Source organism: Clarias gariepinus, chromosome 16, assembly GCF_024256425.1.
Source record: "Clarias gariepinus isolate MV-2021 ecotype Netherlands chromosome 16, CGAR_prim_01v2, whole genome shotgun sequence".
Lineage (NCBI taxonomy): Eukaryota > Metazoa > Chordata > Actinopteri > Siluriformes > Clariidae > Clarias > Clarias gariepinus.
In genome coordinates, this window is record NC_071115.1 from 22,100,657 (window position 1) to 22,222,552 (window position 121,896).

Consider the following 121,896-nt stretch of genomic DNA (forward strand, 5'->3'; position numbering starts at 1 on the left):
GCGTCTGAGTTTCACAGGAGGGAAGTAGGAGCCACCTGTTGCAACCAGACGACGCTCTAAAGCACGCACTGCCATGGCACCCTCATCTACGCTGGGACAGATGGACGAGACAATGCTGTTTGATTTGGACAAACAGAACGCAGCTGGGAAGAAAGGTGATGCCATGCACCAGCTAACACGAACAAGACGTTGGGTTCGCCATCAGGCCTCTGTGTACCAGTTGGGGTAAACCAGCGGGCGGGGCCAGCTAAGCTGCATTAAAGCCTGCACAAGCAAAAGCCAGGACAAACCACTCTGCTGCTCTACAGCCGCCAATATCCTGCATCCCAGGGGTGGCATAAAGGGTAAGCTTGCAATGCTGATTGTGCACCAGCACACTATGCACACTATGCTGAGGACATGCCAGTTTAAGTTAGTTATACACACTAAGCTACCCTGGTTGTGCAATAGCTGATACATACCCCACCACCCCACTGGTGCTTGAGCTTACCATTTAAAAGTACAAGTGCTACCCTGTTACCCGCCTGAGCTCTGTGTCTGGCACTGTCAGACATTTGGGGGGGGGGGGGGGGTTGTGTTACTGTGTCAATGTGGATGTGGGTGTGTGGGAGGTGTTCATAGCCCTTGAACTTTTCCACATTTTGTCGCAATAAAACCACAAACGTAAAGGTACTTTATTGGGATTTTATGTGATAGACATCGTGGCACATAATTGTGAAGTGGAAGAAAAATTATGCTTTTTAAATTTGTTATAAATAAAAATTGTGGCGTGCATTTGTATTCAGCCCCCTTTACTCTGACAAACCCAACTTCAATCCAGTGGAACCAATTGTCTTCACAAGTCACCTAATTAGTAAATAGAGTCCACCTGTGTGTAATTAAATTTCAGTATTCAGCTGTTCTATTAAGCCCTTAAAAGATTTTAGAGAACATTAAACTGCATCATGAAGACCAAGGAACATACCAGAATGGCCGAAATGAAAAAGGCATAAAACTAACACGGTGTTGTGGTGGAAGCATCATGTTGTGCGGATGCTTTCCTTCAGCAGGGACAGGTAAGCTGGTTAGAGTTGATGAGAAGATAGATGAAGCAAAATATATTGCAATCATAGAAAAAAAAACCTGTTAGAGTCTTCAAAATACTTGAGAATAAGGCAGAGGTTCACCTTCCAGCAGGACAACGACAACCCTAAACATACAGCCCGAGCCACAATGGAATAAATCTAGATCATATTCATGTGTTAGAATGGCCCAGTGAAAGTCCATACCTGATTCCAATTGAGAATCTGTTGTAAGACTTGAAAATTGCTGTTCACAGATGCTCTCCATACAATCTAACTGAGCTTAAGCTGTTTTGCAAAAAAGAATGGGCAAAAATCTCTCTCTAGATGTGCAAAGTTAAGAGACGTACCCCAAAGTTGTAGCTGTATTTGCAGTTAAAGGTGGTTCTATAAAATATTGACATATGGGGGGCTAAATACAATTTTATATATATATATATATATATATATATATATATATATATATATATATATATATATATATATATATATATATATATATATAATTTATCAATTACCTTCCACTTCACAATTATGTGGCACTTTTTGTTGTTCTATGACATAAATTCCCAATAAAATACATTAACATTTGTGGTTGTAACGTGACAATGTTCAAGGGGTATGAATACTTTTGCACGACACTGTAAGAGGAAACTCAGCCCCCCAAAACCACCCCCAAGCTAAATCTAAGCATGAAAAACCAAGTAACAAAGTCTTCTTACAGTAAATTTGTTTTCATCTAGGTATAGTTGTGGCTATCAGGGTATATGGAATAATTACTTTTATCACAATCTGATCTACTTTCTTTTGTGCACCTCGTTTCACATATTGAGAGGTATGTCAACCAGGTAGCTGTTCAACCAGTGTGGTCATGAAAATGCAAGCTTTAGAGCAAAGTGCACCCTCTTCCTGTCTCTCTGTCTTGTGCACACACATCCCGTTCTCTCTGCTGTATCTTTTGCGCTCTCTCTCTCTCTCTCTCTCTCTCCGTACAATTTCAAGTTAATAATTAATAGTCAATTTGTGTTCCTTCTTTTCTATGCATATTAATAAAGGCAATCTTGTGGATATAACGATATATAACTATACTAAATATATCACAAGAGGCCAAACCATTTAGAACTCAGCACCCAGAAACCAAATCATTTTTGACTGTTCTAGCTATAATTGAATCATAATATAATTTAAACATTTTGCCTTACTGACATGTTGGATACTTTAATTTCTAATTACAATTCTAAATATAGATAAGGGAAAAGGAAATATTCTACCAGCTAATAAGACTGATGTATTTTACCTTGAGGTAAATGTGATAAACCTTGCATTTCCTGTACTTTCTATGTTTATCTTTCTCAGGCTAGTTCAAATCTGGGGAGGCATCTGTACACAAGATTCACAGCCAAAGCACAGGTTGGGGGCCATAAGGGATTCAAATGAATTGATACACACCATTTATGTTATGCACAAACAAATGCATTAGTAAAGCACTTTAAAAGGTAAACTACTCAAGATCAGTGGTGTCCAAATCCTGTAATTAAATATCAAATTCAAATTTTATTCGTCACATACACAGTCATACACAGTACGATATGCAGTGAAATGCTTAGACAACTGCTCATGACCTAAGAATATGAATAGGAATAGGAAATAAATATGAAAATTAAAATAAAGGGTAAGTTTAACTAGGGAAGAATAAAATAAAAATATACAAATCTTCTTCTTCTTTGTCTTTCGGCTGTTCCCTTTCAGGGGTCGCCACAGCGAATCATCTGCCTCCATCTAACCCTATCCTCTGTATCCTCTTCTCTCACACCAACTAACTTCATGTCCTCTCTCACTGCATTCATAAATCTCCTCTTTGGTCTTCCTCTAGACCTCCTGCCCGGCAGTTCCAATCTCAGCATCCTTCTACCGATATATTCACAATCTCTCCTCTGAACATGTCCAAACCACCTCAATCTGGCCTCTCTGACTTTATCTCCAAAACATCTAACGTGGGTTGTCCCTCTGATGAACTCATTCTTAATCCTATCCATCCTTGTCACTCCCAAAGAGAACCTTAACATCTTCAGCTCTGCTATCTCCAACTCTGCCTCCTGTCTTTTCTTCAGCGCCACTGTCTCTAAGCCGTAGAGCATCGCTGGTCTCACCACTGTCCTGTACACCTTTCCTTTCATTCTCGCTGAAACTCTTTTATTGCACAACACACCTGACACTTTTCTCCACCCATTCCAACCTGCCTGTACCCGCCTCCAAGTACGACCCCAAGTACTTAAAATCCTGCACCTTCTTTACCTCTGCTCCCTGTAGCCTCACCAATCCTCCTGGGTCCCTCTCATTTACACACATGTATTCCTTCTTGCTGCGGCTAACCTTCATTCCTCTGCTTTCCAGAGCATACCTCCACCTCTCCAAATTTTCTTTCACCTGTTCCCTGCTCTCGCTACAGAGCACAATGTCATCTGCAAACATCATAGTCCATGGAGACTCCTGTCTTACCTCATCTGTCATCCTGTCCATCACCAGAGCAAACAAAAAGGGGCTTAGAGCCGATCCTTGATGCAGACCCACCTCCACCTTAAACTCTTCTGTTACACCTACAGCACATCTTACCACTGTCTTACAGCTCTCATACATGTCCTGCACCACTCTAACATACTTCTCTGCCACTCCAGACTTCCTCATACAATACCACAGCTCCTTTCTTGGCACCCTGTCATACGCTTTCTCTAAATCTAAAAAGACACAATGCAACTCCCTGTTACCTTCTCTGTACTTCTCCGCCAGCATCCTCAAAGCAAAAACTGCATCTGATGTACTCTTTCTAGGCATAAAACCATATTGCTGCTCACAAATGCTTACCTCTGCCCTTAACCTAGCTTCCACTACTTCCCACAGCTTCATTGTCTGGCTCATTAGCTTTATACCTCTATAATTGCCACAGCTTTGCACATCTCCCTTGTTCTTAAAAGTTGACACCAATACACTTCTCCTCAATTCCTCTGGAATCCTCTCACTCTCCAAGATCTTGTTAAACAAACTTGTCAAAAACTCTACTGCCACCTCTCCTAAGCACTTCCATACCTCCACAGGTATGTCATCAGGACCAACAGCCTTTCCACTCTTCATCCTCTTCAATGCCCTTCTCACCTCACTTCTACCAATATTTGCTACTTCCTGTTCCACAACAGTCACCTCTTCTACTCTTTGTTCTCTTTGGTTTTCCTCATTTATTAACTCCTTAAAGTACTCCTTCCATCTTCCCATCACCCTCCTGGCATCTGTCAGTACATTTCCATCTCTATCTTTAATCACTCTAACCTGCTGCACATCCTTCCCATCTCTATCTCTCTGCCTTGCCAACCTGTACAGATCCCCCTCTCCCTCCTTACTGTCTAGCCTAGCATACAAGTCCTCATATGCTTTTTGTTTGGCCTTTGCCACCTCTACCTTCACCTTACTCTGCATCTCCCTGTACTCCTGTCTACTCTCTTCAGTCCTCTCAGTGTCCCACTTCTTCTTAGCTAGCCTCTTTCCCTATATACACTCCTGGACTTCCTCATCCCACCACCAAGTCTCCTTGTCCACTTTCCCCTTACCTGATGATACACCAAGTACCCTCCTACCTGTCTCCCTGATCACATTGCCTGTACTTGTCCAGTCAACTGAAAGCACCTCCTGACCACCCATAGCCTGTCTCAACTACTCCCTAAAGACTTCACAACATTCTTCCTTTCTCAGCTTCCACCACTTTGTCCTCTGCTCTGCCTTTGTCCTCTTCGCCTTCGCCTATTTTACACACCACCATTCTGTGTTGTCTGGCTACACTCTCCCCTACCAACACTATGCAGTCACTGATCTCTTTCAGGTTACAACGTCGACACAAGATGTAGTCGACCTGAGTGCTTCTGCCTCCACTCTTATATGTCACCCTATGTTTCTGCCTCTTCTGGAAGAAAGTATTTACTACTGCCATTTCCATCCTCTTTGCAAAGTCCACCACCATCTATCCTTCTACATTCCTGTCCTGAAGACCAAACCTGCCCATCACATTTTCATCACCTCAGTTCCCTTCCCCAACGTGTCCATTGAAGTCTGCACTAATCACCACTCTCTCACCTCTGGGGATGCTCTGCATCACTTCATCTAACTCACTCCAGAATTTCTCCTTCTCTTTTAACTTACATCCTACCTGTGGGGCATAACCACTAACAACATTGAACATTATCCCTTCAATTTTCAGCTTTAGACTCATCACCCTATCTGATACTCTCTTCACCTCTAGAACATTCCTTTCAAACTCCTCTTTTAGTATAACTCCTACTCCATTTCTTTTCCTATCCACACCATGGTAAAACAATTTGAACCCTGATCCTAGGCTTCTAGCCTTGCTACCTTTCCACCTGGTCTCCTGTACACACAGTATATCCACCTTTCTTCTCTGCATCATATCAACTAACTCTCTTGCCTTCCCTGTCATGGTCCCAACATTCAAAGTCCCTACTATCACTCCTAAACTCTTGCCTTTCCTCTTCTCTCTCTGCTTCTGAACACGCCTTCCTCCTCTCCTTCTTCGAAAATAAAAATATACAAATAAAAGTTAAAAAATAAAATAACTGTGCACAAAAATACACAATATCCTAACTAAAATATTTCTAAAGTAAAAGTCCTCATTTACTTTTCCTTTACCTGAGTAAAAGTACAAAAGTACTACCCTTCAAACCTTCTGTCTTTCTGTTTTAGTGTGAACAGGCTAAATTCCATTGTATGTGCAACCATCTGCTTATGATTTCAGACACTTGTGTTTAATGAAGGTACGGCAAATCACACAATTACACATAGTAGTCAGTGTTGTACAAGTTTACACTTTACAAGACCTAGTCTAAAGTTTAGTCCACATCTATTAAAATGAATGTTCAGAGCCCACATTCATATTTTTTTGTCTTTTTTTCCATTTATGTCTGGTTTGACTAAAGAGATGGTAACTTCTTTCTTTAGCTCATAGACATCCCAGCCTGTAAAAACTCATCAGTACCAATACAAATCTAGTTTTAGGCTGAGCTACGGGCCACGAATGCACCACTGTCTTCACTTCTTTATTAGATGAGAATCTTTGTCCTCGTAGGGCTGATTTCAGGGGCCCAACAGGTGAAAGTCCAGTGGAGCAAGATTAGGACATTGAGAAGGATGCTTTAACATCTCAAAATGAATTGTCGACAGTGTGGGCAGAAGTGTGCGGATGCTCATTATTATGCAAGATCACAACGGCCTTGGATAGCAGTCCTCTGCGTTTAATCTGAAGTTTAAGATTCATCTCCACAATAAACATTTCACTGTATTGAGCAATGTTGATTGTTGAACCTTTTTCCTAATAATGTTTCAATTCTGGTTCTTGAGAATCCCATAAAATTGTAAGCAACAATTTTGGTCGATTTTTTTACTTTTTATTGGTCGGTGACTGCAAAACACATCACCCCGACACCGCCATGCTTGACAGTGGATATGAGGTGTTTGTGCTAAAATTATGTTTAGTTTTTGCCAAAAAAGGTGCTGGGCAATATGGCCAAACAATTCTACTTTGGTCTCATTTGTCATATTGTTCCAGATGTCTTGTGCTTTGGTCAGATGAAGTTTTGTAAACCTTTGTCATGCTTCCATGTTTGTTAAGACAGAAGAGGCTTTCTCCTGGCACGCTTCCAATGAAACCATATCTGTTCAGTCTTCTTCTAATTGTGTTCTTTGCGTTCTAAGTGTGAACTTTAACATTTAATATGCTTAGTGAGGCATGTACTGTACAGTCTAAGATGTACAGTAGCTCGTTTTTTTATATTTCTCTGAACATTGCATAGACTGACCTTGGGGTGAATGTGCTTGGACACTCTCTGATATGAAGATTGGCAACTGTCTTAAATGCTTTCCACTTGTGAATGATATTTCTCACTGTAAAACAATAAACTACAAATTGTTTGGAAATGGTTTTATTACATTTTCCAGATTGTCATGCAGCAACAGTTGCTTCTCTAAGACCAGTGAATATGTCTTTCCCTCTTGCCATTGTGTTAAAACACACTGGAGTGCTTCAAACAAACAAACTGAAAAAAGACCCACTACAAAAATAAAAAAACATGTCTTTAAAAAACATGCGTTAACACATGACTGTACATACAACTTCATATGCCATTAAGTCCTTGACTTGTGCATGTCTATCCATTCATGTGACTGCATGTTACTCACATGTTGAAAGTGATGTCAGTTAAGAGCAAAACATTATTCTGTCTGACCTTTTAACTTTTTCAGAAAAGTGACCAGGATGCTCATTCAGACATGTAACCAACACATTCAGATGACATCAGATTAATGGTAAGGAGTTTGAGTCTGAAAGGCTATAATGACTGTGGTGTTCTGATCACTGATAAAATCTATGGCTATATACAGTATGTGACCATTAGCAAGAGGCAAAACCTTTTTTGTAGGAGAGAGATTCAGCACTTGTATTCTTGGAACCTGTTCTTGAACAATTTCTCCAGGGCTAATATTATGGCAAGCAATTATCTTTTAAGGACAAAGGGTAAATGTCACTGCAAGGGATTATGGCATAAGGGCAGTAAGGTGATAGTTCACTGGCTTTGGTTTTGAAACTTTTAATTTACAATACCCAGACAGAATTTACTTTGGACTTAGTTTTTTACAATTTTACCTGTTTAAGAGTCTATATTAACAAAATGAACATTGTGGAGAGACAACCTAATTAGATAATTTTAAGATTGTATGCGTGCATCCAAAGAAATCCTAAAACTATGAAAAGTATGATCATGACATTAATGAAGAGAGAGTTTTCCTTCCTGGTGAAAGGCACGGCATGAAATGATGTGTTACAATGGCAATGGGATATTGTGTTGATGGTCACTTGATCATCTTCACATGCCAGTACAGGAGAAATTTTAGAGTTTAACACTTGAAATCATGTGGCTTTGATTGACAGCGCATTCTAGCCCCTACCCGCAAGTAACATTCACAAGCTGAGAGTGAACTCAGTAGCAATCGGGGTACAATGCTCTACATTGAGCAGTCTCTAAATTGAGTTTGTTTTGCTTAAAAACTACTTTGTGGCAAATGTCACAATCTGAAGCTCTTTACATGTAACATCACTTATTTACTTGCCTGGGCATGTAGTGCAGTGGAAAGTGCAAATAGAAAGTGTACCACTGAAGAAGCTAGCATGATTTGGAGCCATGATAGGGCCAGGGGTAGCTCAGTGGTTAAGGCATTGGATTACGGTTCAGAAGATCCCAGGTTCAAACCCCACAACCACTAAGTTACCACTGTTGGGCCCTTGAGCGCGGCCCTTAACCCTCAACTGCTCAGATGTGTAATGAGATAAAAATGTAAGTCGCTCTGGATAAGAGCGTCTGCCAAATGCCTAAATGTAAATGTAAATGATAGTTATTGCATTATGTATGTCTATCTGTGACAGATGTTCTCCCTGGGCTGCCACAGCTTGATGCCCTTTCTAGATTACCCGCTGTATTAATTAGAATAAAATTAATTCTAATAATAAAATCTTACTATACTACTACTATACTCATAGTGAATTGTTGGTATGAGTAATTTATAGCAGCATTCATGACTAAGGTAAGGTGTGTCATCAGCATGATAGTGCCTGTATATTGTGTATTATAGTTACTGTAACCATATTTGTATGCCATGATGTGTTCTGGGAGTTGTAGTGTGATGCAGGTGCTGGCATTTACATAATATTAACTTTAGTTCCTTCCCTCAGAGCTAGATGAGCTGGATAAGAAGCAATTCTATACAAAAATGGTCTTAAAATGCTTTATAACACAGGACATATGGTAGCGGCCACCTTTATTCATTTCATAAAGAGCAGCAAAGAAGCCATTTCTGTCCAGGAAAAACATTAGGCTCAGACTGATATTCTGCAAAAGGTACAGGGATTGACTGCTGATGACTGGGGTAATGTAATTTTCTCTGATGAATCCCCTTTCCAATTTTTGGGGCATCTGGAATAGAGTTCGTGCAGAGAGAAAAATGTGACCACTACCATCAGTCCTGTGACAACAGTACCATTCATGTGTGGGGAGCCAACCATTTATGTGTGGGGTTGCTTCTGAGACAACGGAGTGGGCTCATTCACAATTTTGCATAAGAACACAGCCATGAATAAAGAACGGTACAAAAACATTCTAGGAGAGCAACTTCTCCCAACCATCTAAGAACAGTTTGGTGACGAACAATGCCTTTTCCAGCATGATGGAGCACCTTGCCATATACAAGAGAGCGAGCATCAGGCAAAAGTGATAACTAAATGGCGAGTGGACAAACAAAACCCCACAAATTTCAGCAAAATCCAAGCATCTATATATTTTATCTCCAATTTACATTTAAATTGTAAATTTAAGGTGAAGTGGAAGCACATGTGTGACTCACACGTCAGATAGGAGGGCTCAATTGCAGACTTTTGCTTAGAGCCCCCAAGGATGTCGGGACTGCCCACGTTCTTTCCACGGTGTATTTCAAAGTGTGCTCACGGAGTAGACATTACTTCCTATATTACTCTAGTAACTCGGCACTTCGGATACCTCTTGATGCCACCAAATTTTACACTATGGAAATTAAATATTGCATATTTATTAAAACAAACTGAAAATATTATAATACCATTATGAAAAATATACAAGACTTAATGTCATGACCGGGGTGTTGTGGCAGGTGTTGAACGCCGTGTGCGGAAGGAGCAGGCATAGAGGCAGAGGGGTGGTGTAACCAAAGTCTTTTAATTAAGGGTAAACACAAAGTATAAATAAAGATACAAACAAAGGAACAAACAAACTCAAACAATACTTAACTTTGTGCTAACAGAAGGCAGGGGGACAAACACAGGCAGGGGGACAAACACCTAACAGGACACAAACGAGGCGTGGAGCTGAAAACTGGACACTAGAGGAACGGGAGACACTAGAGAGGAACGGGAGACACTAGAGAGGAACGGGAGACACTAGAGAGGAACGGGAGACACGTAAAGACTAGAGACGAGAGACCAATAGAGGGACGGGACGAGGGCTAAAGACATGGCAATCAGCTTGGCATGGCTTTTAGCTAAACATGGTTAAGCTAAGCCTAACCATGGCATTCAGCTACACATACACCTAGCTAAGCATGTCTTTAGCCCCAACATGCACTAAGCTACACTTACCTAATAGCTTAAACACACTAGGGAATAGGGGCACAGAAACACAGACAAGTGATACCCAGTGGCTAGGCTAGGGGACACTCAAAGGCTAGGCACACTGGGCAACTAGGGAGGTAAGAGACACAGGACAGCTAGAGACACAGAGGGGCTATGGCTAGAAGCATGCTAGTTACTGTAACTCAACATAGAATTTAGCTAAACATGCTCCTAGCCACACACACACCTAACTACTTACCTGCTCTAGCTAAACACAAGAACACAGGAGGACAGGACTGAATCAGCTCCACTAACACAGACACACAAAACATACACAGAAACATTGCCAATAAGAGAGCCCAAGTCAACACAACTAAAATCAAAGTACAAACTAAACATAACAAAACAGAACATAAAACCCACACAAATGACAGTGGTGGTACCAAAAAATGCTCGACCCAGTTTCCCAGTCTAAACAGCTATTTATAGATTAATTGATGGCTACCTCGGTTCAGGTGTGCACTGCCTCACCTGACCGAGGTGCCTGCTGGGAAACTGAGTCGGCCAACAAAAACTACAAAATAAAAACAGTGACCTCTAGTGGAGGACCCTTACAGTTACCCCCCCCCCCCCAACCGCTCCTCCGGAGCGCTATTGGTGGTCCCAGGGCACTTCCCTCGTGTCCCGTGTCCTTTCACCCGACCCCAACGGGCTAGCTCCCGTAGTCAAAGGGTGCTTAAGGGTGTGCTGGGGTGTCGCTCCGAAGGCGGCGAGCCTTGAATAATGGCTACTGGACGAAGGTGGGGGTAAAAGGTGGGGGCTTCCACATGAGGCCTGCTGGTGTTGCTGGGACCTCCTCGAGGCGCTCGGCGGCTGCTGCTGGGACCTCCACGAGGTGCTCGGCGGCTGCTGCAGCTGTGGCCTCCACGTGAGGCGCGAAGGGTGCTGCAGCCGTAAAGTCACAGCCCCCTCTGCTATGCCTTGGTCGGTCGAGCATTCTGTCATGACCGGGGTGTTGTGGCAGGTGTTGAACGCCGTGGGCGGAAGGAGCAGGCATAGAGGCAGAGGGGTGGTGTAACCAAACAGTCTTTTAATTAAGGGTAAACACAAAGTAAATAAAGATACAAACAAAGGAACAAACAAACTCAAACAATACTTAACTTTGTGCTAACAGGGGCTCTCTGGCGAGACACAGGCAGGGGGACAAACACCTAACAGGACACAAACGAGGCGTGGAGCTGAAACTGGACACTAGAGAGGAACGGGGAGACACTAGAGAGGAACGGGGAGACACTAGAGAGGAACGGGGAGACACTAGAGAGGAACGGGGAGACACTAGAGAGGAACGGGGAGACACTAGAGAGGAACGGGGAGACACTAGAGAGGAACGGGGAGACACTAGAGAGGAACGGGGAGACACTAGAGAGGAACGGGGAGACACTAGAGAGGAACGGGGAGACACTAGAGAGGAACGGGGAGACACTAGAGAGGAACGGGGAGACACTAGAGAGGAACGGGGAGACACTAGAGAGGAACGGGGAGACACTAGAGAGGAACGGGGAGACACTAGAGAGGAACGGGGACTAAGCTACACTTACCTAATAGCTTAAACACACTAGGGAATAGGGGCACAGAAACACAGACAGGGGACACTCAAAGGCTAGGCCAGGGGACACTCAAAGGCTAGGCCAGGGGACACTCAAAGGCTAGGCCAGGGGACACTCAAAGGCTAGGCCAGGGGACACTCAAAGGCTAGGCCAGGGGACACTCAAAGGCTAGGCCAGGGGACACTCAAAGGCTAGGCCAGGGGACACTCAAAGGCTAGGCCAGGGGACACTCAAAGGCTAGGCCAGGGGACACTCAAAGGCTAGGCCAGGGGACACTCAAAGGCTAGGCCAGGGGACACTCAAAGGCTAGGCCAGGGGACACTCAAAGGCTAGGCCAGGGGACACTCAAAGGCTAGGCCAGGGGACACTCAAAGGCTAGGCCAGGGGACACTCAAAGGCTAGGCCAGGGGACACTCAAAGGCTAGGCCAGGGGACACTCAAAGGCTAGGCCAGGGGACACTCAAAGGCTAGGCCAGGGGACACTCAAAGGCTAGGCCAGGGGACACTCAAAGGCTAGGCCAGGGGACACTCAAAGGCTAGGCCAGGGGACACTCAAAGGCTAGGCCAGGGGACACTCAAAGGCTAGGCACACTGGGCAACTAGGGAGGTAGGAGACACAGGACAGCTAGAGACACAGAGGGGCTATGGCTAGAAGCATGCTAGTTACTGTAACTCAACATAGAATTTAGCTAAACATGCTCCTAGCCACACACACACCTAACTACTTACCTGCTCTAGCTAAACACAAGAACACGGGAGGACAGGACTGAATCAGCTCCACTAACACAGACACACAAAACATACACAGAAACATTGCCAATAAGAGAGCCCAAGTCAACACAACTAAAATCAAAGTACAAACTAAACATATAACAAAACAGAACATAAAACCCACACAAATGACAGTGGTGGTACCAAAAAATGCTCGACCCAGTTTCCCAGTCTAAACAGCTATTTATAGATTGATTGATGGCTACCTCGGTTCAGGTGTGCACTGCCTCACCTGACCGAGGTGCCTGCTGGGAAACTGAGTCAGCCAACAAAAACTACAAAATAAAAACAGTGACCTCTAGTGGAGGACCCTTACACTTAAAAATATTTAAAAAATATATTAAAAAATATTGTTGTGCAGGATTTTTACAGATAACTACAGTAACATAGATAACAGTAAGGATTTATTGATTGAATTTAATGAAAATAACTGGCGTATTATTGTTATTATGTTGTCCATGACAAAAATGATAATAGACATATAAATCCCTTTTTGATGATATCAAAGGGAACTCTACTGTAGGTAGAAGGTGACCCTGGACGGGGTGTCGCAGGGCACACAAGAACACATACTCACCAGAAGTCAGCAAAATGCACAAATGCTGTAATTAAGTAAAAGTAGTGATTTACTGGAGCAAATATTACTATACTATTAATATATTATGTACAGGTCTTCCATTTACTTGTGTACTTGAGCCAAATTACTCACCATCAACTATTAAAACTACCAGGCTTGCTCAAAGTAGCCTTTTTAGTAGATCAAAGCCTTTATCATAGTAAAAAAAAAATTCTTTACTGTTCGTAAAATACCAATGTACACCTCTCATACTGTTTAACTTTCTTAACCTTAAGTGAAATAATTACAAGGTGATTTTATGTAGGATATATGCTTTGTGTGTGTGTTTTTTTTTTTTTTTTTTTTTTTGCTAACATGATTTCTATGCTAAGATGTAATAAGACACTTAAAAATATTTTTTGTTCATGCATAGTAATCAGAAGTTTATATATTCTTATCCTGAACAGGACCATCATGGCAGTATATTGGGCTTGTGAACTGGTAATATTTTAAATGATTGTACAGTACAATCAAACTTGGTACAATAAAACCCTAGGTTTGGTGCAAGTTTGGTGCAGTTTTCTAAAATTAGCACAGGGTCAACATTTTAAATACAGGACCAAAAATATACATTCAACACACCTATGATATGATTACTTTTGGTAGCCATCTTGTTAAATATTTGATAACACTTCGTGAAAGAATTAAAATGTTCAACTTAATTTATTAGTTTTCTGGCAAATGGCACATTTAAAAAATGATAACTGAGAAAAACTAGGTGCATTTATTCAGAAGAAAAAAAGATATTTGACTTAAGCATTTTTTCATTCAAGTTGTAACTTGGAAACTGTCACAATAGACTTACACTAAAAGAATACGCTTTTAGTTCGTCAGGAAACCAAAACAACACCTTACGGATTGAGAGGAAATTGAAACGACACCATTGCGTTCTAGTCAAATAAGCAAAACCTAAGAGTTATTTTCTATGTGTGAACCCTGTTCTGCAAGGCATTGCATATTTTCATTTGCTGGTGTTATTTGTATTGTTATTTGTAAGTCATTTAAATTTTACAATTTATTTACAATGTAATGTTCAACAAGCACATATGGGTATAATTACTCAGGTGTTCATACATAGTTGCAGCTTTGTCAGCTTGCTACTATTTGTTTTTCAGTTTTTCTTCTGAAAAATATTCATTAAATAATGCAGTGAATCAGTGAATTCATTAGTTTAATATGAGATTATATGATATTTTATAATTATAGGACAGATTAGATTAGTTGAAAAGAAAAAAAAATTGTCATAATACATTTAAACACTTATATACATTGGATTTTAAAATTCACACCCTTTTAGATTATTCATACACATTTAATTTAAAATAGATTAAATGGCCTTTTTGGCCAGTCATGTACTGTATTTTTTTTTTTTTTTTTTTTGTATTTAAATGTATTTGTTATTTCATTGTTTTTAAATGACATCTCAAAATTGATTAAAAAAATTCTAAAATGTAATTATTTTTGTCATTCATATAATGAAATGGTAATAAATGTATGCATTGCTAATTCTAATGTTAATATCATAGCCATAGTATTCTTGGCTTTCTCAGTTAACTCATTCATTTGGTAAGGCATGTTTCTTTTTTATTTTAACATAATCATCACACATTGACATAACAAAAATTCAGAAAAATAATTCTAGTTGGATGTTTTGCAAAGACCAATATTTAGATGTATTACATGATGAGTTTTTTTTTTTTTCCTCAAAACCATGGTGCCATCTAGTGAATTTTTTGTACATACTGTAGTATTTCTCAGATATGGGGTTGTGGTCAAGCAGGTTAAACAAATGTAAGCTATGCCAATTGGGTTAAAAAGATAAAGTCATTTAAAGATTTTGTACAGCCTGAGGTGCACTGGGTGCATATACATACAGTACATACATACAGAGTGCACGAGAGTGTGTTTATACAACAATCAACAACAATATCACAGGTCAGTTGAATCCAGGTGACAGGATCGTGTATGTATGCATGTAAGTATGTATGTATGTATGTATGTATGAATATGCACCTAGTGGGACCGATAAAGGTATACTCACCTTAAAAGCATAAGCAAAATAAGTGGCTGCTAGGGTCCCCGTGGCCTCCGGGGGCCCCCAAGAGTGACAGCAATTTATTTTAATTTTTTTGCAAATATGTCAGTGGGCAATGGTAGTTATACAAAAACGCAATATTAAATGAAACAACAACAACAATGCAATATAAAAAAAATGCAATATTATGTTAAAAGGGCTGCAGGATGCAAGCACAGTCTGACTGTGACTGTGATTATTGGAGCTGATCGTAGAGGCAGCAGCATTGCAGCAAAACCATCATAAATGTCACAAAAAAGAACATATCCTTCAGGTGCAGAGAAAAGAAAAAAGAAGAAAAGCGAGGAGGAGAAAAAAACAGCAAGATAAAGGTATGTTAATAAGAAAATTCATGTAAACTAAGCAATGTTGCACGCTTACGTTAGCTGGCTAGTTAATTAACAACCTAGGTAGGCTGTCTTCTTATTTTAGGGAAGTTCATGTTTCAATAATATACTTGACATCTTAATATATTATAATATAACAAATTACTACGATAGTTTTAGATGAAAGTTTTTGTCTTCTGTGTAAAAATAACTTCCTGGGTATTTATTTTTGTAATAAAAATAAGCTTCTGTTTCATAAACTTGTTTTATGTGTACAGATGGATTGCTGCCGTGTTTAATAATTTATGTTGTTAAAATAGCATTCTGTTCCATCAACTATACTTTTCCCTAAACTTCCCTATGAGCACTATTGAAATATTTTGGAGGTGTGGCACAACCAATGTTAGATTTATACTTTGTGAATAATTAAGCATTGACAAGAGTCAATCGTATTGGTGGCACAGAGAGGCTACTAAATAAATTCGACCTGGGGCACCATAAAGGCTTGGGCCGGCCCTGTATATACTGTATATACTGTATGTGTACTGTATATGATCGTTATACACACACCTTGTAGTTATAAAGGTAGAACTGATGTTACATATGAGAGAGAGAGAGAGAGAGAGAGAGAGATTAAAAGCAGAAGGGTTAAAACACTAAACAAAATAAATAAACAATAAATTTAATAAACACTAGTCTAAATAAATAAATAAACAAACAATAAATATTAAAACATTTTTAAAGTATTTACCTAATCTAAACTTTCTAATACTCCAACAAATTATACTTTTCCAAAATCTTCTGTATACTTACATGAGAAGAAAAACGAATGGTATACTGTTTTGAAAAAGTCACCATGATGCCACTTTAGCCTGGTTTACAGTATCAGTGGTTCCGCCTCTGAGAGAGAAAGCGGGGGGGTGGACACACACACACACACACACAGGTGTGTACTACTCTTTCGCCTAGGCGGAGTCAGCGTTCAGGTGTACGTGTATTGACAATAAGCGACACGATTCTGTTCGTTTTGTTGCGGTTTTAAAGTGGCGGAATCTAACAGATTATCGAGAAGTCGGCTGTCAGGTGGATCTTCACTGCACACCTTCACCGAGCCAGTGGAGGGGGCGGGGCCGCCTGCTTTAACCTGAAGACAGAAATATCCTGTAACTTACACCTTACTGGAAATTACTTTACATTCACACTCGAGAAGTGTGTGATATTATTAATTTGTGCTGTTACAGCGGGAACAAAACAATGAAGAAATCGCCTACAGGTAAGTCACTGACGAGGCTTGAATTACACGTTCGGCTGTTTTAGAATCCCGCGCGAAAACCTAAAACAACAATAGCAACAACAACAATAATAATAAAAAATAATAATAATAATAAAAGCATGTTCAAGTAAGATAAAAAATAAAATAAAAAAGGGACAACAACTCTATACCTTCCGTATAACACTTACTGTATGTACTGTAGGTCAGTCTGAGACAGCGCCTTCACCATAACCATCTCTACAGATACTCTGCACTTTACAAAAATGAACTGCCATTCAGTTATGACACATAAGAATAACTTTTTATTATTGTGATTCATGGGAGAAGCTGAAACACATGGGCTTATAAACAGCTCATTCCTAATTATTATTTTATTTTTGCCTACAGGGTGTGTCAAGGAACCTCTAGCTGGCATGTGCCCGTGCAGTTCCTTATTGAGAAACATCTGATAGGAAACCTGTGACATGACACTCCTTGTAGATCCGTAGTCTGACATTTTTTTAGTACATTATGACGGTTTGCTGGAAAATGAGCACTAAAGTCTGCTTGTCATTTTTTAGCTCATACTCTGAATTCATATCAATGGTCAAGCACCTTGAAGTGCCTCAGCATTGTCTCTAGGTTTTGTTTTTGTATGATTTTGGGCAGCAACATTCACCAACCTTTCTCACTGCTTAATTGTTGATATGTACCATCAATATTACTGTAGGACAGTTATTTCTAGAAAGGCAGCAATGTGTTGTCCTCTATAATCTGCACAGCCCTATAACCTCTTAGTATACTTTGTGTACACACTTATTTGACTGGAATGTAGAATTTCTTAAGGTTACCCAAAGTCATTGATACAGCACACCCAGCTAGTCTTGCACACATGTTGAATCATGTTCTCTCTCTCTCTCTCTCTCTCTCTCTCTCCTCTCTATTGTCTAACAGTATACTTTGCCTAGTGTGCATAACCTGTAGAGTAGTTCAGGGCGAGAGATACAAAGCTTCACTCCAAAATTTCTTGGGGGGTGGGGGGAGGGGGGGGAATGTCAGTTTATTCTTTTAGTCAACATCCACACCCATTTGATTAAACACACAGTACATCCCGACAACACTTGGCAAAGAAATAAAATACCACATTATTGCAATATAACTGACACATTTAATTCAACAACCCCAAATGTTGTTTTCTTGTGTACAAATTAGTCTTGTCTTCATCTCTTGTGAACATTATACTTAAAATTGTTGAAGTCCTCCAAAATTTTATGTAATTTGCTGAAAGGCTTTATATCAGGCAAGGATTTCACTTACTCAACAGGAAGGGAATTATTACAGAAGAATGAATGAATGTCTTTGTTAATCCCTTTGCTGGATAATTGCCCACCAAAGAGTAATCTTTGTTCCTAGCACATCTGAGCAGTGATAGCTTCTTTATCTCACTCTGTCCTCCTCCCTTGCCTCACCTTATCTGCAATATGTTAACAGTTTTTTTTATTTCGAGGGCAAACAGTGTATACATAGCCTGGATCAGTTCTAGCGTGAACCCTAATTTGATAGCTCATTAGTTTATTTCTGAAGAATTTGCATGTACATGCAAACTAACAGTGCAACTTTTTGCTGACTATTGATCAGTCATGAACTGTCGCCTTGCACCTCCAAGGTCCAGGTTCGATTCCCGTCTCTGTGTGCATGGGTTTCCTCCGTTTATATGCAGGTTAGGCTAATTGGCCCGAAGTGTGTGAATGAGTATGTGTGTGTGTGTGTGTGTGTGTGTGTGCCCTGCAATGGATTGGCACCCTGTCCAGGGTGTACCCTGCCTCGCGCCCTAAGCCTCCTGGGAATGGCTCCAGGTCCCCGCGACCATAAATACAGGATAAAGCGGTATAGATGATTAATTGAGTGAATGATTAGTCATGTGACTGCATAGTGTGGCATTGTTTTTTTTAATTGTGAGTTAGGAATTTATAACAGTTAGACCACCTAGGCTTTTTCTAAGTGACAAGATGCTTAACTGCCAAAATGATGTGGTTTTGGTGAACAGAAAATTCCTTCGAAAATTGTTTCAAGTTTCAATATGGGATTTTGTTTTTCATAAAATGAGCAGTAAAGTTAGGTAAGAAAAGTCACTGTCATAAGCAAGAAAGAAAATATGATGCAAAGCCCTGTTTTTTTTTTTTTTTGGTTTAATAATATACTGTAACACATGAAGGTGATTATTATCCTAACAGCTCATTTAGAATGTTTTATTTTTCTTATCAGCCATAGCTTTTAACATCAAAACCACATAGGTTTTGGGTTCCCCTTATGCCACCTGAGCAGCTCTGGCCCCTTGGGGTGTGGGTCCATGACATTTCTGGGGGTGTTTCTGTGGTATCTGACACCAGGACATTGGCAGCAGATCCTTTGGGTGCTGTGGGTTGCAGGGTTGGGCCTCCGTGAATTGGAGTTGTTTGTCTGTTGCATGACATGGATGCTCGATTGGATTAGTTTTAGGGAATTTAAAGGCTGGGGTCAACAATCTTGAATTCTTTGCCCGCTAAGCCCTATACAGGGCTGCTGTGCTGGGATACAGTCGGTGTTGTGGTACCTTTCTCTCATGGCCAATGTTGACTTTGTTTTGTTAGTTTGTGTTGTATTGTCTTTTCCGTGGGATTAGGCAGAGCTTTGGTCCCCACTGGTGTAGATGGCAATAATTAAAATAATACAGTGGAACCTTCAATTGTGAGTAACTTGGTCTGCGAGCGTTTTGTGAGACAAGCAAGTTTTTAAAATAAAATTTGAAATCAGGATGAAGTCAAAAGAATTGTCTATAGACCTCCAACACAGGATTGTCCCGAGGCACAAATCTGGGGAAGGTTACGAAAAAATTTCTGCTGCTTTAAAGGTCTCAATGAGCACAGTGGCCGCCATATTCCGTAAATGGAAGAAGTTCGAAACCACCTTCCTAGAGCTGGCCGGCCATCTAAACTAAACGATCAGGGAGAAGGGCCTTAGTCAGGGAGGTGACCAAGAACCTGATGGTCACTCTGTCAGAGCTCCAGAGGTCTTTTGTGGAGAGAGGAGAACCTTCCATCTTTGCAGCAATCCACCAATCAGGCCTATATGGTAGAGTGGGCAGAGAGTCATCACACCTGAAAATTTAGTTTTTCATGGTCTGAGAGTCCTTCAGGTGCCTTTTGGCAAACTCCAGGTGGTTGTGGTGTTTAGTACTTTAAATATTTGTAATTCAGAAACACTGAAAAATACTAGTTTAAAAAAAAAAAAAAAAAAAATATATATATATATATATATATATATATATATATATATATATATATTTTAAACTAGTTTAAAACTAGTGTTTCTGAATTACAAATATTCAAAGTACTACACAAATAATGTACAACGCATTTAATGAAAACTAATGAAAACTGGGTGCTTAGTGGTTACCCGTATCGATTTACACCACTATGGTCGAGATTTTCGAATTTTGCCTCCATTCTGTGTGCATGTTCTCGCAGTGTGTTGGTCAGTAGTCCCTCAAAACTTCAGTTTCCTCCCACAAGCACATTCAGCACAAGTGTGTGTGCTGTTTGTGCTCGTGCCCTGTGATTGGTTGGCACCCATCCTATGGCAGGCACTTTGTGACCTTGCAAAAAGTAAGCATTATGGAAATTACATGTATTGATGGAAGGTAAGCAAACAGATGTTTAGAATTTGTTTAAACACCTTTGTAAATCTAAAAAAAAATGTTTTTGTTTCCTCAATGTTTCTTTTTAGCAGTGATAAGGCAAGTCTAATTTTTAAGTTATTTCTTTCCGATACAGATTTGGTTGCAGATCACATTTTACAGACACCACTAAACTCTCAGATTTTCAGTTATTTACTTATGTATTTTGCTTAGACAGCTTTGGATTTTTTTGCTTAAAAGCGTTGTGTTCTCCTGTGAGTCGAGGACAGAATTTAGAAAAGACCAGATGGTTCTTACTCTTTCTCTCTTTCCCATTTTAGTTCTTTTGCTCAGTCCCTTTTTATTTATTTCACTTTTTCTCCACCCATCTCTATTTCTTTGAAACCAGATTGTGTGCTTTGTAATTATTATGTGGAGACGGAGGAATGTGGCAGGCTCCTGTTATGGCCCCTCAGTTCTCAGGCCTGCCAGGAGTGCAGTTGGACTAATGTTAAAGATTATCTCCATTTAGCTAAAACACTCCTCAATTCATGTTTCATGAATGAACTTCACCTCCATCTCCTTGTGAATCAGGTACTTTGCCCTGATTTGCTCTGTAGCCTTACTTAGACGCTATAAAAATTTATTTTAAGATTAAAAAATATAGAACACATTCATAATTTTATTCAAGGCAGATTAAATCTAGCCTCGGTCATGAATTTTTCAAAGACTGTCCTTGTCATGGCTTTACACTTGTGAAATGTAGGTATCTGCAGGTATTTGTGGGATGTGTGGACACTTGCCAAAATCATTGCTATGTCATTATCTGCATCCACCTTCTATTATTGTTGTTTCCTGCCTAAGAGTGAATTATGAGCGATCAAAAGCAGTGATATACAGTATATATATATATATATACAATGCATAAATCTGTAAATAATGATGGAGCATACCACCCTTGTGTCATGGAAGAAAGTTCCTGTCAGTACAAGATTTTGTTCTACCCACTAAAACATATCTCTTCTTGTCAAGCTCAGATTAGTTTAAGTAACTGCCTCATAATGACATGCTTGGTTTAGGTTGCCTTGCACATTCTTGTCTTTTTACTTAAAATAAAAAACAAACAAACATATAGTGCATAAGAACCCCAGAACTACTGTAGGACTTGGTGCCATTGTGCTGCAGAAACATTAAAGGATGCTTGTGCTAAACAATGTTTTGCTTCTACTCACTTATCATTCCTGGAGGTGTTGTGAAACATATAGTAATGCTTGCTAGTAAAATAAAGTGGCCTGTGGCAACAAGAAAGAGTACATCTCTGTGGGTGTGTTGTACAAACGGTGGACCACCTCTTACTCAAATACTGCTTTTATCAAGCGCCTGAATAGGGAGGCCCTTTTGTTTGCACTGTTTCCAGTATCTATGACTCAAACCTATGCCTCACACTATCAGTGTGACCAGTCTTTAAACAGACTATAAACTGATTATTATAACTTCCAAAGAGGCTTAGGTGCTACACTGGAACTTCCTATTAGAGCATTCATTAGTGTACTAAGGTGCAAGAATGAATATGAGAAATACACAATTTGTGCAGGTTAGTGGATACAAATCTTCCAGAGAAAAATCTAACTCGGACAAAGCCATGGCTAAACCCTTCAGGACCTTTTTAGCACAAGTCTGTCAAATCTGCTTTCTACAGACATTTTTTCATGCTTTATGCTTTGGACTTTTAGTTGACGCTTGGGTTAGTTGTTTCATAATTCTGACTGAAACTGAAATCACCTGTGGGCCAGACAGGTGATTTCAGTTTCAGTCAGAACTATGTATAGTAGTTAAACTCCTTGTTTTTGTCTTCTTGTCTTGTGCATATATATAAATATATATACACTTAAAAGTTTTAGAACGCTTGCAAATTTCTTTGTTTTTGTTGTGATGTATTTTCTACATTCTACAACAATACTAGGGATTTCAAAACTATAAAATAACACATATGGGATTAGGTAATTACGTAACAACAAGAAAAATAACAGTTAGTTGTTATTTTAAGACACAGGGGTCAGCCTTTCTGTATTAGTTCTTGCAAGAACAGTATTGTCAAGTGCATTTGCAAAATCCGTCAAGCACCATAATGAAACTGGCTCTCGGGAGATTAATGCATTTTTTGGACGCCTTCAGAATTCATTTACAATGTAGAAAGGAATAAAAATCAGGAACCATCATGGAGTTAGAAAGTGTTCTAAAACTTTTGAACAATAGTGTATATATACTGAAACCTTGGATTGCGAGTAACACAGTTTGCGAGTGTTCCGCAAGACGAGCAAAGATTTTTAATACATTTTGACTTTAAATTTTTGAAGTCTTGGTTTACAAGTACCGACTATCATGTATCTCGCATGCACTTCTTGTTTTGACGCCGGGCGTCATGTGATCACAACTGGGCCAACGTTTTTTCTCTCTCTTGGGCTGCGAAATTGTGGGTAATCGTCTTCCCTGCCACCGTGGACACCGTGCCCCACATATACACACACACAGACCTCCCCTACTTTCACCTTTAAAGACACACACAGACACACACACATACTCTTACTCTTTGCTCCACACAGAAACACTGCTCTGTCGCGTTTTTTTTTTTTTTAAGTTTAGTTGCAGGTAAATTTTCAACAGTGATTCCATTAGTGTGTCACTCAATTGAGTGTCATTAGAGATATTTCTTGTTTATTTTTCCGATAAAACAGACACACACACATACACAAATGGAAACACTTATCTGTCTGGATTTATTTAAACTTTTTAAGGTAAAGTGCTGGTTAATTTGTTTTATATTTGTATGAAATATTTTTATATAGTTATTTTTTTTGGGGCTGTGAAACTAATAAATTGAGTTTCTATTATTTCTTATGGGAAAATTTGTGTTGTTTACGAGTGTTTTTAAATGCGAGCCTACTTCCGGAACGAATCATGCTCGTAATCCAATGTTTCACTGTATGTGTTTGTATGTGTGTGTGTGTGTGTGTGTGTGTGAATTACTGTCAGATCTATAGCTGTCTGATTTGTTTTAATTAATTTATGCCATGCCTCACCCTCAAACCCCTGTCTATTTGCTGTATATGGATAATATTTTTTGAAAAAATAGACATTACAGTCTTTATGTAAGAAAGCACCATGGAGGTGAGGCCGACGGCTCCCATGTACTACCATGAATCACATGCCAGTTTCTCGGTTTGTGTTTGGTTTTTGATTGATTGGTGTATTTGGTTCTAGGCGTTGGGGTCATGTATTTCTTGAATTTGTTGTTGTCACTCCTGTGTTTCAGCCTTAATTTTTAGTCTAAACTCACTTCCTAGCTAAGCCCCTGTTCCATGGTATAATGTGGTGTATTAAAATGTAACCCACACCTGCATCCTTATCATGCATCATTTTGAGACAGAATGGAAGACTGAATTCAAGACCTATACAAGGATGCAGCAAGTTAACTAAGAGAACAAAGAATGCCAAGAATATAAATGTTATGTTCAATATGGTCTTGGACATAAATATTTTGACTCCACATGACAGTGTCAAATCCCTCCTGTAGATTTCAATGAGAGAATCTGGCAGATTAGAAACCTTGGGAAAAGGGTTGTCTTTAGTTCATGATATTTCATGTCACCATCCCAGCATGGCTGCCGGTCAAAATTCTCATAGTCTGAAGACAACCAATTTGGTAGACCTTCACTAAATTCATCAAACTGCCTAAGCAGGTTTCCCCATGATGTGGTATGAACGATTATTAACATTTTTGGGAGTTGATTAGGAGTGTATGGCCTGGATCTGAACAGCCCTGCTTCCTTTGGCAGAGGTCGATGACCTGTTTCCTCATTTGTTTATTTTCAGGTTTTGGAATCATCTTTATTTTGCACATCGTGTGTTGGCTATAGCATGTGGCTTAATCTCAGTTCTTAGCCTAGTCTCTGTTTCTGCTTGTGTGGGGTTGAGCCTGCTATGAAGTTGAGCCTGTACCTGCATCTTCACCTCCTGAAACTGTGATTAATTCAACTTTAATTTGCATGTTGTGCCATCATGTGGTTTTTAAAAGTAATGACATACTCAGATTTAGAAGATAATAGGATATACAGTACCCGAGTACTTTACATGGAAGTTATGGTGGCACAGTATGCATGTTTTTGTGCATCTTAAGCCTACTGGCAGAAAATATATAACTTGCTTAAAATAAACAATAAAATTTTTTAGCATGTCAAATCTAGGCAAAATAAATAAAAAAATCTCTCAGCGAGGTTCCACGTGCGTCACCCTGGCTGTGTTGAGGCCCGTATTTGGACCTGGGCCAGTGACAGCCCTGGCTTGTGCAGTCACATCCCATACTACACGCTGTTGCTTGCACAAACTCTTATCTCTTTATGTACACTATAAACAGGAGGAGTTAACATGACCTCTCGTGCAGTGTTATTCAATCACACGATACAGAACTTACCTACACAAGAAAAAGAAATGCTTCCAAGACATTGCTATATTGTATTATGTTTACCTTGCTCATGCTGTACAGTATGCTATCCTTACTGCTATCCAGTTTTCTTCAATTCAGATATAGGAAGAAAATTGCATTAACAGATTTTATTTATTTATAGGCCCACCAGCCAGGTCCAACAGTGGCAGGCAGAGGAGGCTAGAGAGAGCAGATTCTACTGGGGCCACAGGGACTGGTAAGTACTGTAAATGCTGAAACACTTAATAACACTCTATTTAATCCTGTGAGTATGATATGGATATGATGTGTCCAGAAGCACTCTCCTTAGATATCTTTCTGAATTATTAAATAGTCCAATCCAGTCCAGACTGTACTTACATTATCAGCAATAAAAAAAACTACAAAAAAATCAAGCTATAATTTAAGCTTGTTATAAACATAACAATAGTATCACATGGTATGATAATTACACATAATACATAATACATAATTAAAGGATAATTATTTTATCAAAGCTAAGTTATGATCCACATAGCTGTGATTCACTGTGCCTATTTATCCATTCATTCAAGCCTAGCCGTGGTGTACGTATGTCTGATGAGGTCATTCTGTCTGTGTCTGCTAGCAACCAAAAAGGCATTTCCTTTCCATGGAACAGAAAGAGGGAGAGAGAAAGAGAAAATAACTGTGGTGATGCCTCACCACTAAGTCTTACTTTTTCAGTGAGGTATTTCAGCTTCAGATATATTTGAATTAGTCTTTTCAAAGTGTCTGGGAGAATATATCTAGAATTCAGGTGCACAGACAGTAAATTACAGTATTAGCATACATATAAATGCTGTGAATGCGTTGGATGGCACATCCTCCACGTATCCCTGACAAAACATAACACCCACTAATGCATGCAGGGGTTTTTTCTTTCCTGCATTTTCTAAGAGCAGCAAGAAATGGTCTGAGAGATTTAGGGACTTGTGGGTCCACAGATAGGAGGGCTGGCCAGAAAGTACGAAAGAGAGCTCCTGGATTTGGCCTGCCTCGGTCCCTGACTCTGAGGCAAAGATAAGTGTTAATGCATTATAACTCTTCTAAAAGCTCCAGTGTCAAAACTTTAATTATTCCAATACCATGAATGTTTTAGATAGCATTGGGAATAAAACACACAAGCTCCAGAACTGGAGCACTACATGCACATACTACAGTATGACTGAAGGTTGGGCAGATTAAAACTTCCTGTGTGCAACGAACCTCAAACGCAGGGGAGGAATCTTTAGGTACTGGACTGAATTTGGCTTCAGAAGAGTGGCTTGGAAAAGGAGAGTAAGCTGGGAGTCTGTATTACTGATGTGTGTTAAGGGTATTCAAACTATTTAAATTAAATGCAAAGAAATGGCAGAAAAACATTCAGCGAGTGGAGCGCCTGATCCTTCAATGTCACAGAATTGAGGAAGAGACGCGTCTGTCTATGGGAAGTGTACACTGAATAATTCATGAGAACCACTTGCTTTTTACAGCAACTCGGCTGGGAATTATTACTACATCCTGACAGTTCTGATCTCGCTCCAAACCTCGCGTCCGGGCCATTAAAGGAGTTCCTGGGAGGCCAGTGTTTTAGATGTGAAGCATAAAGTCTGATTATGGCTCCAGTGTGCTGAGAAAACGTTCTACCTTGCTGTTATCTCATAGTAAGATGCTGGGATAAGTGCATTAGTGTAGCAGAGGATTATATAGAGAAAACAAATGTAGTTCTTACTCTCATAACTGTGTTCTGGTTTTCTGCACAATCAAATGTCCCAGGTTTGACATCAACACTCCTCGTATGTATACAAGCATTTAACCTAATACAACTAGTACAGTCAAAAAATTATTAAAGAAATAATTATAATAATAAAGAATCATATAAAAAACTACAAGTAAAACTCCAAAAATAAGAATATCTTGCAAAAGTTCGTTTATTTCAGTAATGCAACTTGTAAAGAAGTTGTATTACGTGCAAAAAGTTCATTAAATGCAAAGCAAGCTAGTTCAAGCCGTGATTTGTCATAATTGAGATGATTATGGCATACAGCTCATGAAAACCCCAAATCCACAATTTCAGAAAATTTAAATATTACATGCACTCAATAAAACAAGGATTGTACATAGAAAATATCAGACCTCTGAAAAGTATAGGTATGCATACGTACTCAGAACTTGGTTTGGGCCCTATTTGCAGCAATTACTGCCTCAATGCGGCGTGGCATGGAAGCTATCAGCCTGTGGCACTGGTGAGGTGTTATAGAAGACCAGGATGCTTTAATAGCGGCCTTCAGCTGTTCTGCATTGTTCGGTCTCATGTTTCTCATTTTTTTCTTGGCAATGCCCCATAGATTTTCTATGGGGTTCAGGTCAGGCAAGTTTGCTGGCCAATCAAGCACAGTAATCCCACAGTCATTGAACTTGGTTTTGGTGCTTTTGGCAGTGTGGGCAGGTGCCAAGTCCTACTGGAAAATGAAGTCCGCATCCCCATAAAGCTTGTCTGCGGTAGGAAGCATGAAGTGCTCCAAAATCTCCTGGTAAATGACTGCGTTGACCCTTGCAGTCTTGCAGTGTGTGTCTCTCCATTCTTCCTCCGGACTCAGGGTCCTTTGTTTCCAAATGAGATGCAAAAGTTGCTCTCATCAGAAAAGAGGACTTTGGACTCCTGAGCAACAGACTGGTATTTTTTTTTCTTTAGCCCAGGTAAGACGCTTCTAACTTTGTTTGTTGTTCAGAAGCGGCTTGACAAGAGAAATATGACATTTGAAGCCCATGTCCAGTATCCATCTGTGTGTGGTGGCTCTTGATGCACTGACTCCAGCCTTAGTCCACTCCTTGTAAAAGTCCCCAACACTTTTGAATGGCCTGACAATCCTCTCCAGGCTGCGGTCATCCCTGCTGCTTGTGCACCTTTTTCTTCCACATAACTTTACATTAATGTGCTTTGATACAGCACTTTGAGAACATCCGACTTCTTTTGCAATTACCTTTGATGATGCACAACTGTCAGGTCAGCAGTCTTTCCCATGATTCTGCTTCCTACTGAACCAGACTGAGAGACCATTTAAATGCTCAGGAACCCTTTGCAGGTGTTATGGCTTAATTAGCTGATTAGAGTGAGACAGTTTGAGCCTGGAATGTTAAACCTTTTCAGAATATTCAATTTTTCTGAGATTGTGGATTTGGGGTTTTCATGAGCTGTTACCCATAATCATCTTAATTATGACAAATCACGACTTGAACTATCTTGCTTTGCATGTAATGAGTCTGTTTCATGTATTAGTTTCACCATTTAAGTTGCATTACTGAAATAAATGAACTTTTGCACGATATTTAAATTTTTCAAAATTTCACCTGTATACTTTACAGCTCAAACAACCTGTTTTGTACATATTGTCACACGCTTTAAAGCGCTTTCTTTAAAATTGTGAGTTTTAAAAATGCAGAAAAGACATATTTAAATGAATGGTTTTTCCAGTAGTTAAAACATTATGACATCATGAGGTTTTGTAAAGCTTTGTTCCAAAATTCTAAATAATTATTAATAATATGTACATGATTCCATATATAACATGGTCAGATCTGTGGCATGCACTCTTAGGGCTATGTTGAGGAGAGGATTATATTGCAACATTCAGGGTGTGGTTTGACCTTACATGCAAACACAAGTGTGTCTTTACCCTTGGGTGGATTTGGGCCTCTTTTCCATTTGTGTGCTAGTTAAATAGCCCTTGACCCCCAGTTGTGGTGAACAAGTCAAAGTGTCTTAGAGTCTGAACAAAGACACAGCCTCCGCACTCCAGTCAGCTCCAAATTCTTTCCTTACCCTGGTTGAGCAATGCACTAAAATGTCATGTGGATTAAGCACAATTTTTATAGTAATATTTCCATCTAGCCCAGGGTAATATTTAATTATACGTCTGCTTGGAGTTGGTGTAAGGGTAGCGATTTCTGGTTTATTTTTTACATATACGCACAGAGCATGGAGTGTGGTGTGGCCAAAATCAAATGTCGCTCCAGGATTCCTCATACCACTGAGAAGAGGGATATTTTCAGAAGAGGAGCTCAAATCACATGACCTAAAATTTCCATCTTAGATACAATGCTGCCTCAGTGTCACAGTAAAGAGAAACAGGGAGAGGGAGCGAGAGAGGGCCTATAACTTAGCGAACTAAAAAAAAAAAAAGCAATGAAAGCTCCATATGATGAGCACATGGGTATGCTGTAATCCTGGATACACTCATTGTCACAGCACAAGGAATACATTAAACTGGGAGAAAGGAAAGAGACAGTTAGAGGGAGAACGAGACACAGAGAGAGAGAGAAAGAGAGAGAGAGAGAGGGAGAGAGAGAGAGAGAGGGAGGGAGACCACGAGTCAATGAGACAGACCATGAGTGAGTGAGGCAGCAGTGCTATTGTGGGAAAGAGAAGGAAAGCCCAGGAAAGACTAGCGGAGAAAAGCAGAGGATATATGTAGCTCTCCAGGGTGTGTGTCTGGATATGGAGGGAGACAAAATTGCAGGTAAGACATAAGCAACTGTCAGTGTTTCTTTTTACTGGGCAAAAGGAACCTATTGTGCCTCATACAGGTTAACTGTTGGACACACTTTTTTTGTCTTTTGGTATGTTTAGTATTGTTACAGACTAGACTGCTAGATCATAGTTATGCTGTTTTAAATGGATCATAAACGGTAATGGTAATTGTTAAGCTCTATATATGAGGCTGCCAGATTGTTGTCTCGTTAAACGCGGTACAAAGTTAAGAAAAGCCTTCATACAACTTTTGTCCCTGGTGGTTTTACTTTTGTGGGTTTGTGCTATGTTCACTGGAACGGCTGTTTTTTCCATAGATATCTTTCACAGGAGCACAGCCATGCCATAATAGTAACCCATAAAGTGTGTGTGCATACAGTACTGTAACCCATACTGTGTGTGTGTGTGTGCATGTGCTAAAATGCTTTCAGACTGTATGTGTCAGTGCAACAACGTCATCATTGATTGCAGTCTCTTTGAGTGAGGAGTTAGGATTGTTTCAAAGTGGGCCGACCAACCACGGCACAGTAATTCTGTTAAAACTATAGTGCAAAGTACAGTGACTTCCCCTGCCTGATTTTAGTGCTCGTGTAACCAGTGCCTGGTTATACACTACACTGATTCTCTCTCTCTTTCTCTCTCTCTAACACACACACACACTCACACACACACACACACACACACACACACACACTCACCTTATTTGTCTCTCCGGATTGTGCTCTAGAAAGGAAAATAAGAAAAATCAGTTTATAGAAAATAAGCAAGTGTGTAAAGAGTTTAAAAGATGGCAGGTTGGCTAATAGTGACAAACATATGAGCTGATAAAAGTAGCACAGTTCATAGTTGCAACTTCTGCACTTAGTACTAAGGGCAAGGGCATTTCCCAGTCACATATGGATCCACTTTGTTTGTTTTCTGCTTAATGATAAACTTAACTATACCTTTTATAGTCATAGCCCTACTTCCTGGAATTGTCATGCAACTCTGCATTGGGTATGACACAAATATACGTATGACTATTGTTTCTGGTCAAGTTAGAATAACTGCATTTTCCATTATTATCAGTGAATGTCTAAGAAAAATTTGATCCGTACAGTAAGTAAATAAAATAAATAATAGAATTTAGAAAATGAAGGCTAGCTCAGACAATTTACATTAGTTTAGTGTCTTTTTGATCTATTTTGTGAGTTTACTCATGTGTATGTCTCTAGGACTGCTTTTATTATTAGGCAACTTCTTAACTTTTTAACAGTAATACACATAAATTTAGTATTTGTTTAGTCTTATTAAAAATTTTTTTTTTAGTTGATAATGTCACGTAGACTGGCTGATTCAGCTTTAATGGCCACAGCTTAGTAGTCTGAAACGCTGGCCTCCCAGGAACTCCTTCAATGGTCCAAACATGTGTAAATGGGGTCAGCACTGTACAGGGGATGTGGCAATAACTCCTGTAGTTCCTGTAATGTGCAACTGATGTTTATGAATGATTGTGTATACAGTTCCCAGAGACAAAAGTGTTTCTTCTGCAAGCTGGTAACAAGATATCTATCGATTTTCAAGGATCTGGCGCGTGATTGTCATTCATGGATGTATGGTCTTTTTGAAAACATTTGCACCATTTGGGTGTTTTACTGCAGCTACTTTAAGAGTCTCAACACCATACTGTGCTTGAAGTCTTCTGTAAACATCAGTATGTTTTATGCCATCATTCACAGGAAATTTCATCACAAGTCCTGTTATGACCTGAACGTCCCTCGTATTTTGTTAGTAGTTTGTTGTTGTTGCCAATTTGTACTGTAGTGATATCAATAAGGCGTATGCACAAAACTTTGTATGCACTAGCAATTTTCTCACCTATCACACAAGTACTGTAACAACCAGGGAGGTTAAGGGTGTTTTATGTGCCTCCTTCTGAGACAAGCGACCCTGCCACTGGATTTTTTTTTGAAGCAGTGTCAAAGGGCAACTCACGCGGACAAAAGTGTTCTGCATACACGAGTTCATAGACACCACACTTCTGGTAAGATTGAAAGGAGTAAGTGGGAGCACAGCCAGTTTTGCTATCTTGGACCTCTGGTCACAAGACATCTGTTATCCTCAGGATTTAAGCGTATAGTCTGCACTTTTCTGCTGTACCACTTGGAAGCTTGCTTTCATTTCTGACCTGGAAAAATGGCAACAGGTAAAGATAGATAGCCTAATGCCCAACCAAATTGTAGCTCTCAAGTTAAACTTGCTTTAAAATAGACCTAAATTTATTCTTTTTTTTTTAAAGAAAAAAGACTTATTTTTTTTTACTTGTGTGTTGCATCTGTTTCCTCTCTAATTTTTTTTTACTCTTAAATTAATCATAGTCTTTTCATCTCATCTGGCCCGCAGAAGGCCTATGTTCACCCACTAATTCAGTGTCATGCTTTTTGGCTGCTTGCTGCATATTACTTTCATTAGAGCTGCACAAGGTGGCAATGTTGGGTTTTAAAATGCAGACCTCAGGCAGAAAGTTTTTTTCATAGCAGCAAGTTTGGATGCAGCTTTTTATATGTAACTTGACTAGTCATCCAATAGAGCGTATTAGGTGTAAAACCTAGGATTAATAGTACTAAATTAAAATATACCATAATCCCATATAATTTCTCTTTTGTAGACAACTCTGGGCTAACTCTGGTGAGTGATCTATATTTTATTTTTCACAGTAAACTGTACAGTCGGTTTTTGTTTAATAAACAAATGTGAATGTACTGTAAGGTGATTCATTTAAAGCCAATATATGTACAGTATATAAAGTATATAGTCAGTTAAAGAAGTCATGTATTACTTTGTTTATGTCTGATGCTGTGTGCAGCATGTTAATTTGACATAAATCCTTAAACAGGGGGGGAAATTCAGGTATTTCATGTCACAAAAAAAATAGTTTTCACAAAGTTTGCTGCTAAACTGCTTTTAGATTTTTGTTTCAGTTGTTTCCGTGATGTACTGAAATATAATTACAAGCACTTTATACGTTTTAAAGGCTTTTACTGACAATTACATGACGTTTATGCAAAGAGTCAGTATTTGCAGTGTTGGCCCTTCTTTTTCAGGACCTCTGCAATTCGACTGGGCATGCTCTCAATCAACTTCTGGGCCAAATTCTGACTGATAGCAACCCATTCTTTCATAATCACTTCTTGGAGTTTGTCAGAATTAGTGGGTTTTTGTTTGTCCCCCCGCCTTTTGATGATTGTCCACAAGTTCTCAATGGGATTAAGATCTGGGGAGTTTCCAGGCCATGGACCCAAAATTTCAACGTTTTGGTCCCCGAGCCACTTAGTTATCACTTTTGCCTTATGGCACGGTGCTCCATCGTGCTGAAAAATGCATTGTTCTTCACCAAACTGTTGTTGGATTGTTGGAAGAAGTTGCTGTTGGAGGGTGTTTTGGTACCATTCTTTATTCATGGCTGTGTTTTTGGGCAAAATTGTGAGTGAGCCCACTCCCTTGGATGAGAAGCAACCCCACACATGAATGGTTTTAGGATGCTTTACTGTTGGCATGACACAGGACTGATGGTGGTGCTCATCTTTTCTTCTCTGGACAAGCCTTTTTCCAGGTGCCCCAAACAATCGGAAAAAAGCTTCATCTGAGAATATGAACTTGCCCCAGTCCCCAGCAGTCCATTCGCCATACTTTCTGCAGAAGATCAATCTGTCCCTGATGTTTTTTTGGAGAGAAGTGGCTTCTTTGCTTCCCTTCTTGACACCAGGCCATCTTCCAAAAGTCTTCGCCTCACTGTGCGTGCAGATGCGCTCACACCTGCCTGTTGCCATTCCTGAGCAAGCTCTGCACTGGTGGCACTCCGATCCCGCAGCTCAATCCTCTTTAGGAGACGATCCTGGCGCTTACTGGACTTTCTTGGATGCCCTGAAGCCTTCTTAACAAGAATTGAACCTCTTTTCTTAAAGTTCTTGATGATCCTATAAACTGTTGATTTAGGTGCAATCTCAGTACAATCACTACAATATCCTTGCCTGTGAAGCCATTTTTATGCAACGCAATGATGGCTGCACACGTTTCTTTGCAGGTCACCATGGTTAACAATGGAAGAACAATGATTTCAAGCATCACCCTCCTTTTAACATGCCAAGTCTGCCATTCTAATCCAATCAGCTGACATAATGATCTCCAGCCTTGTGCTCGTCCACATTCTCACCTGAGTTAAGAAGACGATTACTGAAATGATCTCAGCAGGTCCTTTAATGACAGCAATGAAATGCAATGGAAAGGTTTTTTTGGGATTTAAGTTCATTTTCATGGCAAAGAAGGACTATGCAATACATCTGATCCCTCTTCATAACATTCTGGAGTATATGCAAATTGCTATTATAAAAACTTAAGCAGCAACTTTTCCAATTTCCAATATTTATGTAATTCTCAACTTTTGGCCACGACTGTACACAGTATATGGTGACATTTATTACAGAAGTGCTTGGAAAGTTTCTGTAATTACCAGGATCCACAACAGTTCTTAGACAGGTCTTGTTGTACAACTTAACATAAGATGGTGTACATGCATGTGTATGTAAGTGTTGCAGTATACATTATATAGCATTTAAAATATTTACATTTACTTTCATGGCATTTTGGCAGTTGGCCTTATAGTGTGTACCATACATACATAAGTGCTTTGAGGTCTCTGTCAAAGAATACATCATTATAATGGTTCAATAGGTTACTGACCATCAGTCTAAACACTGTTTAGAAGTCTTTTTATTGTTAGTCCAAGTACATAAGGAAAATGTAAGTTGTTTGAAGCCTGCCAGTGGCTGAGCTATTCAGATATCTAGAGGAAATTCATTGCACCACTTGTGTACCAGGTCTACTAATCTACTATTTACTAATTAGTTAAGATTATCATTTTGTATAAAGTTGTTATGCATGTGTAGGGCTCAGAGCAGCTCATTCTTTACTTTTCGGACTGTTAACGCTTAAGCCCAGTGCAGCTGATTAACCCCACTTTTAGGGTTGCACATTTCATATCTTTAAATAGCATTAATATTTCCATGTTCTTCGCATGAAAAAATAAAATAATAATTAAAATAAAATTGAACAATATGCAGCACACCAAAAAAGGGAACAACAAAAACTTTCCAAAACATTTATTTTTTCCATTTTTTATTTAATCACAAAATCAGAAACTGAAAAACAAGCTGGTATCCATGTTTTTATTTTGGTTTAGGAAATTAATAAAAGAAAGAAAAAAGCATTTTATTTTGTTTTATAATAAAAAAATCTGAACAATGAACGATTCATGTATTCAGCTAGATCATTAGATAGGAAAGCGAGTATTCTGTACAGGGAGGGAATTGGGCCCAGTCCTCCTGGTTTTCTGCACAATAAGTTTTCAGGAAATTACCAACTTCCTCATTAGCTTTGTTGTTGGCCCAAGTGATCAATCAGTCTCAAAGGTGCTGTGGTACAAATTCATACCCTTTATAGCAGTGCTTAGGAATATGTGTTTCTGGTAAATTGTTGATTTACCTATATTATGTCCCAAATTGTGCCCTCTGTTAAATAGGATTCAGACAGGATGCTGTCTTATGTCCTTTTATCTTTTATTTACCAAATTGATTCTATTCTAAATAGAAAAATGTTTTTAGGTTAGAGCTCTTAAAATCAGTAGTCCTTAAAAAACTGAGTGATCTTATCCTGTTCAGTAAATGCTACATGTTTGGTGAAGTACATTGGACACTGCAGCATAAAGTTCTGGTATTAACCAGATCTCCTTAGTACTTTTCGGGACAGGCCACAAGCATAGCAGTGGCCAGGGACAGAGGGTTCTGTGGTGGAAAAGGGGGCATAGGCGGGGGTGGTGTAGTGAGTGGTGTGGCTTGGCACTGGGCCTGTTGCATGATAAACTGCACCATCAGCTAGTTAGTTCCAGACTGTGATGCAGCTGGGATAATTTGACTTGAACTTGGGATAACTCTTGGTACATAGCTCTTGTAAAGGCGCTTGCCTTCTATACATTAATTTCCTCCCTTCTATCAGGAGGCAGTCAACATAAAACACAGTACAGTGGAACCTCGAAATAAATATATAAGAAATAAATACATAAAAATAATTAATGCAAAATATTAAGTAAAAATGAAACAAATTAACCTGCACTTTACCTTTTAAAAAAGTAAAAAATTAATCCCGGCAGATAAGTGTTTCCCTTTGTGCATGCAGGGGCTGTATATGTGTGTGTGTATGTTTGTGTGAGGCTAGAGTAAGTGGAGACTCTTGCTTTCAGCCACTCCTGTCTCCCCCTCCTCATCTTACACATTAAAACTTTCTCCTCTCGTTTAAACACACTCATACACACTAACGGAAAGACTGCTGTTCTCCTCTAAATTATTAAAGCTTCTCCGCTTTTTTTATGTTGCTCGCGACAGCGTAACAGCCTATGAGGCGCCGTATAGGGCTTAAATCAAACTTTACTCATGCACACACATATGAAACACTTGCATACACATATATGAAACACTCACACATACATATATACTACTAACTGCTCAAACAACTACATATGAAATGCGCGCGCACATACATACATACTTTTCACGCACACACATACATACTTTCCGCACACATACATACATACTTTCCGCGCACATACATACATACTTTTCACGCACATACATACATACTTTTCACGCACATACATACATACTTTCCGCGCACACACATACATACTTTCCGCGCACACACATACATACTTTCCGCGCACACACATACAAACTCTTCTCGCACATTCACCTATGAGATTCTCAGTGTAACCGGAAGGCATTTCAGTGTAAAAGGAAGGCATTTCAGTGTAACCGGAAGGCATTTCAGTGTAAAAGGAAGGCATTTCAGTGTAGACGGACTTGTCGCTTCATTCTCCCTGAATGGTAGTACTGGTTTGTATCATCACTGCTCAATCACATGGCGTATTCAGAACTATCCACATAATGTCTGAATATTTCAGCGGCAGAAAACGCAGGTGATGATTTGCAAAAAGAAAATTGAAGCACGGAATCTGTGGCTAATATGTCGGATCCTACAACAGAAAGAAATACTGTTTTGTGAAATGTGTTTCCTCGCCTTCGCTAATATGAACAATAACTCATCGGAATCCCACGGGACAAACATTGTTCCGACCCCCCATATCACCCACTTTTGTGGTGATAAATAAATCACTCGTTGTCTTCTAAACTGTCCATTAACGGTCTATTTAAGAAACGCTACTACTAATCAGGGAGAATGAAGTTCATATACATTGAAATGACTACTCCCTACACCCTACTCCCTGCGCAGGAAATGTCTGAAAAGGGAACTTCACTCTACAAAATTCCACCATTCAGAACACCATGCAACGTCACTTCCTCCTTGCGTTACCATGGTAACACAAGCACCTCGGATACCTGCTGCTGTGGAAATTTCACGCTACGGACATTAAATATAGATTATTTATTGAAACAAAAACTGATACCATAAAAAAATATAAAACGTATTATTTATTTATTTATTTTTACAGATTACTAGCCTATATAATACGAATGGTTTCTTTATTAAATCAAAATGTAAATTATTGTGTCCTATTTATATGATGTCCTCGCCTCGATAATAATTATAATAAAAATATAAATTCATTTTCGAGTAAAATTTTTTCACACTCCAGCGATATGTAATGACTTATAGGAAATTATCCATTCCCTTTTCCGCTAAACTAAAGATCAGTTGTTCACTCGTTCCCTACACCGCTACAGTTGGCTTTGTGCGCGTGCACAGAAAGTATGTATGTGTGTGTGTGCGTGCGTGTGCGCGGAAAGTGTGTATGTATATGCGCGGAAAGTATGTATGTATGTATGTGCGCGGAAAGTATGTATGTATGTGCGCGGAAAGTATGTATGTGTGTGCGTGAAAAGTATGTATGTATGTGCGCGGAAAGTATGTATGTGTGTGCGCGGAAAGTATGTATGTATGTGCGCGCGCATTTCATATGTAGTTGTTTGAGCAGTTAGTAGTATATATGTATGTGTGAGTGTTTCATATATGTGTATGCAAGTGTTTCATATGTAGTTGTTTGAGCAGTTAGTAGTATATATGTATGTGTGAGTGTTTCATATATGTGTATGCAAGTGTTTCATATGTGTGTGCGTGAGTAAAGTTTGATTTAAGCCCTATACGGCGCCTCATAACAGCCCGTTAATTCATGCTCGTGTAATGATGAGATGGACAAACTGGTCGACGCCCCCGTTCTTTTATTTTCTGCATTGTCAGGTATAGTATAGCATTATAGTATAGCATTGTCACTGTATAGTACAAACTTTCGGGTGGATTCTGCACTTAAATCTAACAAAAAAAAACTACTGAAGAACAAAACTCAGGCTCTATATCCTAGTTTACATCTCAGAATTCGCGTTTATACACACCGGACTGCATTACCCACAATGCATCTCCCGCACTGGACTACACTTTCGTAAACAGCGGTCATAAATCAACGTCTTTCTCCCGCTACACCGTTCTATCTAAAGATTAGCAATAAACATCGCTAATGACACTCGTGTGAGCGCAAACTAACAGAATCACTGCTGTAAAGTCAAACAAACAAACAAATGAACCAGCACCTTACCTCTGAAAAGATCAGACAGAGCAGTATTTTTTCGGAGAGCAGAGTGTGTGTCTCTCCCCTTATTTCTGTGCACGTGTGTGTGTTTGTGAATGGGGGCTTCACACACACACACACACACACAGCCGGCACAGTGTCAAATTATGCTCGCGTGTGCACACACACACACACACACACACACACACACATATTTTTAACTAATGTATTGATGCGCTTCCGAACACAAAATAAAATATGTTTTACACACACACAGGAGATCACAGTGTTATAATAAACAGTACACGTGTGCACGGATGTTGATTTTACCAGTAAGAAAGACGAGCACTAAGACCCAGCAGGGGAGACGATTCCGCAGCGCAAAAGAGAGAATAACTGTTGGCTCAGTTGTGATCATGTGACACTCGGCGTCAAAACAAGAAGTGCATGCGTGAAACATGATACTCGGTGCTCGTAAACCAAGAAAATGCTCGTTTTTTTAAGTCAAAATTGATTAAAAATCTTTGCTCGTCTTGCGGAACACTCGTAAACCACGTTACTCGTAATCAGAGGCTCCACTGTACAATAAACAAGGTCAAAACACAGTAAGGCAATGTCTGTATACAATTTTGTATACATACAAAAGTGTATGTACACTAGTGTATGTACATTGGCATAATAAAGACATAATATATGTGAACATAGGGCACAATTTGTCTGAAAGCCTGCTCATATTGCACTTGAGGGGTCTTGTTACAAGGGGTTACATTAGGTACCAAGTAAACTAAAAAATAAGCAAGCATAATATCTTAGCGACTTAGAGGGGGGCCTAATTTTGATAGATGACTGAGTCAGAGCGTTCCCTAAACTTTATGTCTTATTGGTCGTTACCGGTACTGTATGTAATGTTAGGACCTAACAAAAATGGTCCATTGAAGGTCAACTGGTAAATCTGCAACATGGACAACCAAGGCTCATTGAGGGAACAAAGACTCACTTACTTCCAACTTTTTCTTGCTTGTTGGTATGTGTATCCAAGTACAATCACTATGGACGAAGCATGAGAGTACAGGAGCACACGTGATTGTACAAATGGCTGCGTTCAAGACTATCCTGTCTGCCTAATTCCGTCAGAATTGTTGGCTCTAATGGGCTGGTGTCAGAAGACATAATGCATCACAGGTGGCTGCAAATGGGGTTACATACAGTAGCAGCAAACTGTTCAGAGTGCCTGTGATGCCTCCTGTCCCCTGCTGAAAGCACCTACAATGAGCCATGGAGCAGTGGAATAAAGTGCCCTGTTCAGATGAATCATGTTTTCTTTTGCATCATGTGAGCAGCTGGGTGTATGCCTCTCTTGCCTGGGCAATTAATGGTATACCAGGAAGAAGGCAAGCCGTGGGAGGCAGTGTAATGCTTTGGGGAATGTTCTGCTAGGGAGACATTTCATGCTGGCTTTCATGTGGCTCTTACTATAACATATACCAACTATGGGAGAATTCTTGGAGACAAAGTATACCCCTTCATGGAAAAGGTATTCCCTAATAAAAGTAGCATCCTTCACCAAAAGATAATGCACACTGCCGCATAGCCAAATTGTTGAGGAATGGTTTGGGGAATATGACAAACATCTTACAGTACTTAAATGATCTGCTGCTACCCTTTATGGACAAAATAGTTTTTCCAGTTCATCCCAAAGGTGCTCAATGAGTTTAAGGTCAGGGTTCTGTGTGGGCCAGTCATCAGACCATGTCTTTATAGTCCTTGCTTTGTGCACAGGGGCACAGTCATTTTGGAATAGAATAGGGCCTTCCCCAAACTGTTGCCACAATGCATACAGTGGCATTGTCCAAGATGTCTTGGAAAACATCAAGAGAGCAACTAGGAAGTAAATCATGAGCTTGACTGGAGAGGAATACACTGTGTGTGTCCCTAGTTGTACGTGTCAGAGTTGTTCAGCACAGAGAATCTGTTCTCACTTAAATGCTTTCTTGGCTCGCAACCTTGTGTGCTTTTTCACACACTCACTTCCTATTATTCTTTAGGTGTTTTTCCCTGTTTTGGTTCACACACACACACACACACACACACACACACACACACACACACACACACACACACACACCTACACACACACACACAGTCAAAATGTACAGACTGCATTATTGCTGTCAGATGACCAGTTAAACATGTGCCCTACCCAGACAAACATGGCAGGGCTCCAGATAAAAATAATCCTTTAGGATTATTAAAATCCAATCATTTTTAGCAGCCAAATTTTACCCTTTCCATAATGTCACTAGGTAAACTTTTCATGCCTGCTTGGTGGCACAGCACTGAGTGAGTTTCAAAAGCTATATAGAACATAAAAAAACAGAAATCATGAAAAGAAAACTAACACCAATTAGAAAATACTACCAAAATTACAAACTGCAAAATTAATCTCTTCTGTTTTTTTTTTCCACTCCAGCAACTGCTTGTCGGTATGTGTATCATGAGCACAGGAGCACACGTGATAGTACAAATGGCTAGAGAAATGTTCACAAGTGTAAGAAAGTTGAAAAGTCTAATGGAGTGCTGTATTTTCGCGAGCACTCTTGTTATTGAACGCAGCCCAGCTGTATTATCGCACATACTCATGTACAGTAGTTTATAACAAAGAGGGCTGCATTTTTGTGGGGAATGGACACCACTTGGACTGTACCACTCACTTACTCATCATCTATGAGGCAGGGTGCACGCTGGACAGGGTGCCAATCTATCGCAGGGCACACACACATACTGTACACTCACTCACACACTACAGACAATTTGGAATTGCCAGTTAGCCCAATCTGCAGGATCCTGTATCCTAAATACAGGATAAAGCGATATAGATGATGATTAAGTGAGTGGTACAGTACAAGTGGTGTGAAAGGAAACCGGGGTACCCGTGTACCCTGCCTCATGCCCTAAGTCCCCTGTGATAGGCTTCAGACCCCTGTGACCCTAGTTGTGTAAAAGGAAACCGGAGTACCCGGAGGAAAACCACCAAACACGGGGAGTCCATGCACACAGAGACGGGAATCGAACCCGGAACCTGGAGGTGCAAGGCAACAGTGCTAACCACTACACCACCAGATTAGTTCAGATTGGTTGTACAGTAAATGCAAAAATACAAGATCTTGACCTGAAAGTAATGCAAATCTCAATAAAAAAAAAATGTAGTGATAAAGTTGCATAAGGTTTTCAAACAAGTACAACAGAATAGTGAATGCACGAGGTCATCAAAACTAAATGTGTTACAGCAAAATATTAATTTAGTGTTAGTGTTTTCTTTTTCAGCCTGTCAGTGTTTACTAAGGTGTATACTGGACTGTGTTCCATAAGACATGCTAAAGTGTTTCTTTACTTAAAACTTAAGTACTCGAGTACATGAACAAGTGCATAAATCGCATGACATTTTGTCATGTTTAAGGTGTCAAGATGCAATTACAGAACAGTTACGTATGCTTGATGCATCTTTTTCGTTAATATTTTCTTTTCACACAGTATAGACAATTGCGAACTGCTGCTGACAGATTTTCTCCTGCATGCCGTAAGAATTTAGCTGATCCAAGCATGGCTTAACTTACTGATTTAAAAGGCTCACAACTTAAAAGGCTCACAACTCTGCTGCTTCTCACCCTCTTTTCCAGTGATTATCCCATGAGACCACATTTCCCCTGCCCTCACTCACATTCCTGTACTTTTATAAATGAAAGAGCACTTTATTTTTTCAGCCACTGTCCATCTCTGTCCATTATTCTCCACTCAGCTGACACAGTTGTATGCCATAAAAGGGTTTCACAGATGAAACCTAAGTCTAATTTATACCAGTCTTCAGCACTAGTTAAACAAAAAAGTTCAAAACTGGTTAAAAGTTACAGTAAGGGTCACCCAGATATCAGCATACAGTAATTTACATTCATGAGCATTTTTATGAACCATACATTTAAGCTTTATTAAAATTATGGGGAAAATTTCAATTTTGTTACATATCGTGATACACTTGTGTGGCAGTTCATGTACAGTATCGCCACACAGAATCCAAAATCTTTATTTATTAATTTTTTTTCTATATGTTTGCATTTGAGGTGGTAAAAGGCTGCAAATCCTCTATAATTCTACAGGGGGTAGGTAAACTATTCAGCTGGTTTAGAATTGTAAATATGATCTGAAAATTATGTTACAAATCAGATTGGGATATTTAATAATAAATTCTTGATACCTTAAAGAATTGCAATACACATTAGATCGGCACTTGCGCCATCATCAGAACAGATAATTATGGGATTATCCCTGGTGATTCTCATTTATGTTGCTCCCACAACAGATCAAAAGGGTTAAGATCTGATGACTGTGCAGACCAGTCCATTACAGATAAAATACCAGCATATAATAGACTGTTTCTTCTCTAAATAGTTTTTGCATAGTTTGGAGCTGTGGTTTCAGCCATTGTACTGTTGTAGAAGAAAATTGGCTCAAATGAAGCACCATTTATAGGCTATGGCCATGGCATTGCAAAGTCTTCCAACCAAGTACTCCCATACCATCACATTTTCTCTTCCATGCTTGACAAATCACATCGAGCACTCCTTCTTTCACTCTTTTTTTACAGTGCATTGCAAATGTTCTTTTTTGTGTACTAAACAACTCAAACTTAGATCTGTCTGCCCATAGAACTTTTTCCAGTCTTCCTCTGTCTAGTGTTCCTTGACTTAATTGTCGTAAATTCTTTCTTTTATTGGCACCGTTTATAGACTGATGATGCTTAGACTGTTTTTTTTTTGTTTGTTTTTTTGCTGGTACAGTTCAATGAAACCACTACATGGAGACCTGTGAGACATCTGTTTCATAAACCAGAGACTCTAACCCCCCTCCCCCCGAAAAAAAACAAAAAAAAAACAAAAAAAAAACTCAGTTGTGTTGGACTAATGGTACTTAGTTATTAACCTAGTTAACCCAGTGTAAGTATGTATCCAATGTTGTAAACATTAAAGCACTTTTTGTAAGTCGCTCTGGATAAGAGCGTCTGCCAAATGCCTAAATGTAAATGTAAATGTAACTCATCCTGTTCCTCAGGTGTGCACCGGAGTCTCCAACTTCTTCCGTTTCCATTCGAGTTAGAGGCAGTTTCTGGTGTGTAATACATTACATACCACTGTGTGAATTAATATTATTATTTTTTTTTATTATTATTATTATTATTATTATTATTGCAATCTGTTGGATGGAAGAGCAGAAGAAAGTATTTTGCTGCCCATTTAGAGTTTATAATCACACACTTAAATGCTGATGTGCCAGAGGTAGCATTTACACTGTCAGTATTATCTAACAGTTTAATTCAGTGAAATCCAGGGGTGTCATGATCAGCTGTTCAGAAGAAGACAGGTTCGGAGAAAGATTTTATTTAATGGCTGTAAAAATACGATTGAATAGAATGGAATGGGTAGAAATCAAAGACAGTCAGCTACCTGATCTTGCCTTTATTGCCATTATTGTCAACTGTAAGGTAATGAAATGTAACTCAATACTGTACATACTGTGCATCGAATATATTTCATTTAAAAAATCATAATCATATGAATCATAATTTGCTCAAACTTGGAATTAAATATTCTAAAATTCTGAGATACTGCACTTTTTATGAGCTTATTTTATTTTATTCATTTTGGATTAATTTAACTTATAATATTTTACTTTTGTGTAATTAATGTAAAATATATTTCATAAGATCCTACTGTAGTTTTAAATAAAATTTGGAAAAAACTAACTTTTCCATGATATTTATATTTTTTGAGATGCACTATATATGCTGTATATGTTCAAATGTCCGAGGGTCCTTTAAGTCAAACCGGGATTGTTAATTGCACGGAATAACTGAACATGACTATGACAGTAAAAAACATGTGGAAATGGCATGGAGTGAGGTCAGGAGTGTACGAGGGATGTTATAATAATTCCCAGATCAGTTCCTGTAATGTGCAAGATGAAAGTTAGCACATGCTTTCTTTCCTACATCATGTGGCATGTGATAGATAACAGGGCAGCGTAACACACTTAAGGAAATGCTGTCTGTCTTATTCCACATGTTAATTATAACATGCAATTATAATTTTGACAATCAGATTTGAGCATTTAAAAAAACTGTTAATGCAATAAGTACATTTCCCAAAATCAATGCCTCATACAGATGACAAAGCTTAGGGTAAGTCATGGTTTTAAAGATGTTGAAATTATTTAATCCTCAGTTCTTACTGGTAAAACTGGTTGTGGATTGTGTACATCAATCAGCCATAACATTAACACTGCACACGTTAACACTGATTATCAATTATATACCAGCAAATTGGTGACAGGATCATAGACACCCAAGGCTCAACCATGCCTGTGGGGACCAAAGGTGAGCAACGTCCAGTCTGATTAATAAGAAAAGCCAATGCAGCACAAGTAGCTGAAAAAAGTCCCTGCTGGCCATGACAGGAAGGCACCAAAACAACCACAGTACGTCACACATCAGGCCCAGCAGGCAAAGAGCCCAAGGTTCCCAACCCGGTCTCCAAATTCCCAAGATCACTTTCTTATCAAGGGATAAACTAAACAAACATGTCCGATCCACAGAGGCCCAACCCCACAATCCACGGCACCCAAAGGATCTGCTGCCAAACACCATAGCACACATCAAGAAGTCTTGCTCTGAGGTATACTTGCCCTGCCTATATAAGTTTAGGCATGATGTTTGGCATTGTAATGTTATGGCTAATTGGTGTATGTGAATTAGGTGGATGCTTCTTACTGATAACTGAAAACAGCCATATAGGGCAAAAACAACCCTCACAAACACTCCTCTAACACACTAGTGATATGAATCAATGTCTGTTGCTAAAAGTAAAACGTTTTCTCATATTTAGCAGTGAATTAATCTACAAAAGTTGCCTTGTATTAGGTATAAAAGTTTGTGAGTTAGGTGGAGTTTAGCATTAACTTCAACCAGGAACGGTGGTTTGCCTTATGCCTTATAAGTTTCTGAGTTAGCTAGAGGTGAAGGCAGGCTCAGACCTCATAGTTCCAGTGCTGGAGATTTATGGAGGTCTGCGAGCTCAACTTCTCAACCCCTCCACTGTATAAATCCCTCGAGTACTGTATGTGTACATGTTGGTATGTATTTATATTTGTGTTAATATGTCTAAGGTGGACATACTGAATTCTGACTGAGGGGGAAAAAGCGGGAACATTCGCGAGAAGAACCCATTTCAGACTGTAAACTAGGGAGGAGCAAGGGAAAAAGGGAGAGAGTGAAAGCAAGCGAAAGAGAGTGGGTGGGGGTTGTCACTGCTGGCTCATTCTGAAGTCGACAGCATTCAGTGTACTGGATGAAGCAGAAAAAGTAGAAGAAGAAGTTTGTCCTTTAAGAAAGTTAGGAGGCTTGGATCTGTAGACAGCAGCAATCACTTAGCTCCCCCTCCCCCCTTTGCCTCCTAATTTGGGATTTGTTTGGAGGCAAGAGACCGGAGTGCATCTGTGAGAGATTGCCTTGCTGGGAAACAGAATACCAAGCTTTCATATTCACCCACAAAATGTCTGATTCCACTGTTAATGCACATTTGGAGGGGATCATTTCAGACTTTGAAGGTTAGTGGTGTTCTTCTTGCATCAGTTTCTTATTCTTCTCAATGTCTGGACAGGATGGATTGCTTTACCTTATTCACTTTTGGTCATGAGTATTTAAAGCCATTCATGCTTGGGTTTTATGTTTTTTAGATAACTGTAAGAGTCAAGCTACCTAGTGATGGTTAATAATCTCCCCCTCTCATTTCTGCCCATCTGTCACAGTGGTCTTTCTCTCACTTTGGTTTTCTTTTTAGCTCTGATAAACGATTGTTATGAAGGTCTTGTAGGAATTTGGGTTGTAGTATTGTGTGTGAGGTGAACAAAACTTACGTTTATGTGTGCTATTAGGTAACATGCACACACCTCTTTTTTGACACATGTATAAATAAACACACACACACAAACTTAGGACATGTGCATTTGCCTGATACATTATCCTGTACATATATATCACTTGGTTTGTTCCTAAAGCCTCCAGTAAGCGTATAATGTATGAAATACTTTGATGTACAGTAAGAGAGTTGAGAGTCTTTTACTTCATCTTCTGGGGCATCGCACTTTCCAAATGAGACAGGGCATAATCTTGAAAGAGGGCAGGGGAGTGGGGAAGGGAGGGGAGAACTACAGAGGAAAATGTTTAGTGGGCAAAATTACCCAGGAAGTGTCAAAGTGTTTGGATAGTAAACAGTGGCACAAAAAGTGTCCCATAAAGACAAACAGTATACCACTGGCTCTGTAATACGAGACATACAGAAAGCCTGTTTTTGTAATTGCGATCCAAACAATATGAAGCTAAATTTGTCCCACTGCCCGCTGTGAACATCCCAAATCTTTGGTTTCGACATACTCAAGTCAATAATTTTAGGATATGTATTAAACTGTACAAGCATAATAAAAAATAAACCCCTATCATGCAGCCATTTAGGCTGTTGGTAAGATAAAAAATTTATGACATGTTGACATGTACCGTCAAAACACTGTTTGTGGAGCCTAATACACTAGACTGACCACATTGTAAAGCCAAATATGTTCTTTATGAACAATGTCTTTTTACCTACTATCCAGTGTAGTAGTTTGCCTGGTTATAAAAAGCATTTGAAGTAGATTCATCTCAGGAACACCATTATGTGCCGTGTGCTCTACTTCTGTACAGTAATTCTTCTGCAGGTTAATTTTGGAATAAGAATTAATTGCTAAATCAACTGATGCATGAAATGAATTTTTCTCCTGATAAATATGCAATTTAGTCTCTTCAGCTGAAGGGAGCAGATTGCATATCTAGTCCTCCAGACTTAACACAGATAGCATCTTACAACTTATCTACTGCCTTTTCCTACTTTCCTGTCTCTACACTGCTGTTGTTGATTCTCAGGCTCCTTCAGAGGAGTAAGATTTGTTATAGTTGGGTGTGTTTACTGCTACTGCTCTTTGTTTTTCTTTTTTTGGACACACAGACTTAAAATTCCTGCCCATGGTCAGACAAGGCCTCTAAAAGTCAATGCCAGATGTTTCTCTTATTTTACGAACAGGGCAAATAATGACTTTGGATACTTGCATATGCCTTAGTGGACTTATAACTGAGTACCTACAAAGATGTAGACCTTCCATTTCATATGATGGATAGTATTTGTTAATATGGAAATGCTGTAAAAATGAAATTTTAAGTTTGTTTTCTGACATTAAACCTTGTAAAAACAAGACTGCACTGCAATTTTTTGAGTGTTTTGAATAGAACCGTATACAACAATTTTTTTGTATCTTAGGCTAAGACTAAAGTAGCAGGTATTTAACAGGTTTTGGTGTTGGACAGTTGTGATAAAATATGTTAGACTGAAAGAGGACTGACCCAACATTCTCTACTACTACTACTACCACTACTACTACTATGATAATAATAATAATAATAATAATAATAGGGTGTCACATTGGATCCTTGGTCGGGTTGCCTGATCTCCCTGTGCAAATGGCATTTGTATTGGTGCTGTAAGAACATACACACCTACTACTTATGAAAACTGCATATATCTTGTGAAAAGTGTCTAATATTTTAAAGTCTAAATAAATTGTATGTAGTTTGAAAATAAAAGATGCCTCTAACTTGGACAGGGTGGGGTGGGGGGACAGGCATCAAACATAGCTACTTAGAGGTGAATACATAAAAATGTGTTATGCGTGAATATTTTCATGTACGCTTTACAGTAAGTGCTGTGGAGATGCTTCCCCCTCGACGGGAAGAGCCGAAAGACTAACAACAACAGACTGACTTTAATGAAATGACGTTAAGATGTAACATTGTATGAACGACCCAAACACACGGTTGCAGATGCAAAACTTTAAAACAATGAAGTGGTATCCATGCTATTTTTAATTATGTTTAAAATTCTGTTTGGAGATTAAGACAGACGAACAACTTCCTGCACACAGCATGTGTATTTCATATCAAGCATCTCTTAGTGTTATAATGTTATACCTCTGATCCTTTTCTTTTATAATATTACTGTGAGTTGCATCTTAGCTCCTAAATTATCCTACTGTAACAAGATGTTTGCGGTGCTTGTTATATACGCCACACTTAGGTGCTTTAAGAGCATGTTCCCAGTGGTCCAGTGGTAAGCTAGCAAGTGACTACAGTTCGAATCTCAGGTCATTGGTTTGATTTTAATTTTGTTTTTGTCACAGTGAGTTATGGGCATTTATTCAACATTATCCCATTGCCATTTAGTCAAAGTTGTTCCGACTGCATTTCATTAAAGTAATTATACATTTAAAAACAACTTGATACCAAAATTGTCCCAACAATTGTAAAATTGCCAAATTAGCGGCGCAATAATGTTTTAAAAAACAAAAAATCCTGCTGGGTATTATAACATTTTACCTACACTCCCCAGCCAAAAAAAAAAGTCACAGTCTGGATTTAACTAAGCAAATAGTTAAGAGCCTTCCACTGGATAATTACCAAAATGATTAATATGCTTCAGTTGTAAAAGTTATTTAACCCTGTCTGTCAGAGGGAATAAACAATCATATAAAAAGACATGTCCTGTGGTCATTCCAAAGATGATACTCAACAAAGTTGTTTTAGGAAGGTCAAATTAATGTCCTGCATCGAGCAAGTAAAACGACTCTCAGAAAGATTAAGACCTCTCAGAAGATTGCTGAAACTACTAAAATTAAAAAACACATTATTAAAACCTTAAAGGGTAGTGGTGAACCATCATCTGAGAAAAATGTGGTCTGAAAAAAACATCCAGAATATGTGTGATGTGAGATGGAATTAGTAAAATCAATCATAAAAATACAACAGTATTTTTACTGAGAAAACTCAAGGGACAAGGACTAGACAACTGTGTAGTCAGGCCAACGGGTATGGAGTAGCGTATATTTCAATGCTCCCAAGATTATGTGTTGGAATCTAACATAGTTTGGTTTGTTCATCTACCTGATGTTAATTTTTACTTTAAATTTTTTTTTATTCCATTATTCTAGTCAGCTAGACGTATAAAGTGTCTGGGTGGTCTGTGGTATGCTTTTGACAGTCAGATAACCCATAAAGTCATGCCTTGGCGGAGTCTACCCCTTGCTGTGGATTCCAACAGATGCTCTCTCTCTCTCTCTCTGTCTCTCTCTCTTTCTCTCTCCTTCTCACACACACATGCGGTTGAGCTTGTTTGTCTGTATCCTTGAGCACAAGATGATGCTTCTGCAGCGTGCGGACCAGTCAGTGTTGAAATATGTCTTGTGTGACATATTCTGGTATGTTAAGCATGCCATTGCCTGACAGCTCAGGATGAAAGATTCCATAGTAGACACATTTGTAAAGAATAATAAGCACCACTTGTCCTACCTTGATGAAAGCCCTGGGTCTTTTTTTAGCAAATAGATACCTTTATGAAACCCACAAAAGCTTCATGTATGTGTGTTTTGAAAATTAGAATTTTCAATGTAGCTGTACATCGGCTGGTGTCACGTGGTTCGAAGGAAACACGTGATAGTCTTCGGCCCTCCCAACTGAGTGGTATAGTAGCCTTAATGTGGGAGCCCCCTAGTGATGGGAAGGAATTGGATACAACTAAATTTGGGAGAAAATCAGATTGACTTCAGTTTTAATACACTGTGTGATAATTTGTTTAAATGACTTTTAAAAGGTTTTGGCAATTGTCATAAATGTCATTTCATGTAAGTGTATCCATGGCTGTAAAAGGACATACCTTTAGAGCCATTGCCTTATTGCCCTCAATAGCATGGGAGAATCCAAGCAACTTGAGCAAAAATGTGTACCTCTGCAAGTCTGCTCCTTTGTTAGGAACGATTTACAAACAACTAAAAGGTATCATGAACACCTTTACAAACAACTGTATAAAAATATAAACATTGTGGGACCACACAGACACAGCAGAAGCACAAACAAACCGGGATGAACAAATTTCGGTTTGAAAGGTTGAACCCCAGATACAGTAACTAGTAAAGAAGATGAAGGCATCAGAGACCAAAGTACGTGCATCTACCATTAAAAGAGTACTATCACAGTGGTCTGAAAGGCTGTGAGACCATTGTTGGACTTGCTCCTCTGGTAAGGGAGTATCTGGGCTCACTCCCAATTTTGCCTAAGAACACAGCCATGAAGAATGGTACAAAAATATCCTCCAAGAGCAAATTCTTCCAACCATTTAAGAACATGTGGTGATGAACCAAATCCAGCATGATGGAGCAAAAGATCTAAAAACACTGAAGCAGCAGATGTTGTGAAAATTAATATTTCTGTCATTCTTAAAACTTTTGGCCATGGCTGTACAGGATATAGTTAAAGAATTAGAAATGATTTGTGGTTAATTTTATAGAATTTTACAGTCTGATTGATTTTTTACTAATTGCATTGCTGTCTAGCTCCCCTTTTTCCTTCCAAGTCTGACGTTCAGTCAGGAGACCTGAGGTGAGGTCCACTTGGCCACCTCCATTCCATCTTATACGGTCAACCTATAATCAGTGTACCAACACAATTAATTGATTTATCATTATTCAGGTGTTTTCTTTACTTTTTTTTTGCTTTGTGGTGTCCTTGCCGGCTATCCTTGTCACACATATGTAATCTGCCACTGCTGATTTAGATTAAATGACACTTAGACTTTTTACTTATGTGTATCCCATATCCCAAGTGCATTATTTCATGTTTATAGTATAATAATGTCAATCAATTAAAGGCATTACATAAGGGGAAAGGTGTTTTTGCCAGGCCCAAGCCCATGCTTTCCAGCATTCAGTTTATTTGGGAGTGACTTGTAAATGATACATAAGGTAACTACAGTACTCTGACATGCTTAACCAAATGTGGCAATGGGGTTGGTTCATTGGCTTTATTTAGATCCGGGCTTGTGCATGTCATATTTTAGATATGTGTATGTACTGTATATATTTATTGAAAATAATGTAAATATTTGCATATATTTAAATTATCTGCTTATACTTGTGTATCGTATCAATGTCAGTAACTCAGCAGTTTACTTTTGCATTTGTCCTGAGACTATATTATATACTATATTACCCATAAATCATGCAGTGCTGTTTAAACCAAGCTGAACTTTAAGGAAAGCGCTACACTCACCGTGGGCTTTCTGCCATTTTCACGGAATGCTGTCAAAACATGTGAAGCGTGTTAAATCAGGTAGGTCTAGGCTACAGTGTTTGTATTTTAGCTTGTATTTCAACTCAACGTGCAATTTTATATTTTATTTTGACGAACTGGCTAGTTGTGTGCTATATCTGAGACAATTGCCTGGTTTTAAAATAGAAACCTGTTAATCTTCTCTTTACATGCGTCTGGAAAACTTCAGTGCTGTCACTTCTGTTTATACAGTATCTTCACTGTGTTTGAGAGGCAGGTGATTAGATCTGGAACTGTTACTGCTAAATTAGCCGGGTATGGTTTTGTCTCTTATGTGATAGCCCTGATTGGCTGCTGTAAAACTGTTATATAAGGTAAAAATTATATAATAAAATATAAAGTAAAAATAAAACAAATAAACTTGCACTTTACCATTAAAAAAAAGTAAAACATTTATTCCGACAGATAAGTGTTTCCATGTATGCGTGCAGGTGCTGTGTGTGTGTGTGTATGTGTGTAAACTAAGAGGAGGAATCAGCCTCCCTTCTCATCTTACACAGTAAACCTTTCTCCTCTCTTATTTAATTTTTCACACACACACACACACATTGTCAGAAAAATTAGCAAGGAACATTGCAGGGGCAGTGGTGGCTCAGTTGGTTAAGGCTGTCGGTTACTGGGTTACTGATCGGAAGGTCAGGGGTTTGAGCCCCGCAGCGCAAGAGAGAGAAAAACCATTAGCTCAGCTGTGATCATGTGACGCTCGGCGTCAAAACAAGAAGCGCAAGCGTGATACATGGTCCTCGTAAACCAAGACTTGTTTGTTTTTTAAGTTAAAATTTATTAAAAATCTTTGCTCGTCTTGCGGAACACTTGCAAACCGCGTTACTCGCAATTCGAGGTTTTACCATACTTGGAATTGCACATAGACTGTGCTAGGAGAGTGTTCTGCCCTGATTTTTCCTAAAAATAAAATATTTTTTTAAAACACATACTTTTGTATTCGTTTAAATGCGTGAATGCTCTTGATCATGGGTTGTGTTGACTTTATTGAATTATACAGAGAGAGTGCAAACAAAGAGTAAGAGTAATAAGATTAACTTCACCATATATGGTCTAAACACACCTATGGCACCTTACACTCTTTTTTAACATACTGTATTAAGCAATATCAAATACAGTGAAAGTCTTATTCACTTCTTTTTTTTTCATTTCTTTGTTTTCTGTAGCATTAAAAAGATCATTCGAAGTAGAGGAGGCTGATTCCCCCACAAATCCTTCACAGCTTTCCCGTCGAAATGTAAATCCCCTGCGGTCCTCAGCCACAAGCCGTTTTCATGAACTCGGATCCAGAAACTCAGAAAATTCCTCCAGACATGGCTCAGAGTCCTCAGCCAGCGGTCAACGATCTCCAAAGAGCAGTGGGCGGCGCATGGAGTTTTCACGGCGCACTGAACTCTCCATCGACATTTCCTCCAAACAGGTGGACAACCTGCCCAGCACTGGCATTAACCGCTTTGGCCTGAGGAGGCCAGAGGTCTCGCTTCATACCAGAATTACAGAGCCGCCCTCACCCAGGAGGGCAGGAGCGCAGGATCCATTAGCTTCCTCTCGAAGAGCTGATGTGCCTTCCTCAACTGCGAGAATTCCTGAACCCGTTCAGAGGAAGGCTGAGTCTCCTATCTCAGTGGAGAGTCCGTCAGCGCTAGCCAGACGGGTTGAGCCACTGGTTAACAGGCAGGTGGAGACTTCATCTATTTCCAGAGAATCTGAGAACAACTTCTCTTCAGAGGCCAGCACAACTCCCAGCATTACTGAATATAAAACACCACCAGCAGCTCAGGAGAATACAAGCAGAGCTACAGAAAGTGAGTAAATAATTACATTTTTCATATTCAAAGGCTTCGTTCATATTACCAGAATGAACTGACTCAAATCTGTTTTGTTTTTGTTTGTTTTTTTCCCCTTAACGTAACACCTCTGATTTTTTTGTTTGGTCTGATGGTTCTGAGGTCCTAGATTGGATATATATCTGATACATGGTTATGTGACTTGAATGAGAACAGGCATGCTACTTTCTGTCTCGGTTCATGTATAGGGCGCTGATTTTCATTTCGGCAGTCGGCACGCGCTCTTATTCAGAGTGACTTACAAAAAGTCGTCATCAGTCAGCATCGACAGAGCAGGGAATTCATTGTAACAGTCAAGGACAGCAGAGAAAGTCAGTGGTGGGGACGTGAAAGGGCTAATTTAGTAAATATTTTAAATAAATTAATTTTTCGAATAACAGCTTGTCATCATCCAGAGCAAAAAATCTCAAGCATATTTATGCTACGTGTTTTTGCATCCAATTTTCGAAATTTTTAACAAATGGAGTGGATGGGCAAAGTGCCCTGCTTTAGGGTTATAACATAATGAAAAAACATCTGTAGATACATGCAGAGTAGCAGGAAGTGTCCTTGTTAATCATGACCTCTTCTCGTGCATGTGCTGTTAGTATGTGCCCCTCACATCACCCCTATCCCCCACTGACTCATCTTTTGACTTTTTTCTGAAGGTCACACTGTTTTTTCTGTTGGATGTGTTTAATGAATGCCTTCTGTACAGCGGTTTGCAATGTACTTTCTAGCAGGTCTAGTCATTCAGTACATTCATTACTGCTCAGGAAATGATTTTAAAGAAATGAATGTGGACAGTATGACTACATGTTACAGTGCCACAGCTGGGTTAAACGGAAGTCTCTCTGCTGCCAGCCAAATAAGGCTAAAATTAGAATCATACAAAATGATACATACTACAGAAAGGATGTGCTGCCAACAAATATGGAGCATCTTTGAGATGCTATCATGACAATAAAGACCAAAATCTCTAAAAAATGTTTCCAGCATCTCATTGAATCCATGTTTCAAAGAATTAAGGCGGTTCAGAAAAACAAAAAGGGGCCAACCCAGTACTAGCGAGGTGGACCTAATAAAGTGGCCAGTGAGTATATAAAGTAAGTTGTGTATTCCTACATGAATCAGCCGAGTTGTTTTGATTATGGAAATGTCAAGAAGAGTTTGTACCCTGAGTGTTAAGCCTCCTTGGAAAATTGCTCTTTTCAAGTGTCTTCCAGGCTAAATGATTACTCATAACACAAATAGAAAAAAAAAATCCTGTTCTGATGAGAATAACAGGAGCCTCTTATAGAAATGAATTTGCCCCGCGGTGCTCTGGATCACAGTGATGTCAGGCTGCTAGCATGTGATGGGGAAGAGCTGAGTTTAGCCATGGCAATACTACTACAGTTAAAACTGAATGTTCTCCCTTTTTTTTCTAATTTGTTTAACTTTGAAAGTATTTATTGTTTTTGAAAATCAAGAGAGTATCAAAGCAACCCTTAGGCTGATCTGATTACTTTCTTAACACAGAAAGCCTGCCTGATGTGTACAGAGCTAAATAACTGTTGTTTGTCTTGATGGAGTTGTGCTTTTTATGTGACTGGATAATTGATGACAGAAACTGTGAATACCATGACCATGACCATGACCAGGCAATCATGTGGGCAAAGGCACAAGGCCACGGCCCAAGTACTGCTTCACCAACACATACTGTATCCTTCCACGACTGGCAGAACTAGCGTTAAGGTAGACCGACAGTAAGTGACAATTAACGGGGTAAAAAGTAGTTTTAAATTCTTACTGGTACTATGTAGCCAAAAGGTGAAGAAAATAAACTATGGAGCTGATGGACAGCCTTAAAAAACTTACAAGGTTTACTTTATATTTTTTTCTACCGCTGTAGAAATCATCTTTCAACTTGAACTTCCAGGCTCTGGGGTTAAATCCCAAATAGCGCTAAATCAAAAGCCATGGTGCACTAGGGTGTATAAACCCTTGTTTCACACACCAAGTAGTGCCCTTGATCAGGGGTTTAGAGATGGATTTGGGATTCAGCCATTTGTTAGAATATAGTTCCGTACCTCTCGTTAGCCTTGAACGGAATAGTGATGGGAGGTTTGAATCATTTTTTGAGACATTTAGTTCATTTCGTTCTTTTGATAAGATAAATAAAATGTTGCATTTTCACTAAAAAAAGACCCCCAATACGTCTACATACACAAATTACGGCTCTAGTTCCAGTAATAAAAAATATTACAATGCAGCTAAGGACATATTATAATAAACAGAATGAGTAGCTCTTCGCTCATATCTTTCAGTCTGAGTCGTTCGTTCTTTTGAATCTTTTGCACTGCACTGCATCTATGGGAGTCACGTGGCAAAAGAACGAACGACTCGAGACTTGAAGACTCATTGCGAAAGAATCGCTCAATTCTGTTTCCTGTGTACTGCACTGTTTAGCTTCTATGGGAGTCACGTAACTAAAGAACAAACTACTCAGAGTAGAAGAGTCATTGATAAAAAAAAAATTCTTGAAAGAGTTTCTTGTACATAGCCTAGTGGTGTTTTGCGATGATTTGTGCATGCGCACCCAGTAGAAAATGAATGAATTACTGTCCGAGACTACTCGTTTTTCTAAGTCATGTTAAAGATTTGTTAAAAATCAATCCATCCACGATCCATCACTAGAACGAAACAACATGGTGGTTCAACAGCAATCGGAATGATCTGACAAAGTATTGTTTAAGGTCATATAATGTTATCGTTGTGTGTTTATGCTGGCAGTTAGTGTACTGTAATAAGCGATACTAAGTACACCTGTGAAGCAGAGTGATACATATAGTTAAACTTCCAGTGGTGTTCTGCTTTATATCACCACTCGTGAAATACGTCAGATTACTGAGTCAGAAATTATAGCCGTATAACGTGCATTATTTCTCTTACAATTACTTGAAACCCTTTATTTTTTTTAATCAGAACATTCAACATAACATTGTGAGAAAACATGTTTTCAACAAAACAAAGACTCGGGGGGAAAAACAGGATGAATGTTTTTTCCCCCTGTTTCTTATTCTTTTTATGTTTTGAACAGAAGTAGCCACTTAAAATGACATTTGTCTGCTGTATTCGGGTATGGGAAGCAAAAGGGTTTTTTTTTTTAAGCACCACGATTACTAATTAAATTCTATCTGACCTTTGCTAACTTCATATACCATATAATGTCAAGGCTATACATACTGTAAATGTGTACGTAATCAGTGTGGCAGAAGAACTGCAGAAAAGTGTGACATTTTATAGATGTCTGTTTTAAATCTAGAAAGGCTATGATTTACAGCTGTACATGTCTGTGGTGCCCGAATCTGAATGAGTAATCACTAAAACGTAAGAGAGAACCATGTGATTGGTAAGGACTGCTTTTTGAAGACATCCAGACAAATATTAAATAAATATAGTAAAGAAATAATAAGAAAAAAAACACGGCATAGCGAAGCTTTACTACTGTTTGTTGCATTTATCCGTTTTCTCACAGTTTTTGTCATTACTTTTAAAAGTTAATTTTGTTAGGGCTTTACAACAAAGATTGATAATTATTTAAAACACACTGCAAAAATAAGCCATTAGTTTTTAAAAAAATTTAATGCTCCTAAATGGCTGTCACCTGACCTCAAATCAAATCAAGACTAAACCGAAGACAGAGAGACAAACAAACAATCAGCAACTAATGGCAGCTGCAGTAAAGACCTGGCAGAACATCTTAAAGGGTTTTTATGATGTCCATGGTTTCCAAATGTCAGGCATCTAAGTGTTGAAGCAATCCTTTAATTACGTTTAATGCAATATTTTGTTAAAGGTGAACGTCCACTTCTCGATCATCATGATAGCTTCAATATTTTTTTTATTTTTTTTTATGTGTAGCTATCCAAATACTTATGGACACAAGATTATGTAACGAACTGTAAGATTCAATCTGTTTTAAGACAGTTCTGATTAATTATAATTTATATGCTGTGGTGTTTAATATAAGGCATAGAGAAATTTAAGATACCATGGAAAGCCTTTTCAAGATGTGAGGAAGGCAACATGGGCCACATTTGGGTTACCGCTTACTCACTTCCAAACTCAGCATGGTCACATCTTTTTCCTAAATGTGGGATTCATTCCAGCGTGTGTTAGCGTGTATGTTGAAATAGGTTCCTGTAAACAGGCTGATTCCAAATAAAAATCACATCTGCAACGCTGAATCAGCTGTCCGCCACCGTTTAGATATCCAATTAGAGTTTCCATTTGTCTTGCTGTTCTGTAAGACACGATAGTTCTGCGTGACTGGATAATTCGAAGACTAGTTGATGTTATCCTCATTTGCTGCTGAGTTCAGTTCATGGTTAGCCTGCGGACTCTCTTTAATGACATTTCAGACATAAGGCTCTTTATGGGAATACATTCACAGAGTAAAACAATGTGGGGGGCAGATATTAAAATAGCAACATATAAACTGTATTTAACTGTATTTAAATAAGTATTTGGACAGCGACCAAATTTTTGTTACCTGCCTGCGAAGCATTGACAGCACATCAGGATCTCTATCCGCATTAGCGGCCATTGTCTATTATCGTTTTACTTTCCTTCTATCCGCAACTAAACCATTCATGGAAATCTGACCAAACGTTCACAGAACACAGGGCACATGTCTCCCTTGGAAGACTCATTTAATTTGTTCGGTTAACCACAATGGATTTAAAATAAAGCAGTCAAAGATGTGATTTAAATATTGACTTTTTTAGTTTAAATTTAAGGGTTTTACAAAAAAATGTTTAGGAATGGCTGCCATTGTTTTACAAAGCTTAAATGAATAATATTGATTATGTCTTTACAGTGGAACCTAAGGATGGGATATATTAGGCAGTAAATAAATAGTTAGTTTTTTAAAAGTGATAGGATGAAAGCAGAAAAAAAGGATAAATAAGTTTTTTATGACTTTGGCAATGTTGGACACCCAGAGCTCCCTGACCCATCTGTGGAAAGAAAACTAGCCTGTCTGGTCCAATATCATGGAAGACGTACTTTAACAAAAATTTCTGAAAAACATAATACTGACCTTGATAGAAAGGTGTCAGAATACATCATGAATGGCAACGTGGTGTGTATGTGGCCGTGTACCCACAGACCACTGACAAAAGTGTCTCCATCTGTGAACAGTTGGTAACCTCAATAAAGTGTACTTCATGTCAACTGAAACGCATTTCCTGTTTAACGATTACACATTCAACCATCTGGCACACAGTTATAGAATGTGTTTATTTATGGTCATGCTATCTGGTATCACCCAAATGAGGATGGGTTCACTTTTGAGTCTGGTTCATCTCAAGGTTTCTTCCTATTGTCATCTCAGGGAGCTGTTTTATGCCACCATCAACTCCGGCTTTCTGATTAGGGACAAATTAATAAGGCTAGGTGTCTACTGCTGTTGTGACAATACCTGTTGTTAAAAGAGTTATGTAAATAACCTAATAGGCTATGTAAATATAATTGAAATTAAAGCATGAACTTATGATCATAAGAACTGAACCAGGGTGCGATGAGATGGGACCATGATGCAATAAAGAAGAAAAACAATTGGTGATAGTAAGATGCTCTGGGCAATGTTCTCCTGGGATAACCTTCATGTGGCATTCATGTGGATGTTACTTTGACAAGTACTGTACTACCTACAGGAATGTTGTTGCAGATCAAGTACAGTCTTTATGCCACGGGTATCTCCTGATGGGAGATTATCAGGACTAAGGGACTATCTGACCATTTTGATTCATACACATTCAAATTCCATACAAACTTAAATAATTCTTTCGATTGTGTAAAGCTGCTTTGAGACAATGCCAATTGTTAAAAGCGCTATACAAATAAAATTGAATTGAATTGAATTGATGGCAGTGACCTTTTTTTAGCAGGATGTGCCTTGCCACACTGCAAAACTGTTAAGGAATAGTTTGGGGAGCATGACAAAAAGGTCAAGTTGTTGATTTTGGCTTTAAACTCCCTAGAGTTCAATCCGATCAAACATCTGTTGGAAATGTTGGACAAAAATCTGATCCATGGTGGCCCCACCTGATAAACTACAAAATACTGTAACTCCCTAACCAGAGCACACCTTCACAGGTCTTATTTATACCTTGATGGGTCAGAACTGTTTTGCGGCGTACTAGTATTGTTTGGGATGGCGCAAATAATTTTAGCAGAAAATTTAAATATGACATACATCATTGAAAGAAAATAAAAAAAACTAAAACATTTTAAAATATTTGACACCTTGTTGTATATCTTAGACCTAAGTCTTAGATCTACAACAAAGTGTAAAATCTTTTAGAAAGCAATCAAATCCACAGACAATTAGAGCAACAGCGGAATAACAAAGAAAATGCCATCCATAGGGTCATTAAACAGTTGATTGTTATTATGTTAAATGTTCATGGTTGGGTATAACTGTACTTGTTTGTCTTTTTTCGCCATAAGCCTATAGCTATAGCTCATAGTACAAACTACTATACAAGTTGTGTTAGACATGATCTGCTGCATTAGAAACTTTGGTAGAAGAGGATATTAATATTTTTTCCCCAAATTTTTATGCATTTAACGAGCCCCCTTGCTCTTATTATAATTTATGACCTAAGTTAGTACTATTTAAGTCTAGACATTTAGGTTTTCTGGCAACCAAAACACGTTGACTTACATTTGGCAGAAAGGCTCAATATCTCGGATTTGCTTTCTCTGTCCTTACAAAATTCCTGTCGACCTTACCCTGTCGTCACTAAATTTAAATCATTAATTAACATTACTCTGTGTGCAGCTTCCAGGTCTGGGGTCTCATTTATCAGTGACTGCATAAAAGAAGAGGGGGGGGGGTCTAAATTTATGATTTAAGAACCAAGAAAATTGGTATTTATCACACATTAACACAGCTATAAACAAGGACCATAGATAAGTCCAAAACATTCTATAGAGATGTGCTCATGTGCAGCCTCTGCCATTTTTCTAAAGATCACCCATAAATCTCCATATATGGTGAACAACTTCCCTTTAAAAAGAAGAAAAAAAAAACAGTTATCAGATAGAAGTAAAAAGATCAGTGAAGTACAGTTAATAATTTTATTTTGTGGCTGTTTTGTGAGTTGTAAAGTGAATACAATATTAAAAAGGGTGGTGTGTGTGTGTGTGTGTGTGTGTGTTTTAATGCACTTACATTTAGAAGATGTTTTACTATTCAAAACAAGTTGCTTAGGAAATTCCAGAAATGCATCTCTAATCATGTGCTTAATGTCCATGCATAGAGATCAAATACTTGGTGCTCAATAATGGAGGATAATCCATCCTCTCTTTCAACATAGAGTTTCCAGTGTTTCCTAAGAATATTCCTTCCTCCACAAAACTGTCAGCACTGCACATATATATCAGTAATTACTCTTTCAGTTATATTCTGTTTGATTGTAAGTTAATGGGCAGCACTGTGGCTTAGTGGTTAGCCTTGTCACCTTGCACCTCTTCCTATTCCCGTGTTTACATTTTCTTCCCGTTCTTGGTGGGTTTTCTTTAGGTACTCCGGTTCACTTCCACAGTCCAAAGACATGCAGATTAGGCTATTTGGAGTTCCTAAATTACTCATGGTATGTGAATGTGTGTGTGCCCTGTAATTGATTGGCACCCTGTCCAGGGTGTATCCTGCCTCGGGTACACATCATCTATATATAAAAAAAACAACAACTTTAATTTTGATTTGGTTTTTGATTTGGATAATGCATAAAACATGGAATTACTCAATCAATCCAGGATTAAATCCATCTACAGTATAAGAACACAAACCTGTGATTATGAGCCCCCCCCTCCAAACAAGCCCAGAATCTGTCCTGGGTGTGGACTTGGGTATTCAGGCCAAGTGCTAAAACCACCTCTTAGGGAGATAAGTGCTGTCACCATACAATACTATTTCTTCTGAAATGCACACACATTTTCCCTTTTTATTCTTCTTTGTTGTTAGAACAAGCGTATGCAGTACTGTTACTTACAGTAACTGTATATGTTGCTGTGATAAAGAAGAATACTAAAAGCTAATGATATATTAATGTATTATTGAAATGTATATTTAACTGTATCTCTCTTTCTCTTGCTCATATTGTCACATGCTTATTGCCTTATTTGTAGACTCTCATTAGAAGAGTCCTGGCAAGCCATTATGCAATAACTACTGTAGTGTTGATCCTAAATATTGATTGATTCTTTTAAATTACTAGAGTAAAGAATTTTTTTCTCGTTTTTGAAAAAAAAAAAAAAAAAGGTCCAGTTAGATAAGAGGATTTTTCCCATTTTGCTAATGTTGAAGACTTTTTGGTTGACTGACTTAAAGTGCAGGGAGGTTTTTTTATATATATATATTTGCCTGCTCTCCATGTGCTCCAGATGTGCCTGTCTGACCTGTGTTGGAGGGGTGAGTGGAGTAGGAGTACATTCCAGAACACAGTAAAAAGCCAGGAAGTGATCTTTGTCCATTTACTTTATCTGGGATGGACATTCTTCTGACTCATCAAACCCTCTGTCAATACTAAGCCATTAAAGTAAATAAAATGTTCGAAGAGACAGATGTAGCGTGAATTCGTGCTTTGTTCTAAGTGAACCAAAGCATAGGATGAGTCAATTGGGCCATCTAATCTTACATAAAGAGCTCCCACTAGGTCAAAGGAGTAGGACTTTGTACTTGTCACATAAGAAAAAGTGATAAATTGACCTCTAGTGGGATCCGGACAGAAGTAGAGAGTACGATGGATATTCAGAAGTACAGAAGAAAGTCTTTTCTTTTGTAAGAAATTACATTAACTGTCTCTGGAAACAAACTCTGTGTATTAAGCGAGACAAAAGACAGGCTCTGTGAAAGCCTTAGGATTGGATTTGGCTAAAGCCTGCTTTAGGAGATTAGTATGGTTCATGATTTAAGCAGCCCATGTTTTGTTCATTATTTGGATATCCAAGAGCTTTCTTGCACAGCTGATGAAGGGTATTTGACTGATGAAGGTAATTAAGGACATTTGTCCTGTATACATATTGTACAATTCCATGACCAGGTGTGTATTAGTCCCATATTATTCTACTTACAAGAAAGCACGTAAATGCACTAAATTTTTAGCATGTCATTTGAAATCTGTTACTATTCATTCTGAATATAAGCCTGAAAATCAGTCTAAAGAGCCAATACTACAAATTTTCCTAAGGCTGAAAAAAAAAACATCAAAGAGAGAGAGAGAGAGAGGGCAAAACATTAAGTGTGGCCAAATAAACCCTTAAAAAGACAGAATGCACCTCCGAGCTCAGGAACACCAAAATGCCTGGAATGGACATGTGTGGTTCTTTTGTCAGCAAGGAAAATAATTCTCCTTTCGTCCATGGATGAACCATACACCAAAATTGCCTAGACCAAAAACAGCCTCCAGAAGGTAGGTATATCTGTGTCAAAGTCAACACCCATGAGAAGTCTTCACCAGCGTACATGCAGAAGGTACCACAAGATGTGAACCATTTATAAATCTCGAATAAAGAAGACTAGATGATAACCTAAACAAATTTGAAACAGCATCATATGAACATAAGAGAAAAAAATAAACTTTAAATGAAAGAAAAGAGTATGAAAAGAATTGCTTATGAAGCATTTCACCTCATCTTAGTGCATGGGCATGGATGGCTGCCAGTGAAACTGGTGCATTTATTAATGATGTGATTGCTGACAAAGCAGCAGTAAGAGTTCTAAAGTGTATATTATTTGCTTAGATTTGGCCAAATGCAAAATGCAGCGCTTCAGATGTGCAATGACCCCAAGCACCCTTTACACAAAAGTAACTATGCCTTTTTTTTAAGGCAAAAAGAGATATAAATCCCCTAAAGTTTGCTGTTGAATCCAAATTCCGACAATAGAGTGGTGCCCAAGAGTGTGGTATTCTGCGCTTCACTGGCTAATGCATAGTCAGGGAACATTTGTATGTTCCTAATAAACTTTGTGAATTGTTCTTTCTGGCAGCAAAATAAATGGTTCAATGTATTTTTAGTTTAATAGACTGTTTCTGCACAACACGCACTACCATGTCTGTAGTGTCTCTTCAGCGCCAAGAAAGTTCCACCATCCAAGGAACACATGGCCAGTGGTGGTCAGTTGCTAGGAATTTTTTTTGATTAAGTGAGAAATTGTAAAAAGAAAAAAAAGGGGAAAAAATAAAAGCAACCTGACCTATAAGGCATGTGGACCTAGCCGTTGAAAATGCATATTCTGTGTATATTATGGAATATTACTGTTCAATTATTCCTTAATTAGAATTATAACTGTTAGTACTTGATTAATCCTAAAGGTAAATATTATCGTTACAGCAGCCAGTTCACATAATATATATATATATACACACACAGTAAGCAGCAAACAAGAATTGTAATGAGGGAGTTAACACTGCATGTGTTTGATAACATATGCATGATGATTGTATATTAGGGTGGGAATAAAATTGTTTCTTATTGTTAAACAAATTAATCCAAATATACTGCTTAATGTATACATTTGCTCAGTAAAAAAGGGAAATCATGCACTAGTTCCAAGTGTATAAGGAAATAAATTCATCATTACTACTCATGGTTATTTACAGTTTATATGCGGCATCTGCTATTCTTGAATGTGATATCTATGTATACATTATTATTGTCTATTTATTTTAGCACAGTTAAATTTAGTTTTACCTTATATTTTGATTATCAGTTTTAAATTTTTTAAGCTACTGTTAAATTGTAGACATTATAATAATATAGTGATGTGGAAAATGCCAAAAAATGCATACGTTTATCGAGATCAAACATGAAAGAACATGTTAAGCTGCCTCCTTGATTTTTGTATGTAAACAATAACTTTTTTATTTTTATTAGTGAAATACCTGAACATAATGCGTTAGCAAAATTAAGTAATAGAGTTTACAATAAATGTTATTTAATAAATGGGTACTAATATTGTAATATTAGTATCCATTTATTGTAAAACATTTATTGCCCATAAATGCAACTTAGTTAAAGTAAAATAAACTTATCTAAAACAAATGTAATATACTGTACAGTATGTATCATTACTCTACAGGTATTTATGATTTATTTTAAGTAATTATTAAATTAAGTCTTTCAGGATAGCAAACCTTATGTTTGATTGTTCATTCTGCTTCAACAATCATGGCATTGATGGAAACAGTTCATAGTGATGACCGCAAAATTATCACATACAGCTCATATAAATACAACAAGGTTAATACGTAATTGCATGTAACAAGCAGAAGATCACTTTTACTCATACAGTATGTAAGTCCATTGCCCAATAAATGTGCAGCTCCACTCAGCTCCAGCAGGAGTAGCTGTTACTTAGGTAGAGTGATTCTCAGGCATCTGATTTGTTTTCTTCCATACCAGTTTGAGTCAATGGGGAAAAAAAGCAAAGATCACTCTTCCAGGGAAAAAAGTTAATGAAAATGTTTGTATAGCCGTAAACAAGGCAACATTTTTTACATAATACACAACATTTCGAACAAATATCATTTTTAAAAAGTCTGTCCACAGAAACACATGTGATAGAGTCAGTAGAAAAACTGTGGCACATTTTCCAAAAAAAATGTAAACAGCAAACATGAATTAACCATAATAATAAATTTATTTACATTTTATTTAACAAATTAAATATATATATATATATATATATATATATATATATATATATATATATATATATAATAGTATGGTATATAGTATATAGTGCCATTATATAAAAATATATAGTGCCATTAATGTTAATGTCTCTGTGGTGTTAATGTTTTTGCTGAATAATGAAGTTCTTAATATTGTGAACTGGCTGCTTAGGATTATCTACAGTATAGCTTGCAGTCTTTTCTGATAGTTGTGGATGACCCTTTATTTTCCTAGTTGTAAAGCTGCCCATTTTGGGGGGCAAAACCTCCAGGTTTCAGATATTTATTTAGGCTTACATAAACTGCGCTTTTGAGATCTCCCCAAAGTGTTTCAATAATATTCAGGTCAGGAGACTGTGATTACCCCTCCAGAACTTTCATTTTTTCTGTAGCCTTTGAAGGGTCATCTTGGCCTCGTGTCCAAGTGCAAGTGTGTCCGGTGCACAGTGTATGGGCTGATGAATGCTAATTGGCCTCCAATACTTTCTGCTAACATACCCTATTAATCTTGTCATCACTTTTGATTAATTCTCCTGTTCCACTGCACCTTCATGCTTTACAGCAGTGAGTGAAGGAGCACTCCTCATCATACGCTTTGTTGGCTTCTCTCCAAACATTTATGGCTATGGCCAAAAAGTCAAATTTTGGTCTCATCATCCAAATGAGATTGTGCCAGAGGTTTTGAGGCTTGTCTGGGTGCTCCTTGGAATAATATAAGTGAGCTGCTTTGTGGCATTGGCACAGTGGCTCCTTTTTTTTGTGGCAACTCGACCATTCAGGCCAAGTTTGTTTAAATAGCTCCTTATTGTGCGTCCTGAATCAGCTACACCAGTTTTGTATAGAGAAGGATTTCAGATGAATTTGCATGTTGGTTTTTCTTTGCATCCCAAAAAAATATATATTAAACTAAATCAGCCTGCAGTTGTGTTTGTGTGTGAGTTATTTAATTGTGCAATTTATTGTAAATAATATTGTGGTTGAGTTTTAATTTAAACAAATACAGCAAACTCATGCTTTGATTGTGCTTTGATTGTGAGTCAAACAGCAACGAACAGCAGCAAATTAGATCGAATTTTGTACATAAACACTTTAATTACATAGATTGTGGAAGATCATAAGAAACATGATAAACAGTAAAATGTTCGCCTGCCTCCTTCTTTACCAGTCTCAGTTTAATTTGGGTACTAGATGACAGCTTCTTATCATATTACAGGTATGCACTGTATAACATGCATTAATGCATCAACTGTCCACTTTTAAGTCCAGTGGTCCATGAAGGTGTCGCATAACAGGAATAACAGACATGAGACAAAGTAAAAGCAACAGTTTCCCACATGCGTGTAGGTACAGTTGGTGCGCCTCTTGAACACAAATTACTTATGCATCTTTCAAATGTTATCTTATCATTACCTCTCTGCGTAATTTATACATATATGTATAATATAACCATAAGTGCATTATCATGGCATGCAAGTATTATCAGGAGCAAGTGGAGTTTCTGCTAATATAACTGTAATAGCAGTAACAGAGCGTGAATTTCCTTTTTTTTTAATCCATTCTCTTCTGTCACTGACTCAACCATTACTCTGGAATAAGGTAAATCTGGACTCATGACGCTGCATGACCGTTGTCCAAAGTCCAGATCTTTGCAACCAAGCAAATAGATGTCTTTATATCTAATATCCTGTGGGTTTTTATCATATTTTGCATTTGGAAATGTTTTTACTTTTAATATTAAACATAATAGTGATTTCTATCTAGAACTGTCAAACTTTTAGGATGCAACTTCACCACACATTCATGTCATTTCTAATCTCAGTCATTCATGATTTTTTTTCAACCACAATTCTTCTACAAAACGTCTAAAAAGTTTTATTTACTTCCCAGTTTTAATAATGCGATAGACAGTTCTTAACCCAGTTCCTGACAATTTATTAATGTCCTTTGTTGTTTTCTTTGCTAGATGCAGTGCAGTATTTTGATTCTGCTGAAATACAGTACAATATTTACATGACCCATGTTACATCTTCTGATAAGGAGCTACTCACTGAATTAGTTTAAACATGTTAATAACTTGGTCATATTACTTAAATCCAAATAGTGCCTTTTTTGTTTGTGCTTGTGCTTTATTTCTGTTTTTCCTTTTTTTTTTTTTTTTTTTTAAAGAACAGCCATACAGTATAGAGCTAAATGTATTATTTATAGCACTGTAATATTTTTAGCCTGGACTGAATCACAGACAAAACTCTGTTTGCATGTACTGTAGATTATGGTTCATTATGTATGCATGTGTACCTGCATGACTGCATGGCAAATGAGCTGACAGCCGATCAGAAATAACCTGGTCCTGTGTACAGTATACAGTATATAACTCGTTTTGTGCAACAGTATATTTTAGCCCCATCTTCGGTGGATTGTACAGTATGCCTATTTGGTGGACTACGGTCTAATTACTGTAATGCTATGATTTCTGTTATAGTAATTATTTCTCTAGTGTAAGGAGACCACATAATACATATCAGGAAACCATATATTGATTATACTGATAGATATTGTGATGTTTTTGTATCCCCATATAATATGTCACTGTTGTTGAAAGGAAATCATTTGATGTGGCATACTGTCTATAAGAGAAGCCATGGGCTGGGTAACTGCAGACTCACAGGCCACATTTAGTGCCAGAACCAGACATTGAATGGCCCTTTTGTAGCATTAAAATTTCTCTTTGACGTTCAATAAGGAACCAAGTGGTCTAAACCTGTTCCTGCAAGGGATCCTTCGCCAAAAACCATAATATCAATTATTTTTGGCCAGTATCGAGATCACAGTTATTTAACGTGATTACTTGTAATTACTTTTGATTGACTTTGGAAACATTGTGCTTTTATCGAACTTTATCTTAAAAGTAAAAAAAAACTTGTTTTCTTGAACTTTAAATTCAATCGACCTGAAAAACACATTTTTAAAAAGTTACATGAATACCACAGTTTGACTGAGAGTGAATTTGGTTTTTTTTGAGTGGCACAAGTGCACTGCTGAAGAACAAATGTATGTGCTAGATTTATAATATAAAGGTAGGACTTCAATGTGGGATATAACATGGCACGATAATCATTTAATGTTGATTATTTTATTTTTTATAATCGGTGGAAACCAAAATCTTAAAAGAAAAGAAAATGTGATTACGTGCACAGCACTAGTTTCACGCTTGACATTGCCCTGTGCACAGAGGTCCATAAGAACAAGGTTTGCCAAAGTTGGTCTGAAGCACTTGAGTTCCTTGCTCAGAGACAGGATCTCACTCCACGCTGAATATTAATACTTGACAGAAGTATTAACAGGAAAAAAATTACCAATAAGAAGATGATGGAGTTGGACAAACTTTTTAGGTAAAGTTTTTTTTTTTTTTTGTAAAAGAATTATTCTTACAATTGTGGTAAATTTTCTGTCATTTTATGGATAATTTCCATCCAGGTTATCACTCCTTATTTTACTTCGGCATTCTTCTGTCTGATTGCTAAACTACAGTATATGGAAGACAATTTCTTTGACTAGGCTGATATTCACATTTATGCTCACCAATTGCTATGATATAATAACAATAACTTCTGCTGTCATTGAGGACCACCTTCCGGTATTGGTGTATGGTAAAGAAGAGGTTAGCATCATACAATGTAAAGCCTTTGCAGTCTGACAAACAGGCCTTTCTCGACCGCCTCCGTTTCCTCCAACAGCTTTGTCACAGTGATTGTGCAGCAGTTGATGAGAGCAAAGCCCCATTGTCCACCCGAGCTCACATTTCAACTCTATTATCAACTAATGATAAGGGAAGGAAAGAACAATAATTTAAAAGTATTTAAATCTGTTATTTTTTTATCAGCACTAAGATTAACATCAATGTTTTACAAACTATGTTATATTATCACAGCTTTGTTTTTCCATGGTGTGGTTAATATTTCCATATAATGCCCCTAGGATTTTTTTTCCTTTGTAGTGTGAATCCTTTGTATTTGAACAACTAAAAGCTAAATGCCACAAGCATGTGTGTTCAACCGTGTGTCTGTCCCTCTGACTGTGGTTGGAGGTTCTGCAGAGCTGTGTTTTCCAGTGTTTCACTAGTGCTTGGATACCATCATCAAGGCAGAATTTTAATTTTTTTTGTATGCCGGAGCCATGATTGGACTGCCTGCATCACATCTGAAACCCTGGTCTCCCAGAAACTCCTTGAATGACTTTAATGGCTTGAATAGACTATAAAGAAGTTTGTCAATGTTTTAAATCTGAGTTTCTGTAATGTGCAAGTGGTGTTTAGGAGTAATTGTGTGTACAGCTCCCACAAACAGATCCATATCTTCCTGAAGTTGATAATAAGTAGTTTTTTAAGGATTTGGTATGTTATACAGTAGTTAATCAATTGGAATGGTTATTACCGTCGCGCTCACCGCCGCGTGAAAACGTCAGCGGCCAAAATAAATTAGTTGCATTTCAAAGTCATTCGTAAAATGGCCGCCAGGTGGCGCAAAGTGACATTTTCGCTCGTTGCCGTAAATACAACAGTGACCGTTATACAGCGTATCTCTGTATCTGTTTATTGTTATTTAAGTTCTGGATTATTTCAGGTACTTTAAACACATTGTTGGGTTGCTCATGTTGGCTTATATGAGATGTAGTTTACAAATGAACACCTGGTTGGGTTATTTTGACCCAACAACTGGTTTATTCATTATTCTTTCCTTTCTCCAAATATCAGCCTGCAGAATGTTTGAAATATTACTGTTATTGTGTCACAGGTGTAGTTTTAAGAGTTGTTTAGGCAGGAATGCGTGTGTATACAGCTCAAAACCTCCATCAGTTGTTAAAGATTTTCTATTTAGAAAAAATGCCCAGTGATTTCTGAGCTTCAGGAAATCTCCCGGCGCTCTGCGCATAACACCGGGCCAACTCATGTCGGAAAGAATTTATAAACGGTTTCTAAACGTGGGCTATTGTTTTTTTTTTTACTTATAGTATTTGTTGATTTAATTTAAATGAGGTTTGGGCTCAGGACTTCAGAATCGTGATTCTCCTCTTTAATTTACTCCATAGTTTTAATCAGCGCTCAGCCGCATGCATTAAGTTTTCCAGAGCGCACCGGCAGAAGTAGACTAATGATTATGAACGCGTCGGGAAAACAGCAAGCAGACTTAAAAAAAAACGTTTGCGTTCATTTTCTGACGTGCTCAAGTTCACCAAAAACAATACAGAGCAGCACAGCTTACAACACTTACAAAATCACAACACTTACAAAATCACAACGTTTTTTCGTTATTGTGAGTGCGCTTAAATAAAAGTTAAGTCTTATAAAGGCATGTAGTCTTATATAGTTTTATTATATAGTTTTTGCACATTAATCTGACAGCAGTTTTTTCAGCCTGTCACGGCGTGCGCCCAAATCAATATCGCTCCTCGCTCACTAGTTAGGCGGCCTCCCCTTCAGACATGCGAAGCAGCGGGACCGCAGAATTACACATGACTGGTGAGCTATCGTTGCTATCGTTGCCCGGGCTTGCACCCCGCGCTATAAAATACTCGGGGTTTGTTGGGCTACAGTGGATTTTACTACGCGCTGTGTATGCAGCGCACGTGCAACAACGCGGAAGTGCGGCATGCAAGCAGGGCAAATGGAACGCGCCCGGGGACTTCAAAGGAGCGAGAGGTGGGAGGGGGCCATCCGCGGAGAGCAGAGTCAGCGCGAGCAGACGGATGGCCATTGCACTCACACCGCGTAGTAAAATCCACTGTAACCCAACAAACCCCAATCATCACCAGCCGTGCCTTATTCCGTCATGTCATGTGGGCATTATAAGCCTTTTTATTGAAAACTTCTAACTAAAAAGTGGCAGCTGGCACGCCTAAAAATAGACGCAGGTTATTTTTTTAATAGTCTAAATAAAAACCCTCCGATTTAATTTCCTATAGTCTAACCAGCGCTCAACCGCACGCATAGTTTTCCCGAGCGCGAGGAATTTTTTTGTGCTAAATAATGTTTATGCAGTATAAGAATTCCTATTAATCCTGGGTTGTTCTTTTAGTGTCACTATAGTGCTTTACAATGCCAGACAACATTCAAATACAAATGATTCACCCTCCCCAGGTGTGAATCGGCTGTTCTCACCTATACATTCAGAGAAACTGTAATGGACCTCTCCACACTTTAAAAACCACTTGAATCTGAGGCTCTTCTGGAGACTTTCAGTGATTTCAATTTGTGTAATTTTAATCTCCTGGATTCTAGATTCTAAAGTTGACATTGTTACCTTTTTTAATCATTGGAATGGAAGAACTTGTTATTTTCCTTATGATAGCATAAATTGCATTGTTTTTAATCAGTCTATACACAATAATATTATTTGGTATTTATTTATTTATTTATGTTTTAAACGGGTATGGGGGCTATCTTGGTTCATTAATCTCCGTGACTGGTTTAGTATTCAGTGCGCATCTGTTATATTACAACTATCATAACACTCAAATACCTTTTATTGGGGGTTAAGTGACTGATGTGCCTAACATTTTTCAGCTGAGCCTTTGTTTCACTGAATAATCAACCACCGCGACACCCCCCTCTCTCTCTCACACACACACACAGAGCCGACCAAATCATTAGCACGTCCCTCCCCCAAACAGCACAGACATTTACTTACACCTGAACTGAGTTGTTTGAGTAACATGGGTCGAACCCGTTACAAATCATAACAGTCTACTGCATTTCATTCTTATAATAACGCAAAAACACAAGCGGGGCGGAATGACCGACATCAGCTGACGCAGTAGAACGTCCTAACACTGTTTTAATTTTATGGTAATTTATTTCAGTTAATAAATCTACTATAAATTTAAAGAACACAAGAAATAAGATGACACAAATCCATACACGCTTTTTTTCTAATTACAAGTGATAGAATCAAAAGGCTCACTGTGTTAACATTTATTGTGCTTAAATTTGATCCTAATAAGATTTGATTTAATTTAAATTCTAGAACAGTGGCAGCTGGAACACCTAAAACAGATGCAGGATTATTTTTTTATAATCTAAATAAAATGCTGTTTTAAACGTGGGCTATTGTTATTTACATGCAATATTTGTTAATTTAATTTAAATGGGGTTTGGTCTCCGGAATGTTGAGCATCAGGATCCTCTTCTTTACTTTCCTACGTAGAATCAGCGCTTAATCGCACGCATTAAGTTTTGTAAATTCGTTTAATGTTTAATAGTAAATAATGACCCCCGTTGCGCTGTACCACCGCTCGGAAAACCTTATGAAATACAAGTTTAGGACAATTATGATGATCTGCCACGGCGTGCGCGTGTGATGGGTGTATGCCCAAATCTACTATAACTACTCCCTCACTCCGTAGGCTCCCTGAATAGGCAGCAAAGGGACGGGAGCCGCCTATTTGTGCCGGCTGGCGATAATTAATGTTAATATGATCTCGGGCTTGCTCCGCATTATAAAAGCAAGGCGCGGAGGTTTGTCTGAGGTCTGGGAAGTACGTGATGTAATGGAGAATATAAAAAAAAAGCATGTCAGTGGGGAGATGTGACGCGGCCCAGGCGCTTTAAACAAGGACACTAGAATTCCGCCCTTTGATCTCCGCGCTGAGGACAGCGCGAGAAAGAGCTGCGCGAGCTCCCGCGGCATCTACACTCCCGCACCGTGCCCGCCCTCGCAGCCCCGCTGCCGAAGAGGAAAAGTGTGGTTAGGTTTTTGCGTCAGCGAGAACTCGCGCCGGCCATCGACAGCGGGAGAAGCGCCGTCACGAGGGAGCGTGCAGGAGCGCTGCCTCCGCGTGCTCAGTTCTGCCACTCCGCGCACCAACACTTAGCATCAGCTGTGTGCCCGCATGCCAGTGTGGCACAGCCCCCGGAACTGCACATGCACAACCTTTATCCCATTCTTTCCATTCTCCCTCCTTCAACACTTTCCTTCCCCATTTTACCTAAATAAATTACCCTTTTCCCGTAAGACCTCTCCTCATGTCCGTGCTTTATGGTGCCGCCCGTGCAACATGGGTCGAATCTGTTACAGATCATAACAGTCTACTGCATTTCATTCTTATAATAACGCACAAACACAAGCGGGGCTGAATGACCAACATCAGCTGACGCAGTAGAACGTCCTGACAATGTTATAATAAATTTTATAAAATAATTTTATGGTCATTTATTTTAGTTAATAAATCTACTATAAATTTAAAGAACACAAGATATAAGACGACACAAAACCCTACACGCGTCTTTTCTAATTACACGTGATAAAATTTAAAGGCTCACTGTGTTAACATTTATTTTGTTTAAATTTGATCCTAATAAGATTTAATTTAATTTAAATTCTACATTTGTATCGTCATTTTAGTTCTGTGATTATAAATTTGTTTAACTACAATGTTTTACTTGATTTTATCCGCTACTACGTGCAGTTCTAAAACTCCGTGTCTCATTAATCCAGCAGAGAATGAACTAAGGCATGAGGCGTCAGTCTGTAGTTATATAGCGCCACTCAACGGTAAAAGCCAGCAAACGCACAAAGCCAAACGGTACCGCCGAGCGCGGCGACGGTAGGACCTACAGTCCGATTGATTAACCACTGTACTTACTCACAGTTCATGGAAACAACTTCATGTGGGCTCTTTGTGTGTCTGGTTCAATTAAACACATGCTCAGTGTGTGTGTGAGAGAGAGAGAGAGAGAGAGAGAGACAGAGAGAGAGAAATAACCATGATATTTTAGACATTGGGTACAATTCACTGTCCTTTTTTAAAACAAGAATGCAGCTTTTATTTGAATAACTAAAAGCCAAATGCCACAAGCATGTACTGTAGTATGTTCAACTGTGTGTCTGTCCCTCTGACTGTGGTTCGAGGTTCTGCAGAGCTGCACAGTTAGACGTCAATCATATGTTTCTAGCCCCTTACTTATTCATGTCTGCTGGTATAAAAGGGCTTCCTGTATTTTAAGCCTTTTTTTGAGATCCATGTTGTCTTACTTGCTGTTACTCAGTACTATGAAATAGGTTATTGTAGTGTGAATCCTTTGTATTTGAGTAACTAAAAGCTAAATGTCACAACCATGTATGTTCAACCGTGTGTCTGTCCCTTTGACTGTGGTTGGAGGTTCTGCAGAGCTGTGTTTTCCAGTGTTTCACTAGTGCTTGGATACCATCATCAAGGCAGAATTTTTTTTTAGTATGCCAGAGCCATGATTGGACTGCCTGCATCACATCTGAAACCCTGGTCTCCCAGGAACTCCTTGAATGACTTTAATGGCTTAAATGGACTATACTGAGTTTCTGCAGTGTGAAAGTAGTGTTTAGGAATAAATGTGTGTAAAGTTCCCACAAACAGATCCATATCTTCCTGAAGTTGGTAAGAAGTCGTTTTTTAGGGATTTACACTAACTGTTACACTCACTCAGAGTTCATGGGAACGACTTCATTGGTCTCTGAGTCATCTCGGCTTGGATTGTAATTCAGAGTCATACTTTATCACTGTACTGTGTTTGTAGGCTTCTATAAATGTCAATCGGTTTTACATCTTTAATTTCAAGAGAAATTTCATCCCTGTTTGATTTGAACACCCCTCATGAATTCATTGCTGCATTGCGTTGGAAACTTTATCGGCCTGCTTCTGATCCATTGGACATATTTTTGACACTTCTTCTAAACTTTGAGTTTTGGGATATGTGAAATTGCCATGTTTGTTTCATTTGGACCCAGGAGCCTATTGTGATCAGATTGTGTCAGTTTTGCTTGCCTGATAAATCTCACCCAGGCAGCTTGCAGGGACTTGGAACTCATAGGAGAAAAAAAAAATCTGGAGATTCTGTGGTTATGTTTTACAGCATTATCCAAACTAGTATGAACTAAAAATTAGAATTTGTTCAGAAAATGGCTCATTCTGGAGACAATGACTTGAAATCATTTGCTTTCTCAATATACAGTAATCAAGACACTTACAGAAAACTTACCTGGAACCTTATAGATTATTCAGAAAATGTACTTCTATAAACTTTTATAAATTATTTAACTTTTGCATACTTATTTTCATGTTGCAGACTTCTAGGAGAAAAATATAGCATGAAGCAGAATTTGCGATAATGATAATAAACAAGATTTTTGTGCAGCCCTTTTGTGTGTGAGGGCTGTTAGTCTGTGTAACACATTTCTAACACAGCTGTGAGGGCTGTGACACGTCAGCTTGTGATTTGTATGTGTGTGTGAGTGTGTGTGTGTGTGTGTGTGTGTGTGAGAGAGAGAGAGAGAGAGAGAGAGAGAGATTATGGCAACACTTGACTGTTACTGACTGTTATGTTGGCACTGGTCTTTTTGAAAGATTCATTAGTGCACTATAAATGTTATACACCAGAAAGTCTTGTAGGAAATGGCTGTGGAAATGTATATGCATTTGTTTATAGTGAACACTGAACAATAGCCCAGTAATACCCTAAGATGTAACTTGCATATCATTTTAGCTCTACCAGAACTACTTGAATAATGTCCCATCACCTCACATTTACACACATCACATGTGTAAATAAAAAAGTGTTCCTTAACAAATAAATGAGAAGAATAGTTTATACGGTATGGTGGCGTAGTGGTTAGCCTTTAACCTCCAGGGTTCGGGTTCGATTGATTCGATCGATTAATGAAGGTAAACAGTACAGTAATAAGACACTATAGTAACTATAGATTTTACAAATACTGCTGTAAAATGCTTAAATAATAAAACATTTTAAAGACGTTGTATATGACAATGAATGACAATCCCGGCCGAAGTGGCTCAGAGTCCCCTGCAGTCGTTCCTGTGATCCTCGAAAAAATTAATGAATAAATTTGACACCACTTATGGCTTGGAGTTATTGCCACATCCCCGATACAGTCCTGACCTCGCTTCAAGCCATTTTCACATATGATGTAAATCCAAGACAAAATCAAAAACAAATAAAATCACAAAGCTAAGTCTCTCACTGACTAACCCTGAAATTAAGTATTTCCCAATATCCACATGTGGCACCTTGTTTGAATTCCTTGATTCCACATTGGGGATATTGTAAGAACTTGCTAGCAAACTGAATAGTAGCAGAGGTTTAAGGAAACTAAGTAATTTACATTTTTTTCTGTATTTAAGTATAGTTTTCACACACTTTTTTGCAGACTATTGTACATAATTGCGTGATTTGCCTTCCCTGCATGCGACGCTCAGTCATGTAGCAGATGTTGGAATCAGATGTTGAGGTGATTCTTTTACTGTGAATTAAAGGCTACTCTACGCTAATACAAGATCAGCCGTTTTGATACTGAGGTAAAATTGAAGGTGAGCATTTTGAACTTTATCTCAAGTGGAAATGTAAACTGATGACTTCAAGTTTTACTTGAGTAATATTTTATCTGGGGCATCTCTACTTTTGCTCAAGTACAAAATAAGCGTACTTTGTCCTGCACCGAAAAGTAGCATCGCTATATCCGTTTGGCTGATTGATTGTTTTGTACACAGTGAAAGGTAACTTTTTGAACTTATTTGAAGTTATAGGATTTTTTTTTTAAATATCATATTGTGGCGTTTTTCACCGCCACGAAGGGATTAGGAGAGACGAGTGAGCTTCCTTGCTGCCCAATGCAAATGGCTGGGAGTAATTTTATTTAGCATAGCACATAAACGGCACATTCAACAAGTCACACAATCACAAGACACACTTCTAACTCACACACACACACCCTGGCCAAAGCCACTAATCCAACCACCTTTCCTCGACAGGGTGAACACCTAACAACCCCTCCCGCAAAGCATGATGGTTACTAGTCCCAAAACCACGCCCACGCCACAATATTGCTTTACTACTGTGTTGTGAATTTGAAACATAATATTTAAAATATGGCGGCACAGTGGTGTAGTGGTTAGTACAGTCACCTTGCAACTCCAGGGTTCGGGTTTGATCCCTATCTCTGTGTGCATGGAGTTTGCATGTTCTGCTTGGTGGGTTTTCTCTGGGTATTCCAGTTTCCTCCCACAACCCAAGGACATGCAGATTAGGCTAATTCGTGTCCCAAAATTACCCGTAATGTGTGAATGTCCAAGGTGCACCCCGGCTCGTGCCCTAAGCATTCTGGGATAGGCTCAAGGCCCCCCTCGACCCTGAATACAGGATAAAGTGATAAAGACGATGAGAGAGTCATAATATTTAAATACATATTTCTAAATTGTGTGAATTAATGCTTTATAATTATGTGATAATTATTTGGAAAACTGTAAAAATGCCAAGCTGACAAACAAATTTTCTATTAGGTGGTAGTCTTGGTTCCTTGCTGTTCCAGTTTCAGGACTCAGGGTTGTGTGTGAGAGTGCATGAATGGTTATTTAAACTGAACTTTGACTAGATTCAGAAACAAGAAATTTCATACCAGTGGTCATTTTTTGTGCCTGATTTGTGCATGTGCTAATTGTAAACACACAATCTCTCTGTTACTGTTACACTACACCGAATTCTGTGAAGGACTGTTTGTGCGTCTGTTTTTTCCCCCTTTAATCTACTGAAGTACACAGCTGGAAAAGCTTGAGCAGCTGTAAATGGACGGAAATGAACAAACAGGGGGTAGGGGAGCTTGAGGACTCACTCATCTAGTAAAGTAGATCCATGAGTATTCCTAACCACAAACTTGAGAACTTATCTTCTTCACTCTTTTCAAAAGGGAAAAATCAAATAGAATGAGATTTACACAATTTCTCACTTACTTCTAATGTACCTTATAGTAAGAACAAGCAAGGCTAATATAAATAACGAGTAAGAAAGATGATAGCTTTTCTGCATATGAGACAAACTGAGCAAAACATTTCCACTGGGTTACAAAAGTTATTTGTACTCGTGTGCATATGGTGATGAATCACAATCACCTGTAAATTATAAGGTGTGTGCATGCAACAGCATAATTTACATTTGTTTATGTTCTTATGATACCAAAAAGCTCAAGTTTACCCAGCTAAATAGGACAAAGAAATGGCAAAAAGTACTTTTTATATAAAGAAGTGAGAGTTATTCTAACTACAGTATGTAGTTATATTATTAGTTATATATTAGTTATATAGTTATATCTTTTTTATTTTTATTAGAACATGAAAAAATGCCTTGGAAATAGATACCCGCTTTTTTTTTCAGTCAGCACTGCATATACCCACTTCTCAATCCACCCAGTTATGCTGAAAGGTTTTACATTACTGTCAAAAGTCACATTTGTCTCAAAACCGTATGAGGGCATGTGTGTCTGGAAACTTGCGACGGAAAAAGCCGCGTGCTCGTCTTCAAGCTCGAAATTTTAAGAGTTTGGAGGCGGTGACAGTGGCTGGTGTCTCCACTTCTTTGATTGGTCACTATAAATGCCTACAGGCTCCTCCCTCTGACCCCTGGTGTTTAGCAGCAGAATCGTCAACAAGACGGAGAAGTAGATGATAGCAACTACAGTACTTTCATCTGGCTACCATGCATACAGTACATCCATAGGGAAGTTACTGTAGCATATGTAAAAATCTGATAAGCTTATTACTGACATGTATAACACATATTAGTCTAATATATTTGATTTGTGAGGGCTTGCACACTGTAAATGTAGTTACATCCAATCATTCCTTCAACTTTACATCAACGTAATCGGCTAAAGTTGTAGAAGACATCTGAAAAAATGCATTTGTGAACTAAACTGTCAGGGGAGACCGGGAAATGCACACACAAATGCAGGGATAATTAAGAAAGTTGAGCGGTTTATAAATGTAGGTTTGTCAATCTGTAAACGGAAAATCATTTATGGAGTCATTTATTTGTCAATTACAAAAATAAAAATATGTACATATGTGAACCAGATGACAAAAATCTATTTTGTTGCATGATTTAGGTATTACAACACTGACTCCAAATTTTAGGAGTTAAAATGTTGCTAAACCCCTATAATCCTACAGGTGGCAGGCCCTTAACTATTCACACATTAGCAGGCAGCATAGCGTCTTGCGTGGAAAGTTTATTTAGAATTCTATCAAAATAATATCCAATTGGGATATTTATAAAATCATAATACTTACAGAGACACAATACAATTTAGTGTATAGGAATGGTGATAATATCTTATTGGGTTGTCCCTGGTGATTGTCATCCCTAATTAATAAATACATTTGTAAATCACATGGAAATTATATGTGTATTTATACTGTATATACATATTTGAATCATGTGACATTTATTTGTGACAAATGAAACTGATCTGACTCCACACTTTTTCTTTTTTTTTTTATCAAACCAAAGTGTTTCGGCCTGATTGATGGCCAGACTGTGCCAGTTGCCCCGCCCCAAAGTGGTGTTGGAAAAGATAAATACATAAATCTGTTCTTATTCAACTTAATACCTGTTGGGTTTCATTTTCATTTAAGTTGAGTAGTTTAGTAGTTTACAGTGTAAACTGTCCCTCAATGCCACAGTAAAACCCATCAAAACACCTTAAGCATAAGTTTTTGCTCTGCAATGTTGAAACTTGAAACCCCAGTTCCTTTGGTAGAGAGGAAGTTGGCTAAGATTCCCAGAGTGTTGTGGCTTGTGTTTTACGATGCTTCATGCCTGGAGTTCCATAGTTCCTCTATCTCTGTGCATATGTGTGTGTGTGTGTGTGTGTGTGTGTGTGTGTGTGAGAGAGAGAGAGAGAGAGAGAGAGAGAGAAAGTCTTTATTGTACACACTTTATTGTAAGTAGGTCAGTGCTTTAATTTATTCTTTTTTTATGTCATTGAAAGACAGCCATGTCATGGTAGTAAAATAAGATATATGAGCTCAACTGTCTTGAATGCATTGACCATGTATTTAATTTATTAACTTTTTTCATTAAGTAGTTTTTGGTTCTTTTAAGCTAATACTTACTGCAACAATTACACCATACTTGTCAAAGGTTCAATTCGACCAAAACAGCTTCCTATTCAATATGTTTGTAATAGAACTATATTCCCCATCATGTATACAGTATGTACTATAGCTTTATTTAACATTATACTCAGACAGAGAAAGCAAATGCTTCATAAAAAAGGAAGAGATAATGCTTTCTTGCAATTGTGTTTCATTGCCCAGTGATGCAGTAGAATCAGCAGTTTGGAAAAAATGCACTTGGTAAGATTGATGTATCTCAAAGGAAGCATGTGTTTGCCTTCATCCTCTGGAGTTAATAGTTGTCATGTGAAAATGGAGCCCTACGGTACTGTACATAGCTGTTCGGTGTGGAATTGGCAAGTGACCAAATAAGAGGACAAAATAATGATCTGAATTCTTCTTCTTCTTCTCATTATTATTATTATTATTATTATTATTATTATTATTCAGCACTTATTTTAGGTTTTAGGGTCTGTCATTATTTGTCCGGCCCATGTTTCGAGTTCTGGTCCTGGTCACTTTTATTCGTTGCATCCCAAATGTGTGGGTTGAGTTTTTATTTCGTGTGGATACCTTTTGTGATTTTAGGAAATCTTTAAGATCTGACTGTTTGCTTTCAACTTTAACTTGGACACACTCTGTGTTTACATAAGCACTTCTACAGTATCTTCCTCTCTATCCTAGTTTTTTTTTTCCCCCCTTATCCTGTGGAAGTGGAGAGGGGAGTGGTGTGTGTGTGTGTGTGTGTGTGCGCGAGTACTCGTGTGTATGAGAGAGAACAGCCCACATAAGCTGGCTAGTGGGCGGAGCCTGTGCTAGGCTGAGTGCCTCTGACTGTTTCACACTGGAGGACAGAGCCTGAGCAGAAGGGTGAGTTTGCAGTCTCTTGTACATTTTCCCCCTCCAGCTTCCATGTTCTTTCTCTCTCCTGCTCTTGCTTCATGCTGCTCCATTGCCTGAACTGCTGCATTACAAATCCCGGTCCTCTGCGGAATAGAGGAACAGTTAGTGTGAAGAACGTGTAAACTCGTGTGTGTTGGCAATAACTAAGGTCGTTCTCAAATCCAATAAGATGAGATCTGTTTTTCTGTTTGAGTAGTTGTAGGCTTTTGCTGTAACTAAAAGAAGGAGGGGGGGAGGTTGGTTGGGATGCCTAACTGTGTATGTGTGTGTGAGACAGAGGGGGGTGTGTTGGATTCCACTGCTCTGTTTTTTTTTACCCACCTACCTCCAGCTCTCTGTCTGCACCTTTACTCCTGGCCTTGTAATTACTGTGCGCAGGTTACATTGCTGGCAGCAGTTCCTCATCCTGGCATTCTTTGTAATTTTACCTTTCTTTACCACCTCCTCTGTGTGTGTGTGTGTGTGTGTGTGCATGTTAAAAAGTTTTTGACAGTCTTTCGCTTTGATCAGCAGCCATGTATTTTTAAACCTAAGTGTGAGTTTTGTCGCAGCATTCTGTGAAGGACCTTCATCACATGCACTGTACCAGATCTCCTGCCCAGCATGTAAACTTTTACATCCAGATGTGTCCTTGTCTCTATCCGTTACCATTGTTCAAGCAGGTAACACTTTACACTTTAGTCTTGGGGGAGTCTAAATGATAGGCAACATTCCATGGAATGATAAACTATGGAGCAGCTGCCTAATGTCACAGCCTTTGCTCTGATGTTACAATCCACATGTTTGACTATTTCCAGGCCTGACACACTTCCGAATCAGACCCTTTTGTTGTTTAAGTACAGTACTGTATCTCCTTCTGATACTTTCTGTCATCAGTCACATATTACACTGTACAAGAGATTATGTTATTCTTACTAGCATGTTCATGTGGTGATGTGAACTGTTCTGTGGTAATGTGATAGGAAGTGTGGTTTTGGCTTCACTGCAGGTCCACTCCCTAATTCAGTGTGAACATCGACTCTACTTATCGTTGCACTGTCAACCTTCAATTCTTGGATTTTTTTTTTTATCCCTCCTGATTTTGATAGGATTTAACAGGTTTCAAATGGCAACCTTTAGCAATTAAAATACTGTAGCAAGCTGTAGTCTGTTCCCTTTTTTATTATTAAAACATTTAATTTACTGTACTGTATAAATGCCTATTATTACTGAGTACCCTGGTACAATTGGACAAGTTAAAGAATACAAACACTGATAATAATAAGATAATCAAATCTCAACCAGGTCATGTATCTGGACTACAGCTATACTTCTGTGTGATGGAAAATGTAAAGGTCAAACTTGAGGTCATGAATTTCCATTGAGTTGTGTCCACTATGACAGAATGCAGGGTGTGGTGGGGTTTTATTTGTAAATCAGTAATTCTGAAACAATACCGATACAAATCTTTGAATTTAAAATAGCTGATACTGATGTTTTTTTTGGTTTGGTTACAGCTCTTGTGTATTTTATACAGAATAAGTTCTTGTGTATATGTTGTAACAATCATAAGTTTATTAATGTGGATATATGGTAATGCCAAATAACAGCATATGGTAGTACTCCTGTTTTTGTATATAGCACAGAAGAAAAGTGCTATGAACACTGCACTTATGAACATTTTCCACTAACCTTGTATGGGGTGATTATGGTGTTCTATATTACAGTCATGTATGACAGACGGAATATACAGTAGTGTTATGGATCCTGGACTTGTGTGTCAGGAAAAAAAGGTATAGTGTGGAAATCCCTATGTATTGAGTTTGGCACGATAAGCTAATCAGCTATTCTGGGGCTATTAATAAGTACAGGCTTCTAGCTTTTCCTCACTCCATACACCATGCCATGCTAGAATGTTGAAAGATAGTTGTTGTGGGTGGAACCAGCTTATAGTATCAGCTATGGGACCGTTCCTAAAGCTGCAAATGGGTAAGCTACTGTTGTCCCAGTCTCACCACATTTATGCCTGTTAACATTGGTGCCAGTTAACAAGACCGTAAATTGGTGCATCCTTGGTTGTGACAAGTGTTATTTGTCACATTATCACATTTTTGCTTTATAATTTAACGTTCAAATCCAACATACTGTATGCAACATACAGTAGGCTATGCTACTGCTGACATTACTGTTTTAAATGACCTTCATACACATACATGTCATTGCACATGTATGGGGCCTGGGGTAGCTCAGTGGTTAAGGCATTGGACTACGGTTCGGAAGTTCCCAGGTTCAAACCCCGCAACCACCAAGTTGCCACTGTTGGGCCCTTGAGCAAGGCCCTTAACCCTCAACTGCTCAGATGTATAATGAGATAAAAATGTAAGTCGCTCTGGATAAGAGCGTCTGCCAAATGCCCAAATGTAAATGTAAATGTAAATTGCACATGTTGCACCATTTATTTCACAATTAATTTATTTGTATTTGTTAGTTAACCTTTTAAATTCATTTATCAAAAAAATACCAAAACGTTTACATGCATTCACCATGATAATAATCACCACAGCCAAGGAGCTCAGTGCTGGAACTGGGAAAGAGGATGGTAGATTCGCACAAATCAGTAATGTTATTTGAAGCGATGTCTAAGCAACTACAGATTCCAAAATCAGCTGAAGCAATTGTAAGTTGTAAGAGGTGTAGCCACTTTGCCATGGTCTGGAAGAAGACCCAAACAATTACCCTCAGCTGAGAGGAAATTGTTTCAGATAGTCAGGAACAACCCAGGAACTTAGACCTGCCATGGACTGAAAGCAGCTGGACGGTGTCACTGTCTACAATGAAGTGAGTTTTACATCACTATGAACTGAAAGGCTGCTATTTAAAAATTCATACCTTCAAACTCGATTAACTTTACAGCTGACTACATGGACAAAGACAAAGCTGTCTGGAAAAAGAGGTATGTTTGGAAGAATAAAGGTCAGGCTTTCAACCCCAAGAACACTGCACCAGCTGTTAAGCATGGTGGGTAGCAGCATTATGCTTTGGAATCTGAGCATTACACAAAGTGGATGGAATAATGAAAGAGGAGGAGTACCGCAGGATTTTAAGCATAACCTCAAATCATCAACTGGACAAAACTAAGTGTTCCAATGACCCCAAAGGACAGAAATATACTTGCTTTTAACTACGCACACAGGCAAGCGTCATGGCTGCCTCACGGTCCGCAGTGCTTTGATGCGTAACCTGGTCATGTTCTCAAATATTAACGTGACATGCCCACAAGATGCGATATACATGTAAACAGTAGGAGCAGTATAGTCAGCAGGCATGTCAAAAATGATGAAAGGAGAAGCTGTGCGACAAAGTCCATAATTACCCCCATCTGTATGATATAACTTTACCCCTGCACAGTGACCAATTTAAATAAATGCAATTTAGTATAAAGAAATGAGGATGGCTCAAGACTCTAATTCACCCCTGTGATGTCGAGGAAATGATTTTCTTGCAGATGTTTGTTTAAGGAGTATTGCTTTAAGGATTGGAAGATTGAAAAAAGGTGGCATGAACATGCAGCACTCTAATGAAGTTTGACCAAGTTTAAATGCAAAAAAGAATTAATATCTAATGACTTGCACTATTTCCTCGCACCTGCAGGGTTGAAGGTTCAATCCCCGCCTGGGGTCTATAATGTGTATGTTCTCCCTGTGCTTATCATTTCCCTTCTCATCTTTTCCATTTACAGTACTCAGCATCGCGCAGCATCACCAGTATAGTAATCACTGGAATGATCATCTGCACCTTTTTTCTCATTTTTATGTTTAAATGATTCCTGGGTCACTGTGTGGCTTAACAAACAAAAAACATTTCTCTTAAACTGGATTGGACTAAAAATGAGAGACAAGAACTTGCCAAATATGAGAGCCTATTCATCAAGACACATTAAAAATACAAGAAAGTCCAGATCTTTGGAAGCAAAATATGAAGAATTGGGGGGTAGCTTAACACTTTTGCACAGTACTGTATATTTTCACATATTTTAAAGCATTTCTCTGGTTTTGTTTTATAAACTATATATTAATCTCTATGTATTCTATGTAGAAAACTCTATGTATTTAGATTAATAAAATATTTTTTAAACAGAAGTAGCCTAATAGATGCCACAGTGATGGAGAAGGTGGCACTGCCGCCTCACACCTCCACAGCCTTGGCTCAGTGCGCATGTTTTAGTATGTTGTGATTCCTATAGTAACAGTTCCTTTACATGGATTAATGTGGAGGGCATCCACATAATCTAAGTCTATAAATAAAGAGATTAAAATGTGACATTGTTTAGCTCGAATAACCCGAAGCTTTCAGTAAGGAAACATTAACCATTTATGGAAGGAGTACAGTACATTGGGGCCAGCACTTTTTAGCTAACAATTTTTTAAACAGTCTTCAGGACATGAGAATCCTTCATCTCTTTCTGTAACTTGACAGTCTGTATTTTCTTTGTATTATGTTTAAGGGAGAGAAGAAAGAGGGCACTCATCATCATTTGTTATTCTGGTTGTTCGAATTCTACTGTTTTCAGTATAAATTGGATTTTTAAAATTACTTTAATAAGATGCTACTTTAATTAGTTACAATAGCTAATTCAAAGTTAAGAATCAAAAATGTTGAAATTAGCTTTTTTTTATGAAGGCTGCTACAGGTGACAAACATCTTGACATCGCTTTAGTATAAATGCTGATTATAAACTCTTGGCATCACTTTTTTTCTCGCTGCCTTAATCACATTCATTCATTTATTTGTTTATATTAAAAACCACCATTATTCTTCATAAGAAATTGCAAAAGATGTTATACTGTTATTTTAAAAGTTCAATGTGATTTGCCTTTGCTGCAAGCCATAATAAGTTACATGTTAATTGGCTGACTGTGGAGGAAGTTTAAAGTTTTACATAAGCAGAAATAATCCTGTGTCTCCAAAGTCAAGAGAGCAAACTGTAATTGGGTGGCTGAGATTGTTGATTTGAGGATCTAAGGATCCGGGTTCAAGCCCCACCCTAACCTGGTGGTTGCCACACCCCATACTACCCAGCCCATGCATACAGGGCCGGTTCTAAGCCTGGGTAGAAAACCTGGAGGAGTGCAACAGGAAGGGCATCTGACGTAAAAACCCGTGTCAAGTAGAGTGGATCGGATGCTTCGCTGTGGCGACCCCTTAATGGGAGCAGCCAAAAGAAAGTTAATCAAGAATACATTTTGAAATACAAGTTTCTCGCGGTATAACAGCTCCACAGTGTCATTAACCAAGAGCATTGGATGAACATTAGAAATCATTTTTAATTCATTTATGCCATTGGTTCAGTAGAGGTTTTTTTTTTCTTTTATCAAACTATGCTAATTAGTTTCTGGACAAATTGTTTTCAAAAAATAGCACAGAATATTTAGAAATTAGTTTAAGTGGATAATCTCATCTGGATACTGACCTAAAAACTGCTGTTGTATTCATAAAGCTGCCAAATACCAGCTGTCCTTTTACCAGGACTTCCAGGCTGCTGTTACACATGTACTGTACAATTGCTTCCCTTTTCCTCCTCCTACTGTAGCTTTTACATTAGTAATTATGTTCCATACCCGAGTACACCTCTCTATTAAGTGTCTTTGATACAGCACATGTAAAAGTAATTCAAATGTATATAGATCTGTGTATCCCTAGTGTGAAAGTCCCCTCATTCACAACATCCTTAAATGGAATACCTAAATACCTAAAAACAAAATCTATCTAAAAACACAAAACAGGACCAAAGAAGTAGCAAGAAAGAATAGTGATGTGTTACATCATGATGAGGTCTGTGACACCCTTATAGTGTCAGTACAGTAATAATTTATAATCTTACTATGTGGTGTCACTCTAAAGATGACTGGTTCGCTCAGGATTTCTTTCTCATCTCTGCTCAAGGAGATTTTTTTTTCTTCAGACTTGCTTAAGGTTAAATGTACGATTTCTGTAAAGCTGTTTTGTGGATATATCTGTTGTAAAACGAGGTCCTATACAAATTGAATGAAATTAAAACATTCCGCATTAAGCCTTAAGGGTCAGCTGGACATAAAATGGATTTTGGCTTCTCTTGGGTTTGTAGCTCTTTATAAAGCTGCAGGCCAACCCCTCCGCCTGTACTCTCTAAGAACCTTTAAAGTTATATCCCAAGACAAGGATAAGCAAGGACGAAAACAAGCTTTTTGTGTAAGATATATAGCTGCAGCTTAAAATGATGGTTTCTCTATTTTCTTAAAGACAACCTGGTTGTGACACTGGAATGCGAGTGTTAAGACTCTGAATTAAACCCCAGAGTCCCACAACATGCTCTCTGTGGAAATAACATTTTTAAAAATGCATCTTGGAAAATGGCCATTGTTAAGAATATTGCTGCTTTTAATAGGCGTTAATGCAGTCGGCATTTCCACTACTCTTTTATCTAATACTGTCTCTGTCGAGATAACGGTCTAATTGCAATCTTTATCAGGTGATTCTGGTTGCAAGCATTCGTTCATTTTCTTATTTTCAGATTGAGTTGTTTTTGCATTTCAGCGGGTAACTTTTAAATTGACATTGCTTGAGGTCCTTTTCCATAGATAATTGCAAAATGCTAAGATGTTCATTCCTGCTTTTATATGTGAAATTAATACCGCTGCCTATTCTGCATACAACAAACAAATGATTTCAACTTTGCTTTAACATTCCAGCTCATTTCTGTGGTTCTTGGGTTACTGGCATCAATTTTAGTGCATACTTCTAGCTTTTCAGAAACAAAAGAGAAGGGAAAAAGCTATGTGTCCTTAATTGAAAGCAGAGAAAAGATTTATTTTAGTTCAGAGATCTTCTGTTTGTTGTGTTTAAAACTTTAAAACTGTTCATCCTTTCCATTGATTTATTTATCCCGTGCAGAAAATTATATTATGGAAAGAAGCAGTATTAAAAATGAATGGGAATATTAATATCTGTTACAGTACATTTAGCCATTTTCTACATGGTGTTGGTGATTTCTGGGAAATCCTTAGCTACTGTATACAGTATGTGAACGGTGGTGGACAGTAAATCCCAGGGTCTTAGCTTTTCCAATCCAGACCAACTGCCCATCTGCCAACTCATTCTGCTCTCAGCTCATTCTGCAGGTGTTTGTTTTGGACTGATTTTTATCCCACGGTGTACAGTGCTGTTCGCAGGGGATGTCCCCAGACCTGTCATTCTGCCCACTTCCTATTATTACTGAGAAGTGAGAAGTGACAGGAACCAGACTGTGAGCTACTTTTAGTTAGAACAGGTGTTTCTCAGACTTAAATCTCATTATTTATATGTTCAATTCAAATCAATTCAATTTTATTTGTATAGTGCTTTTAACAATTGGCATTGTCCCAAAGCAGCTTTACACAATCAAAAGAATTATTTAAGTTTGTATGGAATTTGAATGTGTGAATCAAAATGATCAGTTTGTCCCTGGTGAGCAAGCCGAGGGCGACAGTGGCAAGGAAAAACTCCCTGAGATGGTAGTAGGAAGAAACCTTGAGAGGAACCAGACTCAACAGGGAACCCATCCTCATCTGGGTGAAACAGAGAGCAGGAATTGATCTGCATTTATACAGTGTGTTAGTTGGCAGGCAGTTAAGCATAACAGTTGATGTTAATTGATGGTAATATGGAGTCCAGTTAGTTATTGAAAACTCAGGTAGACTTGTATAAAGTTCCAGTCCTGAACTATCAAACGGTCAAGTCCTCAGAGAAACAGCTGCCAACACCAGTCGAGGCCAGAACCATCTTCTAGGTAGAGAGAATCATCCCCAGACACCAGACGCATCCCAGAGAGACACACGGGGCATCCATGTGACGAGATCTCCAACCAGAAGCGGTGCACCAGGATGGGTCAAACAGGTCCGGAGGGAGTCTGGATCACTGGCAGCTCAGGAACGACATGTGTAGCTCGACAGAGAGAGGGAAGGAGAGAGAGGGGGAGACAGGGAAGAGAAAGAGCAGGAGAGAGAGAGCAGAAGAGAAGAGAAGAGATAACAGTTACAGTAGGTCTGGTCACAGTCATATAATGTATAATGTAAATGTATATTTACTGTAGAGTGCAAGCAGAGACTCTGGCAGGACTAACTATGACAGCATAACTAAAAGGGAGAGCCAGAAAGAAACACAGACATGAGGGCTTCCTGAGATGTAAAGCAACCAATCACTTCACCGTCAACAAACCTGAGAGATCAATGAGAGTGAGGAAGACAGCATCTAAACATACCAGTTCATCATAATACTCTACGTCCATGAGTCCCCCAGATCTGCCTGGACTTAAACACTGAGACTGTGTCTGAGTCCCGAACACTATTTGGAGGACTATTCCATAATTTTGGGGCTTTGTAAAAAAAAGCTCCGCCCCCAGCTGTAGTTTTCATAATACGCAGTACTGACAAGCAGCCTGCATCCTTTGATTGAAGTAGGGGCAGCAGATCGTAAGACACTAGCAGTTCACTCAGATACTGTGGTGCGAGACCATTTAATGCTTTATATGTCAAAAGTAGTATTTTATCAATGTGAAATTTCACAAGGAGCCAATGAAGTAAGATAAGATAGAGGTGATGTGCTCATATCTTCCGGTTCTAGTGAGAACTCTCACTGCTGCATTCTGGACTAGCTGAAGCTTGTTTATGCACCTAGTTGAACAACCAAACAGTAGGGCATTACAATAGTTCAACCTAGAGGTGATAAAAGCATGAACTAGTTTTTCTGCATCGTTTAGCGACAATATATTTCTTATCTTGGCAATATTTCTGAGGTGAAAGAATGCTATGCTGGTAATATCATCTACATGAGCTTCAAATAAAAGGCTGGAATCTATCATCACACCAAGGTCTTTTACTGTTGCACTTGATGGAACAGAAAGGCCATCTAAAGTTACAGAGTGATCTAGAATCTTACTTCTAGCTGTATGAAGTCCTATGACTAGACCTTCTGTCTTATCAGGATTAAGCAAAAGGAAGTTAATTAGCATCCAATTTCTTATGTCCTGCATACATTACCACATTGCTCAACTTTAGTAAGCTGGTTTATCTCTTCAGGTTTTGCTGAGACATATAACTGTGTGTCGTCAGCATAACAGTAAAAAACTAATACCATGCTTACGGTTTATGTTGCCCAGAGGAAGCATGTAAAGGGAAAAAAACAGTGGGCCTAAAACTGAACCCTGTGGAACACCAAATTCCACTAGAGAACATTCAGAATAATCACCAAGTCTACATACTGATACCGATCGGTCAAATAGGATCTGGGCCAGGAGAGGGCTGTACCCTTAATTCCTACTACATTTTCTAATCTGTGAAGAAGAATACTATGATCAATGATGTCAAAAGCTGCACTGAGGCTGAGTAATACAAGCATGGTTACACAACCTTGATCAGAGGCCAATACTACTAGGTCATTTACTACTTTAACGAGTGCTGTCTCTGTGCTGTGATGAGGCCTAAATCCTGACTGATACAGTTCATATATGCCATTTATATGTAGATATGAGCATAGCTGGTCCGCTACTATCTTTTCCAGAATCTTAGAGATAAAGGGGAGGTTTGATATTGGACAGCTAACAGGGGTCAAGGTCAGGTTTCTTAATAATCGGTTTAATAACTGCTAATTTAAAAGATTTTGAATCATACCCAATGCTGAGTGAAGAATTAACTATTCTCAACAGGGGTTCTGTTATTGCTGGTACTATCTGTTTAAGAAAATGTTTGGTTTCAAAGCCTCATTTTTATGATAATATTTACAATTTTATTATTAAAAAAGTTCATGAAGTCCTCACTATAACACAATGTTGTTGTGGAGATTTCTTCAGTGGTCTTATTTCTGGTTAATTTAGCTACGGTATTAAATAAAAATCTAGGATTATTTTTGTTATTTTCTGTAAGAGTGAAGAGATACGTTGATCTAGCTACAATAAGAGCTTTTCTATAGTTCAGGATGCTCTCCTTCCATGCTATTTGAAATACTAACAATTTAGTTTGACGCCATTGGTCTGTTTTAAAGAGCGTGTATGATCGTTATACCAGGGAGCGAATTTCTTATCTCTAATCATTTTTCTTTTAACTGGAGCTACATTATCTAAGGTATAACGGAACGTCGACTCTAAATATTCCGTCGCCTGATCGAGTTCTGTGGGGTCAGGCGGTGATCTAATCCAAGTTGGTAGTTCTGGGGGATTACTGATAAAACTGTGGTAGTTGATGTGAATGTACGTTTAGTACAGTAGCGCGGCGCTGTGCGTACGTTATTACTGTGACACACTTAAATTGAGACAAGATAGTGATCTGATATATCTTCAGACAATGGACTTGTAAATAAATTTCTTATACTTAATCCGAAGAATATTATTAAATCTAAAGTGTGACCTGCTTTATGAGTGGGTCCTACTACACACTAATTTACTTCCACTGAGTCCAGTATGGACATAAATGCGCTACGCACAGGGTCTTGTGGATTCTCAAAATGAATATTAAAATCTCCAGCAATTAACGCCTTGTCTACAGAAACGACTAGGTTTGAGAGGAAATCTGCAAATTCACTAAGAAATTCACAGTACGGCCCTGGAGGTCTGTAAATGACAATTAGTGGAATCGACTGAGCTGACTTAATATTTGTAGCTACACTTGTTATGTTACTATAGAGAACTTCAAATGAATTAAATTTGTGTTCGTGTTTTTGTATAATAGTCAAATTATCATTGTGAATAACTGCGGCGCCTCCTACTCTACCAGTTAACCGAGGCTGGTGTATGTAGCTGTATCCAGGAGGACTAGCTTCATTTAGAGCTACTGTACATACTCATCCTGTTTAATCCAGGTTTCTGTTAAACAGAGTATATTAAATTCCTGATCCGTGATAATTTCATTAACTATAAAATCTTTAGATGCGAGGGATCTAATATTTAACAGTCCTACAGTAGCTTCAGCTCAGATCATATGTGTACAACACTGTTTTGCTAAAGTTCTTCTTTTTTGTCACTCACAGAACCCACAAATTTTTTTTTGTCAAAATTGTAATAAAATATTTAAAATTTATTTATTTATAATTTTATAACTGCTTGCACCTCCAGGTTCCGGGCTTAATTCCCAGCAAGGTTCAATTAATGACTCCATGTGCATGGAGTTTGCATGTTCTCCCTGTGTTTGGTTGGTTTTGTCCGGGTACTCTATTTTCCTCTCACAGTCCAAAAACATTCAGATTAGGCTAAATGGTGCTCCCATTTTGTGCCTGTTGTGTGTAAATGTGTGAGTGCCCTGTGATGGATTGGCACCCTGTCCAGGGTGTACCCTGCCTCGTGCCCTAGTTCTCCTGGGATAGGCTCCAAGCCCTGTAAAGGATAAAGCATTATAGACGATGAGTACTGTACGTGAGTAAGTGAGTGAGCTTTGGTAGGTATTTCAAGGTATTTCACTTGCTGTGTTTACATGAATCATAACATTCCACTAATAGTCAGAATAATAGTCTAGTTGGAATAAAATAGATCATGTAAACACCTCAAATGGAACACTCTGAGAGGCACAGTGTAAGGCCTTGATAATCTCATAAATATTAGTCATGTTAACACATGATACGGTCATTTCTATCTTGACGGAATAAAGATATTCTTATTGCACGTTTGCCTCACTTGGGGTTACCATTAGATAATGTAATGATTTTACCTTAATTCCTAAACTCCATGAGAACAACTTTCCCATCACTGTCTTTCACAGATGTCTTTTCTTCCATCCACTGGATCTTTGACCATTTTATATGTACAGTAGTAAAACATCTAACCAATCATAGATGAGACTGAATCATAATACAGAAGGCAGGATTATTGTAAAAGAAGGATAACCTAATGTAACCCCAATGTTGGAGAAAAATACTACTTCTTTTCCTTCCTCTGTGATATTTCCATATTTTGGTCATAACATATAATATTAAACTTCGTGAGCACGTGAACTCTGTTAGGCGTCCAAAAAAACTGTTGAGTTGGAATCACTAATCAGAACAATATATTGTCCATTTAACCATAGCTACTAAGATTTGGTGCTGGTCATAATCTACGATGTATGCCTTTATATCAAAATGTTCCTATTACTAAAGTCTTTATATAACTCCATATTGCTAATAATGAACTTGGGGTCCTAATGTTTAAGGCATAAAGTGGTAATTTTGTGTGCATCTGCAATAAGCAGGCTAAAGATTTTTTATGTTTATTAATACTGTACTTTCTAAAGCTTAGGAACTTATGTCATATCATTATACAGTACAGGAAAATGTTCTACAGTCTGGAGAACAGGATATGGGGTCAGTATACTTTTTTAAAAGTCACTAAGGAAAATCGTCATTCTCACCTCAGGATGGAAGGGAAATCATTTGTGGATTTGCTCCTATCTGCTAGTTCCTTTCTTGTTCTTCTGCATGTCAAAGAGTTCAAGAGCCTTTAGGACAATAACAATGATTGATAACTAGTTTCCATTTCATGCTGTATGCTGGAAGAAAAATATCCAAGGAATACCCTATACTTACATTATATGCTCCTTCAACATCAATATTTTATTAAAACTTAAAACGTGTTTTAAAGTGCTTCTTTACTTAAGCATTAGGTTTGTGGAACCATGTTTTCATTGTACATAAGAGTCAGTGAAACAGAGCATTGTGTTTGCCCGGACTTTATGGCATTTGTTAGTGTACATTGTGGCTTTCTTACTGTACAGTGTTCCCAATGACCTTAGATTTTCTTTCTTTTTGAACTTAGAGATATGTGAAGAGATATGATTAGAAATAAGCAGGACTGATTATCTGATTATTATTATTTAATGTTTCACAGGGTGATTCAAGGTGCCCATTTGGTTATAACATACAGAAATATGCGTATTCCCCTTAGAAAGCTCCCATGTTGCTTAGCTGATTTAAACCCATTGAAACTGCATAATCGTCACCCACCCACTAACCTCAATTAAAGGTGATCCCATCCATCCATTTAGGAACCTTTTTTGTTCCAACTAGGGGCCATAGAGGCCAATAGTGACCATTGTATTTATTCCTATTTCTACGACAAAGGTAGGACCACTGGTCATATACAGTAGCAGTTTATAGCTTTTAACAATGAACATTGTCACAAAGCAGCTTTACAAAATGTAAATTGGTGGATATAATTAAGTGGAAAGTGTTGATTTAAATGATATACTGTAATGTCTTGCTAAAAGTGCTGTGACTGTTTTTGAATGTTGGTTCTCCTCAGTATGGCAGACCATACTAACCTACTTTCATCCATACTGCGAGCTACAGTTAGTGCAGTTAATGATTATACTGTAGAACACCCGGGACACAGAGTGATACCATATAGTTAAACATCCCAGTGCTGTTACTGCCTCTTATCACCACTCTGGGAAGCCTCTTGTCCAGTTAGATTTCTTGGTTAGAACTAACTGTTGTACAATATAACTTAAGATATTTTTTTTATTTGTGTTTATTAAATAGGAATGAGGAAATAATGGTGGTTTTAATCGCTAGGAAACATGTATGGTCTCATCTTTTAAGTTGTGTTCCATACTAAAATATTTATTTAAACATGTAGATGTAAATAAACTTTGTAAATATTATTACTCAGGGGTGGGAAAAAATGCACAAAATTGACATTGTGCATTATGGGAATGTATGATGCACTTAGTGTAGTGTTAAACATGCATCTAATGCAGCTGCATTATAATTTGCATAAATCATAACATACAGTATAGTAAGTAAGGGCGATGGTGGCTCAGTGGTAGATTTCTTACTGGTCATGCAGAGGGCCCAGGTTCAATTCCCACCCTGTGACCAAACAGTGCCGATCCCAACCCTGGACATATTGTCCTGCATCAGAAAGAGCATAAAACCTGCAGCATAAAACCTGTTTGAAGTTGTGCGTGAGGATCAGACAGTCTGCTGTGGTAGCCGAAATCCCAACGACAACATACCGTAAAATATAGTGAGCACTCCAAAAAATAGCACAAGATCTCAAATAACCTGAATTGTAGTACTCCAGAATGATTCTATGGAACTTGGAAATTTTTGCCATTTTTGGAGCACTATTTTTTATTGAAATTATGCCGTCACCAAATTGGATTATTTGATCATACAGTGCCTTGGTTGTATGGTATTTAGGGTTAAGGGTCTTTCCCAAGGACCCAACAGTGATGCCCCAACAGTGGGCTTAAAACCCAGACCCACCAATCAGCAACCCTGTTGAAATTATTAATTTATTTAAATTTAATTTTAAGAATGTCAACATTCAGTCATTATTTTCTTTAGCAGTATTTTGTTCCAGATAATCTGAGAATCGGATTGAATCATAAATATTGAAGCTTAGTGTACATGGACCGTATAAAAAAATAGACAAACCCTCTGTGACCTCAGCCATACGTGGCAAAGAGCTGTTTAGAAGTTTAGCTGTTGGAGCTCTGTTCGACTCCATCTGGGCAGGAGCTGAATCCGTCTACACAGAATTTATTTGCTAATAGATTTGAATAAACTACATCATTCATACCCTACTTACTGTCTCCTGTCGAATCCTACATTACTTGTGGTAAGTTAAACTACAGGGATTCTAGTTACCTATTGTGATGATTAGCAGAATGATACTATGAATGATACATACCCTACTGTACAAAGCAGCTGTCAGTCAAATTGGCCATACTTCTGCCATAATTTTACAGTTTAAAGTAATTTTAATTCCTGTACAATTGTAATGAATGGGAAATATAAATAATTAGACCAAAGCTGGACCCACTGGATATTTTGGCAATTTGTTGTTGGCATATTTTTGTCATATTTGGAAGTTGTTCCTTGATTGTGTATCAAAACAGTGTCTGGTGCAGGGTACTGCAGCAAACCAAAAATGCAACTGCCATTGGTATCTGTTTAGGGCATACAGTCGAGCCCTCAGTCGGCCTCAGTCATTCTCAAATTTTTCTTACTGTAGTGAGAACACAAAGCAACCATAAGGGAAAACGTGGCCTGGAATGGGGAATTATTACTGTATTTACCCTACAGTACTTATACCAAAGAAAACGTCAGTGCATACCAAAAAAAGTGCTCGCATGAATTACAGTTAATATAGGGGTAACATCTGTATTTTACTATCTACCACAGTGGGAGACATACTGTAATGTAGCAGAACAATACTGTACTGTACAGTATACAGCTTTACCTTTACATCTTTTGTTTTTTAAGGGTAATGTATTAAGCTAAGTTGATGAAATTAAAGTGTTTTGGGAGCATTTATGGGGCATACAGGGTTTTAGGCCATATTTGGGCCTGGGCAAAAATTTGGACTTTCAATGATTGTTTTGAGGATTTTTTAAAACAAAATAATGTTAAAAATATGTTTTAAATTTTGGAGCACTTAATGCCAGCTGTGCACACCATTGGCAGCCAAGTGCTTAACAAGTGCTTAACATACAGTACATGGGAACGTTTCCAAAACTGTAGCAAAACCATCGCCCACCTCATGAGTTAAGAGAATGCCAAGAATGTGCATAGCTGTCATCAATGCGAAAGCTGCTATTTAAAGAATAAAAAAAATGCAATATTTTGCTTAATCGAAACTTTTTTGCTTGCCTTAATTATTGTTCTAAATAGTCTTAGTGGAAAACCCCCTTGAATGAGTAGGTGTGAGTGAGGATGTGGTTTTTTGTCCATGAGAGATGTAGCTAGGTGTGCCATCTCATGGAAAACAGAGCAGTAGGGGAAAGTTTGAATCACTGTTTGTGTAGCTCTCTGCTGCTGAATAAATTTTAGCAAAGACTGTCTGTGTACGATGAATATTTATACATCCTTAGTAAAGAATAAAAAAACGTAAAGATATTTTAGTAATGATTCAGAGTATTAATTTAGAATGATCGTTTTGTGGGTGATTGGCGACAGGGTTGTCTGTTGAGCAGTGAAGATGATACATGAGCTGCAAGGGGTCCGGTGAGGGGGAAGCAGGGTTTTAATGTGCCTCATGACAAGCCTCTTAAAGCAAAACGGGTCACTGAGGCAGGACACTGGACACAGATACTACTTTGGTGTGTGGATAATGGCACACATTGGTATGATGTAGTTTTAAAGTTGCGAAGTTGAATAAACGAGTGGCATAGTCTGTCCGCTATGCTTCAATAAGCTTGCTGGTGCTAAGAGAGACAAACACATGGTCGGTCAGAAAGGGCTCTGTTTATTAACAGCAAAGGATAAAGTTTTTATATGCTTGACTAAACACCTGTGCCATCGACATCTGTTACTACAAAGTACATAAACCATTGTAAAATGTCCTGGTGAAATCCTGAAGAACTAAAGAGTGGAAGTTGGACAGATGTTCGTCCCGAGACGAACCAGGAGGTGTTGACTCGAGTTAGTGGAGGAGTGGAAAAGAGAGAGAGAGAGAGAGAGAGAGAAAGAGAATAAGAAAGTGAATGTGAGAGCATTAGCAGCTTAAGAACAGATGCAAGAGGAGACAGGAAGGTAGCAGCATAGAGGATTTAACACGTTAATATCAGATCCATAGAAAAGAATTCCCTTACATACATGTACGATGGTGCTGCTCCGGGAGATGTTGGTGATTGGTGAGAACATTGTCTAGCTGGTCTGCACATCCTCTGAGCACTCTGCCAGTAATATTTTCCAGGTCAGTCCGGTGTATAAAGTTTTCCTTAAATCAGCTGTGGTAAGATGCACAGCACCTTGTCGTTGGGAGGAGAGGTGGAGTTGCTATTGGTAGCAGCCTTCCTAAACATGTGCTGGTCAGTGTACAGTATTTAAAACGTCTCTCCTGCTGGCAAGGTGTTCACTGCCTTAGGACGAGTTTGAAACATCTGATGAGCTGACAATTTGTTGGGATTTGCAAAAGAGATTTGATCCAACAGACAAGAAATAATAATAATAATAATAATAATAATAATAATGATATAACCCCGGTCCTAATATTTTGATGGGCAAGTGCTTTATTAAAAAAAAAAAAGTTAAATACCTAACCCTAGACTTTAAATGCTTTACACTCTGCTCTTCACAGGATATTCATTGCAAGGTTTTCACTATTGGATCAGATGAAATAGTGCAGGGTATTGCCTTCTTCTTTTAGTTTACAAGGTTTAAGTGGAAAAATAGGTTAACCTACTGTAAATGTGAGACGTTAGCTTTTCATTTAGCACAAGAATTTCAAATGTAATCATCTTTGTTATCATCTGTCTTTAATGAGAATGGACAGATGTGAAATCGTTGGCCTTAATGCTAGCCTCACTCACTTATCACACAGCACATGAACAGCTGCAAAACCAGCTAAAGCTACATATTTGACCTCCAAAGGGAGGTCAGTAATCTTTGCAATGAAGTCTTGTGCTGCTAGTTTGGTAGTTTGATCATTACTGCAATTATGGCCAGCATTCATTTATTATATTTTTTTAAATGTGAAATGTGAATGTGTTGTTACTTTTAGTGATTTGCTCAAAATAAAGGATGATGCGACTACCAAAGACAATAAGGAACAATTGAAGAGAAAAAAACAGACATGTGTGAATGTTATCTCTACGCTAAGTCCCAATTATACAAAACACACACACACACCTGGATGTCTTCATTCCTCAGACAGATGCAGCCAGCCAGATGCAAATAGCACAAGTGAATGGGTGTCAGCTTTGCCAGCTCACAGCAGGAGTCTTTCGTTCTATTGGGCAGCCAAGTGTCACGAAGGGAGGAGAGACTGGATGCAAGTGCAGACCTTTCTTTAACATTATGAAGTTTTTTTCTATAATGATGAGCAAACAAATACAAATAAATACTAAGGCTTATGCTAAATAGGCTTATGCTTTAAATAGACAAACTAATTAAACACATGGTGCAAGTCAAGAAAAACACAAGCATGTTACCGTGGTGATAGGGAGTCAGGCTTGCCCTTTTACTAAATAAAACCATATTACTGTATTGTATTTAAATATTATTCATTAATTACATCTTAATTAGTACATCTTTGCATACAGGGTTACAGTGCACACCGAGACTGTCTTGGGAAAATCTGGGTGTGGGGGGGACAAGAAAGTGTCAAAAAATGTTTTCCTGCTCGTACCTAAACAGTTCTTTTGATTTTGTGGCTAGACGTGAGTGAAGCAGTGTACTGAGAGTTTATAAGGAGTGCTGGTATGTAATACCGTTTTTTCAAACCCATCAAGCACTAGTTCCAGCACATAGTGTAAACACCTGGTAAATGATGTATTAGTTTGCCAGTAATAAAAACTCCTGGAAAATGAGAGGGAAAAAGGTTTGAATGATGGCCTGAAAAAGTTTGGGTTTTTGACGTTTAGTGGAGATTTATTTTGTAATTGTATATCCCCACCCATTTGTATTACACTACATATAGTTCTTCCTTAATGTCTTGCAGACTTGGTAGTGGGGTTTAAGACTAAACATCATCATGAAGCTGAACTCAACTGGAGTTCCAACAACTGGAATCACTTTTTTCCTTGGTTCTGTTAGCTATCATTTCACTCTCTAAACCACAACTCTACCGAGTTCTACCGAAAAGCTAAAAAAAAAAAGAAAAATCTGGTGATGTGGTTTCTGTTTAAGATTATTTTTTTATGTAGACTATTTCTACTAAATGACAAAATAATGACACACATGATTAATTACAGCTGATGTACTGTAAGTGGGAAGGCTGTGTATATTTTGCTTTAACTTTGGCCAAACTATGTCTCTGAAATTGATACATGAAGAAAAAAAAGAGCAATAAGCATAGGTGGATCTTTGGCTAAGGAAGTGCACGTGACACCTTTTGAAAATGTAGTCTGTTATACAATATTTTGTATAATAGCTTGTGGAAAGCACATCTTAGTGAAATCTCCTAGTAAAATCAGATTAATTTCATTCCTGGTGTTTAACTTGAATCTGAAATGCTAAATGAAAAGTTTTTTGCTTTAAGTTCAACACTAACATAACCACATAACCGCCAGGTGAACTCAGTAACACTGGTTACCATCATATAGCAGTAAGCTGGTGACAGGATCTTGGGTACCTAAGGCTCATATACTGTATGCACTCACTTTTTTGGACAATCTGGGATAACATGGGCCAGAGCCTAGCTTTTTCTCTCATTCTTACATTTTCTTTTTCATGCTTGTCCTCATGTCTTCTTGTTTTGTCGACTCTGCTTAAACAGTTTATTGATGATTGACGTTTCGGTTTGGCTCACCTGTGCTGTCATGTATTGCGAATAAGAATGCTAAAGCTGTAAAATAGAGTGCCTCTTTTCTCTTGAGCGGAGGAATCTGAATTCTATAGCCTTGTTGGCTGCTGGAACTAACTGCTCAGTGAGGAGCTGACAGATTCTGAATAGTTAGTGCCAAGTGCAGAGGCTTGCCAGTGGCTCAGGTTACGGGCCTGGGTTTTTTTTTTTTTCGTTTTTTTTCTGGCGTTCCTATCTTTACAGGGTCTCTGTCAAGCTTCTTAAAACTTATACTTTGTGTTTAGTGATCTGTTGTATTAGCATTCTGCATATGTTAATATGTATTAAAACTATTCTCAGCATTCAGTCGTATTTTTTTAAACTCTAAATAAAGACATTTCCCTGGGTCCAGAAATGGCCGCGTTTTGGCGTCATGAACACTGATCAGCATGTGGCAGATCACATTAACCTGCTGAAAGAGGTCACTGCTGTTGAAAATGTGCAGGATTTTACGCACAGTAGAAATACAAATTATTTTTTATGTCTTCAGCAAGTGCTTTTGAGCTGAACTAAAGGTCAGCTCACTATGAAAAATCTTCTGCATACCACTCTAGGCATTTAATAACCACTAAATGACTAGACTAGGAGTGTTATTTAATGTTCTACTGTATCTGCCTGCTACTTTGTGATAAATCAGTAAATCAGGTGGAACAATAAGATCACTCTTGGACGGCGGACTGGGACCAAATGTGTGCAGTTTAAAACAAATCAGTGAGTAGAAGACTAGTGGTGAGATCAATCACTAGCCAAATAGACCATGTTTAATCATTTCCTGTGTTTCTTTAATCTGCTGCACATATGTGGAGAAGTCCTGTTCCCACAATAAAGTCTATGTATAACATTGTTATACTGTACTCTCTACAGTTCTCTCTTTAGAGCCAGGAATGATGTATTTGCTAGGGCTTTAACGCGGCTCAGTTGTTACTGAGTATTTGGTTGGTGTGTGTGTGTGTGTGTTGTGAACACCTCTTTCTTAAAAGTATTGAAAGGCCCTTTTTATGCTCTCACTACATACTTTTGTTCTTTGTATCTCTCCAGGGTCAGAGGTCATTTCCAGCCACAGTTATAATAGCAGCAACAGCAGTATGGCAGAGCTGGTAATCCCTGAAATGCCTCCAGCCATGTGCCCTGAGAAACCAAGTGTGGACTTCAGTTATGTGGGCATTGATGCCATCTTGGAACAGATGAGGAGGAAGGCCATGAAGCAAGGCTTCGAACTTAACATCATGGTAGTGGGTGAGTCCTTGTATCTGGATATTTTCTAAACACAAACACAAGATCCCGTAAATATGAATTATGTGGGTAAAAACATTTTTTGGGAAGAACAGTCAGAATGGCCTGCAGAAAGGCTATGTCAGCTTAAAACTACCACCATCTCAGAATGCACCTTGAGGTGCATGGGTTTATACAGTAAGAGATGAAAACCACATCTGGTTCCACTCATGAACTAGCATCTCAGCCCACAGTGGGCTCAGACCACTAGGCACCCCCAACCAGGATAGTTACTTTTTGGGAAAAACATCCACATATCCTATTTACATAAGTATTCAGCCTCTTTGTTATGACACTTGCAATTGAGCATTGGTGCATTCTACTCCTACAAATGGTCCTTGAGATGTTTATAAAGCTTGATTGGAGTCCACCTGTGCCTGTATTTACTGAACATAATTAGGAAAGGCACACACATGCTTATATAAGGTCTCAGTAGACGGTGTATGTCAGAGTGAAAACAAAGCCATGAGGTCAAGAGAATATCTGTAGCCTGTCAGGCAGGATTGCGTCAAGACACAGATCTGGGAAAGGATACAAGAAACTTTCTGCAGAAATAAAAGTGCTGAAAAAGCATGGTTGCCTCCCTCATTCTCAAATGGGAGAGATTTGGAACAATCAACTGTCTTTTCAAATCTGGAGATTCAGCCAGACTGAAAAGCACCGGTCAGAGAGGTAACCAAGATGTCAAGATCCCAAGGGTCATGATTAATGAGATTTAGAGTTCCTTTGTGGTGATGGGAGAAATTTAGAGAAGCACAACCATCACTGCAGTACTCCACCAATTACAGTAGGCATCTGTGGTAAAAACAATCTGATGTGGTACAGTATAATCAGAGAAACTGTTTATAAACTTATGATTGATGGGCCAGACACAGTGATCATTGTTAAAAGCACTACATTAATAAAATTTTATTTTATTTCATTAAAAGGCCCATAAAAGCCTGTAGGAATCCAAGCACTGGAAGAAATCAGGCACTGCACATCACCTTATTAAAACCCTCCCTGCTTTCAGCCATAGTGGTGACAATATCCTGCTGCGGGATGTTTTTCTGTGACTGGGACTGAGATTAATTAGAATAGAGGGGAAAGTGTTGCAGAAAAATAAAGAGTAAAAACCTTTTCCAGAGTACTCAGGCTGGGGTGAGGGTTTACATTTCAACAAGACAACAATCAGAAGCATAACACCAAGAAAAAACACAGGAGGGGCTTCATTACAACAAGTCCTGGAGTCTGGACCTGAACCCCACAGAGCAGCTCTGGAGAACCTGGTTAAGCTTAAATGATCCTGCCAAGAAGAATGGAAGAAACTTTTTAAAGAAAGCATTATTCACAACAGGACATGAGGCTGTCATTGCTGCCAAAAGTGCTTTAACCAAGTACTATATGATGGGTCTGAATACCTATGTGTATGGGATATTTGAATTAGAAATGAACAAAACACTCCAAACACCTGTTTATACCTTAGTCATTGTGTGCTACTGGGTGTAGAATTATGAGGAAAAAAATTACTTGAATGCATTTTAAGATGAGTGTGAAACCCAACAAACGGTTGTATGTACTGTATGAGTAGATGTCCGGGTTGTTGTGGAAGTGGAAAGTTTTTATTTTGACTGAGAGTGGGAGTTATTAAAAATAAAAACTGCAAGGAAAGAAATAACACCCAACTGGTCTCAATGCTATGAAAAAATTGCCCATCCATAACCAGCTCCACATGTTTTTTCCTAGCCAGCTGTGTTTGCAAATTCACAGGGGTAGAAAAAATAATTGCTTGTGGAAGTACACTTTACTGTTCACAGTATTAAAGTTACATACTGTACAGTACGTGATTATAGTGGTATACAGGAGAAATATATTATGTTTGAGTACAAACGGAAATAACTGTGGGAGTGGGCAGGCGTGGTCCGCAAGTTTGTAGGAGCGGGCAGGGTTTTAAAAAAATGCACAGCTTTGCTTTACAGATTCCAGGTTACTAGTCAGCCTGCTCCATTTGTGTGGACTGTACATGAGCTGGCTCCTTCTGAAGGCCGCTTGGGAGAGGCTACATGTGTAAACTGGCGAGGACTGTAGAGTGTAGGGTGTCCAGTGTCCTACACATTGGCCTGTGATTGCTGATGGAGGTCATGTTACACCACAGGCGGTTTAGTTAGGGGAGCGAGATCAAACCCCAAACTCACGCACTAAGAGTGTTAAAAAGACAAAACTAAGTGTGAATGGGCCAGGCCAAAGTGTTACAGTATTTGTTTTTCGAAGCATATTTTATGGTTCTTAACATTTGCTTATCACATGTTTTTGGTTTTTAAGGTCTTTAACTTTTGAAAGAAAGTGTCCATTTGCTTATATTTGGATTTTGTCCAATTTTGTTATCTCTTCCTGTCTCTCTTACACTTGCGGCCTATCTGTTTTTTTTTTCTGTAAGCTATTGGATAATAACAGCTTTGAATTGTGTTGGTGTGCGTTGATGCAGGTCAAAGTGGTTTGGGCAAGTCCACACTGATGAACACCCTCTTCAAGTCCAAAGTAAGCCGAAAGTCAGTCATGGGAACAGCTGAGGAACGCATACCTAAAACTATTGAGATCAAGTCCATCAGTCATGGTAAAGCAACATCAGGTTTTTTTCCTGAAATATACTATAACATGCATTACTTACACATGACTTCATAGTGTTTAGAGGCCTGGATTTAAAGAAACTGTTTAAACTATGATTGATAGGTCAGGACAGAAACACTGCACTTAATCTAGAGTATCTAGAATGGCATTAAATCTGTTAGTTAATTCATCTATTTTTATTGTTTAAATTGCAGGTTAATAAAACTAAAAAAAAAAAACATCAAAATATCTCCATGACATTTGATTCCACTTGCTTGAGTGAAATAACTCTCCTGAGTTGGAGTGTCTTTGTGAAGTGTTTGGCTTTCTTTTGTGCAGACATTGAAGAGAAGGGTGTAAGGATGAAGCTAACCGTAATAGACACGCCAGGCTTCGGTGATCAGATTAACAATGAGAACTGGTAAAGTTGTGCTCCTCTAACTGATGCACAATTTTTTATTTATTTATTTTTTTTGTGATTTTTGTTTATTCTTGTTTTCTGCACACTTCTTCAGTTGGCAGCCCATAATGAGGTTCATTAACGAGCAGTATGAGCAGTACCTACAGGAGGAGATCAACATTAACAGGAAGAAGAGGATCCCTGACTCACGAGTTCACTGTTGCATATACTTTATCCCACCCACAGGACATAGGTCAGTCCGGTTTCCTTGCTTGAATTCACCCTGCATGTTTAACATGACCTTTCCTCTTCCGGCTGTCTGACCCTGCACCTCTACTTGGATTCATGTGTGATGTAATGAAAACTATTCACATGGTTTTTTTATTTTGTTAATATAGTTCAGAAAACTTTATTGATGTCTTATTTGCACACAGCAAACAGAAAGTATTGTTTCAGCATTTTAAATTGTAATTATTCCTAAAAGTGGAAGGGAAAAAAAGAAAACGTAACATTTTTTAAAGATTTATTAATGCCATTCCTGTAAGATGCAAGATGCCACACCTACGTGCTTCTAATTGGAGTGCAACTTTTACACATTATTCATCAACAGGATTTAGATTTCATCTAACTACAACTCATGAACCCCTTGCAAAATGCCCTGAAAGTAGTCAAGAATGATTTAGAGCAAATGACAGGCCCATTTTCCTTCTTTTTTTTCAGCCTCATTAACATTATACAAATTGTAGATGTACTGTACGTGTTTTCAATGTTTTGCTTTTTTCTGCAGTCACCCGACCAAAACCTTTACTAAGCTCGGAAATAAAACCATATTACTATTAGAGGTGCAACAATAAAAAATTATGATTTGGTACATACCTCAGGTTTTTAAGTCACGTTTTACATTTACATTTAGGCATTTGGCAGACGCTCTTATCCAGAGTGACTTACATTTTTTTTTTTTTTTTTTTTATCTTATTACACATCTGAGCAGTTGAGGGTTAAGGGCCTTGCTCAAGGGCCCAACAGTGGCAACTTGGTGGTTGTGGGGCTTGAACCTGGGATCTTCCGAACCATAGTCCAATGCCTTAACCACTGAGCTACCCCTGGCCCATGGCCCCTGGTTTTGATACTTTTTCAGCACAGTGAAGTGGAAAAGTTTTTTCAACATTTAAATTTCTTCCAAAAATCTTTATAAATTATAAATTTAACCTGTAAACATATAAACTTGTCAAAAACTAATGACAAACTAAACTTAATTTACTCAAGGAACACATAAGGAATATGCATAAAGGCTCATGGCTCTGGAAACTGGAAAACCAAACATGACCTGCATTAAGCAATAGAGGCGAACCATGCCTGTGTTCTGAACAATTCATTTCATTTATTTAATTAAAGAAAAAGCCTCATTTAAAACCTCCATTTTAAGGAAACATTACAGTGCAGGCAGCACAGTTTTTGAGCTGGAATGCTTTCTTGCATTTCATTTAGATCATTTTGTGAATCAAACAACTTATCCTAATATGCTGAAACTTTAGATCATTCCATTAGTTTTAGTGGTTCATACACATATACATTTTACTGATGATTATTCAACAGTTCGTTCCAACCGAGTAATAATGGCACAAGGACATTCTAACAATCATTAATTGCATTAACCGTCGCTTATAAATTGTGCTTGTCCAACTGTGGTATAAAAGCACATCACACTAATGTTACAGTATGCTGTCGTGCTGGATATCAGCATGGCTGAGATGCCTAGGGCCGAATCAGAGCTGTGCTGATATTCAGTACAACAGCACTCCCTCATGTGATATTGCAGAATTGAATCTTCAAGCATTTAGATGAATGTACATTCATTTGTACTGTAACTGAGCTAAACAAAAATTCTTTGTACTCTTGATAAAATATTCATAGTCTGCTATTGTATCTCAGCTGAAGAAGAAAGCTGCAGGGTGCCGTTTCAGTGCACTGTAGTAGCACTGTACTGTACAGTATTTAGGGTTACAAAGTTTCATAATTAAACACACAGACAGAAGAGAAAGCACACAGTATTTTGTCTAAATCATACTTTATTTGATTATACATTTTTTATTTCTTTATAAAACCTTTAGGATAAGTCTTACAGATATTTCATCAAGGATCTCTTTGGGAGGAAATGGCTTCTGATAATTTTCCAGCAGCGAGACTGATGTCCAAACCAGAGGCATCTCCATATCCCAGCAGACTTCCTGGCCTGTTTTTCATCTCCCTCCATTAAATATTGCTCAGTTCTTAAATATTCTTTGATGCTGTTGCTATGGCAGCATACTAATATATTCTGTTTACAAGTTTTTGAAGTTCAAAGAATTTCCTTTAGCACGTCGAGGGCTTTCTGAATGTACTCAGGCTGACAAAAATCCATGGAGACACACGTGTCATGGTTTGTGTCGAGACAGAGATTTTTAAGCCGCCAGCCTTAATGTGTGTCAGTTGCAAGCATTTAAATGTTTGTATAATGTGATGAAAGGCTGATTATTGTTTATGCAGGCCTGCAGATTCGTGTGCAGCTGCAGTTTGGCTGAATAGGTAGCACGACCCATCCTGGCTCAGGCAAACTAAATGTTCTAGTTTGAATTGATTAAAAAGGAGACTTCCCTCTCTTTTATGGTGTGTCTCACATGTCAGCAGTCACAGCAGAACTGAGCTGAGGTTATGTTATGAGCAAGTGGACGTCTAGAATTCTTGATAATAATAATAATAATAATAATAATAATCCCCATGCAAGTGTTTAAATTGCCAAATACTTACTTGGTAATAATCAAAATATAAAGTATACTTTTTAACAAATAACTGATAAAGTGACTTTTCATGTTATAAGTTAGTATTTACCAATCAAACAGCAAATAATGAACTTCTTAATGGACTCCAGATCTTAATTTCTGCATTTTATGCGCACATTGGACCACACACGCAACCTAAAATTATAATTAACCAAATTATAATTTTAGTTACTGAAAATTTCATAAAAGTGTTAAATTGTTTAATGCCCTCTTAGACTTATTACAGTATACTTACTGTTTTTGTTTGCGAGATACATTCTTTCTCTGATCATAATCAATAGCTAATAGTTATGAGTCTATTTACATTAATTATTCAACAGTAAATTCTGACTCCGTAATTACATTTACACATTTGGCAGACGCTCTTATCCAGAGCGACTTACATTTTTATCTTGTTACACATCTGAGCAGTTGAGGGTTAAGGGCCTTGCTCAAGGGCCCAACAGTGGCAACTTGGTGGTTGTGGGGTTTGAACCTGGGATCTTCCGAACCGTAGTCCAATGCCTTAGCCACTGAGCTATCCCTGGCCCACAGATAATCTATATGATCTATATAGAGCATAAGAGCACTGGAATGTTTTACTACCGTATATGTATTTACATGTCAGAGGTGTTCTAACAATTGTTAATTACACTAACTGTCGGTTGCAGTTAAAACACAAGCTACAATGCTAACTAGCATCTAATACAAGACTGAGCCCTACTTGTTGTGTGGAACAAGAGATTATGCATCAATCTCTTGTTCAGAATCTTTTACTTCAGGCAATTTGGGATTTAACCCTAGAACTTAGCTGATATTCTAAAGCGAGAATAACAGGAAATTAAGTTTAAAAAAATTAAGTAGGATATATACAGTAAAATGTAACTAACATATAAAGGAAATATAAAGTCTCTCAAGACTGTCGCTCCATCGCCATGGTTTATTCGACTCACCTTTTGGCTTACATTACTTCTTTCATCCTTTTAATTACACTAACTTGTAGTCATTTACTCTTGGTCGCCTCATCCGCCAGTTTCAGTTACTGTAGTTAGTCCCATAAGTTGCGAAAATAATATGTGTTGGTTGAGAAAAATAACTTTAAATAAACAATTAAATTTCAATAATTTGATAAGAAAAGCATTTATGGAACTGTTGTATAAAAGCAATATCGCATTCAAGGTTGTGCTGTTCTACTGAATATCAGCATGGCTGTGACGCCCTCTTTCTTACAGCCGCGTTACAGCTATGCTGATTTTCAGTACAACATTACTCCATATTGGGTGATATTACTTAATTAGAAAGTTGCTGCTTCTCTCTAGCAGAGAATTGTCAATTGTGTAAAAACAATTCACCTGGTTTCATTATCAATAAATCTGCAATATTTAAAAAATTAGATCATTTTTTTCTCTCTCTTTTGATCTTGAGACAACTTATTATTTGTTTTGGGGGTTGTAGTTCTGCGTCTGTACAGATGCTGGGGCTTCTTCTTGGCTCTTTTAAACTTATTTTTTACTTATTTTTTACTATTTTACTTACTTATTCATTCTTAATAAAAATAAAAAATAAAAACATTTTTCCCTCTGTAAAGTTGCTTTATGATTTTCTTTGTCAGATTCAAATTAAAATTTCAAATTTTATTTGTCACATATACACAGATTCCATTTTATAAGTGTTGTACATACAAATCTGAACGGTATTTTTCCGTTATCAGTCTGAGGCCCTTGGATGTGGAGTTTATGAGACGTCTAAGTAAGGTGGTGAACATTGTCCCAGTCATCGCCAAGGCTGATACCCTGACCCTAGAAGAGAGGGACTTCTTCAAGAAGAAGGTGAGCATCTTTCATAATTTTTTTTCTGCTAAATATTGTCTGCATTGCCAAACTGTTCATGTTCTCCAAAATAAATATTTTCCTAGCATGCATTTCAGTGAAAGTGAGCTTCATGTTAACTAAAATACATTTCCTGTTACACAACTTCACTTTGGACCTCGTAGCACATAGAAGGTTATAAAGGGGATTTATTTATGGTTGTGCTATCTGTGCTATCATAGAATCTCACAGTTACATTCCAAGGAAACTGTTATCATAAGATATTTTATACATTACTTCAGTGGAGCTATGTTAATATGACCCAGTAGTGACTTCCTGTACTGTATGCAGACTTTGTGGATATCATACAGATGTGTTGAGTTGACATGTGGCACGCTGGTAGGAAAAAAAGTCTCATTGTTCCTGCATTCTCTGTCAGTAGTGTAGTGTTTAGTGTTGATCATTGGTTGTGTTTGCTCTGGCTATGTTACTTTCTCTCTGATTTTTGGAGTCCCCCCGAGCCTTCTTCCACAGCAACAGTAAATATACTTCTGTTTTTCTGGCTCAAGCTCTGCTCAATGCTGTTGCCTTATAGGCCAATAGGGAACACTACAGTATGTTTCATGTACAGATTCCCCAGAATCCATTTTTCTGGTTGGGGTAAGCCAAGTCAATAGGCAGATCAATCCAGTGCAGCAAATTTTACACAATGAGAGCACAATTAAAGCGTTTGAGAGTTAAGAAGTGAACATAAGGGCCTTCCATAAAAAATGCAAGCACAAATTATTTAACTGCCAGCATTAAAAATGCTTTCACAAGGGCACTCGCTTGAACATAGCTGCTGTTTAGGTAATTAGCTCAAGGTTTAATCGGGAGAATTATGGAGTAATGGACTAAGTGAGTGCATGCTGTTTAAACTGTCTGGTGTGTTACATTACTGAGTTTTTTCATGTGATATTTCTGTGGGTCACTTATGTAGGAGTAGCTGATTGTTTGCTTTTTGACCTTAAACATGTCACACATTACAAAAGAAATATAGCGTTTAAACATTTAAAGCTATTATTCAGATGGAATAAGATTTCATATCATTAAGTCTTATTGCCAAAGATGTATTTAGTAATTATGATTGATTTGTATAGTTTTGGCATTTTGGGTGTGTCTTCACGATGTACACATAGTATGCACAGGTTTTAAGCTGGATGCTCTTCCTGACGCGACCCTCCCATTTTATCCGGGCTTGGGACCGACACTGCATCGATCCCGGGCCTTCCGCATAGCAGGCGAGAAACCTACCACTGAGCCTAAAATGGATGTTAATCCTAACATTAAATTTCATATTTAATTTACAAACAATTTAAAACTAGTTGTTTTGTGCTTGATCATCAAAAGACACATGATCATGACATGCATGCAGGTTATAACTGGAAGCATCACTTCTCTGATGCATCCTACATATGCAGGAGGCATTTAAGTTGAACCGGCACTGAAATTTCATGTGAATGAAGGTGGAAAACCGATTGACATTTGCAGAAGACTCCAAGCACAGTGTAGAGCCACAGTAAAGCATTTGAATGGTTTTAAAGAAAAACATGTATCCACTCTGAACCCACTGCAGCTGTTCCCATGAACATTCCCATGAACATCCCACAAGGCATCTAATAGGAAAAAGGCAACATGTGTCTGTTATAATGATTTTGATACGATTTGTGTGTGTGTGTGTGTGTGTGTGTGTGTGTTTATAGATCAGGGAAGAGCTGAGAGCGAACAATATTGGTGTCTATCCTCAGAAGGAGTTTGATGAGGATACAGAGGACAGAATGATCAATGAGAAAATACGAGTAAGTACAAACTGCAATAGCAAATAATCACTCATTTTAATGTCGAGTATGATGTTTTTATCGTATTATGAGAGCACAGTAAAGATAGTTTCATATATTTGAAAGTTAGGAGTTGAAACTTATTGATTGTTGTTTGTTTCCTGTTATGCTCCAGGAGATGATTCCGTTTGCTGTAGTAGGAAGTGACCAGGAGTACCAGGTCAATGGCAGGAGACTCTTAGGAAGAAAAACCAAATGGGGAACCATAGAAGGTATTCACATCCACCTAGCTTTGCATTAGTTACCAAAATTAATTAAATGACAAGGCCAATTCTACTTCTTTTCTATACAGTACAGTACAGGAAGGCATTTGAGATAAAGATTAATATAAAACAAGAGAACAGAATTTCAGCTGCAGTTTCATTTCCTAATAATTACATTTAGATGTGTTAAACCACTTGCCACATTTGTATGAAACCAATTATTTTTCGAATTATCAAATATAATGGGACATATACAGGTATGGCTGTTGTTTTCTCCCCAGGTCTAAATAAATAACTGAATGTTGAAAATAATTGTGAGAAATTACTACCAAAAAATGAACATGCTTGGATTTTATACAATCAGCAACTCATAAGCCCGGTTAGCCATTCTTACCTTACTAACCGCACCTAGCCTCAGTGTGCTGTGAAGGTTGAAAAAGAATATTGGAGTATTTATGGTTAGCAAGCAGACATCTAACAGGTCGTTAGAAGAAAACAAAATGAGTTAATGACAGGAGCATTGTGTGAGCTTGATCAGTTCACCCAGATCAGTCCACCATTTGAAGATGTTGAGAGCAGAAATAGAATATTATGAGGCGCCGTATAGGGCTTAAATCAAACTTTACTCATGCACACACATATGAAACACTTGCATACACATATATGAAACACTCACACATACATATATACTACTAACTGCTCAAACAACTACATATGAAATGCGCGCGCACATACATACATACTCTTCTCGCACATTCACCTATGAGATTCTCAGTGTAAAAGGAAGGCATTTCAGTGTAGACGGACTTGTCGCTTCATTCTCCCTGAATGGTAGTACTGGTTTGTATCATCACTGCTCAATCACATGGCGTATTCAGAACTATCCACATAATGTCTGAATATTTCAGCGGCAGAAAACGCAGGTGATGATTTGCAAAAAGAAAATTGAAGCACGGAATCTGTGGCTAATATGTCGGATCCTACAACAGAAAGAAATACTGTTTTGTGAAATGTGTTTCCTCGCCTTCGCTAATATGAACAATAACTCATCGGAATCCCACGGGACAAACATTGTTCCGACCCCCCATATCACCCACTTTTGTGGTGATAAATAAATCACTCGTTGTCTTCTAAACTGTCCATTAACGGTCTATTTAAGAAATGCTACTACTAATCAGGGAGAATGAAGTTCATATACATTGAAATGACTACTCCCTACACCCTACACCCTACTCCCTGCGCAGGAAATGTCTGAAAAGGGAACTTCACTCTACAAAATTCCACCATTCAGAACACCATGCAACGTCACTTCCTTCTTGCGTTACCATGGTAACACAAGCACCTCGGATACCTGTCGCTGCTGCTGTGGAAATTTCACGCTACGGACATTAAATATAGATTATTTATTGAAACAAAAACTGATACCATAAAAAAATATTAAACTTATTATTTATTTATTTATTTTTACAGATTACTAGCCTATATAATACGAATGGTTTCTTTATTAAATCAAAATGTAAATTATTGTGTCCTATTTATATGATGTCCTCGCCTCGATAATAATTATAATAAAAATATAAATTCTTTTTCGAGTAAAATTTTTTCACACTCCAGCGATATGTAATGACTTATAGGAAATTATCCATTCCCTTTTCCGCTAAACTAAAGATCCGTTGTTCACTCGTTCCCTACACCGCTACAGTTGGCTTTGTGCGCGTGCACAGAAAGTATGTATGTGTGTGTGTGCGCGGAAAGTATGTATGTATGTGCGTGGAAAGTATGTATGTATGTGCGCGGAAAGTATGTATGTATGTGCGCGCGCATTTCATATGTAGTTGTTTGAGCAGTTAGTAGTATATATGTTTGTGTGAGTGTTTCATATATGTGTATGCAAGTGTTTCATATGTGTGTGCATGAGTGAAGTTTGATTTAAGCCCTATACGGCGCCTCATAGAATATGCAGGTCATACAATAAAATGCAAACCACTCTTAACCTCTGCTAAAGTGATGGAAAGGCCAAATTGAAGAGAAAAAATGGATCTTCTAATCTAATCTAATATATACGTGGTTATTAGTTAACCACAGGTGTCATGGCTTAAGCATTACTGTTTCTAGAATGATACTTCCACTCGTATCAGCAGGAGGTAACTCATCAACCACACCATGTAGCAAGAGAATAACTCAAAACAAGTGTAGGCGACTGGCTGAGTCAATCACTGTACCTCCTGAAGAGTAGACAGAAGGGAGAACCACATTTCCCCATAAGACACCAAAGTAAATTCAACACAAAAGAATGCAGCTATTTGGTGTTTGGCTTGATTCAGTTATTGCAAGCATGGGATAAACAGTTAAATACTAAGTGTTAATTAGTTTTAAGGTTTTCCTTAAATTGTCTGTTATGGGGTGTAGTGGTTATATAGAGGCTCAATTCCCATTTCTGTGTGCATGGAGTTTGCATGTTCTCCTCGTGCTTGGTGGGTTTCCTCCCACACTCCAAAGATATGCAGGTTAGGCTAATTGGTTATTTGTTAGATGAGATGCATCTGTCTGTGGAAAATGTACATTACAGGAAACACTCAGTAGCATGATGTGAAAAACAGAAAAATTTACATTTATGATCCACATGGAAGCATGATCCAGGGTAAACAGTTAGTGTCTTTCTCAGTGTAACATTTACTTAAGCAGTGTAATGATAAAATTAAAATTTACATTACTTGTATATGAGCTCAAAATTCAAATTCAAATAAATTTTTGTCAAAGGTCAAATTAAATTTAGTCTTGGTTATGCAGTTATGGTGTCAAAATAATAGTGCAGCAATGTGTATTCATTTTAATTATTAAACTTGGCAAAAATATTTGTGTTTTATCAAATATTAATAGTAGTACACCAAATTGCAAATGTAAATGGAATAATTGAATTGGATTTTTGAGCCCAAAGTTGCATATACATTTTGGAAATGTAAGTAAAAAAATTTATATCACATTGCCATTTTTCCTATTTCGTATTTTTATTTTTTGCCCTGTAATGGAGTGGCACCCTGTCCAGGGTATACCCAGCCTTATGCAATAAGTCTCCTGGGATAGACTCCAGGACCCCACAACCCTGTATACAGTATAAAGCGGTATAGACGATGAGTGAGTGAGTGAGAAACTATGAAAACTGACTCACTTTTGGTGTTAGCTAGTGGTCATTCAAGGAACTGCACATTTTGGCACACGTTGTACACATTTTTCAGAATTGGAGGTTGCCCAGTGGTAAAATCCCTGAATTATTTTCTAAACTTCTTTGATGAGTTCAGGTCATCTTTATTAAAGCATTTTTAATGGCTTTAATGGTTAAATGTTTGGCTTTTTTCTTGACTTAAGATGTTTCACAGCACAACTGCAAGAACTAGAGTTCTCCTGCTCAATTATTGACAAAATCAGTCAAATTTACTTGCAATCTCGATGCCCAGACAACTGCATTTTTGTCAAACTGAATTTGTTAAACCGTCTTTATCCTTTTGAAGATTCTGTCCCCTAGTGGTTAATAAGACAGTCTGCGAAAAAAAAAAAAAAAAGGTTGTTAAAGTATCTAAAGTTACATGTCTCTGTTTTTGTTGTATGAAAAAGAATTGCTCTTTGTTTGTGTGTGCAGTTGAGAACATCGCTCACTGTGAGTTTGCCTATCTGCGGGACCTCCTTATCAGGTGAGTAGTCTTGTCTTGTTTAAATCTTTCTTCATTTGGTCAAATTGAGAAAAACAGTGCAGATTGTTCTGAATATTGAAAACGCCCATGATAATCCCTAAACTACAGTACAAATCACGACTGCTATTTTGTGTACGTGTGCCTTGCTTTCTACAGAACCCATATGCAGAACATTAAGGACATCACCAGCAGCATCCACTATGAGATGTACCGCGTGCGTCGCCTAAATGAGAACAACATGCAGGCCAATGGGATCTCCGAGCACCACCCAGCGTCACATGAGATCTAGTTCCTTTATTCACCCTCTCCGCCTTATCCCTCGTCCCACGTCTCCACCCTGCACTCCACCTGCCACCCCATTCCACTCTTGCTTTTTTCAAACAGAGCCAGGATCAGCATGAAACACAGTCAACTAGTTTTCCTGAAAAGGGCATGTAAAAACTTTATCCCCCACACTGTCCGGCAAATTACCCTCCCACGCCTCCTGCCTTCTCTTACTCATAGACTGAAGACTGAAGAGGTCTCACACACACCCACACACACACACACACACACACACACACACACACATACAGTACACATACAACGAGCTCCTTGAGTGTAATCACATGTCTCGTTTTTCACGCAACTCACCCAGCTTATGTTTCAGGTCTCTGACTAAACTGCAAATTTTCTCCCAGGTTAAGAGACCAAAATGCAGTGCTTGTAAAATGTATGCACTTTTGCTTTGATATTACAATCAGCACGTCATATAAGCATTTTCTTTTTTGATTGTCTTATTGATTTTTGTTTTTGCTGTGCTGCTTCATTAATAATGTGAAAGTCCAGCCTCTGTGGCTTTCTAAAGCCAATGCTGAATCACCAGACCCTCACCTTCAATCATTCAGGAGACCACCCGCTTTATCGCACTTAGAAAAAATCAATGACTGGGCTCAGATGGATATGTACAATACTGTGCAGACGTCTCAAGCCACCCCCTCATTTCTTCATGTTTTGCTCCCAAAGCTCCCAGACTTTCTTGTCTTGATGAATAGTTCTCCAGGCTTCCTAAAGGCCTTTGACCAGTTTCAGAGCTATGTTTTTTTGTGTGTTAAGCCATACAGTAACCTACTGCATGAAACAGTGAGAAACAGAAGAAGGTGGTGACAGATGTTCATACTAATCAGAGGATAAGTATACTCCTGCTGATGCTGAATGCTGTGTGGTTGAAAAAGATAAGATGGAAAAATCTACATGATTTAATTTAATATGAAGAAATGAGGGATGGCTTGAGATGTTTTTTCCGCAGTACTGTATATGTATTCCTTCACATGAGTGGGTTGATGTGCTTGTGTGCCATGTTTGACCACTTTATCAAACAGTAATTGTGGCTTAGTGGTTAGCACAGTCGCCTTGCACCTCCAGGGTCCGGGTTCGATTCCACCTCAGGTCAGGCGTTCCCAAATTGCCCATAGTGTGTGAATGAGCATGTGAGTGTCCGCCTTATGGTGGATTGGCACCCTATCCAGGGTGTACCCCGCTTCATGCTCTAAGTCTCTTGGGATAGGTTTCAGGCCCTTGTGACCCTGTATACAGGATAAATATAGTATATATTTGGTGAGTTAGTGAATAAATGCCAGTATTTTTAGTTAGTGGTGACGCTTGTGTTTGCTGCACCACCAATAATTATCTTTTTAAGTCCAAAATTCTTTTTAGTGCTATAAACAAACCTTGCAGTATCAGGAAGGTCCACACATAAGTAACTACAGTACAGAACTAAGCATAGTATTCTGTTTCTAAAGTGCTTCACTGTGCTTGCATAGCTGATGAAGGGGACTGTTGTCTTTTGGGAAACATTGGGTACTATGTGTAATTCTATACTGCATCCAAAATACACAAACAGACAGAACAATGAATGGATTTCTGTCTGCCTCTTTTCACAAGCCTTGGAAATGATGCATAACCCAAAAAAAGCATTTTGAACTCATATATGTTGGTGGTAGACTAAATGCTACTCTTATTACTGACAGGATTTATTTATTTTTTTAGTAACACATGGAACATTACTGTTTACTAAAGTGGTCCTACATCCCAATTAAAAGATCGAGCATAACTTCAGCTCCACTGATTTCTTGACATTTTCATGTCCTGCTGTTTGTACTGGATGTGCATTGCCTGGTGGTTTCCAAGCTTATGACTGAAAGTGTGCTACAATTTAGGAGTCTGTATTTATTGGCGTCGCAGGTAAAATTACACAAAACTTCCCCTTGTGTTGTAAAATTATACCCAGTTTTCCATTTTTCTTCACATACAGAATCGCTGCAGTGTCAGTGCCAGTCTGGGATATGGAATTTTCCTGTGTTATAGAAGCCATTACTTAAGCATTGTTATAAACCAAATGAAATATTTGTTCCCAAACCTTTAAACAGCTTTTAATTGGAGAAATGTCAGTCTGCTTATCCTGTGATGTATATTCATAGTAATCCAATTGTTTTGAATTAAGGTGAACACAAATTGCTTTGATATTTGCTATTTTAATGAAATAAAGATGGAAAATTAAATATCCACAATTCGTTGTGACTTTAAAAGCAGGGGATCTTCTTTCAAATTTTTTTTTTTTCTGTTTAGAGCATAAAACGCAATTCATTTTGTATTATATTGTACTTGGGATCTTACAAAGACTATGAATAAGAGCTGTCAGTAGAGTGTTTATTCTTTTTTATAAGGAAATAAACTTTATGACGGAGCTCTGTAGAGGAAGCATATATGTATCTATAAATATCTGTATCTCTATTTGAATTTAACCCCATGGTTAGAGTGCCAGGACGCTTTACACTATCTTTGCATTTCGACAGCTCTTTAACCTCTGTACATCACACAAGTTCATAGTATAGGGACATAGATGTTTGTTAGTTTGTTGGTATCTGCCCAAGATACAAGGTACATTCAAGTCAAAGCTGGACTTTTGTCCTTGCAGTATAACTGAACACAGTTATAAGAGTAAAAACCCTCTTTATTTCTCTGTATAATCCCCTGCCACATCCCAACATTTCGCCAATCAACAATGTTTCCAGGTAGTTATTGTACTGTATACCATCAAGGTAGAAAGTATGTCAGAGTCATGACTCATGACTGAATCACTGGCCTCCCATATACTGGCCTCCCATATACGCCCTTTAATGGCCAAAACGTGGAACATTTTCGGAGCAAGGTCAGGACACCCAGCCAAGTTCATGTGCAAGTTGTGCAGTGGGCAGTGTGAGGTTGTGCATCGTTCTGCACAAACCAGAACATCTTCAGTGACAAAACCAGGCAGTTTTTGCCTGAGAGCGTTACATGTTAGAAGGCTACAATGGACTCCAAGCCACCAGTATATTAATGCTTTCAGATGCATACTGTATGAATAAATATTAAATTCTGCTAAATTAAGTACAAACAGCTTAGTGTGGAGTTAGAAATGCATTGCACAATACTGTACACAGGACTTAATTGTATTTAAGGTAATAAACTGTAAAGAGATTACATATATATATATATATATATATATATATATATATATATATATACACACACACACACACAGTACTGCATAACATAGTTAATTGCACTTTAGTTAATAAATTAAACTAAGATAACACAAATAAATGAAATATAGGGTATTGCTTTGTATTGCACAATACCATGGAGTTAATAGCATTTTAAATTGTATAATATAGTTATAATACAAATGCCTGGTGTGGAATATCTAGTGTTGTGGAATGTCATTTGTTACCTCTAGTACAGGGTATTGCACAGATAGTAATTACAGCAGTTTGAAACCAGGAGATGAATTAAAGGGATGTTAGGTAGGAATGTGGGCCTGTACGGGTAAAGTGGAGGAGGAAACTCTCAGAGGCAGCCATAAAAATGTGATAGAAACTGTTCCTTTGTCTGGTCAAGCAGAAATTATGGCCACTAATATTTTTTAATGGCAGGGGGTGAGATGCTGTTGGAGGAGTGGGTCAGGTCTTTGGAGATGTAAAGTGCGAAAGTATTCATAACCTTCGATGCATTTGCACCATCGTTGACTTCAAATCTCGAATCCCGCTGCACTACAGAATGTTTACGGAAATCTCACCATTGATGAGCATTGTGCACAGATGAATAAACAACTTCAAAGAAGGGGAATCCACAGCACTAAAGAAAAAAGTGGTATCTACATAAATGCTTCTAATAAGCACAATTACAAGTACATCATGTACCAAGGTAATTTGTTTACAGATTTGTTGTGCAGACCTGTAAAAAAAAATAAAATAAAAATAGAAAAAAAGAAATATAAGAACACTGACAACAAATTGTACAGCTGATTGTTCAACTGCTATGGCAGTCCTGAGAACGATCTTTTGTTTGATTTGGTTACAGCTGGCATCAATTCATTTAATGCATATTGATGCAGTGAAAACCATTTAATTACTTAAACACACCAGTCAGAAGGCACATTCTGGTGTGATGGGAAAGATGTTACTGTGTTTCAAAATGATCAAATCATTAGTCTAAACTGAAATAACTGGGATTGGGTTAAGAATTGTCCAATGCAGTATTGAGACCTTAAAGGATATCAGTGAACCATCACATTTACAGAAGAAATGTAAAGTTCAGAAAAATCATGAATAACTCTAATTCGTGATCACTTAAATGTTTAGTAAAGTTGTATCAGAAAATGTTCAATATCGGAAAGTAAATGCATTTCCACATACAAAATGAGACAACAGCTTACAGGATTGGGACTAAACTGTGGCTAGTCAGCATAAAGATTAGACTCTGGACTATTGGAAGGTGATGTGGTCTGATGAGTCCAGATTGACACTATTTCCAGAGTTAACCAGGGCATGTCAGGATGAGAAGAGAAGAGCATAAAGTCATGAACCCACCATGCACATAAGTTGTTTCAGGTCTAGACACAGTGACATTATTTACTCTATGGTAATAAAATGCCAAAAAGTCAGCTGATGGTCATGTGTATGTAACAAATACCCACGTTATCTCATTAAGGTTTTTTTTTTTTTTTTTTTTTTTTACTCCCTGATGGCATATGAGGAATATTCCACTATGCCAAGATTCATCAAAAAAAAACCTTGGTTCTGTTGAAAGTCTTTGGAAAGAAACAAATGTTGTGACAAAGCCCTGGCTATTAATAATAATCGAATAATAATCAAAGTTATGGGTAGGCCAATAAATATTACAAACTTTTTTTCTTGGCCAGGTAAGGAATATTCAGGATGTTCATGTTTAACACCTAAAACAAGTGAGTTGAAAGTGAAATCATCTTAAATGCTACAGTGCCACTCACAAACTACCATTACAAAACTAAAACTAAAGTACTGATGTGTGTATTAAACATATTGTTGCTATGTCACTACAGTCAGAGGGGCTCAGATCTGCCTATGCTTCAAGCTCCATTTTGCCAATAAAACCCCCAATATGATGGTAAAAATGAATTTACACTTTTGCATAGTAATTAATTTGTTTCTACTGGTATTAAAAGGAACACACATAACTTTCGTATCTACCATTTTAAATAAAATAAGGAAGAAAAATAAAATATCCACAATTTATTGTGACTTTTAACGCAGGGGATCTTATTTCAAAAGTTTTATTTGTTGTCGTCGTTGTTGTTTTTGCACAGACTATCAATATGAAAGACTTACAGTAAAAGAGCTTGTCACTGTCAAGCTTGTCACAGAGTGCTTATTTTTTGAGTGCTTTATTTATATAGAGAAATTACCTCTATGACCGAGCTCCGTAAAGGAAGCATATATGTATGTGTAAATATCTGTATCTCTATTTGAATTGATCCCCATGGTTATATTGCCAGGATGCTTTACATAATTTTTGCGAATTTCAACAGCCCTTAACCTCGGCTACATCACACATACCCAAGATACAGTACAAGGGGCATTCAAGTCAAACCAGGACTTTTAATTGTGAATAATTTATAATAGAATATAATAGAATAGAATAAATCGAACACAGTTATGAGAGTAAAAACTCCCTTTATTTCTCTATAGAATTCACTAGTGCTTGCATATTATTAAGGTAGAAATTACAATGCCATTTCAAGCCCTATCTTGCCAATAAACATACAATTCTGCACTACCTACACCAGCTTTGGAGATTTGCTAGTGTAGATTGGAAGTAGAGATATAGTAGAGTGTGCTAAATATGAATAGTGTTCTGTATTTGTTTAGTGGTAAAAAAAATAAATCATCTGATATTTCCTTTACTATCCCTCCCCTTCAGCTCTGTTTTTACGGTTCCTCCTTCCTCTCTGTCTGCTGGCTTGGTGCCAGCCAATCAGACATGCAGTGGTAGGATGCCAGCTTTCAGCAAATGCAAATCAGCCCTGTCTTGATTAGAGGGCAGCTGTGAAATCAGTTAAATTCAGGAGTCGGGGATCTCAGGGTCCAGTGCAGTCTTGCATAGCACTAAATTTGTGCTTATGTCTGACATAAGAAAAATGGAGACATGCAATTTTGTCATATTAGAACAAGGCAGGATTCTCCCTTATTTTCACTTGAGATGATTTTGATGCTAATGTAAAATAATTATACTAATTATTAACACAACTCTGTTTTATCCATTTTGCATTTGTAGTGATGCTGAACTGTTGTGGAGGTATGTTCACATTAGCATATGTTAATATATGTCAGGGATGTTTGCTTTGTCACTTCAGTTACAGTACTCTGGCTCATGTAAGCTTATAGTGTATTGTACGTTATATTCATAGCATTGTCATCCTTATTGCCTTCTTCCACTCATCCATGATCTGTACCACTTTTTGTGTTTGTGATTGCAGGGAGCCTAGAGTGTATCCCAGGGAAATTAGGGGTACAAGGCAGGGTCCATGCTGGATGGGGTGCCAATGCATTACAGGGCACAAACACACACACACTCACACACCTATTTACACACTGGGGAGAGATTTGGAAACATCAGGCAACCTGCACTGCATGTCTTTGGACTATTGGAAAAAAACGTCTTCCCCAGCGGAAACGCACCGAGCAAGGGGAGCACATTCACAGATTTAAACCCCAAACCCTGGAGGTGTAAGGTGACAGTGCTAATCACTCTAAAAAATATGGTTTCACTTGCTTCCTTAGTGCCTCCATTCAGAGCTGGTCCTGAAGCCCGAAGCAAAATTT

At 38.3% G+C, this 121,896-nt stretch overlaps 1 protein-coding gene across 4 annotated transcripts; it reads left to right on the top strand.

Annotated features, from left to right (window-relative positions):
- Nucleotides 1-16,704: 16,704 nt before the first annotated feature.
- Nucleotides 16,705-117,285, top strand: septin9a (septin 9a). 4 transcript variants are annotated; one of them, XM_053514386.1, is made up of 12 exons: nucleotides 16,705-16,915; nucleotides 25,175-25,249; nucleotides 52,635-53,273; nucleotides 101,142-101,339; nucleotides 103,840-103,968; nucleotides 104,301-104,382; nucleotides 104,477-104,614; nucleotides 108,871-108,988; nucleotides 110,710-110,805; nucleotides 110,960-111,056; nucleotides 114,685-114,736; nucleotides 114,893-117,285. In XM_053514386.1, the coding sequence occupies exons 1-12, from the start codon at nucleotides 16,897-16,899 to the stop codon at nucleotides 115,023-115,025; spliced, it is 1,776 nt and encodes a 591-aa protein (XP_053370361.1). In that variant the 5' UTR covers nucleotides 16,705-16,896; the 3' UTR covers nucleotides 115,026-117,285. The 4 variants fall into 4 exon arrangements, with proteins under 4 accessions (XP_053370361.1, XP_053370363.1, XP_053370362.1 ...); XM_053514388.1 differs by lacking the exons at nucleotides 16,705-16,915; nucleotides 25,175-25,249 and adding an exon at nucleotides 29,444-29,552; XM_053514387.1 differs by lacking the exons at nucleotides 16,705-16,915; nucleotides 25,175-25,249 and adding an exon at nucleotides 45,563-45,827.
- The last annotated feature ends 4,611 nt before the right edge of the window (nucleotides 117,286-121,896 follow it).

Coding starts and splice junctions, on each gene's coding strand:
- septin9a (XM_053514386.1), top strand. Junction 104,383..104,476: donor CAGATTAACAATGAGAACTG/GTAAAGTTGTGC, acceptor ACACTTCTTCAG/TTGGCAGCCCATAATGAGGT. Junction 108,989..110,709: donor GGGACTTCTTCAAGAAGAAG/GTGAGCATCTTT, acceptor GTGTGTTTATAG/ATCAGGGAAGAGCTGAGAGC.